The sequence below is a fragment of the Podarcis filfolensis genome (genome assembly GCF_964270895.1).
Source record: "Podarcis filfolensis genome assembly, chromosome: 11".
Classification (NCBI taxonomy): domain Eukaryota; kingdom Metazoa; phylum Chordata; class Lepidosauria; order Squamata; family Lacertidae; genus Podarcis; species Podarcis filfolensis.
In genome coordinates this window covers 162,182-297,358 of record NC_139613.1, presented here as the reverse complement: position 1 = coordinate 297,358, position 135,177 = coordinate 162,182, and the positions used below count along the sequence as shown (strand labels likewise).

General features: G+C 54.6%; 7 protein-coding genes across 10 annotated transcripts in view; 3 read left to right on the top strand and 4 right to left on the bottom strand.

Moving 5' to 3' along the window:
- RGP1 (RGP1 homolog, RAB6A GEF complex partner 1) overlaps positions 1-6,538 on the bottom strand; it is a 14,698-nt gene extending 8,160 nt beyond the window's left edge. Inside the window, exons 1-2 of one of the 2 annotated variants that reach the window (XM_083575788.1) lie at positions 6,278-6,538; positions 70-206 (exon numbers count right to left, since the gene is read on the bottom strand). In XM_083575788.1, the coding sequence (XP_083431914.1) occupies positions 70-206; positions 6,278-6,393 (253 nt within the window). In that variant the 5' untranslated portion in view covers positions 6,394-6,538. The remainder of the gene's footprint in view (positions 1-69; positions 207-6,277) is intronic. The other variant, XM_083575787.1, reaches the window with a different exon arrangement.
- A 247-nt stretch (positions 6,539-6,785) lies between these two features.
- GBA2 (glucosylceramidase beta 2) lies at positions 6,786-26,377 on the top strand. Its single transcript, XM_083575585.1, has 17 exons — positions 6,786-7,097; positions 8,268-8,359; positions 8,572-8,687; positions 8,900-9,118; positions 12,902-13,141; positions 14,069-14,171; positions 14,272-14,425; positions 16,336-16,461; positions 17,796-17,974; positions 18,286-18,390; positions 18,645-18,752; positions 20,685-20,836; positions 20,940-21,046; positions 23,777-23,919; positions 24,045-24,160; positions 25,375-25,566; positions 25,660-26,377. The coding sequence occupies exons 1-17, from the start codon at positions 6,844-6,846 to the stop codon at positions 25,903-25,905; spliced, it is 2,652 nt and encodes an 883-aa protein (XP_083431711.1). The 5' UTR covers positions 6,786-6,843; the 3' UTR covers positions 25,906-26,377.
- Positions 26,378-26,701: 324 nt separating this feature from the next.
- On the bottom strand, positions 26,702-31,420 carry LOC310744479 (avidin-like). The gene is made up of 4 exons (XM_083575940.1): positions 31,259-31,420; positions 30,459-30,672; positions 30,128-30,248; positions 26,702-27,439 (listed from the first exon to the last, which is right to left on the bottom strand). The coding sequence occupies exons 1-4, from the start codon at positions 31,382-31,384 to the stop codon at positions 27,406-27,408; spliced, it is 495 nt and encodes a 164-aa protein (XP_083432066.1). The 5' UTR covers positions 31,385-31,420; the 3' UTR covers positions 26,702-27,405.
- Positions 31,421-48,606: 17,186 nt separating this feature from the next.
- On the bottom strand, positions 48,607-49,666 carry LOC310744487 (avidin-like). The gene is made up of 3 exons (XM_083575951.1): positions 49,457-49,666; positions 49,096-49,216; positions 48,607-48,711 (listed from the first exon to the last, which is right to left on the bottom strand). Exons 1-3 carry the CDS (start codon positions 49,653-49,655, stop codon positions 48,678-48,680), a joined length of 354 nt encoding a protein of 117 aa, XP_083432077.1. The 5' UTR covers positions 49,656-49,666; the 3' UTR covers positions 48,607-48,677.
- Positions 49,667-62,218: 12,552 nt separating this feature from the next.
- On the top strand, positions 62,219-65,570 carry LOC310745188 (avidin-like). 2 transcript variants are annotated; one of them, XM_083577291.1, is made up of 4 exons: positions 62,220-62,476; positions 63,350-63,581; positions 64,407-64,527; positions 64,990-65,570. In XM_083577291.1, exons 1-4 carry the CDS (start codon positions 62,345-62,347, stop codon positions 65,021-65,023), a joined length of 519 nt encoding a protein of 172 aa, XP_083433417.1. In that variant the 5' UTR covers positions 62,220-62,344; the 3' UTR covers positions 65,024-65,570. The 2 variants fall into 2 exon arrangements, with proteins under 2 accessions (XP_083433418.1, XP_083433417.1); XM_083577292.1 differs by lacking the exon at positions 64,407-64,527 and having other exon boundaries at positions 62,219-62,476.
- A 974-nt stretch (positions 65,571-66,544) lies between these two features.
- On the bottom strand, positions 66,545-76,274 carry CREB3 (cAMP responsive element binding protein 3). The gene is made up of 11 exons (XM_083577290.1): positions 76,164-76,274; positions 75,495-75,631; positions 73,869-74,003; positions 73,465-73,780; positions 72,036-72,154; positions 71,796-71,888; positions 71,306-71,412; positions 69,958-70,026; positions 69,404-69,488; positions 68,946-69,033; positions 66,545-67,984 (listed from the first exon to the last, which is right to left on the bottom strand). Exons 3-11 carry the CDS (start codon positions 74,001-74,003, stop codon positions 67,596-67,598), a joined length of 1,401 nt encoding a protein of 466 aa, XP_083433416.1. The 5' UTR covers positions 75,495-75,631; positions 76,164-76,274; the 3' UTR covers positions 66,545-67,595.
- A 4,254-nt stretch (positions 76,275-80,528) lies between these two features.
- On the top strand, positions 80,529-132,071 carry TLN1 (talin 1). Of its 2 annotated transcripts, none has more exons than XR_014539523.1 (57): positions 80,529-80,645; positions 99,689-99,852; positions 100,133-100,230; positions 100,406-100,535; positions 100,742-100,894; positions 101,001-101,143; positions 101,790-101,917; positions 102,214-102,274; positions 102,554-102,658; positions 102,906-103,061; positions 104,713-104,814; positions 105,057-105,133; positions 105,234-105,414; positions 106,495-106,608; positions 106,720-107,037; positions 108,186-108,284; positions 109,257-109,424; positions 109,692-109,986; positions 110,131-110,297; positions 110,991-111,119; positions 111,248-111,361; positions 112,037-112,150; positions 112,281-112,415; positions 112,660-112,788; positions 112,893-112,995; positions 113,241-113,449; positions 113,535-113,654; positions 114,787-114,984; positions 115,499-115,638; positions 115,815-115,908; positions 116,041-116,130; positions 116,246-116,368; positions 116,491-116,634; positions 117,065-117,226; positions 118,156-118,296; positions 118,458-118,639; positions 118,777-118,909; positions 120,454-120,555; positions 121,443-121,613; positions 121,803-121,952; positions 122,580-122,681; positions 122,825-122,944; positions 123,264-123,410; positions 123,774-123,940; positions 124,032-124,215; positions 124,388-124,513; positions 124,826-124,942; positions 125,046-125,231; positions 126,708-126,815; positions 128,445-128,550; positions 128,731-128,855; positions 129,071-129,196; positions 129,584-129,646; positions 129,804-129,986; positions 130,653-130,781; positions 130,984-131,708; positions 131,759-132,071. XR_014539523.1 is itself a non-coding variant. In XM_083575466.1 (57 exons), the coding sequence occupies exons 2-57, from the start codon at positions 99,723-99,725 to the stop codon at positions 131,113-131,115; spliced, it is 7,680 nt and encodes a 2,559-aa protein (XP_083431592.1). In that variant the 5' UTR covers positions 80,529-80,645; positions 99,689-99,722; the 3' UTR covers positions 131,116-132,071. The 2 variants fall into 2 exon arrangements, 1 of the variants encoding a protein (XP_083431592.1); XM_083575466.1 differs by adding an exon at positions 108,426-108,476 and having other exon boundaries at positions 130,984-132,071.
- Positions 132,072-135,177: the final 3,106 nt, after the last annotated feature.

Below are 135,177 nucleotides of genomic sequence, written 5' to 3'. Positions count from 1 at the left end.
GTGACACTCCCTGCCCTGCCCCTCTTTCAGGCCAAGGAAGGAAGCTCTCTGGAAGGAGCTCAGGCTCACCTCTGTTGGGGACAAAAACCGTCTCGTTCTCGGCCTGGACATCGTGCCGGCTGTCTTCCGAAGGGGGCAGAGCCACCCGGCTCTCGCTGGCGTGGAACTGGCAGTGGATCTGAGCGCTGGCCCAGGCCAGCATTTCACTGGGGGGGGGAGAGAGGGGCAGGCCGTGAGGGAGACGGAGCGGAGACCCAGGGGAAGAAGGCCCATGAACATGAGGAGAGCCTGCAGCTGGATCAGGCCCACCCAGTCCAGCCAGGTGCCTAGGATGGGAAACCCACAAAGAAGATTGGAGCAGAACAGAAACTCCCTCCCCTCCAGGATGCTTGAGCAGAGATTCCTGCATTGCAGGGGCTGGACTAGATGGCCCTCGGGGGCCCTTTCTACTCTACAATTCCAGGAGCCTACGATTTGGTTTCCAGCATCTGGGATTCAGAAGCGTTGCTGCCTCTAACAAGAGAGGCAGTGCACAGCCGTTCTGACTAGGAGACATTGATGGCCCTCTTCTCCGTGATGAGAGAGGGCAAACGCAGCCTGAAAGACGTCCCAGCTCAGGGGTGCGTGTGTGTTTCCCCCATTCCGTCCCATCAGTGCTTTCAGATTTTCCAGAAAGGTGCCACCTGCTCTCAGTGGCGAAGCTGCATGCTCTGGCACCTGGAAAAGGCTTGCAAGCTGGAACCCCACGCTTTCCAGACCCCTTGGGGGTAGAGGACCCCCCAGACCATGTTCCTGTGGTGTCTGGAGGAACCCCGGCCCCTCTTCCTCCCTTCCCAGCACCACACACCAGGTAGGAAAACAACACAAACCTTGTGATGAGGAACCTAACTATCTAGATCACCCCCTGGCCACTGCTTCTGCTGCCACAAAACTCATAAACCTGGGCAGGTTTCAAAAGCCATGAAGGGTCTGAGGCCACAAGATGCCCCTCAAGAATAAATGGGGCTCAAGCCAGGAGTGGAGGTGACCGGCTGGCCCGGGGGGGGGGGGGAGGGAGAGGCAATATGCCCTGGCGGGGCTCTGGGAATATTTTTGGGGATCCTCGAGGGGATGATCCCAGAAGCATGCTTGGAAAACAATGCTCCAAAAATTCGTGATGGTGGAGGACAAGATCACTTGGCACGCCAGCCCCTCTGTCTAACACTTTCCGGGACTTCTACTATTTATTAACAAAAGAAAGTGCAAATTTGACCAATAACCCAAAGAATCAAGACTCCAAACCATGAAACGTCATAGCCCAGAAGGGCATAAGTACAAAAACAGAGGACAGCTCCAAAGGGATAATAAAGTATTAACTCATACAAGGGTCCCCTTTACAATTCGTTATAAAAATGAGAGTATTCTCTGGCTGTAAAGCTGCACCGTTATTCAGATTAAAGGTTCAATATGGTCTTAAATGAGCCAGAAATTAGCTTCTACAGGCGGCAATGGGTGACTTGTGTGCCTCAATTTTTGTATGGAAAATAAAGCCATATTAAAAACCAGTCATTCAAGCTGCACCCTTTTCAAGAAGGGCAACTTGCCAAACCCTGGAATGCCAGCAATCGAAATTATCAAGATTAAAGGTCTTCCAGGATTCGAAAACACAGCCCTGGGCTGCAGTAAAGAGGTGAAAAGTTCTTTCCTTTTCACCTCCCGTTCTGTTTCCTTCTACATAGAGGCTCAAAGATGGGAGCGCTTTCACAGAAACGTTCCACAGCGCAGGAGACAGGAAGGAAGCTTGTGGCACCCCAGAGTGAGCCAAGAGCCACAAAACTGCTCTGCCAGGCGACTATGGGGTGCAGCGCTCACCAGGCAGCCCCAGAGCCCCCCTGGCACTGCGCCAAGCTGGTCCCAGCCGCTGAGAGGTCCAGGAGAACCGGGGTGTGTGTCCCCTTCCCACTGTCCATCTCCCAGCATGAGTCACCCACCAGGGAGACCATGGTTGGATTCCACCTCACAGCCTGCCTTGAAACCATCAGCACCTGGTTCCTCACCTGGAGGTGCGCCTGGAGGCCCCCCCTCACAAAGGAGGCTCCAGCAGAGGCAGAAACGGGGAGTGTCAGCCATGACCTCTCACCGAAAATGGGCCTGGCCACAGGCACTCCAGCCGCACACAGGCTAAGTGGAAGGAGAGGCTGGCAGATATTGGAGACCATGGACCAGAAACTCCAAAAGTCTGCTTCTCCTCCCTTCCACGCTCTGCCAGTGACTCCCCCCATGGCCACTGGGGGTCCTTGTCTTGCTGCTATGAGCTGCTTTTTAATTACTTTGCCATTAGCCACTCTGAAGGTCTTTCTGACCAAAAGATCAGAATAAAAACACCGTAAATAAAACAACCATTTCTGCATCAAACGGAAGTGGGGGAAAGGGGGGGTCCCAAGAGGCCGCCAAAGGAGGGTTTTGCAATGCCACACCAAGCCAGAACTGCCCCCGGGAAGGCAGACCCACTTGGCTGCCACAGCTGCTCCCTTTGGGGTGGCCAGGATGCGCCCCGGGAGATTGACAGAAGCAAAGAGGGTCTGGGCCAGCCCTTCCCACACTTGGCTGCCCCCACCCTCAGGCTCCAGGAGATGGCTGCCCGGTTCATGCCGGCTCCAGATGATTGGGAGGAGAAAAACCAGCAGGAGCACATGAGAGCAACCCAGTCAGATGGGGGGCTAATTATTGTTATTATTCTACTGTGCACCAAACCCAACCTGCTGCCCTCCCTTGCTGGACATCTCCTTTCTAGACACAGAGTTGGGAGGGATCCCAAGGGTCATTTAGTCCAACCCCCTGTGATACAGGAGTGGCAACCGCAAAGCCCATCAACAGCCTGCACAGGCCAGCCGGCTGAAAAACAAATACCCCGCCTGAGGACTTGGGCACCTCAAGCAAAGTGCCCAAACAGGTCAAGCCAGTTTCACCGCATAACCAGGCTGGCCGGAGTGGAGAAGCATCTCTCTCAGGATCTGGCAGGTGACAAGGAAGGCAGCCATCGCAGGTCAGGGCCTGAGGCCAAAAGCGGGAGGGGAGGGCTGCCAATCCAGCTGGCACGCAGAGGCTGGGCTCAACCAAACACCCACGGAGCTCCTTTCTGAGGAGACCAGCATCTTCCAGGGCAGGCCAGCTGGGCGAAGGCCGCCCAAAGGAAGCCTGCAGAGGACCCCCTCCTCCTGAGGGAGCCCCGGCCACAGTGCTGAGGGGCTGCAAGCCCCCCTCTGCCCGCTGCTGCCTCTGCCACCCTCAGCAGCATGGGCATGGAGCAAGCAGAATGGCAACCTCAAAGGCCTGTGGCAATGCAAGAAAATGGAGCCCAGGCTGGCACAGCCAGTGGAGGGGGCGAAAGGGGCCGGCAGCATCTTGGCTGCTCTGCACTGGGCAGGGAAGCCTTAATGGATCTCTGTGTACTCTCAGCACTTATCTGTACAGTACTGTACTTTCTCAAGTCCTTAACTGCTCCCAGGTTCACCTGTGACTGCTCAATTGCTACATAAAACATTGCATCAGTTGCTGGGGCAGCCTCAAGAACAGCCTCCCTCTCTCGATTCCGGTAGGTAGCCGTCTTGGTCTGAAGCAGTCAAAATAAATTGAAAAATTGTCCAGTAGCACCTTCGAGACCAACTAAGTTTGTTCTGGCTATAATCTTTCGTGTGCATCTGAAGAAGTGCGCATGCACACGAAAGCTTAGACCCAGAAGAAACTTAGTTGGTCTCGAAGGTGCTACTGGACAATTTTCTAATGTTTATTTATTTAGCCTCCCTCTGGCACAAGAGGCAGCGCCAACCCTGCGGAGGAGGCCTGGCGCCGGGCTCAGGAAAAGAGCCCCGAGGCCACAGAGCGCAAAGGCTGCTGCTCCCCAGCCCTGCCGCAGAGTCCTGCAACCGTTGCCCACGCGGCTCCCAAACAGCCGCTGTGAGGGGCAAGGAGCCTCCCTGGACCTCAGCGCATCCGGTCAGTGAGCCAAGGCCTAGCAAGACCCCCAACTCCCTGCCTGGCCTGTCTTGACTCACTGGTCTCCCCCACTGATCCCATCCTGTACTGGATCTGTCCAGTCCAGCATCCAGTGCTCCAAGCAGCCGGAGCTCACAGTGCCTCTTCTGGGAAGCCCCAAGGAGGATATCAGCCCCTGCTTTCAAGGGGGTGTCAACACTCCCCACAGACGCTCCTAACTAGCATCACAAGACAGGCCTACCCTTTCGGGAAAATGGGGTGGCTGAGCAGTGGCGAGGCCTGGCGGGTAGACCTGCCCACTAAGAAACTTGCCCTGCCGAGGGTTGGACTAGAGGACCCCTGGGGACCCCTCCCCTCTCTGATCCACCCTTTCTCCGTGAGTCAGCCCAGCATCCAGGTTGCTCTTTCAACCCACAGGGAGCCTCCCACCCCCCAGCAAGCCCTTTATGAATGGCACTGCTGTGCAATCAACTCTGCACCCCCTCCCCAAAAATGCCACCACGGCAACACTGGACATGCTCTGCCCTAAACTGGGATAACTACACTGGATTTCCTTGCAAGGCTGGCGTAATCCACCCTCGCTCAGCCACAGCCCTGCACTGATGGGACTTGATCTGCACTGGCAGAGAATTTTTTAAAATGTTTACAATCTCAGAAAAACATTCCTTTGGGGTGAAATAAGCTCAGAGTTTAAAAGAGTGTGAACTGAATTGGTTTCTGTTTCTGAATTTACACTCAGTCCGGCCCTCTCCAAATTGCATTGCTATTTCTCCACCAGCAAAAACCAGCAGAAAATTACAAGTTCCTTCTCTAGATAATGGGCGTTTCACACTCATCTTCTCTTTGCCTAATTGGCTGGATCCACCTTCCTGAATGGCAATCATTGAGGCGGCTTCATCCATTGGCTAGAAGCCCATCAACCAGGAAGAGGCAAACGCTTCACAAAACAGGAGCCCTTTGGCCTCGGTGGGAAGCTGCCTGTTTGAGGCGCATTGTGCAGCAGGGAATTTCGCGTGAGCAGTTTCTGATCTCTGGGTGCAAAACTGGGCCTAAGATTCAGATCAAAACTGCAGAGTGGAAGGAGTGGGGGACCTTTTTCTGCCTCCCCACTTCCAGCTACTCTCCGAAGACTGGAGAAGAGACCCTCTTAAGAATATTAGGGGGGTGGGCAGGGCCAGATTTAGGTTTGATGAGGCCCTAAACTCCTGAAGGTAACGGGGCCCTTTTTATGCCCAGCTGGCCTTTGTCAACAACAAATTGTTGCTGTTTTTTGTGTTGAATATATGCTAGATGGTCATTTATGGACCTAACAGGTATCTTCAGCCATTTGCACATGTTGCCCTGCAATCAGTCCATGCAGAATGTAGGCACCCTATATATAGAAAGGAGCAAACTGGTGATATTTTGGGGATCAGGCTAGCAGGCGGGGCCCTTGACTTACATCATAGGAGCCTACACAACACAAAACACTGTTGCTGTTGCTGTTTGCAGGTTTTATTCTATTTGTTTTTTATATCTTATATTTTGGAAATGTACATCCAGGTTTTTTTCCTTGAATTTTTTTGGGGGTGCCCAAGAGAGTGGTGCCCTAAGCTAGAGCTTGTTTAGCTTACAGATAGGTAGCCGTGTTGGTCTGCCATAGTCAAAACAAAAAAAAAAATTTTTCTTTCCAGTAGCACCTTAAAGACCAACTAAGTTAGTTCTTGGTATGAGCTTTCGTGTGCATGCACACTTGTGTATCTGACGAAGTGTGCATGCACACGAAAGCTCATACCAAGAACTAACTTAGTTGGTCTTTAAGGTGCTACTGGAAAGAAAAAAAATTTTTTTTGTCTTGTTTAGCTTGTATGTAATTCCGGTGCTGGGGGAAGGACTAGACCAGGCTTGCGCAACCCCGGCCCTCCAGACCTTTTGAGACTACAATTCCCATCATCCCTGACCGCTGGCCCTGCTGGCTAGGGATCCTGGGAGTTGTAGGCCAAAAACAACTGGAGGGCCGAGGTTGAGGAAGAAGCCTGGACTACACCATGTGAAAAAAGAAGATAATCGTTTCGCTGCAGTTCCTTCATTTTCTGCTTATAAAAAGGCGCCCCTAGACATCCCGTTGTTGCGCCAGGACCTCACTTTAAGGCGCCCTTCAGCTCCTGGCTTGCCCATCCCGGTTGCTTTGCGCGTTTCTCGTGCAAAAGGCTGAAGCGACGCAGAAATGCACGCGCTCGCCGTTCCGACGTTTCCCGGCCCCCGCAGCCTCCTCCTCCTCCCCGCCCGGCCCCCGCCTGCCCTCCCTCCCGCCGGGCTCTACCTGGAGGCGGACGTGGCGTCGGGCGGCAGCGGGTTCCGCAGCGTGACGAGGCACTCGAGGGGCTCCCCGGCCAGGAAGACCGCCCCGCGGAGCAGCGCCGCCGACACCTCGATCATGGCCGGCGGGGGGGGGGGCGAGGGACCCAGGCGTCCGGGAGGGGAGAGCGCCGCGGGGACCTGCCCGGCTCCCACCGAGGCCCCGCTCGGCTGTCCTCGGAAGCGCCCGCCCGCAGGCCCCGCCCACCCTGCCTGCCTTCGGCACAGCTCGGCTCTCTCCGCTCCCCCGATCCCCGCCCCCGAACCATCCTCGGCACAGCTCGGCTCTCTCCGCTCCCCCGATCCCCGCCCCCGAACCATCCTCGGCACAGCTCGGCTCTCTCCGCTCCTGCAATCCCCGCCCCCGAACCATCCTCGGCACAGCTCGGCTCCTTCCGCCCCCGCCGCGCCGTTGCCGGCTCTCCTGGCTGCTCCGCCCCGTCGGGCGGGGCGGGCGGCGGAGGGCCGTTGCTGGCCGAGCCGAGGCAGAGGCGCGGAGCTGCGGACTCGCCCTGGCGCCGCCTCCCCGCGATGGCCACCCCGGAGGAGAAGGGCGGCAGCGGCGGCCGGGCCGGCGGCGCCCGTCGTCGGGGGAGCTCCCCGCCCGGGGCGCCGGAGCTGATGCGCGCCTTCGAGGGCTCGGCGGCGGCGGCGGCGGGCCGGGGGCTGCCCCGCTGGGGCTGGCGCCTGTGCCTGGCGCACCGCTTCGCCGAGCGCAGGAAGCCCTACCAGGCCTCCGACGTCTCGGCCGCCGACGCCGTCAAGCACCTCGGACTCGCGCTCAGGTCAGCGGCCGCCGACGGGGAGCCCAGCGGGGCGCGGCAGACCCGCCGACCCCGCCGGGCTGGGGGGGGGGGAGCCGCCTTGGGCCGCCCCGTCGGGGAGCCGCGCCCGGGCAAAGGTGAGCGGGAGGCCGCTTCCCGCTGGAGCCCGCCGGGCTCGAGCTCTGGCGCCGTGCCCGGGGCGCGCTCCCGGAGCTGCGAAAGGGAGGCCTCCGGGCTGCAGGCGGCGGGGCGGAGGAGCCGCGCCCGGGAGGCTTCTCCGGAGCGGGCCCTCCTTCCCCGGGGACTCGGGACGTGCGCAGAGGCCCCCCGACCCGGCGGGAGGAAGGCGGCGCGGGGCTCCTCCGGGGTCGGGGGGGGGGGTCTCCCTTCGCAGCTGACGCTGGAGAGGAGCTTGAGCCGCGAGGGGATCTCCTCCTCCTCCTCCTCTTCTTCTGCTGCCCCGGGTCCAAAGGCGTAACGTGCTGCATTAGACACGGGAGCCTGGTATTGCAGCGGCCAACCTGGTGCCCACGAGCAGGACCTGGGCGCTGCAGCAACACTCCCCTCCTGCGGCGCCAGCCACTGACGCTCAGAAACATGAAAGGCTCTGTGGCTACCATATAGGGGCTCCAGCGCCCTCATCTTGGCCAAAAAGGCGCCCCAACAGGATGCCCCCGACAGTGCTCTTGACAGCCACCCCCCCAAAAAAGCCTTTGGAAGCCCAGCTGCCCTCTGTGCCTTAGCCCGGTCCCCTTTGAAAGCTACCCAACCGGAGGGAGGACCCTCCTGGCCTCTGCAGGGACTGGATTCCATTGGGTGGGGTTTGCTTAGTTTTACTCCCAGTAGACCCACTGAAGTTAATGGGCCGAACTTAGTGGAATGTCACCCATCCTTTAACTGTGTGCTGGTTCTGGGCCTTCGTCATCTTATTTTTTTCTGTTTTTGTCGATTTGTCACAAATGTCTTTACTCTTATCTGTAAGCTGCCTGGAGTCCCTGTCAGCAATGAAGGCAGCATCTAACTAAATAAATTGATGATGATGATAATAAATGTGCAGGCTCACACATGCGCATGTAAAGAATAGCAGAGTATAAAAAGAGATTGCACAGCTGGGGTGGCCCCTAGGCAGGTTCTTAAGATGCATCCACGGAGCCTGGCCATGACCTTCCAGGTGTGCCTCTCCCTCCTCAGGTACTTCAGGTGGTGGTACCGGAAGACTCGCGTGGAGAAGAAGCACCCCTTCATCAACCTCTTCAACTCCCAGCCCCTGCGCCAGATCTATGGTGAGCAGGGCGGGGCTTGGCTTCTCCCAGGCCGTGCCCAAGGAGCCATGCCCAGGGTGACGGGCAGAGCCAGCCAGGGATTCCCTGCAGTGGAAGGCAGGGAACAGAAGAGGGCCTGGCTGGGCCCCTGCCATGGCTTCCTGGCAAAGAGGAAGGGTCTGCCTCCTGCAGGGCTGGAGCTCACCAGCCTGCCACCCTCGCTTTCCCCACAGGCTGCCCGTTGGGGGGTTTTGGCGGTGGCACCATCACACGAGGCTGGCGGGGGGACTTCTGCCGGTGGCAGCTGAACCCTGGGCTCTACCACTACAAGACGGTGATCGCTGACCAGGTGCGTAGCTGTGCGAGGACTTAGCCTCCTGGTCTGTGCCCCTGGGGGGCGCGGCAGAGTTGGTTCGGCCAGCCGAGGCTCTGGGGGTCTTGGGACTCCCTGCCCTCTCGGATCAGCTGCCTTGCCGGCCAGAAACCTGCCTCCCTTCCCTGGCTTTGCTCCCCTGTGCTCAGGCTGCCCCTCACCTCGCTTTCCATCCCCCCCCATACCAGTTCACCGTCTGCCTGCGCCGGAAGGGCCAGACCGTCTACCAGCAGGTCTTGTCGATAGAGAAGCCCAGCCGCCTGCAAGACTGGAACTGGGGCTTCTGCGGCCACTACGCTTTCTACCACGCACTCTACCCCCGTGCCTGGGCTGTCTACCAGCTGCCCGGGCAGGACGTGGTGCTCACCTGTCGGCAGGTCTCCCCCATCATCCCTCACGATTACCAGGTGAGCCTCTTCCGTACCTGTGAAGGTACCTCTGCGGGGGTGAGGGTGATGGGTTGCATTGTTCCGTTGCAGGGAAAGGGAGGTGGGGGCACCTGGGAGCCTTTCAGCTCACTTTGTGGGCCCTTTATTGCATGCTCATCCTTTTATTGCATGCTTTTCTCTGGAGAGAAACTCTTTGCACAGCAGTTTTTGGGACCAGCTGGGAAAAGCCAGCAGCCCAGCTGTGTCCAGGGCCTGATTTAGGTTTGATGAGGCCCTCAGCTCCTGAAGGTAATGGGGCCCTTTGTATGTCCAGCTTTGTCAACAACAAATGGTCGCAGTTTTTTGTGTTGAATATATGCTATATGGCAATTTATGGACCTAACTGGTATCTCAAGCCATTTGCACATGTTGCCCTGCAACCAGTCCATGCAGAATGTTGGCACCCTATATATAGAAAGGAGCAAACCAGTGCTGTTTTAGGGAGCAGGCTAGCAGACGGGGCCCATGACTTACATCCTAGGAGCCTACACAACACAAAACACGGTTGCTGTATGTAAGTTTTATTTTATTTGTTTTTTCCCTTTAAATTTTTTGGGGGCCCCCAAGAGAGTGGGGCCTTAAGCTATAGCTTGTTGAGCTTACATGTAAATCTGGCACTGGCTGTGTCTCATCCTGGCAGCAGCTGGAAGGCCGGCCAGTCCCAGCTTTTATCTTGAACCAGCACCTCCTGATTAAGTGGCACTGGGTGAATTCTGTAGCACCCTGAGGCTCCCCCCTCCCCCATGGGGGTGTTTGCACCCTGGCCCCCTCTCAGAGCAGGGGCCCATCCTCCGACACCTGAGGGCCAAGAGCAGCTGGCCGGGCTTGGTGAGGGTCCACAAGCAGGCAAGGCTCAGGTGGCTTCAGGTGACGCCGCTTCCCCTCGGAGGTGATGGTGGCCTTGGTGGCTGCTCTGAAAGGGAAGAGGCAAGAGGAATTATGCTTCCATTCATATTTTTTATATGACTATTTATTGAATTTTATAACAAATAATGATACAAATCTCATTCATCGTGTTATATACAATTATTCTCCCTCCCCTCCTCTGGACTTCCCCCTCTGCTGAGTTGTTTAGTTGTATTTATTGTATCCTGCTTTTCCTACACAAAAATAAAATCCCTTATCATTTCTCTAAAATATCTGTTACTCAAATGAAATTGTGAACGTTTATTCAAATCCTGCCAGTGAATCCAGTCCATTCTGTTGTTTCTGCAAATAAACTGTAAATGGTTCCCAGACTCTTTTGAAGTCCTTTTGGTCCTTCTCTCGTAGTTTGCCTGTTAGCTTAGCCAATTCTGCATAGTTCATCAGTTTTTCTTGCCATTGTTCCTTTGATGGCATTTCTTCCGTCTTCCAGTATTGTGCAATCAAGATTCTTGCCGCTGTTGTAAATAATGTCCATTTCTCTTTAGGTAACTCTTGATTTGAGATACGTAACAAAAAGGCTTCCATTCAGAGGGCTGAGTAGCTGCCCAAGGCAACAAACACCTTTTTGTGGTTTTGGCACAAGCTGCTGTTCCAACCAAACCAAGAAGGGCATAGCAGGTTTTAGAATCTTTATTAAACCTACATGTGGTAGTTTTAGTGAGCACGTGGTAAGCAGATTTGTCACTAATGTAGAGAGAGTAATAATAATAATAATCTAGAGAGAGTATCCTCCAGCTCAGTTCACAGGTAACATTGCAGCTCTAACTCTCTGGACTAGCATCAAGACATGCCTTAAGTAGAGGAAGTGGCGATAGAAGAATCTTCAGGGACCTGAAATACTAGTTTTCAGGGCTTGCTCACTTCCATGTTGTCCTTTCCAAAAGCGCTGTTGACCAGGGTTGCGGAAAGTTTGGGGGTTTCGCTCCCAAACCAGAACTGCTGGAATAACCTCTCTAGCAAACAGTGTCTCCACCGCTGAAACGTTAATTGTCTTACTGAGACAATGAGGCAGAAACTCCCAGTCCAACATCCTGTGACTCTTTCCTGATAGGCAGGCTGGAAACTTGTTCCTTTGGGTGCCATTTGGGACAGAACCCGGGGCCAGGTCAGGAGAGGGCAGCCCTGTGGAAAACAAGAGGAGCCCGTTGCTCCCACCGGACCGTTTTGAGGCGGTTTCACAATGCAAATTGTTTTACGTAAGAGCAGTTCCAAGCCCAATGCGGAGAGCAGCTGGCCCTAAAGTCCCACAACCTGCATCCTTGCTGGTAATAATAATAATAATAATAATAACAACAACAACAACAACAACAACAACAACAACAACAACAACAACAACAACAACTTATTATTTATACCACGCCCATCTTGCTGGGTTTCCCCAGCCACTCTGGGCGGCTTTCAACCAAATATTAAAAACAATACAGCATCAAACATTAAAGCTTCCCTAAACAGGACTGCCTTCAGTTGTCTTTTAAAAGTAAAACAGTTGTTTATTGCCTTGACATCTGCTGGGAGGACGTTCCACAGGGCAGGCGCCACTACGGAGAAGGCCTTCTGCCTGGTTCCCTGTAACCTCATTTCTCACAGGGAGGGAACTGCCAGAAGGCCCTCAGCGCTGAACCTCAGTCTCTGGACTGGATGATGGGGGTGGAGACGCTCCTTCAGGGATACAGGACCGAGGCAGTTTAGGGCTTTCAAGATCAGCACCAACACTTTGAATTGTGCTCGGAAACGTACTGGGAGCCAATGCAGATCTCTCAGGACTGGTGTTATGTGGTCTCAGCAGCCACTCCCAGTCACCAGTCTAGTTGCTGCATTCAGGGTTAATTACAGTTTCCAAGTTACCTTCAAAGGGAGCCCCACGTAGAGCGCATTGCAGTAGTCCAAGTGGGAGATAACTAGAGCATGCACCACTCTGGCAAGTCAGTCTGTGAGCCCTATTGAAACTTTGCCCCTATTGAAATTCCTTTTGTTACTTTGGGCCCAGTTCTCTACCCCTGAGCTGTGCCATTTCGCTAATGCCAGCAGCACTGTGAACAGCAGAGACACTCTGATTTGACCAGCACTTGTACGCATACTGGGGTGTGCGTTAATCTTTTAGAAACCCAAAACTATGGGGGGGGAACGAACCAATTTTTCCTTCCTTGCCACAAGCTATGAATTCACATGCCAAAAGCCATGTGTGGCAAGCACAATGCTATCTCTGTAGGATGGCTTGAAACTTACCCATTTCTTTCACTTCAATTTCTTTCAAACTTCCTGGTCTACTGTTATCTTAACATACAAACGTCTCTCTCTTGTTTAGCTGGTTCTCAAGTGTGGCAGGCCCAGTGTAACTACTTCTACTTTTTGTATGAATACCAAGCAAGCAGTGGAGATCCTTACCTCCAGTGCTGCCTAACAATGCTCTCTTCATCAAACAGCTGAGAAGCCTATCTCCATTCCAGAACCACGAATGCAAACTCAACCAAGCATGTTGCTAACAAGAGAGGGGTTTATAGTTCTGACTATGTCTCAATAGATCTTCAGGGTAATATTTGTATTTTTAAAAAAGTAAAAACCCAGGACTAGGTTCCAAATATATTATCACCAGTGAGTGGCAAATAAACTAAAATGGCTCTTAAGCTGAAATTAAGATTGATAAAGCAAGTAGAGACTTACTTACCTTTGTATTACACTTTTAATCAATATTACTGCACATATCAATATTTAATCAATATTACCGTACATATCAATATGCTTGTGACGGAAAGGGCTCGGTTGTCCCTGTTTCCTGCCCCACACAGCCTCCTTTCTGCAGCCCCTGACCCCCTTGCTGCCTTTTGTCTCCTCCAGGACACCAGCCTGCCTGTGGGGGCTTTCCTCTGGGACGTGGAGAACCAGAGCGGGGAGGACATGGAGGTCTCCCTCATGTTCACCTTCCAGAACGGCACCGAGTCCAAGGGGGACCGGAGTGGGGGCCACTGGAACGAGCCCTTCTGCCTGGAGAAGGACGGCCGCTGCGTCCGGGGCGTGATGCTTCACCACTGCCTTCCAGTGAACCCCTACACGCTGGCCATCTCCGCCCGGGAGAAGGTACGGAGGGGGGCGCCGTGCAGGGAGGACAGGTGCCAGGAACGTCCGGAGGGAGGCCAGCCCCTCCTGCCATGGTGGGGGAGATCGCTTTGCGTTCCGAAGGCAAGGAAGGACTGGACCCTGATTAATAAAATACACACGAGGCTTGGCCAGCAAGACTCTGGGAGGAAGTGCCAATAATAATCTGTCACACCCTGGCCCAGGTCCCTTTTATTAACAAAAGAACTTCTAACACAGTGCTTGTAAGAGCCAATCAGATGTCCTCTGAGCATTTCAGAAAAACCTACCACGTGGGTACAAAGTTAGATCAGAGAAATCCTTTTAACTACAAAAAGTACTCTGAGCATGCATACACGTTTTTAGGCTAAATAAAACAGGGATCAAGGAGGAATGCATTTCGCAAACCCTGGAGGTCATAAACAGCAGTAAACAGGAGAGGAGGGATGGCAAGGAAAGATAGGCATCTCTAGCATCTCCTTGTGATCTCTCTTCCTGGCCCTTAAGATCTACCTAGACTAACAAAAGCTACATCAAAGCTACCTTCTATCTTTATGGCCCAGGATGCCCAGTGAAGCAACAAGTCTGTGTTTCAGAATGCTGATACGTGCCTGTCAGGCAGAGAAAATGAACAGTAGAGAAGATGGGCAGAGATGCAGAGGCTTAGGGGATTTGATCAGAAATTATTGTCAATGACTCAAACCCAGTCAACACAAGGCTGACACAATGGCTTGCTTCATTTTTCACAATTCCTCATAGCAATCCCACCTGACCCCCACAGATCACTCCACTCTCAACTCACCTGTCTCACAGGTGGGACTCTGGGCTGCTGGGCTTTCTATCCCTGCTGCCCTTCTGCCAGCCCCCCCCCCCTTGGCGCCCAGTCTTTGCCACAGGGCCGGGTTTCGATTCCTTCGCTCTCCCCTCTAGGCAGGCACCACCGTGACCCACCTCACCACGTTCAACCCTGCTGGCACTGGGCAGGAAGTGTGGCAGGACCTCCTGGCAGATGGCAAGCTGGCGTCCCCACCAGGTGAGCCCCAGGCCCCCCAGGAGGAGGTGGCACAGAGGGAGTGGGGAGGGAGCAGGAGGCCAGGCGCCTTGACGTGCAAAGAGTGTGCTCTCTCTTTCAGGGAAAAGCCCCCCAACGGAGAAGGGGGAGGCTTGTGCAGCAGCTGTGTGTGCCACCTGCACGGTGCCAGCTTCCGGACACTCGACGCTGGAGTTTGCCTTGGCCTGGGATATGCCCTGCATTCGGTTTGGCTCCAAAGAGAAGGAGCACCGCAGGTGAGCGCCTGCCGCAGTGGCTGGATGATACATTTCTTAAGGTTTGGCTTCATAGCTGAGGGATCACCTGAGGCAAGTGTGGGCCTGATTCCAGCCTCCTCTCGGCCAGGCATTGCGCTGCTGCGGGTGGGGCCATCTGCACTAGCAGGCTGTGCCACAGCGTGCTCAGCTGGCACACCCAGCCTCACCCAGACCGGGTGACGAGAACTTGTGGGCACCCAGGGAAGCTGCATGCTGGAAGAAAGTCCTTCTTTGCACAGCGCAGAGTTAAACTGTGGAACTCTCTGCCCCAGTAGGCAGGGACGGCCCCCGACCTGGAGGGCTTTCCAAGAGAGCTGGAGAGATTCATGGCGGAGGATTAGGAGTGGGCAATTGGGGGCCGCTGGCCGTGTTGGCGCTGCTCTGCTCCCCACAGCCAGAGGCAGCGATGCTTCTGAATCCCCCCCCCCACAGGGGAAAGCGTTGCTCTTGCGCTTGGACCCCGGCTTGCGGGTGTCCCATTGGGGCATCTGTGGGAAGAAGATGGTGGCCCAGAGGGGCCATGGGCCTGATCCAGCAGGCACTCTTCTATGTTCTTCTGTCCACGTAAGGAGCTGCACCCCCCTTTGTTCCCAACCTGCTCTGAGGCATTTTCCATTGGGGGGGCAACGCAGGCAGGCAGGAGAGCAACCAGCCCCCCCCCCGACCTGCCACCTTGTGTTGGCACTGCTGTTGACTGCTGTTTGCAGGCCTCCTGGTCGGTTGGCACAGTCTTACCCCTAGGAAATGACTGGTTCATCCTGACTCCACTGTCCTGGCTGTGGCCTCCCTTAGCCCCCCGTGACCCATGCACCGCCCCCCCCCCCAACCACTGAGCAGGGCTCTGTGCAGACCCCCCCCAGGAGTTGCCCTTGTATCCCTCCCCAAGCCAGGGAGATTCCCAGGCCGAGGCTGACAAAGGGAGAGGCTGGAGCTGAGCTGTTGGCTCAGGAAATAACTGGATGCAGCCTGTGAGCTTGACTCACTTTGTTCTTTTGTGTCCTGTAGCAAATAGTTGCTGCTATTTTTTTGAGTTTAGTCCAGGAGTCATTGATTGTAGTTGTTGAGTCTGGATTTCTGTTTGTTTGTTATTTGGTAATATTTTGAGAGTTAATTTTATTGTGCAATGTTATATTCTGAATAGACCATTGAATATTATTTTCTGTTAGTCGATTGTTTAAAAGTAATATTTATGAGGACTTACTGGCATTGGGTGGGATTTTTCCTGGGCGTGGGATCTTCCTAGTGCTTCCTGTTGCTTCTCCGGCTTGGAAACTGCCTTGGGTGGAGCAATACAGAAAGTGGTAAACAAACTAAAAGTGAAACGAAAAATGGAAAATTGAGGGAGTTGACCTGAGAGGGTGAGAGAGAAATCCAAGCCATGTGGAGGCCGGGCAGAGTGGCTGGACCCGTCCTCTGCCAGGCCGTGCCCAGCCTCCCCATTTTGCCTCTTCCCCTGAGCGGGACTTGGAACTGTGTGCCCTTTTCCTGCTCTAGAAGACGATGAGGGTGGGAGGGGGGTAGAGGAAGACCCCTGTCATTCCCATGCGAAGCCTGGGCAGCCCCGCCATCCCGTCTGCCACCTCCTGACTGTGCAGAGGGCACCCCCCCCGGACTGGCACATGGGCATCTCCCCCCCCCCCATTGAAGGCTGGCAGGGAGGTCCGCACCTCTCCCCTCAAGCGGAAGGGGCTGAATCCCAGCCCTGCTGCAGCCCCTGGGATTGGGCCCTTTGGGAGGTGGGAAGCCAGCACAAAGGCCTCTCGCCCAGAGACCACTCCTGCTCCCTGGGAGCAGCCTGAGGCGGGCAAGGAGTGAGCAGAGGGCCCTGCCTGCTGTTTCTGGCGAGTGCCGAGTCTGGTGACCTGATGTGCCTTCCTCTTCCTCTGCAGGAGGTACACGCGCTTCTTTGGCAGCAGGGGAGACGCCTGCCCGGCTCTGTCTCACTACACCCTCTCGTGCTACCAGGCGTGGGAGGAGAAGATTGAGGCCTGGCAGCGCCCCATCCTGGAGAACAGGTACAGCCCTCCCTCTGCTGGCAGACACAGGCCGGGAGCAGATCCTGGCCTCCGGGAAGGGCCTGGGAGGGCTCTCCCCACCTGATGGGGTTCTCCTGGCCAGGCTGCGCAGGCACCCACACCAGGCCAGAGGGCCCAGGCCAGGCCAGGCGAGTGACTTTCTGCAAGCCTCCATGGGGATCCGTGATGTGAGCTGCCCCCATGGGACAGTCCTGCCCCTCCCTGAGTGTGGTGTGGCCCTCTGCCCCCCCCCCAGCTCCCTTTCCTTCCCTAATAGGGCAAGACCCTCCGATATATCTGCTAGGCACCAAATGGCCCCTTAAACCCAGCAGAACATCTGTTTGCCTGGCAGGTGCCTGAACTACCGTATTTTTCGCTCTATGGGACGCACATTTTCCTCTCCAAAAATTAAGGGGAAATGTGTGTGCGTTCTATGGAGCGAATGCAGGCTCCTTGGCTTCAGCGATAGCAATGCAAAGCCTCCGAAGCGCTCCGGAGGTTTCGCGTTGCTTTCGCTGAAGCCCCCGGAGCGCAGCAGGAACTCCCGCTGCGCTCCGGGGGCTTCAGGCGGCTACCCACAAGCCCTCAGAGCGCAGCGGGAGTTCCCTCTGTGCTCCGAAGGCTTGCGGATAGCCACCTGAAGCCTGGAGAGCGAGAGGGGTCGGTGCACACCAGTCCCTCTCGCTCTCCAGGCTTCGCTTCGCTGGAGAGGCACGGCACAGTTTTCCCTCTCTGCGCAGCGCCCCTTCAGCAAAGCAGGACGCTGAAGGGGCGCTGCGCAGAGAGGGAGAGAATTGTTTTTTTCCTGTTCTCCCCCTCCTATGGTCCGGTGCGTCCTATAGAGCGAAAAATCCGGTAAATGACCCTCCAAGTCGCTTCCAATTCTCCAATTCTATGGTCTCAGCTCCGTTGCTTGGCCACCGCTTGCTCATAAAATTATTCGTTTGTCCCAGTTTGCAAGAGGGAGAAACACACACAGTGGGAATGGCCTGAACTATGGACTAAGGCAGAGGTTTTTAAACTGCGGTTCCCAACCTGGTGCCCAGAAATCTCTAGGTAGTTGCGATTGGACGCATGCCAGTAGCCAAGATGTCTGGCCCCTGGCTAATTTCTAGCCCTGCTCCCAGCTGGGGGCTTGGGGATCTCTGCGCCTCCTTCCTTGTGACAGAATCCCAGAATTGCGGAGTAGGAGGGGGGTCCCAGGGATCATCTCTTCCCACCTGCTGCACCTGGCAGGGGGTCGTCTGGGCTCTGATAAAGGAGGGTCCTCCCCCTCCTGGTTCTTCCTTGGGGGGCCCACGTACAAGTGCCTTTCTTTCCGCCCCCCATTGCAGCGACCTGCCCCCCTGGTACAAGTCTGCCATCTTCAATGAGCTGTATTTCCTGGCAGACGGAGGGACCCTGTGGGTGGAGCTTGAGCCGGAAGACCCCGCGGCCTCCCTGGGGGCCTCCCTGGGCCTCTCCCAGCACCTTGCCGTCCTGAAGGAGTACGGGAGGTTTGCATACCTGGAAGGTAAGGGGCAGGACTCTGCCCTCTGCCGTGGCTTCTGCCCCAAGCGGCAGAGGGGGGGTCTGTGGCATGTGGCGGGAGGGGAGAGGGAAGGGCACCAGGGGCTTTGCCACCCCCAGCCTTGGGTCAGACTGAGGCACCACAAATTTAAAGCAATGTGCACCTTGGGAACTGTAGTTGCCCTTCCCAGCACCCGTAAACTACAGTTCCCAGGATTATGGAAGGGGGGAGTTCTTTGGACGTATGGTGTGTGCATTCTTGGGGCCGGGAGTTCTGCCGGTGCCCACCTGCCCGCTTCCCTCTGCTGCTTCCAGGCCAGGAGTACCTCATGTACAACACCTACGACGTCCATTTCTATGCCTCCTTTGCCCTCGCCATGCTGTGGCCCAAACTGGAGCTGAGTCTGCAGTACGACATGGGTGGGTGAGCCTCCCCCCTCCCTCTGCCCGTCTGCCCACCCCCTCCCAGTCGTCTCTCCCCCCCCCAAACGCCCCACGGGAGGGCCTCTGCTGGAGTCCCAGGGGTGAACGGGGGGGGGGGGTAACAGCAGGGCATCGCTTCTCCCTGGGCCTTGGCTTTTTCTGGTGAGGCCAAGGCCCCTTGAGCCAAAGGGGGGAGGGCAAGAGAGAGCGAGACCCCTCAACCCTGGACCCCCCCTCTCTCTCTCCCGCAGCGGCCGCCATCCTGAGCGAGGACACCCGGCCGCGCATGTACCTGATGAGCGGGCAGACGGCGCAAGTGAAGCTGCGCAACGTGGTTCCCCACGACATTGGGGAGCCTGGTGAGGCCACGCATCCAGAGCCGCCCTGGTGCTCGCCGGGCAAAGGGCAGCCCCCCACCTTGGCAAAAGAGGCTGATCTCACCGCAGGCACAGCGATGGCCCCCGGCCCCCACTTGCCAGATCCGAGAACCCCCCTTCCAGCTGGGGGCGCATCTCATTAATTTCCTGTATTGCATTTCTATTCCACCTTTTTCTCCCAGGAGCTCAAAAGGGTGCCAGCGATACTCCCTGCACACATTTAGTCTCCACTACACCCCTGCGAAGGGACGCGGGTGGCGCTGTGGGTTAAACCACAGAGCCTAGGACTTGCTGATCAGAAGGTCGGCGGTTCGAATCCCCGCGAGGGGGTGAGCTCCCATTGCTCAGTCCCTGCTCCTGCCAACCTAGCAGTTTGAAAGCACGTCAAGTGCAAGTAGATAAATAGGCACCGCTCTGGCGGGAAGGTAAACGGAGTTTCCATGCGCTGCTCTGGTTCGCCAGAAGCGGCTTAGTCCTGCTGGCCACATGACCCGGAAGCCGTACGCCGGATCCCTCGGCCAGTAAAGCGAGATGAGCGCCGCAACCCCAGTCGGTCACGACTGGACCTAATGGTCAGGGCTCCCTTTACCTTACACCCCTGCGAGGGAGGCTAGGCTGAGAGGCAGCAATTGGCCCCCAAGACACCCAGTGAGCTTAGTGGCCCCGTGGTTTTTTTTTTAAAAAAAATAGTTTTTATTAAAGAAGTTCTTGTGTTACAAAACAAACAAGGAAAGGTACATAGAGGGTCTCCCCCATCGGTTCCAAGAGCCTTGTTTGCACTTCATTTACATTTGGTCTGAGACTCTCCTGTCATAGCCCAGTGGGGATTGGAACCCGGGTCTCCCTCCCAGGTCCCAGTAGCCCAACGCTTGACCCGCTGCCCCTCCCTGGCTCTCCAGTCGAGGCCCCACGTCAGGCAGGATGAGGCCTGAGAGTCTTCCTAAGCCGCTGCTGCTTCTTGGCATTCACCGCCAGCTCAGTTGCCCCCCAGTGCCCCTCTGATCTCGGGTGAAAGGGGGTCCTTTCTGTGCATTTTTGCCCTCTCTCCGTGGGGCTGCCTCTGCCTTCAGAGGGGCCTGAGACACACTTGGAGGGGGTCCTCCTCAGGGTGGATTTGATTTAAATCGATTTCAATCACAATTTCGATCACTAGTCAGTAAGACTTTGTTTCAATCATTTTTTACAGAAAGACTCCTTCTTGCTGGTACAATCTTAATATTTACAACCAGATGAAGGTTTCCTTTTTGGAATAATAAATTTTCAGAGTAGTTTTTACAGTTATATCAAAAATTACTGATGTGGTTGTACTATTAGAAATGCATAGAAAGAGAATTATGAAATTACGGTGAGGTTTAATAAGTTAATTGTTTAGATTTGGACAGCTTTTCTGATGTACTTTATTGGAGAAAAACAATAATTTCCTTAATAACAATTTAAACAATTTGTTTAACTAAAACAATAACATTATAGCATATGTATCCATGTTTGTTAACTGATGTGGTTAAACGATTCTTTTTTAAAAAGCAACTTGAACTGAGTTTTAGCACACATAAAAAAACTTAAAACAAATCCTTATTTCCTGATGAATAGCCTTTGGACTATAATGTAACTTGAACAGAAAACCTTTGGAAAGATTTTCCTTCTGAAAGCATTTTATTTTAAAAATCAGATTTAAATTTAAAAAATCTGATTTTTTAAATTTTTTTAAAAAGACACGATTGATTTTTATCCACCCTGGTCCTCCTCCTTTGCCTCTCTCACCTGTCTCCCTTGTCAGCCCTCTTTCTGCTTGACTGTTCTCAGGCACGTGCCCGGATCGTGCCCTGGGTGCAGACTCCCAAGGGTGTAGGGCTGGGGCAGCGGGCAGGGGCACCCCCTGGGCCTCACTCTCCCCCCTCCTCTCCCCCCCCCCAGATGACGAGCCCTGGCAGCACCTCAACGCCTACCTGATCCACGACACGGCCGCCTGGAAGGACCTGAACCTGAAGTTTGTGCTGCAGGTGTATCGCGACTACTACCTCACGAAGGACTCTGCCTACCTGCGGGACATGTGGCCCGTCTGCCAGGTAACGCCAGGAGGCGGGCTGGGGGGCGGTGGCAAGGTTGGGCAGGCCATGGCAGGGGGTAGGCCCCAAATGCCCCCCACCTCCTCCCTTCCACTCCCTGCAGGCCGTGATGGAGTCCGAGCTGAAGTTTGACAAGGACGGCGACGGCCTCATTGAGAACTCTGGCTTCGCCGACCAGACCTACGACGCCTGGGTGGTGACGGGCGCCAGGTGAGCAGGCAGGAGGGGGGTGGGCTGGATGACCCTGGGGGGGCGCTTTCCAACCGGGATTCTTTGAGGAGGGCTGCCCTGGCCAAGTGCTGGGCTGGGCTCAACACCCCCAGGTGGTTGCAGCGGCAGAGTGGTCAGTTTTGGGGCAGGCCCAGGCAGGCATCTGGCGGGGAGGGTCTGCGCTTTGAAAGGGGAGGGGCTCCCTCTGCCAAAATGGCTGCCAAGGCTGAGAGGGCAAAACAAGAACAACAAACCTCTGGTTACGTGAAACACACTCAATAAACACACAGGACGTAACCGGCTGTACTTTTGAATAAATAAGGTATATTATTCATGGTATCAAACTGTAGATTCCAACGGAAGTCTCGTAAAGTTCAACGAAAAAAGCAGAAGACCCAGTGGATCAGTTCATTCTCTAGTCAGTTCATGCATAAGGTCCACACATACATAAGTTTCTGTTCCACCTGTCTGTTCACAGAGTCCAATACAGTGGTACCTCGGGTTAAGTACTTAATTTGTTCCGGAGGTCCATTCTTAACCTGAAACTGTTCTTAACCTGAAGCACCACTTTAGCTAATGGGGCCTCCTGCTGCCGCCGGAGCACGATTTCTGTTCTCATCCTGAAGCGAAGTTCTTAACCCAAGGTAATATTTCTGGGTTAGCGGAGTCTGTAACCTGAAGGGTCTGTAACCCGAGGTCCCACTGTCATCCACATGAAGGGTTGTTACAGTTCCACAGAATCCTTTCACAGAGTCTTATGCAGGAACTGACTAGAGAGCCCCCTCCTCAGTTTTTAAAAATATTTTTATTAATTTTCAAAAAATCTGCAAGATGCAGTGTCATTACACAGGATCTGATGACAGCATGCAGAATCCATATGCAATTAGAGATTGCGGTTGAACAAGTATAGAAATGGAATGAAGCCCAAGTAAATAAATGCACCAGAGGTGTGTTGGGTGCCTGGAAGGCAGCAACTGGAACGCATTATGGCACAGATTTGATGTTTAAACAAGGCAGGAATGCAAAACACGGGCCTTGCCATACCAAGGGAAAGGATTGCAGTATTCAAATAACCCTGCGAGTCAGTGGCCCTTTTGGTTTGTGGGCCAAGGAGGTGGTCGTCAGCCATGTTCCTCCTTGCTTACAAATGAAATAAAGGCAAAGCAGACAGCTACAACCCCCCTTTTTTTTCTTTGGCCCCAGAGGACTCTTGGCTTTGTCTTTAGCTTTTCCAGCCATGCAATATCCCACATTTCATGTGTCAAGTAGCAAGACTGGCCCCATCTCTTTTTAAAAAAATAATTTTTATTAAAGTTTTACATTTTTTTAACATCAAAATATCATAATATATAACAAAAATACCATTCCCCAATTCTCCCCCCCCCCATGACTTCCCTCCACTTCCTCTTCTGGTTTTTTGGCATATGAACTCCTCCCGCTTTTTTGTTATTTATTAGTTTTTAAGATTTTAAAAATAATTATTATTCTTTTCTTATCATTTTGGCATCCTCATTCTATTTCCGTCATTTATTTTGTTAATTGCAAGTGTTTAATCAACCCCTGCAGGTGAGTCCATTTCTTTGCATTGATTCTGTAAATATGACCTGAATAGCTCCCAGTCTTTCTTGAAATCTCTATTGCCTTGTCTCGAAGTCTTTCCGTTCACTTTGCCATTTCAGCGTCTTCCACCCATTTTCCTTGCCATTCTTCTTCTACACTTTTCCATCTTTGTGTTAGCAATATCCTAGCTGCAGTTGCAGCATACATGACAAGTCTTCTTTTCTCTTTTGGCAAATCTTGACCAGACTGGCCCCATCTCAAAACGAGAGTCTTTTAGGAGCAGGCAGGCCAAGTTGCGCCCAGAGTGGGGGGGGGGGTGGTCCCTACTTGCAAATCAATAGTCAATAGTAACAAAAACTAATCCATTCAAAAGTATGTAGTCTGACAAGGATTACAAACACTAACAGAGATTACAAACTCAAACTCATAAAAATATGTATAACACAATAATTCATTACAGAATTAAAGATAAGAGTTTATAAGTAGAGATAAGTTCATGTTAGTCCAGATTCGTCGTGGTAGCTTTTCTGTGCTCAAGATACACGTTGATCTACCCACACGTAGTTGTTATCCTTGAGAAATGTAGAAAATAACAGGATATATTTCTCCGAAAGTCTTCCAACTTACACGACCCTTTAAAAATTAGCTGATGAAGGTGAATACATCGAAACAGGGCCTTGTCCTGGTTTCTAATCCATAATTGACTTCTGCTCAATGATTGAAACCAAGACCTCCACCCTAGCAGGTGCTGTTAAGTTATGTTAATTAAGCTGTTGGGTATAGTATATAAAGAGCAGCACCTAGCTCTCTCAGTACCCTGGTGGTTGGGTTGATGGATGGGTCATGCTTATTGATATAATAATGTTAAAGGAGTTTTTGTTTTTGTTATTAAAACCTAGCAAAAGTTACTTTGCCTTCCTTGTAATGTGTGGTCTCCCCAGCACGCTTTCTGCAGCGCAACTAATCTGCAAATAGCCAACAGCGCCCCCCTCTGGCTAGACACAGCAAGAGGCCAGAGCAGTGAATCCCTCCTCAGCTGCAGCCCACAGCCCCAGAGCTGCTCTGCCCTCCAGCCCCCCTTCTGGTGGTGGCCCCATCCAGGAGGGCTCCCCACGGTGCCCGTGTGCCAGGGCCGGCTCCCGCCAACCTCCTCCTCCTTTGCCTTGGCAGCTCCTACTGCGGAAGCCTGTGGCTGGCGGCTCTCAGCATGATGTGCCAGATGGCGCAGCTCCTGGGCCAGGAGGATGCCCGGCAGACGTACTCTGCCATCCTGGCGAAGGGCACAGCGGCCTTCGAGAAGCTGCTCTGGAACGGTGCGTGGGGGCAAAGGCGGCTGCCTGCCTGCCTGCCTTCTCGGGGGGGGGGACTCTGGGATGTCTGCAGGCGTCTCTCTCCCGCCCGGGATCACCCTCCCTCCGTCCTCTCCCCCCCCCCCCAGGGAAGTACTATAACTACGACAGCAGCAACAGCACCTCCTCGGACAGCATCATGTCTGACCAGCTGGCTGGGCAGTGGTTCCTCCGCGCTTGCGGCCTGGGAGAAGGCAAGTCTGAGGTGAGGAGGGCAAGGAGGGTCCCCAGAGGGGGAGGGGGCTCGTCCGCAGTCGCAAGGGTCCCACCAGGACGCAGGGAGTCATCCTTGGTCAGCTTCCATGGCAGTGGAGGGTCAGCTTGTGGAGGGACTCCCCTCCTTTTCCCAGGGGTTGGTGGGGGGTCAGGCACCCCTCTTGGAGGCTCACATCAGATCACTTTCAAAAGACACCCGAAAGCAGCCCTGTGCAGGGAAAGCGCCTGCTGAATTTCCAGTGGCAGAGAGGTCCATAGGACTTGGTTGAGGACCCTAAAGCATGGGTAGGCAAAGTAAGGCCCAGGGGCCGGATCCAGCCCAATCGCCTTCTCAGTCCGGTCTGCAGAAGATCTGGGAATCAGCATGTTTTTACATGAGTAGAATGCGTTCTTTTATTTAAAATGCATCTCTGGGTTATTTGTGGGGCATAGGAATTCGTTCATATTTTTTTTCAAGATATAGTCTGGCCTCCCACAAGGCCTGAGGGACAGTGGACTGGCCCAGTGCTGAAAACGTTTGCTGACCCCTGCACTAAAGGCTGTTTTATACTGCCATCAGCTGAGTCTTGCAAACTCAATTGACCAGTGATGCTACGGCAGATGATCTCAGGGGCTGCGCTGGGACAGAAGGGCTCAGGGACCCTGGACCTCCGTTGTTCAGGGCCTGTGGTTTTAATACCTTGTTGGGGCAACCCAGTCAGATGGACAGCATATGAATAATAACTATAATTATTAATATTATTTACCGTTTTTTCACGTCTATAAGATGCCCCCATGTATAAGCCACCCCCTATTTTTGGGGACTCAGTTTTAAGAAAGTGAGGGGAGATGCCCCCAAATTGTTGAGCTTCTACCCCCTTGCCGCTGCGGGTGGGAAACACTCCCTAGATCATTTTCCGCCTGCAGCAGCACAACCCCAGTTTTTTGACATGATTTTTGAGTCAAAAGCCTCATCTAACACACAGAAAAATACAGTATTAAGATTTGTATGCCGCCCTTCATCTGAAGATATCGGGGCGGTTCGCAGCATAAAAACAGACAGTCAAAAGACAAAATGCAGAATAGAAGCAAAGCGAGGGGCCAGGGTCCCCTGGGTGTCAGGAGGCCAGAGTCCTGCCCACCCTCCCTCTGCCCCTCCCGCATTGCCGGGCGGGCTGGACTAGATGGCCCTTGGGGGTCCCCTGCTGCTCTCCCTCCCTGCAGGTCTTCCCCCAGAGCCACGTGCTGAGCGCCCTGAAGACCATCTTTGAGCGGAACGTCATGGGCTTCTCCCAGGGAACGATGGGCGCCGTCAACGGCATGCGTCCCAGCGGGGTCCCTGACCGCTCCAGCGTCCAGTCGGACGAGGTTTGGGTTGGCGTGGTGTATGCCCTGGCCGCCACCATGATCCAGGAGGTGAGCGGGGGGTGGGCACTGGGGTGGGCGGGCAAGAGCAGCAGGCTGGGGGCTGGCTCTCACCCCCCTCTCCTCTTCCTCCTCCTCCTCCAGGGGCTGGTCCAGGAGGGCTTCCGCACGGCCGAGGGCTGCTACCGGACGGTGTGGGAGAGGCTGGGCATGGCCTTCCAGACGCCCGAGGCCTATTGCCAGAGGAGGGTCTATCGCTCGCTGGCCTACATGCGCCCCCTCAGCATCTGGAGCATGCAGCTGGCCCTGGAGCGCAGGGGGGCAGGGGAGGCCCAGGCACCCCCCGCTTCCTCAGAGGCCTCTGACCCCCCCATCGCCGTGAGCCCATGAAGCGGCTCCCTCCCTCCCTCCCACTGCAGGCGTGGGGGTCCCACAACTGGCCAGCCAGGAAGGAGGGGCCTGTGGGTGGGGCTGCTGCCACCCCCCTGTTGGGCAAGGCCCCCCTAGTGTCCTTAAGCATGTGGGGGGGCCCTGCATGGCTGAGCCGCTCCCCGGCAGGGGGGGTGTCTTGTTGCTGCACGGTGTGTATGAAGGATCTTTCTCTGCCCCCCCTTTCTGACTGCCCTTTCCTCTTGGGGTCAGTGGCAGGTGTCCCTGCCCGCCCCGCCCCCCCAGTTCACAAGAGGAGCGGTGCTCCCTTTTCAAGGGGGTGGTGGAGGAAGGGGCCCTTCACCACCTGCTCCCCCCCTTTTCTCTCCTACGATTGATTTGCACACAATCAAGCTCTGTACAATCTGGGGACTGCCCCAGAGTTATTTTTAGATGCAGAATAATTTTAATTTAAAATAAACAGTTGTTGGCATGGGGGGGCTCTCTGTGTATTTTTGTAGGTGGATGTCTGTTGCTCCAGGTGTGCTTTTAGGGGGTGGGGCTGACCCCCCTTTTCCCTGGCCATTCCTGGGGCTTACCTGGCCTGTTGGGTCTGTGGCCCAGCATAGTTCCCTAAATGTGGGGCGGGGGCTGCATCAACGTCCTGCCCGCCCCCCCCCCCCCGTGATCCTCTGTGTTTCCAAGGAGTGCCTGCCTCTCGGCCTTCTCCGGGGGTCATGGGGTGGGGTGAGGTCAGGCTCCCCTCTGGGATGCCAATACGCAAATAGGCTAGCCTTGAGAGTGATTTCTCATTGACAATGGTGGAAAAGTTTCTTTATTGGTTTTTTGGTCATCAGCCCATGAGACAGGCCTCTGGGGCAGGCGCAGAGAATTTAAAAGAAAGTTTAAGAATACAGAAAGGCCAATAAAAAGCCCCGAGCAAGCACAGTGAATAAACTATTGGCAACCACTGCATCAGAAGTTTCCCCCACCAAATGCACTCTCTAGCGCAGGGGTCGGCAAGGTTTTCCTTGCCTGGTTCGCTCCAGCAGAGAAACCTCCGTGGGCCGGAGCACATGCACACCCACAATGTCCGGAGTCTGCGCAGACGCGATTTCCGGTGCCACAGAAGTGAGTCCTCACACTGTGTTGGTTTAGTGCAGCGTGCAGGGACTCGCCAAGCAGGCGGCTCAATTTGGGGGCGGCTCGTGGGCTGGTAAACCCCCCGTGGGTCGCTTGTGGCCCATAGGCCTTAGGTTGCTGACTCCAGCAAGTGCGATGGTAAACCTTTCTTGAAGCCACTCTTGGCCAAATGGGGGGGGGGCTGCAGGCTGGTGGGGGGTGACCAAAAGGGGGACACACAACGTACATGCACACACACAACCCTGAGGGGGGATTTTTGTCTTTCCCCATAGAAGAGACCAGAGGGGCAGTGCTGGTGGAGTGCAGAGGGAGGGGGAGCCATCTTCTAGCTGGTCCTACGCATGAGTAGCAGAAGCAGGCCCAGATCCTGGTTCCTTTTTATTTGACACGTACAAAGACGTTCTTGCCAACCCTGCAAGGAAAGGGAGAGAGAGAGAGGCTGAGAATTGTCCAGCAAATGCCCTTTGTCACTGATTTTGGTGACTTGTGGGTCAGAGGCCAGGACTGGCTTCACGGTGCCCACGGCCCCTTGAGCTGCCAGGCTTGCCCTCTTCCTCCACGTGCGCCCTCAGCAGTGGCACCAGAATGGGCCAGGAGCCGAGCGATAGCATCCCAGGAAGCCCCTTGCAAGCAAGCATGGACCGGGGCATAGAGCTGCCAGCCCCCATTTCTTCACCCAAGGCAGTGAGGGAGCTGCTCTGCTATTGGGTAAGTCCCCCTCCCCAGAAGTCCCAGATGTTTGCAGCAGCCCTGCTTCACTTGTAGGCCTGCCCCCAGGGGATCTTGAGCCGGGCAGTGGGGAGAAAGCCAAGCCCCATCTGCTCCAGTCGTAGGTCTGCTGAAGATCGTGGGTGCCTGCAAGGAATGGCTTCAACTTTGCCTGTTGACTTTGTGGGGGCCCAGCCCCACAAATGTATTATCGTCGTGGCCCCCTGGAGCTGGCTCCAGTGGCTGATGGGGTGGGGATTCTTTGCAGCCGGCGTTTCAACCTGGGGGCTCCTCTGGCCCATGGCGGGGATGAGGAATTGAGGGGCTGTTGACTCACGGACCAAGTTCCCTGACAGACAACAAAAGGCGAATCTTTCCTGGTGTTTTTCCATAGTAAAAAGGAGTAACCTGTTGGATTCCTGCCTGCCACACAGCTGTTAGCGGCACAAAAGCCCTTCTCTGCCCTGACGGCAACTCTTAGGCTAACCCTAAACCACAGAAAGAACTCCTGTTCTGTGAGGGACGAGCCAAGTGGTCTTCGGTTGGCAGGACCACCTTCTGGGCTGTGGTGCCGTCAGGATGCAGAGGACACTCGCCCCCTTAAGACCTCGGGGGGGGGGGGTAATATAAACAGCTGGAATCCCCCCAGGATAGAGGAAGCTCTCCAGGTGAGGAGTTTCCATAGCCAAGACCCGGATGGGGCTGTCCTCCCAGCGAGGAGGGAGTGGGCTCCTGGAGCCACCTTTGTTAACTGGCCTCGGATAACCTTTTGCTCGCTTCTGCAGGTGTGGGGGGGGGCTGTTTTTGTTCCTGGGACGAGATGCCTTGGTCGCCGGGGGGGGGGGATTCCAGGAGGATCTTGCTGCTAAGCCCCGTGTGAGGAGAGGCATCCCTTTGCGGTTGGTCCAGGAAATGCCGTCACTGGGCTTGGCTAAGAATTTGCAAAGCTCTTCGCGTCTTGGGACAGGGTTTCTCAAGAGGACTGGCCCGCCCCCCACAGGCCTCCTTGACCATTTTGCATGGCGCTCCCTCCCCAAGTGGTCGAAGTCGTGCGCTCTCGCGGCATCGCTGGGCTTCCCAATGCCTTCCCCACTAACGGGAGGTGGGCAGCTGAATGCATTTTTGTTGCGGGAAGGCAAGTCAGACGCCCCGTTCGGTTGATGTTCTGTCCGACTAGTCTAGCTGCTTGCTTGCTTGGGGAGGAGGTGTACATCACCTAAGGTTAGTAAGCAGTTTTATTCTGTCCCCCCCAGGTTAAAATAAAATTAAGACCGGTCGTGGATGCGCGTTACAGGTGAGGCAAGCAGGATTCCCGCACTGCAGTTTGGACAAATTTAAGATTGAATTCTTCGGAAGCAAGCAGCGTATTCTGAGAGCATCATGGGCTGCAGTTACTTTGTTGTTGTTTAGTCGTTTAGTCGTGTCCACCTCTTCGTGACGCCCTGGACCGGAGCACGCCAGGCCCTCCTGTCTTCCACTGCCCCCCTCATGCTGGTAGCTTCGAGAACACTGTCCAGCCATCTCATCCTCCGTCGTCCCCTTCTCCTTGCGCCCTCCATCTTTCCCAACATCAGGGTCTTTTCCAGGGAGTCTTCTCTTCTCATGAGGTGGCCAAAGTCTTGGAGCCTCAGCTTCAGGATCTGTCCTTCCAGTGAGCACTCAGGGCTGATTTCCTTCAGAATGAAGAGGTTTGATCTTCTTGCAGTCCATGGGACTCTCAAGAGTCTCCTCCAGCACCAGAATTCAAAAGCATCCATTCTTCGGCGATCAGCCTTCTTTATGGTCCAGCTCTCACTTCCATACATCACTACTGGGGAAACCATGGCTTTAACTATACGGACCTTTGTTGGCAAGGTGATTCTCTGCTTTTTAAGATGCCGTCTAGGTTTGCCATCGCCTTTCTCCCAAGAAGCAAGCGTCTTTTAATTTCGTGACTGCTGTCACCATCCGCAGTGATCCTGCAGTTACTTAGAGGCTGAAGGCATTCTTTGGCCGATAGCAAAGAGGATTTGAGACGGAGCCTTATTCAGCACCGAGCTCTCGCGGACTGGGCAAAGTCAAGTGAGTTCCTGGACGCCTCTGGCAGGATTGCGTTTTGGGGATTGTGGGGCTACCCTCTTTGCAGAGGGGAGGCCGATGGGAGTCGAGCTGGGGCCTTTCCCCCCCTCCCCGCTTCTCGGGGGCGGGGGGAGCTGAATGGCCCCTGAGATCTGCTTGGAAGCGGAGGGGAGAGCGGGAGCCTTACTAGGAAGAGCTGCTTTTCCTTCTGATCTGAAAGGGAGGGAACTGATGCTCAGCCCCGACGGCGCCCCTTCGCCCCTTGAGGGTCTCGCCTGCCTGTTTTAATGGCTGGGGTGGGACCCCCTCCCCAGTCGGCCCTTGGGCCGCTTACCGGTTGGCCTTCCAGTCGTCGGCGTGCGTCGCCACCTCCTCCCGCAGCAGCCACGTCGTCTCCAGGGTCTCCTCGCCCTTCTCGTCCACGAAGCACTGCCCCACGAAGACGGTGGTGGAGTCTGCAAGGGGGCAGAGAGAGGGAGGTCGGTGGGATGGCGCCGAGGCCGCTCTGCTTCCCCTGCGAGGGTCTTCAGGGGCGGCATGGTGGGGGGATTGCCCAGCCCGAGAAGCCACCGTCCTTCCCTTCTCCGTCCACGGAGCTGCTCGGACCCCTCTCTATCCCCGCGGGGCTCGTGCCTCCCGCCCTGCCCTCCCCGCCCCCTGCCTACCGGAGAAGGACCAGCTGACGGTCAAGCCGAAGGTGGGCTGGGCGCGCCGGTTGGTGTGGTGCTGCCTGCCGTGCAGAGGCGACTCCCGGATGGTGGCGTCGGTGACAGCCGAGACGGCGGTCAGGTAGGAGCCCGAGAACTGGCCGTCCTCGTTGGTGGTCCCGATGACCATCTTGGAGCCCAGATCGTTCACCCACGTCCCCGCCAGGTTGCACTGCGGAGAGGAGCGGGTCAGAGAAGGGACAGTGGGAAGGGACCCCAGAGAGTCATCAAGTCCAACCCCAAAGGCGACTCCCCAGCATATCAGAGAGGAACCCCTCGGCCGCACGCAAGCGGGCGCGGAGACCCCAGTGGCCACCTTGCGCCCCGTGAATATCGCGCCTGCTCCAGCTCCCCGCCCCGCAATATTTTTATTGCCTCCCTCTCCGCAATATTTTCCAATCCCATCCGAAGCAACCCCCTCCAAGGCGCCTGTCGCAGCTGCAGGTCAGAAATTAAGACCCTGCGAAAGAAGGAGCCTTAAACCAGAGGAAAGGAAGCCGGCGGCAGCCCGCCCTGCCCCACAAGCGCGCCGGGAGGCGCCCCGACGTCTCCGCTCCCTTCGCGCCCTGACAGGGGCTTCGTTTTCCGCCCCTCCGGTGAGGCGCTGCCGCAGGTCCCTTTCGCAGAGGGGAGAGCGCGGCTGAGACCACGCAAAGCCCCTCTGCCCAGATGCGGAGGTCTCTCCGACTGCAGCCGGCGCCACTTGCACGGCCGCCTGCCCGCCCCGTCCTCCTTGCCTCGCCTCTGCCTGGCCCTACCTTGGCCGGAGTCTGGCTTTTCCTCTGGACGTCCAGCGCCAGTGAATAGGCTGGCGAGAGGGAGAGAAGGGCGCCCAGGAGCGCCAAGCCTGCCATGCCGCCGAGAGAGACCGTGCGCTGCGCCATCCTCGATGCCGGCAAGAGAATGTCCCCCTCGAGCCGGCGGCCGCCCTCTTATAGCGCCCGGGCGGGCTGGCAATTGCGCAAGTAGGGTGGGCGCGGCACGGAGACCGGTGCCAAGAGGGCGGAGGGGCTGGCAGAGGCATCCCGGGCATCTCCCCACCCCGGCCAGGAAAGATGTTCGACCACCTCCAAGCGGCCCTTATCTTTTTATTTGCTTTTTAAAAAAAAAAAAAAAATACGTATTCCTATACTGCTGTTCCATGGAAATATATCAAAACAGTTTACAACAATATAAAACCATACAGTAAAATCATAAAAAGTTTAAAACAAGTGAAAATCAAAAGAATTAGAAACAATATTCAGTTGACCATTGTGGGGGTTGTGTTCTTAACTGCCTGCCTAGGCCTGGAGGAATAGAAGAGGTTTCAGCAGGCATTTAAAATTTGGCACAGAAGGCGCCTGCTGAATCTCCAGTGGCAGAGAGTTCCATAGAACTTGGTCAATGACACCAAAGGCTCAGTTTTATACTGCCATCAGCTAAGTCTGGTGATGCTACCGCAGATGATCTCAGGGGCTGAGCTGGAGCAGAAGGGCTCAGGGACCCTGGACCTCCGTTGTTCAGGAATTGTGTGTTTTTAATATTTTGTTGGGAGCCACCCAGAGTGGCTGAAGCAACCCAATCAAATTGGTGGCATATAAATCATAAAATTATTATTAATATTTAACCTGAAGGCACTCGCAATTCATTACTTAATTACTAAATTAACCTGCATCTTACAGTAGTTTTGCACAAGGTCAGAATTGGGCTTACAGTGTGGGCACCCCAACCCTTAGAACAGGCTCCCATTCCGCAACTGTGGTCTTCTCCTGTTGTTGTTTCCTGCTGCCCTGGGATGCCCTCCCTCCAAATTCCCAGGTGGGGATGGTCTTCCTCCCATTCACCCTCCCCACCAGCAGCTTCTCTGCTTCTGCCCCTCAGAGGCCTTAGAACTTTGCGCTCACGTTTGCTTCCTAAAAACAGGTCAAAATCAAATTAAAGTCTAATTAGATGGCTTTCTTCAGGGTTAGGGTTGGGAACAGTTGTTGTTGTTGTTGTTGTTGTTGTTGTTGTTGTTGTTGTTGTTGTTATTATTATTATTATTATTATTATTATTATTATTAATACCCTGCTCATCTGGCTGGGTTTCCCCAGCCCCTCTGGGCAGCTCCCAACAGAATATTAAAAACATTATCAAACATCAAACATTAAAAGCTTCCCTAAACAGGGCTGCCTTAAGATGTCTTCCAAAAGTCAGATAGTTGTTTATTTCCTTGACATCTGATGGGAGGGGGTTCCACAGGGAGGGTACCACCACCGAGAAGGCCCTCTGCCTGGTTCCCTGTAACCTCACTTCTCGCAGGGAGGGAACCGCCAGAAGGCCCTCGGAGCTGGACCTCAGTGCCTAGACGATGGGGGTGGAGACGCTCCTTCAGGTATATTGGGCCAAGGTCATTTAGAGCTTTAAAGATCAGCACCAACACTTTGAATTGTGTTCAGAAACGTACTGGGAGCCAATGTAGGTCTTTCAGGACCGGTGTTATATGGTCTCCCAGTCACCAGTCTAGCTGCTGCATTCTGGATTAATTGCAGCTTCCAGGTCACCTTCAAAGGTAGCCCCACGGAGAGCGCATTGCAGTAGTCCAAGCAGGAGATAACCAGAGCATGCACCACTCTGGTGAGACAGTCTGCGGGCAGGGAGGGTCTCATCCTGCATACCAGATGGACCTGGGAAGGGCCAGGATTTTGTTGAGAAGGATCACTGTGACCTCCTGCCATCAGCTTGACCTGGCTCCAGCATTTGCACTTCCTGCATATTTTGTTGCGTAACATTTATTTTTCCACAATTTGCAATTTGTTATATAACAGTTATTTTTCAGTAACAAACCTTAATCCAAGTTCTGCACAAGCTGTATGCCTGCCCTCACCTTGAGCTTGTGCCCAGGTGCCTGCCAACTTTTGCTTTCGACAGGGAGGAGAGGAGGGACTGGGAGCAAACATGACAGCCCTGAAGGTGGATCATGCCCAAAGGAGGTCTCATCCTGTCCTCACTGGGTCAACCAGATGCCCACTATGGGTCCTGAGTCCAAGAGGAGCAGTCTCACCTCCTGCGCTTTCTGGCAACTGGTATTTGGTTCAGAATCTGAACCTCAGTTTAATTTTGTTAAACAGCACAGCCCTGTTAGTTCCCTCTCAAACTTGCTTTAAATCAGTGCAGTTTGGAATGGGTCAGTGCACCATCTTGATTCCAAATGGCATCCAGTTATAGACCCAAACCTCTTTCTCAATATCAAGGACCACAATACACAAGTGGGAAGCAAGGCTTTCAGAAGCGTCCAAATCAGGGCAGTTTGGAACTTCTTCTAAATGCCAAGTATGGCAACTGTATCTCAAGAAGCATTTGACTGCACAGAGAACAGGGGAGCAAGCCATTTCCAAAATATACAGTAGATCAGGAACTCCCTCCATCATTATTTTTCAGAAGAATTTTTATTTTATTTTTTAAATTCAAAATTAAAACAAAACATATTATCCAGAAACATATCATCCTTATTCCCCACCCCGTTTTTCCTCCCCCCCACCCTCCCCCACAAAACCCACCCACCCCCACCACTGGCTTCCCTCAGTTCCAGTCTTTGGTTTCTCTGAGAATTCTGTATTCTGCATGTTACAAAGCTGTATAGATCCTCAAACTATTTAGCTGATTATTATCAATAAAAAGTTTGTGAATGTTTATTCAAAGCCAGCCAAGGAGTCCAGTTCGCTTTGTTGCGTCTTCAGATACTTTGTAAAGGGTTCCCATTTATCTTTAAAGTCACAGTTATCCTTGTCCTGTAGCTTATATGTCAATTTTGCCAGTTCTGCATAGTCCATCAATTTTTCTTGCCATGATTCTTTAGTTGGGGTTTCTTCAGTCTTCCATCCTTGTGCTATTCGACCTTTCGCGGCTGTTGTTGCATACAAGAAGATGTTTTTCAGCTTTTTTGGCAAATCTTTCCCTACAATCCCTAACAAAAATGCTTCAGGCTTTTTAACAAATGTTAAATGGAACATTTTCTTCACTTTGTTGTATATCATTTCCCAATTTTTAAAAATTAAAATACAGTCCCACCACATATAATAAAATGTCCCTTCGTTTTCCTTACACTTCCAACGTATATTTGAACCAGTTTTGTACATTTTCCCTAACTGCACTGGTGTCGTGTACCATCTGTACATCATCTTCATGTAATTCTCCTTCAATAGGGAACAATCTGTAAATTTTAAATCAGTTTTCCATAATTTTTCCCAATCTTCCATCATAATGTTGTGACCTACATCTTGTGCCCATTTACTCATAACTGATTTTACCTCTTCATCTTTCGTCTCCCATTCTAATAGTATGCTGTATGCGGCCATTTTGCAGAATAATTTGACAGTTACCTAACACCAGAAGCAATCCAGTTTTGAAGTGCAGAGCTCCAGCCTAGGAAGCTCAGCTGGGTGCCTGGCAGGAGGGGGGGGGCCTTCAGCTGCTGCAGAGTGAGGAGAATGAGTTCCTTCAGGGCCCCCATTGTTTCCCATGGAAACCTGGAAGTTTGAGCCACTGCCCTGAGTTCAATCACCAGGTAGGTGAGGCTGGGAGAGGGGCTCTGGTCTTCTTGTGAGCTAGCAGGATGCCTCACTCATTTGCCCCCCCCCCTCACACCCACACACTCACCCACCAGCTGAAGACTACTTGAATGGAGGTGGTTATCAGGATTGGTGCAAACCTGGGCTTCAAACCCACTCCAAACCCTGCTCCTTCCTGAACCCTCCTCACCACAGAGGGCAAGGGGTGGTGCCAATCTTGACACTCCTGTTGACCAGGCTGATTTCACTGAGATCTGTGGCAAAACAGCGGCAGCAAGAAACCTGGTTTGCAGGACTTTGTTGGCGGGAGATGATGTCACCAATCATGGAGGCTGGTTGGTTTGGCTATAGCACATCTGTGACACACCAACACAGAGAGCCTTTTCCACTGTAGCCAAGGTGAGGGGCAGCTTTTCATATAGCCAGATGCAGAAATGGGGAAGAAGAAGTCAATCCTGTTCATTGCTGGGAGGGGGGAATGATCCTCTGTGAGCAATTTGCACTGCCTTCCAACCTCCCCTTTCCTGCATTTCAGAGGAGCTCCTGGCAGAGCTTGGATCTCTCTTAATAATAATAATAATTTATGTTTATACCCCACCCATCTGGCTGAGTTTCCCCAGCCACTCTGGGCGGCTCCCAATTGAGTGTTAAAAACAATACAGCATTCAATAATAAAAACTTCCCTAAACAGGGCTGCCTTCAGATGTCTTTTAAAAAGAAGACAGCTGCTTATTTCCTTCACATCTGAAGGGAGGGCGCCAAGCTCACGCAAATCAGGTTCTTGCAGGTCAGGTTGGAGCAAAGAGGATGGTTCACTTCCATTGACATTTTGTGGTTTTGCACTTTACAGACGGATGACTGGCTGCTGTTTATACTGGACACAGACGGCTTACTCACCTTGTTCTCCTCCCCAGACTCGCATTGCCCCACACCCTGCTGCTCAGAAACAAGAACCTCTTGCTTCATCCTGGGCTTCCCCCTTCCACCCTTGTGCAAGAATCCCCTGTGTTGCTGCCAGCTGTCTTCCGAGCATACATAGGAAGATGTCGCCTGCAGGCCACTGATCTGGGGAGCTCAGGACTGTCAACCCTTCCTGGCAGTGGCTCTGCAGGTCTTCAGGCTGAGATTCCTTGCAGCCTGACCTGAACCTGAGAGCTTCTGCATAGCAGGCAGAGATGCTCTGTCACCAAGCCAAAGCCCTTCCTCATTTTGGCTGTCAGTGCATCCCCCATCCAGCCCAGTACACGATGCCAAGAGAACCAGAGAGAGGAGGTGAGGTGCCTGGGTCAAATCCCACCCACCAGACAGAGTGAGGTCTTTCAAACACAAGATAAACACATCTGCTGCAGCAGCAGCATCCAGCCTGTCTGGACCTGGGCCAGAACCTGCTTCAGGTCTGTTGTAATTTGAATTGCTTCAGCGAGGAAAACATCCCCTGTGGTCTGGCACATTGTGACTTGCGGGCAGAGGGGGGGCATGTTTGTCCACCAGCTCCTTCTCAGAAGTACACGGGTTAACATGATCCCTGCCTGAATAAATATTACCGCCTTTCTTCCCAAATAAAGGAACAAGGACACATTGGAAATCCCCCTTCCTGTGCCCTCTGGCAAGATTTCCGCAGCTGGCACTGGAGCAAAGGGCAGTGTGGGGGTTGCCCTGGCCTGACCTGGCCTGACCTATGGGCTGCTTCCGCAAGAGGGGGGGGGCGGGGACTGAGCCTTGCAGCTTCTGGGAAGGGACGCAATCGCTGCTGCAGCCTTCCCTTCCTGGCAGGAGGGCAGAAGGAAGAGACAGTCGCAACCCTGGGGCACCTAGTCCCTCCTCTCTGGGACCTTCACCTCTTTAAAAGAGGACTAGACAAATTAATAGAGGCTATTTAAACTATTTTTTTAAAAAAACAACATTTATTAATAAATGCAATTCTTACAAACACAAACCAGAACACTAAACAAAGTTATTATACATAGATACATACACCTCTTAACCTAGATTACAAAAAAGGAAAACAAACATACAAACTAAACATACAGACATAAATTTTGACTTCCCTCCACCTATATGTGGCTTCCTTTGTTTCTTCTTTCCGCTGTGTTATCAATATTATTTTTGACTATCTCACCTTATACCCATTTCTTCTTAATTTTTTACTCTATAAGTTTCATTCATTGCATATTGATATATTAATACCAGAACAATGTTTTTTGGTGAATTCCTTCATGCAAGTCCACTCCTCTATCAGTTTTTGGTCTGATTGGCCTCTTACCACTGCTGTAAGTCTTGCTGATTCTATATATTCACAAAATCTTATTTGCCATTCTCTTATTGAGGGAGTTTTTTCTCCCTTCCAGTTTTTTTGCTATAATCATTCTGGCCGCAGCGGTTGCAGATAAGAAAACTTTTTTCCTAGTGGAAGGAATGTCAGTCAATATAATTCCCAAGAGGAATGCCTGTGTTGCTTTTTTACATGATATTTTAAACATTTTTTAAAGTTCCTCTTGAATGTCACTCCAAAATTGTTTAATATACACACACTCCCATATGACACATGGTTCCTATCTCTGTTTTGCATCTCCAGCACAAATTAGATTTTGATATTTAAACTTTCAATGGCTCTCAGGCACAATGGCAAGCTAGCATGCCTCTGAATACCTGGCTGCACAGGTGGTGTCTTGGCCGTGTTACGGAAATTACCGGGGGGGGGCACATCTTTAAAGTTAAATATTACAAATATTATGCCTGAATGTATCCTTTCAGCTTGACAGTTCAGGGAAGTTACCTAGCTTTAAAAATAATATAAAATCAACTCCTTTGCCAGTTTCCTCCATTCCAAAGCTATTTTTCCCTTGAAAAAGGACTCCAGGAAGTGTCCAGAGGTGACAATTGCTCATTGTTAGCCAAGGGAAGCCAAATCTCACCACCTGACTCACCGCAGGCTCCAGACACACGAACTTCTATTGTACTTTTGGGTGGTGGGTAAAGGTAAAGGTAAAGGGACCCCTGACCATTAGGTCCAGTCGTGGCCGACTCTGGGGTTGTGGCACTCATCTCGCTTTATTGTCCGAGGGAGCCGGTGTACAGCTTCCGGGTCATGTGGCCAGCATGACTAAGCCACTTCTGGTGAACCAGAGCAGTGCACAGAAACACTGTTTACCTTCCCGCTGGATCGATACCTATTTATCTACTTGCACTTTGACGTGCTTTCGAACTGCTAGGTGGGCAGGAGCTGGGACCGAACAACAGGAGCTCACCCCGTTGCGGGGATTTGAACCACCGACCTTCTGATCAGCACCAACCTTCTGATCAGCAATACCTGAGTCTTGCCCTGCCATGCCTACTTATGCTAATCTTGTACCAAGGACTTGTCTGGACATGTTTGCCAAGGTTAACCCCTCCCCTTTGGTGACATGTCAGTGATGTAGCAATGATGCTGTACTAACTGTATTCTGGGATATGGTGGGAAAGTTTTAAAAGTCTTTGTCACCCCATCCTCGGGATTCAAATTTGCTCTTTGTACCTATTGTGCTATTAACTTTGGTCTACAGCTATTTGCTCCGGTTGGCTGGAATCCTTCCTTTATTCCGCAGGGACCCACGGGCTCTGCCCAATGAGCTGGGCGACTGAGCAGCCTCTCACCTAGATTTTTCTGTAACAGCTGGAAGGGTTTGGCCTCTTGGATTATGGTCTCTGCTTCCTTGAGGAAGGTCTTCTGGTGAGAGATGGGCTGCACCTCACAGCGGTTGGCAAGGATGCCTTTGCTACGAGCCTTGTGAACCAGATCAGGAGAGCTTTAAACTAGTTCCTTAGGGGCCGGGAGACAACATTACAAATGACAAAAGTGCACCTGGTACTGGGGATAATGGCTTCATTGATGCACAGGAAACTGAGGTGGTACTCCAGAAACCTGCAAAAGGAAACTACAAGAAGGAAGCAGCTGGAGGGAGCAACTCATGGTTTCAGTTGTCTCTACATAAATGCACAGAGTATGGGAAACAAGCAAGATGAATTGGAGCTTTTATACAGGATGGCAAATATGACCTGGTAGGCATTACTGAAACCGGGTGGGATACGACTCATGACTAGAATGTAGGAATTGAGGGGTATAACCTGTTCAAAAGGAATAGACTAAACAGGAAGGGAGGAGGAGGACCATCATATGTAAAGAATGTGTACACTTATGAAGAAAACCATGACCTGGAGCATGGAAAGCAGATTGAGAGTATATGGATAAAAATTGTAGGAGAGAAACACAACAGGGACCTTACTGTGGGGGTCTGCTATAGACCGCCAAGCCAGACTGAAGACTTGGGTGATGCCTTACTAGAGCAGATTACCAAACATTAAAAAATGAGAGATATAAACATGGGGGACTTCAACTTCCCTGATATCTGTTGTAACTCAAACTCTGCCAAGAAGGTAAAGGCCAACAAAATCTTCCGTTGCCTTCCTGACAATTTCTTTTCCCAGAAGTAGCAAGGGGATCGTCTATCTTGGGCCTGGTCTTCACCAGCTGGGAGGAACTGATCGACAAAGTGGAAGTACTCAGAATCTTGGGTTGCATGGCCATCTGTCCTGGATGCTTTAGCTGCGATTCCTGCATTGCAGGGGGTTGGACTAGATGACCCTTGAGGTCCCTTCCAACTCTATGATTCAATGAATACCAGTTGCTGAGAGTCACCAACGGGGAGAGTTGCTGCACCCAGCTCTTGCTTGTGGACTTCCCAGGAGATTTATCTGTTTGGCCACTATGAGAAAAGGATGCCAGACTTGGCAGTCGGAGCGGGGGAGGGGCTCTGGCCTGATCCAGGCTCCTCTGATGTTCCTGCTGAAGCTGCTTAGGGAGAGCATCTCCCTCTTGCCTGGCCCTCTTTGCCTTTTCAAAGGTGGTCAAAGATCTAGTGTCTGCTGCTTTTGTTGCTGGGTTATTTAAGAAGGCGTGTAGTTGGTGGTGTGTTAGCCGGGGGATCTGGGTGTCCCCTAGCTTGTCTTGTATTTCCTGGATCAGTAAGGGTTTGTCATTTTTGTGGAAATCTGTTAGGCACTACAAGCCTTTGGCTTGCCGTGCTTTTATTTGGATGTTTTGGGCTGTGTTGTGGGCCAGGGGGTGAGTGGGGATGGGGCAGTTTGTGTTTCCTCTCCTAGTTTGAGGGCAGCTTCTGCTGGGGCCTGGCCTGTGATCTTAATGTTACCAATGTTTGTTGTTTCAGCCAAGGGCATCCGGCCTGGTGTGAGCAGGATGCTGTCCAGACTGGACATTATGCCATGGCGCCCCGACTGCAGTGTGCAACTGGTACCACCTGGGTTCCTTTCACCCCAAATATCGCATAGGGCCACCATTTTGAAAGCATTTTTAATAGTTTTTCGGGGTTTCCCTCAGAGGAAGGCTGCCCATGGGATTGTGGGGTGGGTGTTTCTCAGGGAGGTTCCTCTCACATTTAGGTTGAGGTCACCTCCCAGGCTTGCTTTCCCTTTGGAGAAGGAAATGAATTTATTTAGTGTTTTCTGGATGAAGTCTAACTGTTTAGCTTTGCCATCTAGTTGTGATGGCCTGGGAGTCCAATTCAGAGGCTGAACCGGAGGAATCCCAGCCTGCACAGGAGTCCCCGCCTCCAGGGTCGGCTGAGCTGGGGCAGGGCCTTGGATCTGAAGCGCCTGCACCTGTGCCGGATCCTCAGGAGCAGGCACCAGGTGAATCCACTCTGGCTCCGGAGGTGATTGAGGACCCATTGCCTGCAGGTGCGCCTCTCCCAGCCCTGTCAGGGGAAAGTGAGTCTCCCCCTGGGTCCAGTAACCCTCCAGCCTCTCCTGAGCTGCAGAGGCTCAGGGCAGAGAGGCGGAGGGAACTGGTTTCTCCCAGGAGGAGTGCTCGCCTTAAGGCCAGGAGAGGCGGGTCTCCTGGGGGCCAGGATCGCCCCTGGCCTCAGAGAAGATAAAGGCCAGTCAGCCCGGTCCCAGGTTGCGGGAGCAACGTCGTTGAAGAGCTGTGTCGGCCAGCTCCCAGACCTGCACCTTCAGAGTTCCTGCCTTGCCCGGCTCCTCGCTTCAAACCCCGCTCTGCCCTTGGAGGACAATCTACAGACCCTTGACCCAGGACCCTGACCTCGCCTCTTGGTAACCTTTCCCCCGGGACCAGCACACTCGTGTTCCTTTGGTGAAAATGAATCTGCCTTTTCTGAGCCTCTTTGCTGTTGTGTATGTCTGGTGCCTGTGTCAACGGTCATTGTTCTGGTCTTAATTTGAGACTTGAGATTTAACTGCCCCCCATTCCTGATTTTAACAAAATTTAAAAGATAGGAAAAAGTGAAGCATCGGCAATTAGGTGTTTAATCAGAGGGTTCCCTCTTTAGTCTTGCAAGAGAGCTAGCAGCTTTGTTGCTACGCCGCCAGAGGGCTCTCGAGCAACTAGATTTTTACAGACCTGGCCGGTCAGTGTGTCGCTCCCTTTCACTGACAGATGGATTCAGTTGAGGGGCGGGGGGTGGTCTGCGTCCTTCCCTGGTCCCCCGGGCTCAGTGGGTGGTTTGCAGTGAGTAGGCAGGGAAGAAAAGAGAAAGGAGAGTAGGAGAGAGGGGTAGAGGCTTTTAAACCCCAACCAGCTGACCTGCGCTTCTGACTCTCTGGTGCCTGCTTCTAGTTGGGCGGGGGGGCGGGGGGAGAGCTGCTGCAAGTAAACAGTAGAGGAAGAAGGGGGGAGAAGAGCAAAAGAACGCTAAAATGAATAAAATTAGGTGGTGCTAACATTTTAAGACCCCAAGCCTTGGCTGCAGACGTCACTAGACTTTTCTTGCCTGGTGTGTGGCTCACAGCAAAAAGAAAATTTGAAAAGAAAGAAAAATGGCAACATTAAGAAATCTGATAAGGACAAAATCTTGGGATATGGTCTAGCCCTGCGGGTTCAGAATTGGTCAGCCTCAAGCAAGAGACCACAGCCAGGCAAACTGAAGCAAAACAGCAGATAGGAAGCCTGTCCATTTATTGTTGCCACAAGGTTCCAAGCTCCACAAAAAACGAAGAAGTCCAGAAGAAAAGGCACACGGGTTGTTCTTAAAAGTTTCCACAATGCATTTCACCAGTACTTTTTTCCAGGGAGTACTCAAGGGTATGAAGTACTGGCACCTCCCTTTTTGGTTAAAAGGTGTGGCACTTCATGGTGAGTACTAGCACCTATTTTTCTAGGGGAAAAGCACTGCATTTCACACAGCATACATCAGTGGTATGTCACAGAAATGCAGGAAGGTTCAGGGTGGCAGGAGAGGATATAGTGTTTATTAATATCCTTCCTAACTTATGCTAGCAAGTTCCTTCACTTAGTAGAGTCGATTCCCCTTTACAAAGCAGAAAACTAGTTGCAAACTCATGTGAGTTTCTTTAGACAATACGCAATTCACTCTGGCTTGTCCAGATTGAAATGTGTTTTAATATTTTCCTGGTAAGACCCCTTGAATCCCTCCTGAAAGAATAAAGACACTACAGTCTTATTCAAAGCAATAAAAAGAAAGTTTACTCACGATCAGGCAGAGGTCAGTGTGATCCCTGAAGGCAGACTTAAGGCTTAAAGTTACAAACAGGTTTACCCTGTATGTGGGTTGACCTATTGACTGCAGGTTGCAGTCCGGGAAGTTCGCAGGACGAAAGGAAGATGGGAAAAGAGGGAGAGTGGCAGCATGTCTTGGCCTTTGACCAGGTCTGGAAAGGTCACGCCCACCCACTAGTCAAAGGAAGGATGCTCCAGGCCAGGAGGAACAGGAAGTTTCGATACCCTTGCATGTCCATGTTAGGATATTTCCGTTCCACCTTAAAAGGGAGCAGGATGTTTGTGTCACAGCCTGCGCATTTCCTGTTCACAGGATGTTTATGTTCTCTGTTGCTTTCGTTTCTCTCTCTGTGTCGGAAACACTGAAGCAGGCAGTCATGTTTTTTTGTTCTGATCAACGCTGAATAAAACTTGTAAATAATGCTCTCCTGAGTGCGACTTTTGCTGTGCATTATCTGCTGATAGAGTGTGCATGAGCCCAGGAATGTGGCAATCTATTTTCTGGAGCTCGTGTCGCTAATTGCTGATACTGCGTGTCTACGGGAGATCGATGGACGTCCGGAGACGACGTGGAGTCATGATGGCCTTTATCTCCCTGGCAGTATCCCAACAGTCCACTCTAGCAAAACAAGGAATGTTGTACTTGACTGCTCCAGAGGATCACATCCCACAAGAAAGGCTGTGGTATCAGGCAGAAACCTGAGATCCAGACATGCCCCTAGCAGAAGGCGGCATTTACACCTCCTTTTCTCATTAAAACTTGGTTGAGGCAGCTTCTTTGCTCTTCCTGGGTCTCCTTCCCCTCTTGGGCTGGGCTTTCCTGTGGTGATTTTGATAGCACCTTGATACGGAAGGGGGGGCATGTCTTCTTCACCTTCTTCTTCGCTACAATATACCCATTTATTTCTGAGTCCAATTGTCAATGTCAAAAGGGACTAAAATCTATAAAATTCATAGAAAATCAACGTGCCAATTTGCTCAATTTCTCTAGGACTCCATGACACCTCCCCTGTCCTCCATAATCCCTCAAGCAAGGTGTCAAGACCCTAATCCTGTCAAATCACTCTGCCAAACCTTTCCTCCGGGCAATGCCAGGTGGCAGACTATGCATACATGGACCATTGTCTTCTCATCACCGGTACTCAGGATGTGCTTATCTGCGCATATCTCCAGCTCTGCATATTCCCCCCTCCCTCCTCCATATGCTAATCCTGTGTAACCCAACCTCTGCTTAATGTATTCATGATGTAATCGGTGTAACCCAACCTCCTCTTAATGTATTCATGATGTAACTGTGATGTATTTTGCACTGTATTCTGGGACATGGAGGGAAGTTTTAAAAGTCACCCCTTTCTCGGGGTTCAATCTCGCCTTGAACCTGTTGCGCAATAAACTTGGATCTTCTGCAGCTTGCTCCTGTCTCCGGCTGAGCTCATTTTCCTCCGCAGGGACCCGCGGACTTAGTCCGACGAGCTGGGTGGCAGAGCAGCCTCGCACCCAGATTTTACCGTAACACACCTAGTCTGGCAGATGGGAGGGGGATTCAGAGTCTGTGATGATACATCTTGAGGATTATGGCGTCCTTGTTCCCTTCATGCCATGAGTCACGTCCCCTCTATCCCTGGATCACCATTTTATTATCCTTTGGCACTAAATGAAACCATTTATTTTGCTATTTTTGGTGAATTTCTATGTTTTGGAAAATGGGCTTTTCTCCTTTGCTCTGGAACAATGCTGTTGTCAAGCCCTTACAGTGCAGTGCTCCAGCTCAAGAGGTCAACGCTTCTGATGTGTTGGTTAGGGTACCTCCCCTTTGTCCATAACAACTCCAAGTTGCAGGTCCCATAAATGTGGGGTCGGCCTACCAGCCACCTTCCAGTGTCTACTACCACATTGCCTCCTTGGCATTCCCTCCTTATCCTGTACTCTGCAAATGTCAGCTTGTTCTTGCGACTTCAGTTGTCCTTTCTTTTGTTTCCAGTTGATTTTGATCTGAACAGGCAGCCCTTGGCCTGTGACCAGTGGCAGACACAGAGCCCTCAGCAGCTGTTCTAAGCCTGGCCGGCTCTCCCTGTCTCTCTCAGCTAAGTGGCCTCCTTGCTAGCCCTCCCAGCTAGACAGGCAGCGTGAGGCTGTTCCCCTCAAAAGAGTGAGAGCTGGAATGTGGTCAGGCTCCCCTCTTGCTTTCTAGAGGGTGGGGTGGTCTTGTCCCTTCTTTCTCTCCTTGAGATGGAGCCTTCGGCACTATCCTGCGCTTGAGGGTCCTGGGTTTCTTTGGGCGGCGTGGGAGATTCTTCAGGCGGGGCGTAGGAAGGGGGTGCAGTGGGGGTGGGCCACCCCGGGTGTCACCACTGAGGGGGCGACAAAATGGCAGGCGGCACTCACTGCAGGGCCTGCAGCGCGCCCGAGCCACGCATCTCTCCTGTGAGTGACACTGTGGCTTAGGTGCCCGCAGGCTCTGCACTGCCCAAAACAGTCTGCCCACCACCTTCCCCTCAGCTGTAGGCTGAGTGAGAGGCGGCAGGCAGACTCCTTGGAGGCCCCGAGGAGTGTCTTGCCCCGCCTGACCCCTATCCGTGGATGGCTGGCCCCGCTCCTGGGCGCAGGGCACACATGCCACCCCAGGCACCCGATCGGCTTGCTCCGCCGCTGTCTTCAGGTGAGCTTTCTTCAGTCCATCTTTCCAGAAGTTGACTGGAACGGTTTATGGCATGGGAGTAATGTTTAAACAAGGCAGGATTATGAAACACATACCTTACCATTCGCATGCCATGATCGGAGAGCGCTGACTTCTTCCTTTGAACATTTGGACTAAAAGTAACAACCCGTGAGTAATACGGAAATTGGATATCAAAATTTCTTTTTTGATTCGGCACGAGCGGGGAAAGTGCAAAGAGGAAGTCCGTCTCCCCGTTTTGTAAACATTTTAAAGCAAGGACTAGATAACTAAGGTTGAAAAGAACATCTTCTTCGTGAGAGGTTAAAAGTAATTAATTTCACGTTTTGGCAGTATAAGTGAATGTGCTGGAGGATAAGAGTTAATTTTGAGAGTGGAATTGCCACACACCCCCCCCCCAGGACCCGGGAGTGATCCGTGAGGGAGCCTATTGAAGAGATATAGAAGACTTTGACAGCTGTCAAACTAGCTGTCAAAGCTGGGAGGGGAAAAAAAGAGAACTTTGTTTCTATTGCCTCGGCTGGTTATATTTGTTACATTTAGGCAACAAATTGTTGAAAATAAAGAGAAAAAGTTATTTTCACTTTTGGATTAGAACTGGAAGGAATACTAAGTAACCAGTACTCCCCTAGAGGGGGCTCTGGGACATTACAGAATGGCTGTAAGTGGAAAAATACAGATTGAACTGGAGAAGATTTTTCTTCGTCTGGGAAAATTTCAAGAACAAAGCAATGTTTTGGCTAGAAATGTTACAACATTGAATGAAAAAGCAAATAAACTTGCGGAAACTGGAAGGGACTTGACTCAAGCCTCTGTACCAGAACAAAAAGACTTTGTATCTGAGCTAAAAACTCTTGCAGCTGAACAAGAAAAGAAATTTGAGAAATTTGAGAAAGAGGGAAAAGATATACATGACAATTTAGAGGGAAAGGAAGGAGGAGCTATAATGCCGCAGAGGATTAAAGAGAGCCAGAGGTCTGTAAAGATGGATATAAAGGAAAAGACAAACCTGACTAAAGTGGAAGCAGGAGTTTCTGGGACACTTGGACTTAAAAGAAGTAAGAAACAAGATTTGGATTACAATTCTAAATATGGAGGCCTGGCAGGAAGAAACATGGACCTTATTGGGACAGAGCTTCTCCGAGATTTGGTGCTTATTATAAAGGACTATCAAAAAAACTGGCAGAGAGGAAAGGAGAGAGATTTAAGGGCCTCGGATGTGAGGTCACCAGGCTGACACCAGATAGACTGATGGACATCGGTTGGAGATTGAAACCGGGAAAGGCGGGGAGTGGGGTTTTGGGTATCCAAAGGCTGTACAAATATACTTTGTTTTTTCTTGCATATATTTTGTTTTGCTACTTATATTAAAATGGGGAATTCGTGAAATGGAATTGGGGCCGACTTTAGAAAAAGACATTAAGAATAAGTATTGATGCATAAAGATTGAGGTTTATGTTAAAATTGGTTAATTAAAAGGATTTAAATATAATAAGGTAAAATTTGGGGATAGGAACTTGCTGAATTAAAAACTGAATTGGAATACAAGAAGGGGAGATGTGGGGAAGTCAAGGAAATATGTTATTGAAAGAAAGGATTGTAACTATATGTGTGTTTTTTGTTTTGTTTTTTTGTTTTGTTTTTTGTTTCTCTTTTAATTTTTTGAAAATTTCAATAAACATTCTATAAAAAAAAAGAAACACATACCTTACCATAACAGAGTCAAACCTCGGCTCTCGAATGCCAAAAACCCGGAAGTAAATGCTCCAGTTTTCGAACGTTTTTCAGAAGCCAGATGTCTCTTGCAGCTTCCACTTGAGTGCAAGAGGCTCTTGCAGCCAACAGGAAGCTGCACTTCAGTTGTCGAATATTTCAGAAGCCAAACAGGCTTCCGGAGTGGATTACAGCACATTCGACAATAGAGGTTTGGCTGTAATGGAAAGGGATTGCCACGGGTCAATGACCATAGACATGTGTGGGCCAAGGGGGTTGGAGGTCCTCAGCCACGTTCCTCCTTGCTTACAAAGTCAGAGCAGAAAGGTATGAACTCCCCCTTTTTTCCTTTGGCCCCAGAGGACTCTCGGCTTCTTTGTTAGCTTTTCCAGCCATGCAATATCCCACACTTTCATGTTCCAAGTGGCCCCGTCTAAGTTCACCTAAAACCCTGATGGTCATTCTAGCTGCTAGGAGCAGGTGCCCTATCAAGTCTTATGGTGCAAATTCTGGCTCCCCTCAAACATAGACAAAAGTGCTAATTCAGAAGTTAGGATAATGTGCCAATTTAAGATCTTTGTAGCTTTATCTGCATACCATTGCCCAAAATTACTGCACTCTTGTACCACCCCGCAAAGGTGGAGGTGCGATCCAATTTCTCCGGAGCCTTGGGAATGCAGGTGAGTATCTGCACGAGAGTCTTCTAGGAGTCAGGCATCATGTGCGAATCAAGCCCCCTCCTCAGGTGACAGACAACTGACCCCTCCGGGACCCGACAGCCAGAGCTGGTGTGTGCGGCTTTGGCCTGTCAGTGGGGGGTGGGACACATGTGTGTCTTGAGTTGTGGGGGAACAGGGCTGGCTCCTTTCTCTGGCGCACAGAGGTTTGGGGCCTGCCCCTCCCACACTGAAGGGGGTCCTTTATCAGGTTAGCTGGACCCACACTCTGTACAATCTGGAGGCTGCCCCAGTGTTATATTTATAGGTTGAATAATTTGAACTTAAAACAAACTGTTGTTGGTGAGGGGGAGGCCCTCTGTGCCTTTTTGTGGGCGGATGTCTGTTGCTCCAGGTGTGCTGGGGGGGGGGCAAGAGTAAGTAGATCCCGCTCTCCCTTGGCCATTCCTGGGGCTTGCCTGGCCTTTTGGGTCTGAGCCTCAGTGTAGTTCTCTCAATGAGGGGAGGGGCTGTGTCAACGTCCTGCCCCCCCCCCCGACCCAGTGATCCTCTGTGTTTCCAGGGCAGTAGAGTGCTTGCCTTCTCCCAGGGTTTTTTTTTGGGGGGGGGACGGTGATGATGTCAGTATTCCCTCTGGGATGCTAACATTCAAACACTGTGCTGGCCTTGAAGGTGATTTTTCTGACATATTTAACAGCAGAAAGGTTTATTTATTGGTTTCCTGCAATTGCCCCATGAGACAGTTCTCTGGGGCAGGCACAGAGCATTTAAAAGAAGGTTTAAAATATGTAAAAGGCCACCAAAAAGCCCCAAGCAGGTGCAGAGAATAAACCCTTAGCAGTTGCCTTATCAAAAGCTGTCACCACCTGCAGCAAATGTTCTCTCTAGCGGGTGGGGTGGTAAAAGCAGCACCCCCAACCCCTGCCCTGGGGGGGGGGTGATTGCCCCTCCCTGTGGAAAAGGCAGGGGGCAATGTTGGTGCAGGGAAGGGGAGTTGTCTTGTAGTCCTACGCGCGAGTAGCGGAACAGGCCCAGATCCTGGTTCCTTTTCATCTGACACGTACATAGACGTTCTGGCCAACCCTGCAAGGAAAGAGAGAGAGAACTTTCAGATAAACCATTCAATTGGCATTTTCTTGGGTCAGGGGGGCTCCAGGACGACTCTGGCATGATTTCATATTCATGAGTTGGGGCTCTTTGCAGACAGGGAGTTGACGGAGGGTGGAGGCTGAGCTGCGGCCTAGGCCCACCTTCGTGGGGGCAGCCTGGTCCCCGAGATCTGCTTTGAACTGTTACGGAAATTGGGGAGGGGGTGGACCATCGGGAGCAGCAGCGAAAAGTTGCTTCTTATTACTAGGAAGGGAACTGAACTCAGCCCCGATGGCGCTCCTTCGCCCTCGAGGTCCTCGCCTGCCTGTTTTAATGGATGGGGGACGCCCTCCCCAGTCGGGCCGTCGGGCGGCTTACCGGGTGGCCTTCCAGTTGTCTGCGTGAGTCGCCACCTCCTCCCGCAGCAGCCACGTCGCCTCCAAGAACTCGTCGCCGTTTTCATCCAAGAAGCACTGCCCCACGAAGACGGTGGTGGAGTCTACGGGGGCGGGGGGGGGGGCAGAGAGAGGGAGGTCGGTGGGCTGGCGCCGAGCCGAGCCCGTCCAGCCTCTCCTTCAGGGGCGGCAGAGCTTCTGTCCCTCGGCTGGCCAGCCCAAGTTGGTCCCCCGACGCCACCGCGTGAACGAGAGGGCCCCTGGCGGCTGGGAGCCCTTCTCTTCTCCGTCCATGGGGCTGCTCAGACCCCTCCCTCTGCCCTCCTGCCCCCCCCCCCGCCTACCGTAGAAGGACCAGTTGACGGAGAAGCCGAAGGTGGGCTGCGCGCGCGGGGGGTTGGGGTGCTGCGTGCCGTGCAGGGGCGACTCCCGGATGGCGGCGTCGGGGGCAGCCGAGACGGCGGCCAGGTAGTAGCCCGAGAACTGGCCGGCCGCGTTCAGGGGCCCGATGAACATCCGGGAGCCCAGATCGTTCACCCACATCCCCTGCAGGTTGCACTACGGGGCCAGAGGGGAGAGAAGCGGGTCAGAGAAGGGACAGTGGGAAGGGACCCCAAAGGGTCGTCAAGTCCAACCCCAAAGACTACTCCCCCCCCCAGATCAGAGAGAGACCCCTCGAGCCCGGACAAACGGGCGCGGAGATCCCAAGGGGTACTTTGCGCCCAGTGGAGATTGCGCCTGCTCGCCGCTTTTCGATCCCATCCGAAGCAACCTCCTGCAAAGCGCCTGCGGCAGCTGCTGCACGTCGGAAATTAAGACCCCGGGAAACAAGGAGGGGAAGCCGGCAGCAGCAGTGGCTTCCAAGGCCCGCAGAGAAACACACAGCCCGCCCCCCAAGTGCGCCTCGACAGCCCCGCTCCCTTCGCGCTTTGACGGGGGGGACTTCTCTGTATCCCCGCCGGTGCGGCGCTGCTGCCTTCCCCTTTCGCAGACGGGAGGGCGAGACAGAGACCCGGCGAAGCCCCGGTGCGGGGGTCCCCTCCGAAGGCAGCCGGCGCCGCTTGCCCGCCCGCTTGCCTTCCCTCGGCCCGGCCCTACCTTGGGCAGGGGAGGGGGCTGGCTTTCGGCGGGCGAGAGGGAGAGAAGGGCGCCCAGGAGCGCCAAGCCTGCCATGCCGCCGAGAGAGACCGTGCGCTGCGCCATCCTCGATGCCGGCAAGAGAATGTCCCCGTCGAGCCGGCGGCCGCCCTCTTATAGCGCCCGGGCGGGCGGGCAATTGCGCAAGTCGGGTGGGCGCGGCGCGGAGACCGGTGCCAAGAGGGCGGGGGGGCTGGCAGAGGCATCCCGGGCATCTCCCCACCCCGGCCAGGAAAGATGTTCGACCACCTGCCAACAGGCACCGTTATCTATTTATTTGCTTATTTCTTTATAGATATATATATTCGTATACTGCTGTACCATAGAAATACACCACAACAGTTGACGACAATATAAAACCATACAGTAAAATCATAAAAAGTTTAAAACACCTTTTTTAAAAATAAAACAATATTCAGTTGACCGTTGTGGGGGTTGTATTCTTAACTGCCTGCCTAGGCCTGGCGGAATAGAAGAGGTTTCAGCAGGCGTTTAAAATTTGGCACAGACTGCAGCTGCGGAATCTCCAGTGGCAGAGAGTTCCATAGGACTTGGTGATGACACCAAAGGCTCAGCTTTTTGTACTGTAGTCAACTGAGCCCTGTGAACTCGTGACGCTACGGCAGAAGATATCCGTGGCTGATTTGGGACAGAAGGACCTCAGACATTTCAGAGGAGAGGAAGCACCTCAACCCCAAAAAGAAGTCTGCAGAGCTGGAAAAGGCTCAGCCAAGGGCCTGGGGGAGGAGGAAAAGGTTGCAACATTTGGGGCTTATTGGCTTAGAAGCATCTCAGTGCCTCATTTGGGGCAGTCTCCAGCGCAACGCCACGGGATCAGAGAATCCTAGAGCTGTAGAGTCAGTTTCAGCTGAGGCCTCCTGGTGCCCACCTGGTAGTTCAGTCAGTACATTCCCCCTGTGCCCTGACCTGGGCACATCTTCTCCTTCGCCTCTCGACACTCTTTGCTCTTCATCTCATCACCAAGCCAGAAATGTGAGCACAATCTGCATGTCTGAGCTCCATTGCTGACACCATCTTTGCTAAGGCTGCCTAAACAAAGCTGCGGTTTCTGTTACCCTTCAATAAGTGTTCTGAGTGAATAACTGTTGTTTTTACCTTTTGCACATCTGTTGTGTGATTGTTGCTTTAAGGTGGAGAAAAATGGGAAAATACCAGGAGAATCCAGTCTGCCTTAAAGCATCCTGGATGACTTAAACATAAAGGCTAGCCTATCTAAGCTTCCCTTTTAAGCTGCAAAGGGATGGGCACTGCTGAGCTCACAGACATGAGGAAGGAAGGAAAGATAATATCTCATAAATATATCCTCTCCTAGCATCTATACACGTCCCTACAATAAATACACAGGATGGGCATACAAACATAGGTACATAAACTATATTCTGAAATGGTGCAAGAGAGCAACCCTGAGACTCTTTTGATGACCCCAAATATTTCTCTGCAGTAGAAGGAAGTATGGGGGGGTACCTTTCAAAATAGTTATTTTTCACATATAAATCCTGTAAACAAATAAACTGCTTGGAATGAGGGGGCTTGCCCTCTGCAAAAACCAGTCTGGCAAGTAAAGCAGAGCGGACCTGTCCATGGGGCACCTTCTTTTAGCAATGGGCGCAGATTTGTGGGCAGGAGTCAGGAACTAAGGTATATACCATTTCAAAAGGATGGTCCAGGGCAATCAGCATACAATTATCAGATATCTTGACAGACAGGAGACAAGCCACACTCTCTGTGTATGATCCTTTCTGAGTGGTCCTTGGCTAAAGGGCTATGCAATTTCGAAAGCCTTTAAAAGTTCCCGCATACCTGGGTTGGAACTCTGTTGCAACAGAAAAAATAAAGATCTTCCTTGCTTTCACTAGTTCCTGCCTTCATTTAATTTTCTCTGACCGACAACATATTTAGGGGGACACTGAATCCCTTGAGGCAGAGGGCCTTCTTAGTGGCACCCGCCTTGTGGAACACCCTCCCATCAGATGTCAAGGAAATAAACAGCTATCTGACTTTTAGAAGACATCTGAAGGCAGCTCTGTTTAGGGAGGTTTTTAATGTTTGATCTTCTATCGTGTTTTTAATATTCTGTTGGGAGCCACCCAGAGTGGATGAGGAAACCCTACCAGATGGGCGGGGTATAAATTATTATTATTATTATTATTATTATTATTATTATTATTATTATTATTATTAGAGAGCTGGTTGTAAAAGACAACCCCCCCATTTCCCTATAACTCTGTTGTGTATTTTCTAGAGGAGAAAAGTGAAACACTATAGACAGCATCTTAAAAAGCAGAGACATCACCTTGCCAACAAAGGTCCGTATAGTTAAAGCTATGGTTTTCCCAGTAGTGATGTATGGAAGTGAGAGCTGGACCATAAAGAAGGCTGATCACCAAAGAATGGATGCTTTTGAATTCTGGTGCTGGAGGAGAGTCTTGAGAGTCCCATGGACTGCAAGAAGATCAAACCTCTCCATTCTTAAGGAAATCAGCCCTGAGTGCTCACTGGAAGGACAGATCCTGAAGCTGAGGCTCCAATACTTTGGCCACCTCATGAGAAGAGAAGACTCCCTGGAAAAGACCCTGATGTTGGGAAAGATGGAGGGCACAAGGAGAACGGGACGACAGAGGACGAGACAGTTGGACAGTGTTCTTGAAGCCACAAACATGAGTCTGACCAAACTGTGGGAGGCAGTGGAAGACAGGAGTGCCTGGCATGCTCTGGTCCGTGGGGTCACGAAGAGTCAGACACGACTAAACGACTAAACAACAACATAGATTTTCATAAAGTATATTGTCATGGCAAATTACAAGCTCCAGAGAAAAACCACAGTTCTCAGGACTGACAATGGGGTGAGTAGTTCTCTGTTGACATGAAAAGGAAGGGATTGCCCCACAACATATTGTAGAGAGAAAGTTTAGATCCATTATGGAAATGACATGTTGTGTGCTCAAGGATGAAAATCTTCCCCAGAGAATGTGGGGAGACCCAGCAGCCCCTGCAGTGCATCTCCAAAACTGACTGCCAACCAAGGGAGCTCCACACACACCTTTGGAACTCTGGCATGGGAGAACACCCAACTTGTCACACACATGTGAAGCATATCTGATAGTTAACATATCCAAAGAAAATGGGCAAAAGCTAGACACTGGAGCACAGGAAGGAATCCTATATAACTCTTTATTCTGTAGGGAAAAGCTATAGAATTATGGGCTTAAAAGCAGGACAAGGCAGATCAGGACAGGTAGTTAAGAAAGCTGTCAAAAGATCTTTCTGTGCAAACAGAGGAAGAAACACAAGACCTCATGTACTTCCCACAACTAGCATATAACAGCCCAGATCTGCATTCCACCGTCATAGCACCCTCTGCAGGTGATGAGCAGGAAGAAGATGCGGAGGACCAGACTCACAGCAGGGGCCCCACCAGAGGAGATGAGGACGGACTGATGGCAACATGCCTGAAATGGAGGAGAGTGATGAAGGCAGAGTGGGATTATGTCCACCAACTCATGCAGGGGTCTGGAATGCAACTCTTTCCACTTTCTTTTTTCCAGAATATTTTCCAGAAACAGTACCATAACTTTAATAGCATCATTCTCTGAATTCATTCCAGTGCTTTCTCTCTGCTAGAACTAAAGGCCAGGACTCAAGTCCTAAAGCTTCTTTCCCTCTCAACCACAAATGCCATATCCAGATAGTTCTGTGAATCACCACCTGCAGTTTTATCTTCTCCTCCTCCAAATCCTTGTATGGAGGTCATTTCTGCCTCTGAGTCTTCCCCATTCCCAGCTGCCACCTCCTGCTTCTCTGGCTCATTTTCTTCATCTTGATCAAGCATTGATCTGACCACTTTCAATTGTTCAGCCATCAACTGCTTAACCAACTGAGACTGGTTGATCCAAAAGTACATTTGTCATCCTGGATACTTGAGATCATGAAAGTTGATTGCGCACAAGATGCAATTGTACTGCATACAAAAAATTAGCATTGATAAGTCTGGTAATACAACAATATAAGAAAAAGTATCTATAATCCTGACATGTTTTGACCTCAATAGGTTGTCTTTTGTGGGAAATTATATAGTGTTAAGATGGGATTCAGGATACCAGTGGATGGTGTTGAATGGCTTTGATCATAAGTTCTACCAAGCCATGCTGTTAATGGTTAAGAAGGGCCAAGGTGGGGCATCAATGTAAAGGTTCAAGCAACTTTTGCCTCGTTTATCTTGTTTTCCACAGGACTCTACAAGCATTCCCGGGCTACAGTTGGCTTCAGCTGGAGTGCCAGATTTTACTTGCCAGCAACTGATGTTGAGAACATTAGTATTTCAGAAAGAGAGCTGTGTTTCAGCATGTATGGCTTAACTCTGAGACTCCTTTGTAATCAGTTTGCTGATAAAGAATGAGTGCAATAAAGAAATTGGTGAAAAACTAGCCTAAAGTAAAAGCCCAGTCCCTTTGGAAAAGGAATATGATTCAAATGGGGAAATTATTTATTTTTGTTCCTCCATTTTGATGACTTGTCCAAACTGTATTTCTAATTGTGCTCAATTATGACGATTGCAGATAGGTCAATCATTTCTAGGCAGTGATGCACATCAATTATTTTTATCAGGTTTTGAAGCAATTGTCAATTCATTAACTTGAACTTTGTGTGAATCTCAATTGCTCTGGGTGAATATAATTGCCATGTGTTCCAGCTTGGGGAGGATGGTGGGTTGGCCACTGGTTTGGTGTCGAGACTAAACGACTGACAAGAATGTCTCACCTGAGTTATTAGTAAAGAATTTTTTCATCTTTCCTGCTAGAACAGCTTTAACCATTTCCCTGAATGGGATGAAGCTGGCAAGCAGCAGACGCAATTGTTAAAGCTTCTTAGCAGGCCAGTGTGTAATTTGTGTGGGTGCGTGGGTGCGTCGGGTTCATGAGGTCAGGGGACTCTGAAAGAATAGAAGAAAAAGTGACTTAAACAATTGCCCTTGTTCTCAGATCTGTCTGTCCTAATGTCCAGAACACAAACTACTGATTATGCTTTTCCCTGGCTCTCCTGTTGATTTAACTAAATAGCTATCTGGGTTAAAGATTAATCAGTATTAAAAACTATTTCTATTAAAATCTCCATGCATGCCTGCTTCTCTTCTCTAAAAGAAGCCTTCTTTAGGATATATTGGACAGGAAGGTGTGCCATACTTGGTCATAATCCAAAATACTCAAGGAAGGTATTAGTTTTGTTTTTGTTTTTTTAATAATATTTATTAACGTTTCAAAGAAATTACAAAAATAGAAAAAATAAAAGAAAAAATAAAAAAGAACAAAAAATACGAAAAATAGAAAACAGTTAAAAACAAATCAGTCTTTACCTATCTTATCTTTCATTTACTTATTTCCCTGACCTCCTCACACCTCCCTTTTTTGTATTCTAATTCAATAGTTGTTTCAGCAAATCCTTACCCTTTTGGCTTTTATCTTAATATTTTATCTTAATATATTGTAACTTTACATTTTCACCTGTTAACAATTCCTCTTTACTTAATCCTTTTATCTTTCCTGCTAAAACCACATAGTTTAATTCCAACCTCTTTCTAACATTCCTTAATTTTACAATATTTCTGTAGATAGACTTTAAAATTCTTCCACTCTTCTTCCACCGACTCTTCTCCTTGGTCTCAGATTCTGCCAGTCATCTCAGCCAATTCCATGTAGTCCATCACCTTCATCTGCCATTCTTCCCGGGTGGGTAGATCTTGTGTTTTCCAATACTTTGCGATGAGTATTCTTGCTGCTGTCGTAGCATACATAAAGAAAGTTCTATCCTCCTTTAGCACCAACTGGCCGACCATGCCCAAGAGAAAGGCCTCTGGTTTCTTCTGGAAGGTATATTTAAATACCTTTTTCATTTCATTATAAATCATCTCCCAAAAGGTCTTAATCTTTGGGCACGTCCACCAAAGGTGAAAAAGGTACCTTCACATTCTTTACATTTTCAACATTTATTATCGGGCAGGTGATAAATTTTTGCAAGCTTGACTGGAGTCATGTACCACCTGTAAATCATTTTCATAATATTCTCTCTTAAGGCATTACATGCCATAAACATCATACCTGTGGTCCATAACTGTTCCCAGTCAGCAAACATAATGTTGTGTCCAACATCCTGTGCCCATTTAATCATAACAGATTTAACCGTTTCATCCTGTGTATTCCATTTCAACAGCAAGTTATACATTCTTGACAGGTTCTTAGTTTTAGGTTCTAACAATTCTGTTTCCAATTTTGATTTTTCCACCTGAAAACCTATTTTTTTTGTCCAAATTATATATCTCCCTTATTTGATAATAATGAAGCCAATCTCGTACTTTGTTTTTTAATTTATCAAAGCTCTGCAGTTTTAATCTATCTCCTTCTTGTTCCAAAATTTCCCAATACTTCGGCCAATTTGCCTCCATATTGAGTTTTTTCAGAGCCTTAGCTTCCATTGGTGACAACCACCTCGGGGTTTTGTTTTCAAGCAAATCTTTATATCTTATCCACACATTAAACAATGCTTTCCTGACAATATGGTTTTTAAATGATTTATGCGCTTTGACCTTGTCATACCACAAGTATGCATGCCACCCAAAAACATTATTAAAACCTTCCAAATCCAAAATGTCTGTGTTCTCAAGAAGCAGCCATTCTCTCAGCCAGCAAAAAGCGGCTGATTCATAGTAAAGCTTCAAGTCTGGCAGGGCAAATCCACCTCTTTCTTTAGCATCAGTTAAAATCTTAAATTTTATTCGGGGTTTCTTACCTGCCAGACAAATCTAGAGATATCTCTATGCCTCTTCTTGAAACACTCCATTTTATCCAAAATTTGCAATGTTTGAAACAAAAACAACATCCTTGGCAATACATTCATCTTTATCGCAGCAATTCGGCCTAGCAATGATAGCTTCAGATTTGACCATATTTCTAAATCCTTTTTCACTTCCATCCAACATTTTTCATAGTTATCCTTAAACAGATTTACATTCTTGGCAGTCATGTTAACCCCTAGGTATTTCACTTTCTTAACCAGTGTTAGCCCTGTCTCCTTCTGAAACCTTTCTTTCTCCATCACTGTTAAATTTTTCTCTAAGACTTTAGTTTTCATCTTATTCAACTTAAATCCCGCTACTTGTCCAAATTCTTGAATCAGTTCCAGTACTCTTTTGGTACTAGATTCTGGCTCCTGTAATGTTAAAACTAAGTCATCAGCGAATGCTTTCAATTTATACTGTTTGGCTCCGACTTGTATACCCTTTACCAATTGATCCCTTCTAATCATATTGAGCAAAACCTCCAGTACCGATATAAAAAGCAATGGGGAAATTGGACAGCCCTGTCGTGTTCCTTTCTCAATCTTAAATTCTTCTGAAATTACATTGTTCACAATTAATTTTGCTTTTTTTTCTGAATAAATAGCACCTATACCGTTTTCAAAACCTTGGCCTACCCCCATTCCCTGTAAATTTTTCTTCATAAAGCTCCAAGAAATATTATCAAAGGCTTTCTCCGCGTCCACAAATATCAAAACTGCTTTAGTATTAATATTCACTTGTAATTTTTCTAAAATATTAATTATATTCCTTGTATTGTCTGACAAGTGCCTCCCGGGAGGAAGCCCGCTTGGTCTTTATGAATTTCTTCCACCAATATTTAACTAAACAGCTATCTGGGTTAAAGATTAATCAGTATTAAAAACTATTTCTATTAAAATCTCCATGCATGCCTGCTTCTCTTCTCTAAAAGAAGCCTTCTTTAGGATATATTGGACAGGAAGGTGTGCCATACTTGGTCATAATCCAAAATACTCAAGGAAGGTATTCGTTTTGTTCATGCTTTTCTGACAAGGAAGAGAAGCTGAGTCTTGAGAAGGATCCCAGTCAAAGTGGAGTCTGAGCTGCGTCTCCAAGCATATTTCTGTACAAGGAACCTCACTGTCAGCAGCCCAGAGGTAGAGCACTAGCACCAGTTAAAGGATCTCTGAGGTCAAGGATGTGGAAGAGTTTCTGGACCCTGCGATCACCATCTGAGGCCCTTCTTCCTGTGCCTCCTCCATGAGAGGCCCAGAGGGTGGCCACATGAGAATGGGCCGTTTCTGTGGTGGCTTCCAGTTTGTGGAATGCTCTATTCTGCCTTGGAATACTGTGTCCAGTTATGTCCAGTTCCTGTTCTGGAGGGCAGGACTCAAAAGAATGTCTTGTAATCAAGTTACAAGACAGGAGATTCTGACTAAACATCAGGAAGAACTTTCTGACAGTAAAAACTGTTTGACAGTGGAACAAACTCCTTCAGAAGGTGGTGGAGTCTCCTTCGAGTTTTTCAGCAGAAGTTGGATGGACATCTGTCACACAAGACCTAGTTGAGATTCCTGCATAGCAGGGGGCTGGACTGGGAGACACCCCCCACCCCGGTTCCTTCCAACTCTACAATTCTATGATTCTAAAGTTCAGGATGTTATTAGCCAGTCAATCCATCTTAATGTTTCCCCCTTTGAACCACAGCTGCAAAATTGTTATCTCAAAACAAATGCTTTCTCGTGGCTAATGATCACTGCTTTACTTTCAGTTTCACCAGGAAACAACAACAACAAAAAGGATTAGAGATTTTTCCAATAAAGGGGTTTCTATTTGTATTGTTGTTGTTGTTGCCTTTCTCAATGGAGCAAGTGTCTTCTTTCAGGTGCAGGCTTGGAGTTCAGGAGACTCTCGTGCTTTGCAGCCATCACAAGCTCCCTGTCTGTTATGCCGGCCTCAAAGCAGTCAGAAATCTGCTTCTCTCTTTTGCCAAAGGAGGTTGTCTCTCTGATGTGGTTCCCCCTTGCTTAGATGCTGTCTCTAGGGCAGTTCAGTAGAGCTTGTTCAATGGAATCAGAGTTCACAAAGTACATATGGCTGTTCTGGCAGTGTTTATGGGAGGCTGCGCTTTATACTTTGTGCTATGGGTCCTCTGGCTGGAGACGGATCTGGCTCACCACGAGGGAGTGATCTGTGTCACAACTTTGCGACAAACAAAGCAAGAACCCCTTGAGTGAGCATAACCCCTCCAGGTGGGAACCACAGGTCAACCGGAGGGTATCAGAGGTCCTGGGATCTTGCTTGACCTTCCTTCTTCCTCCTGCTCAGCCCTGCCCCACCTCTGTCTTCCTCACTGGACTGATGATGGACCACTTCCCCACTCCGCTGGAGCTGGGGCCAGGACTGGCGGGGCGAGAAGGGTGAATGGGGTGGGGGGAGGAGCGGGAGGAGAAGGAAGCTTGAGGAAGTGATGCTTTTGAATCCCAGTTGCTGGAACTGGCAGGAAGGCAGAGGGCTCAGGTGCCCAGATCCTGCTTGTGGACTTCCCAGAAGAGGCGTCAGGTGGACCACCTTGAGACAGAGGCTGAAACACCCCCCCCCCCATCATTCAGTTTGTACAAACACCACACACACACACACACACACACACACACACACACACACATGACATACGCGACACTTCTGTTATAAATTCATAGAAAATCACCCGTACATTGGATCTGTACCGTTCCACTTTTATTTTACACCATGAAGGAAGGACTATCAAAGGGGGGAGACTTGACACAAGGCAGCCAACAAGTCCACAGCAAAAGGGCCTGCATGTGGAAGTGGATTCAGTACAAACTGAAACAAAGGACAGTGATCAGCCCTTCCCTCTGGGGGCAGGAAACTGCAAACTCCCCTTTTTCCTCTGGAAAATACTCATGGGGAGGAGGAAAGGAGGAACCGGGCAGGTGACAAGACACTCAGGTTACCACCACAACTCCTCCCTCAACCCCTCCTTTTTGTGATGTTACAGATAGGTAGCCGTGTTGGTCTGCCATAGTCAAAAAAAAAATTTTTTTTTCCTTCCAGTAGCACCTTAAAGACCAACTAAGTTAGTTCTTGGTATGAGCTTTCGTGTGCATGCACACTTCTTCAGATACACTGAAACAGAAGTTGCCAGATCCTTCTATATAGTGAGAAGGTGGGGAGGGGTATTACTCAGAAGGGTGGTGGGAATGGGTGATTGGCAGATAGCTGTGATGAGCCTGTTGACGACTCTTAACGACTGCAATAGGTCTTACAGGAAAAAGCAAGGGGTGAGAAGGTGAAAAATGGCTTTGTCATGTATAATGAGATAAGAATCCAATGTCTTTGTTCAGACCAGGTCTCTCCATGGTTTTAAGTTTGGTAATGAGTTGCAATTCAGCAGCTTCTCTTTCCAGTCTATTTCTGAAATTCCTTTGTAGTAAAACAGCTACTTTGAGATCTTGTATAGAATGTCTTGGGAGATTGAAGTGTTCTCCTACTGGTTTCTCTGTCTTGTGATTCTTGATGTCCGATTTATGTCCGTTTATTCTTTGGCGTAAGGTTTGGCCTGTTTGTCCAATATAGAGAGCTGAGGGACACTGTTGGCATTTGATGGCATATACAATGTTAGACGATGAGCAATTAAATAGTCCCGATATGGTATGTGTGATGTTGTTGGGGCCAGTAATGGTGTTGTCCGGGTGTATGTGGCAGCAAAGTTGGCATCTGGGTTTATTGCAGGCTCTGGTGCCAGTGTCCGTGTTACGTCTGGTTGTAGTATTATTGTGGGTTAGGAGTTGTTTAAGATTGGGTGGCTGTCTGTAGGCAATGAAAGGTCTTCCTCCCAGAGCTTGAGAAAGAGAACTGTCATTGTCCAGGAGAGGTTGTAGATCTCTGATGATGCGTTGTACTGTTTTAACTTGGGAGCTTTTGTGATGTGTCAGTGATGTAGTCATGATGTAGTTGTAATGTAGTCTTAGGGGTGTAGCATGAGGGATTAGGTAAAGGTAAAGGGACCCCTGACCATTAGGTCCAGTCGCAGACGACTCTGGGGTTGCGGCGCTCATCTCGCTTTACTGGCCAAGGGAGGCGGGTACAGCTTCCGGGTCATGTGGCCAGCATGACTAAGCCACTTCTGGTGAACCAGAGCAGCGCACAGAAATGCCGTTTACCTTCCTGCTGGAGTGGTACCTATTTATCTACTTGCACTTTGACGTGCTTTCGAACTGCTAGGTTGGCAGGAGCAGGGACCGAGCAACGGGAGCTCACCCCGTCGTGGGGATTTGAAGCGCCGACCTTCTGATCGGCAAGTCCTAGGCTCTGTGGTTTAACCCACAGTGCCACCCGCATCCCTAGCACGAGGGATTAGTAGCTAATAAAAGTTGGAGTCTCCTTTTGTTCGGGGCTTCCATCTTGCTTGTCTTGCAGTGAGTGGGAGTCCTGTTGCGACAGTCTTCAATAAAGACCAAGCCTACTGGCTGCTGTTTTGCTCCAATTATCCTGGTTGGTGTCTTTGCTTTTTGTCCAAGGGAGCCCTCGGATTTCTCCCGTACCAAACCAGAAGGTCCTCTTTGGCTTCATCCGGCAGTATCTCCTCCTGTTCTCATGGCTCTGGGCTACAGTGGTACCTCAGGTTACAGACGCTTCAGGTTACAGACGCCGCTAACCCAGAAATATTACCTCGGGTTAAGAACTTTGCTTAAGGATGAGAACAGAAATCGCGCGGCGGCAGCGGGAGGCCCCATTAGCTAAAGTGGGTTTAAGAACAGTTTAAGAACAATTTCAAGTTAAGAACGGACCTCCAGAATGAATTAAGTTCTTAACCCGAGGTACCACTGGACTTCCAAGGTGGGCGCAGCGAGTGGGCAGAGGTTCTGCAATGATGTCCAGCATCCCTTCGGGTTGGGCCCTCTGAGGACAGAGGTTCTTCTGAAGCCCCCCCTGCGCCGCTTTCCCCGCCCACGGATTCTCCCCTCCAAATCCCCCTCCTCCAGTCGCCTCGCCCCCGCCCCTTAGGGAAGGCACGCCGGGTGAGCGAGAGTCCTGAGCCGGCCTTAGCGGGAAGGAGAGACGCCGGTATTTTTGGAGAAGTGAAAGGAAAACCCTGCGTCCACAACTCGCGAACTTTCGGTTTTGCGGGGAAAAGGAAAATCAGCTGGTTTCTCAGAAAGCACCTGGAAGGGGGGGGGGACGCGGCCGGAGAGTATATGAGGGCGGCCGGGGCTCGCCGGGCTCGGAGCCCTTCGGCAGCAAGATGTGGAGCAAAGCGGCCCGCGCGCCCGCCGTGGCGCTGCTCTTGGCCGCCGGCGCGACGGCCGGCTTCACCTACTCCCGCTCGGACCCGCCGGTCCTGCCCGTCGTCGAGGCGGCGGAGAAGCGGTTGAAGGTGAGGCCGGGCGGGGCGGAGCGTCTACCGCCGCAAGGCAGACTCCTTGGGAGGGGGAGACGTGGACGGGGAGGCGGATAAGGCGCTTCTGCGCCACCTCCAACCTTCCTTCGCCCAGCAAAACAGTCAGTTCCCGTGACTGGGGAAGCGCAGGATGCTCTGCTCGGGTGTCCTTGCGGGAGAAAGAAGACCCTGGGCTGGGGGCCCACTGCTCTCCTCCTGCTGCGGGGTGGGGTGGGGAACTGGCCACCCGCTGCCTCTCGGGGGCTTCGGACGGGTCCTTTGGCAGGGAGGCCGCAGGAGGTCGCGGCGGGAGCCCCCTCCAGGCACCGAGCAGGCGTGGGTCCTGGAGGGGAGCCCAGAGGCAGGGGCAGACCTGGCTCCACAGGGAAGGTGTCGGGTCCTCTTTTAAGAAGGCCCTCAAGACCGTGGCGGCCCTCTTCGCCCCCTCTTTGGGGCAGGAAGGGGGCAGGCGGGGTGGGGCGCTGCCTCGACGCCGCCGGGCAGGGCGAAGGCGGAGCCAGCAGCGCCCGGATGCCCCTCCGTGCGCGCCCGGCCGGGGCTGCCCCTTCTGGGCCGAGAAAGCGAGCCTTGGCCCCCGCCGGGCTGCCCCGAGAGAGACGGAGAGGGGTCCTAGGCGGCGAGGCGCGCCCGCTTCGCCTTCAGGCCGCAGCCACGAAAGTTTCCACCCATCCCGGCTGGGATTTAGCGCTAGGAGCAGTTTCAGACGCGGAGCCCTCACCCGCCCCGTCGGGGGCAGAAGTGAGGAATCGGGGCCTGAGGGCTGGGCCCCCCAAAGCAGCCTCGGAAGGAAGGTCTGGGGGGTTCCCGGAAGTCCCCCCCCCCCGCTGACCCTCCTCTTTCCCTCCTTAGCCCTCCTCGCCAGCCCAGAGCTCCCTGGCCGGCACGTGGGTCAACGAGCTGGGCTCCAAGATGGTCCTCAACCCTCCCGACGACTCCGGCCAGTTCACGGGCTCCTACCTGACAGCCGTCTCCGCAGCCCAGAAGCCCATCCGGGTGTCTCCCCTCGTGGGCGCCCAGCACGACCCGAAGGGGGCCGAGGAGGAGTATACCTTTGGCTTCCTGGTCAACTGGTCGTTTTCAGGTAAGGACCCCCTCCCCACTTTCCAGGGTGGGCTGGGGCCGCTGAGAGCTAGGACTGGGGGGGGGGCAGCTTCAGCAGCTCCAGGCGGATCAGGGGTTTCCCTTATTTCACATGCTGATAATTTAGATCGTGCCCTTGTTTGCATCACTCAGGCATCTTGTTATGTTTTCTTTATTACACTGCATAAATTAAGTCCTTAATGTTGTACTTTGCCGGAATAAAGGGCTGTATATAAATTGAGTAAATGATTACAGCAATAATAATTTCTGGAACAGAGGAAGCTGACTTTATTGTACTGAAGCCACTGAAATCCTGGTTATATGCCAATAAAGGTTTGAGAAGTAGAACTGGAGTCAGAGCACTGGTCCATCTAGCTCAGTATTGTCCACACTGACTGGCAGCAACGCCTCTCCAGGGTTCTAGAGTCTGCCCCATCCCTCCCTGGAGATGCCGCTGGGGGTTGAGTCTGGGACCTTCTACATGCCAAGCAGGTGGCCTCTGCTGAGCCACATTCCATCATCATGCGCACCAAGTCTCAAACTTGTTAATTGATAGGTCATGTTTGGGTCTGATTGTTCCAGAGGAGCGGCTGAGCTCACCTCTGTTGGATGGGATTCTTGTAGGACTTGGAGTTGCCAGCCTTCGCTGCAGCCAGGCAGGGAGCCCCAAGGGGCTGGGGGGGGGAGCTTGACCTCTCCAAGGCAATTCTGCCTGGCCTCCCTGTTCCCCGGCCATCACCCCCCTCCCACAGCAAAAGTTTTGCAAATGTTTGGTCAGGGAAGAGAGCCTCTGACCTGCAGCTTCGCCCCCCTCTGTCCTCCCCAGACTCCATCGCTGCATTTGCGGGGCAGCGCTTTGTGGATGACAAAGGGAAGGAGACCCTGGAGACAACTTGGCTTCTGCGGCAGAAGGTGGAATCCCATGGCGATGACTGGGAGGCCACTCGGTAAGCGGAAAGGAGCAGCTCTCGACGGGGGGGGGGGGCTTCTCTGGGGTTCTCCCACCTGCCCCCAACCTGCACCATCATACGCCTGGTGCTGCTTTCAGGTGCATTTCCACAACACACTCAGCTGGAGCTGCACCTGACCCACTCTTCCCCCCCACCCCTCCAGGGGATACAATTTCCCCCTTGCCAAGCAAGGACAATAAGGACCAGCAAAGGTGCCAAAACTCTGCTTGGAGGCTGTGTCATGCTTGCAGGAGGGCGATGCTGCCATGGTGTTTCCTTGGGGGACGTCATCTTATGTCTGGGGGCAGCCAGGGGAAGCCCCCACCCGGCCGCCATGGGAGGGCGTTGGAAATGCCCCTGGGGCAGGTGACAACCACAAGGACCAAGGGGGGTTCATGGTAGCCCTGAGCAGGGCAAGCACAAGGAACAGCCTCACCCTTACTCACGGTTTCCTTGCAGGGTTGGCAGGAACGTCTTCACACGAGAAGCATAACAGGATCCGAGAGACTCGCTTGCTGCTGCCGCTGCTCTCCCATCTACCACCTGCAGGAAGAGGGCTTCCCTTTCCCTTCTTGATTAAACATTTATATAGATTATTTCTTCTACAAAAATGCACCATGGCTGTGACAGGCCCCTGCCCTCCCTCCCCAGCAAATGAAGAAAGAGCTCTGGAGGCTCTGACCTGAACGGATGAACTCAAGTGACAAGGAAGCAGATTCCAACTAAACATCGGTTAGAGTGAAGTCAAAAAACACATCAAGGACCAAAACCAGTTTAGAGAATCAGATTAAATAGAGATGAAAAGTACAAATATGAAGGTAATGTCTTTCTAGAAACTGTATGTATAGAATATTTAAATTATGGTTTGTACTCCTTAAATGATTGTATTGAACAAATAGTTTTTTCTTTTTCTTTCTTTTCTTTTCTTCTTGTTTTTCTTTTAATCACTATGCATATTTTAGTCTGCGTTTTGATTTAGATTTTGGACTGTTGTTGCTGATTGTCTTTTTTATTTGCAAAATTTTAAAACAAAAAATAAACATCAGGAAGAATTCTTTGACAGCAAGAGACAGTGGAACAGACTCTGTCGAGAGGTGTGGACTCTCCTTTGGAGGTTTTTAAGCAGAGGTTGATATTGGGGGGCAGGGGGTTGGACTAGATCAGGGGTGTCAAACTCAAATTCATCGGGGGCCGCATCAGCAATTTGGTCACCCTCAAAGGGCCGGTTGTATCTGTAGGACTAGGTAAAGGACATGTAAAGTGGAGGTTTCCTGTGTAGAACGGCCGGCGCCGCTAGAGGGCAGACGTTCTCTGGCTTGTAGGCTGCCGCGCATGCGCTGAAGAGGCGGCTTTCTTGTGTCAAAAATTAAAAAAAAGCGAGAATAAAAGGTGAAGGCTGGCGGTCGGCGGCGGCTACAAGGGCCACATGACGAGGTCTGGCGGGCCGGATTCGGCCCGCGGGCCTTGTGTTTGACACCCGTGGACTAGATGATTCTCCAATAAAGCACCAGCAATGGGACAGGCCTGCTTGTGTTCTGGCCTGGACTTTTCTAGGTCTGCACAGAAGTCCTGGCCCTCATTCCTTTTTCCTTTTTCCTTTTTTATTTCCCGAGACTTCTATCCAGCCTTTTGTCTGTTACAGACAAGGTGTGGGGTACCCAACCCACACATCGGAAGCGTTGGCCTCCTGAGCTGGCGTGCTCTCGGTCCCAAACTTCTCCTGCCTGGCAGCTCAATTCATTCATGAGAAAGGCTTCAGGAGTAAACACTGAGGAACGATCCGTACCCGCTGCCTTTCGGGAAATATTCAGAGAAGAAAAGGCTCAGGAGTAAACCCGACACAAATTTGGGGCCAGGTTGCCTTCTTGCCCCACCTGCTTTTCCATCCCACACCCCCATGGAGCAGAAGTCACTTATTGGGACCCTCCCCCCTTGGTTTTTAGGAAGGATCCTTTAGTATTTTCTGGCCGCCGTCGTCCCCCCCCCCTGCTTTACTCACAAAACAAGGCAGGAGAACCATTTTGTAGTCATTTATTATTTACATTTACATCCAGATTCTGGGCTAAACTATTATCCTCCCCACCCTACCCAGCTTCTTTCAATGATAAAATAGATAAAAGCAAGAACAATGAAACGAACGGAAGCAGAGTGTCCATTTAAACAGTGAAAAGGAAGGAGAAGGGCTCCAGGTTACTTCCCAGGCCTATCTCCTCCCCCCCCCCCGGGATGGGTAAGGGGCTGCTCTGCCCACCCACCCATGCCCACGGCTGCTCGGCTGCAGCTCCTGGAGGTGGCAGAGGAAGCCTTTCTGGGCCTCTCTCCCTCTTGCTTGTCTCAATTCCTTGTGTCTCATTTGGAGGCTGGACGCTGCCTCCCCAGAAACCCCCGCCTGAGAGTCCCCTTGCCCACAGCAAGAGCCTTCGGGGATCCAGGGCAGCAGCTTCTGGGGGTCTCAGGGGGTCTCAGCAATGAAAGCACATCCTTTGGGCAGATGCTGGAGTTGCTCTTCCAGGTGCCTGGATTGAACAGGGGGGGTCTGCTCTGTGGGTGGGGGCCACGCATGCCAAGGCGATGCATCTGGAGCAGCCTCCCTACCTGCAAATAGCACCCCTCCCACTTTTGGCTCGTTCCCCTGCACTAAGGGCCCCCCTCCACTGCTAATCTGGGGGTGGAGGCACCCTAAGAGATACAAGCAAAGGCCGGGGGAGGAAGAGGCTGCTTCTCAGAAGGCTTCTACTACAGGGGACACACAAGGGGTACACGTGCAGGAGGGGGGGTCACGAGAGCCACAGTCCAGGCCTCCATGGCTCAGTTCTGGGCTCCTCAAGACCAGAGTCGGACTCTGGAGTGGAGCCGTTTCTTGGACCCCCCCTCGCCCAGTGAGCTGCAGGATGCCTCCCCCCCCCAGGTGCCAGGGTCCGGGATGCTAAATAAATGCTTCTGTCTCTGCACCAGGCACAGCTTCTCTTCTCCCCCCTGCAAAAAAGTGGCAGGCCGGGAGCCCCCCCCCCCCGTCTTTCCATGGCGGCATCTGCCGGCCTGTTCACGGGCTGCTGGCCAAGCCCTCACATCTCATCCGAGTGGCGTGGCTGGATGACCACGCTGGTGGTGCGATCGACCCAGCCCCGCTCCCGGGGGTGGGCAGAGGCCGGCGGGAGGGCCCTCTCCTTCCCCAGAGGCTGGTGCTCGGGGGGCAAAGGAAGCCCCTCTGCCTGCGGAGAAGCCGAGGGGTCGGAGGAGGAGTTGCTGCTGCTGCTGCTGGAGGGCGGCTGGGCCTCGGCGGGGGGGCTGCGGTGGTCCTCCAGGGACCGGTTGAGACTCCCCGCTGCTGCGTCCTTCAGGGCGGCCGTGGGCTCTGCCTTCAGTGCGGAGGGTGGGGCAAGGCCAGGGGCTGCTTCCACTGGCTGGAACTGGGCAACACTGCTCTGGTACTCCCGCAGCCTCCGGGACAGCACTGCAAGGGCAAAGGGAGCGTATAAGCGGGGGGGGGGTGAGGAGCCCCCGTCTGGCCTTGACTCTGCGGTTCAGTCCTGCTGGTATCCCTTCACTCTCTCTAGCATACGACTCAACCAAGCCTCTGTTATGCTAACCACAAACCTCCTAAGCCGGCATTCAGCTTGGGGGTGTCCCCTGGGGACATGGCTGGCTCCCAAGAGAGCAAGGCGTGCTTGGGCCAGATCCAGGTGCAGGGCTTTTCCTGGCCCTCCTGCCTCTCCCTTCCAAGTCATCTTCCCTGGAGGAGTTCCCTCTTCCGAAATTAAATGCAACAATGCTGGACCTTCTTCTTTCCCACTCAAGAAGATGTTGAGTGTCATAGTGTGGCTGCCCCTGAGCTGCAGAAGCCAGAACTTCTCTCTCTCTCTCAAAGTTGGGGTTGGCTTTTACAGCCCTGCTCCTCCCATTCAAGGCCCACTATCAGTCAGGGAAAACAAGCTGAGATCTGGCTGATCTTGACTGCACTATCTGCTGCCACAGAGTCCCCCCCCCCCCCCCCCCGCGGCCCCTTTGCTCACTCCAGAATCAAGGTTCCTCCCCTTCCCCACAGAATCCTCATTTTCTGAAGGCGCTAGACCTGTGAAATGCATGGCAAGCACTTCTGGGCTGCCTCCTGCAAGGGGCCGGATCCTGCGTGATGCCTCAGGGAAAGGCCCAATGGAGGGTCTCAGGACAACCACCCACTATGCCCTGGGAGCTGCTCTGTTCAGCTGGGGGGCGGGGGGGGGGAGATGCCAGGAAGAACTTTGCCCAAGGTGCTTTCTGTCCAGTTGAAGAAGGTGGGGTTCAGGGGCTGTTGAGCCAGCGTGCCCATTTCCAGGCAAGGGGGCTCCCATGTCCTTCCAACTTGCAACTGGCCCCCTCCCCAGCGGCGTGTGGCTTTTGCAAGAGCCGCCTTGGCCCCCTTTGAGGACACTCACCTCCCTGGAGCTCCAGCTGCTTCTGCTGGCTTCCTCCAAAGGGGTAGTAGCTGGGCCAGAGGATCAGGCAGAAGGAGAAGACCAGGACCTATCGCAGAAACAGAGAATTGTGGCATTGGAGGGGTCCCAAAGGGTCTTCTAGTCCAACCCCCCAGGAGAGGGAGCCCAGGGCAGGCATCCCTCAGCAAGGGCTGCAAAGGCAGGTGGCAGGCAGCCTGGGGGCAGCTCAGGAGAACACAGCACCTGGGGGGGGGGCTGGAACGGGGGCAAGGAGGAGGAGGACCAGGACCTCACAGGAGTCCTCAATGCTGGAAGTCAGAGGCACCAGTGAGAGACAGAAGATGCCTCTCCCCCCAGAAACAAGGCAGAGCCCCTCTGGCCAAGAAGGGGGGGGGACACTGACCAGCAGGCTGGGGTGGACGGCTGAGCCAAGGGGCTGCGGGGGTCCTGCAACTCACCAGGACACAGGTGCTGGCCGTGGTGGTCTTGGTGGTCGAGTGCTGGATCAGGGCTTGCAGCTTCCGCAGTTGCTCCAGCAAGGACCTGCAGGAGAGGCAGAGCAGCCGGTCAGCTTCCCGCTGCCCCCGAGCCCCCGCTCTGCGGCCAGACGCACCTCCCAGGAAGGGTCCAACATGACCAGGGGACCTGACTGAGGATGCGGGGTCTGGAGGGGCGGGTTTCTGCCCTGCACTATGGAGCCTGGGGACAGCCATCCTCTCGGCCTCAATGCCCCCGCCCACGAAATGGGAGCAGGAGTGGCCCACCTCCCTCCACAGGGCTGTCACAGGGGGCACAGCACAGCAAGATGAAAAAACCCAAAGCACTGTGCCAGAGGCAGGAGGTCAGCGAAGGAGGAACGGCCCCTGGGGCTGCCCCCTTGCTCTCCGCCTTGGGCTGGAAGACCCCCCCCACCCCTGTTCCCCCCAGGGCCCTCCTTGGGAGGAGGTGTGGCGAGGTCCCAGGGGAGCCCACCCTCCTTCCCAGGGACCCGCCAGGCAAAGGAGGCTCTCACATGTTCTGCTTCTGCAGCAGCTGCACTTTCTTCTGAAGTTCGTTGTTCTGCGCTGTACAGACGACGACCCTGCAGGGAGGGACAGGAGAGGAAGAGGGTCAGGAGGGGCCTGGCAGCCGGGGTCTCAGATGGGGCCTTGGAGGTGCAGGAGCAGGGGGGCAGAGGAGCCCCAAGGCAGAAAGGCAGGGAAGCAAACCTGGATCTGCAAAGCCCCCTCTCGCTGCTGAGGAAACCCTCCCCTCTGCTCTGCCTGCCTCCCTGGGGTGTCCATCCTCCCTCCCTCCCTCCCCCCATGCCCAAGAGGCCTCTGCCCCCCACTCCCCCCCCCCCAGACTCCTTTGGGAGGTGGTGGATGCTCCTTCAGTGAAGGTTTAGAAGCATAAGTCAGATGGCCACCTATCAGGGACTCTTGCACTGCAATTTGGCATGGCAGGGGGCTGGGCTACATGACCCTGTGACAAAAAAGTTGGTTTTGCTGGACAGGTTGAATCAACAAGTGTTTCTCTCTGCCCCCCCCCTTCTTTCCCTACCAGCAAATGGTTAAGGAAGCAAATAGTTAAGGCTGCCTCTGGTTGGCTGAGGTTCCAGGAGGAAGAGTTTAAAAGGAGGATTTGAGAAGAGTTAGTTGGGAGTTGGTTGGAAAGGCTGGGAGACAGGCAGGTTGAGGGAGAAAGAGTGAAAGGGAGAAAGAGTTGGTTCTGGAAAAAAACAACTTCTGCTCTGAGCGTATTGCGAAGGACCGAGTGTGGAGTCCTTGGGGAGGAGTAGACTGGAATTTTACAAGGAGGCCGATGTTGAGCAAGGAGAAGAAGGAGCTGGAAAGGAACAGCTTCCTTGGGACTCCAGTCTAGTCCGGAGGGGAGAGATTCTGCGAAGGAGAAGAAGCAACTCTGAAGCCCAGTGAAGGGAGGGGGTGGAGAGCCCTTGGGTCTATTTCTTGAAGTGCCTCAGGAGTGTTAAAGGGGGCGGAGAACTGAAGGAAAGAACCAAACCTATAACGCAAAAACAACTGAGGACAAATTAAAGTGAAATCGCACTGTATTCTGGAAGTAACCTAAGTTTAATCCATATGTGTTATATACTATCTTGCCTTAAATAAAGCTTTATTGTATAACCTGTCTGAGACTCCAACTTTCTAGTTATCCCCTCACAAAGGTCCCCCACAGGATACTCTGGGCTAGAATTTTTAAGTGGAAAGGAAAAGAAACCTTCGGGTAAAGGGTTGTTCAGTGAGGTGGGGGCAATTTATCTAGGTGAGAGCGGGCTCAACGGCGTGAGAGGAAAAGCGCCGCCATGCCCGCCACACCCCCCCGGGGTCCCTTCCAACTCCCCCATTCTGATTCCTCACCTGCTCTCCAGGCTGTCCACGTAGACCTTCTTCCGGCGCCGGCTGTCCTGGGCCGACTGCTTGTTCCGGATCTTCCGGCGAACTCTCTTCAGGACCCGCTCCTCGGCCTGCAGCGCACAGGGATCTGAGGGTCAGGCAAGGCCAGGCTGGCAGCCAGCAAGCCTCCTCCAGGAGCAAAGAGGATGTGCCCCCCCAACAAAAAAAACCCCAAGGGGCATTCACCCCGGGAAGTACAGGAGGCCGGCTGCAAAGGCACCACCCCCTGGTAGGAAGGGCACTCCTTTACTCTGGGATCAAGCACCTAGACCTCACCGTTCCAGAGAAAAACAGAGAACCCATCCAGAAATGCCCCTTGCACCCCCCATGGGAGAAGCAGGAAGTGCAGCCAGGAATTGCACCCCCATTTCCCGCTTGCCTCTGCCCACCATGCCCAGAAGCGCACCTCAGGGCAAGGGTGCGCACGCACACGTGCAGAGTTTGTGGCACCCACCTTGGTCAGCGGCAGGTTGGAAGGGATGGAGACGCCCTCTTTCTCCAGAAGCGTCTTCTCTTCATCCGTCAGAATCAGCGGAGGGAAGTCAAACTGAAAAGCACCAAGTTCAGAGGTGGGGCTGGGTGGGGTCTGCCAAGCTGCACCCCCCAAGAGGCAGGAGAAGGGAAGCCCCTGTGGGAGCCTCTCCCGAGAGCCAGGCATATTGGGGGCGGAGGGGGGCACACGGCCGTCTCGTACCTGCAGGTCCCCCCCACTTGGCTGGGGTGTCGGTTCCTCAATGGAAACTGTGACCGGGAGAGCACTGTCCCGATCGCTGAAGCAGGACTCTGACGAGGTCTCCATGATCTCCCACATCTCTGGAAGAGGAAAGGGGGCCACACAGTCAGGGGTGGAAGGGGCCACGAGGCCAGAGGGCCCAGGCTTGCCGGGGGGGGACACACCCCTCTGCTCTCCTTCCTTGGCACACTTTGCCCTGGGCTGTGCAAGGATGTCAGGAGAACATGGCAGCGCTCGTGGCTCCACCCCAGTCCCACACGCCAGCCAAGAAAGAGGCTGCTCCTGGCCCCAAAATGGATCGGGCCCCAAATCAGCACTGCCAACGCTCCTTTGTGAATGAGGTCACAGAAACGGTTTCACAGCGGGGCAATCCCTTGCTTTTTGCATTTCATTCAATCACCGCTTGCATTCTCCGTGCGTCCATTACTGTGCACCTACCCACTGAGGAAGGTGCTCTGTGCATGTGAGGAAGTGGGGGCTAATTGGCCACTGGAAAAGGTGTGTGCAAACAACAAGCACGACCGCTGCCTCTCCCCCTTCCAAGGCATCCCAAAGGGAACAGCTCTCCAGCCCATCAGACCCTGCTCAGGGCGATGGCAGCTCCCCATAAGGAGGGGGGGAGAGATTGGGGGGCAGAGAGTGTGACCGGCCGCGAGTCAGACCAGGGCAGTGGGCCCCCTTGTCCAGCATCCTCCTCCTGCCCCAGGGAAGCTCCCAAGCAGGAGTGACAAATCAAAGATGGAGCCAGCTTGTTTTCTCCTGCTCTGGAGGCTTCGGTCCAGTAGACCTGAAGGAGCCTCTCCACCCCGGACACTGGGGTCCATCTCCCGAGGGCCTTCTGGTGCTTCCCTCCCTGTGAGAAGTGAGGTTACAGGGAACCAGGCAGAGGGCCATCTTGGTAGTGGCGCCCGCCTTGTGGAATGCCCTCCCACCAGGAAGGAAATAAACAACTACTAGACTTTTAGAAGACATCTGAAGGCAGCCCTGCTTAGGGAAGTTTTTAATGACTGATGTTTTAATGTATTTTTAATCTTTTTTTGGAAGCTGACCCAAGTGGCTGGGGAAACCCAGCCAGATGGGCAAGGTATAAATAAATAAATAGATTTATTATTATAATTATTACTACTACTACTATTATTATTATTTATGCACTGGTCCCAGTCCAGATACCCCTTGATTCCCTCTGCTGGGGGAACTGTCCATTTCTTCCTACTCTCTCCTTCCTGGTCCTAAAGAAGCTACTCAGCAGAAGCAGAGAGAGAGAGAGATGGAGGGAGGGAAGGAGAGAGAGAGGTTCTGCAGCGCCACGTCAGCAAGCACAGGGGAAAGCTCAGAGCCTGCCTGCCCCAAAGGACATTGCATGGACCCCCCAGATGCCCTGGGCACTCACCCAGGTCAATGGCGACATCCCCGTCACCCACATCCGAGGAGGAGCTGATGCTCTCCAGCGCAGGGCCTTCGGGGGGCCCAGGCAGCGCCGGGTGCAGGGAGTAGTTGTGGTCGGACTGGACACTTTCGGAGCCGGCGGGGCTGCCAGTGGGGGACCCCTCCCAGCTTCTGGGGCTGCAGGAGAAGTTCTGCTCTTCGGCAAGGCTGCTGCTGCTGCTGCTGTGAGGAGGGGAGGGGTCCGGCGAGCCGCTGGACTCTTCTGCAAAAGGGCTCAGGAGGCACCTCAGAAAGTCGTCCACCTCCTCCTCGCCCAAGGCCTGGAGGGAAAGGAGGTCGTGAGGCAAGGGGGGGGGCTGGAGCAGCAGCAACCCCACCCCTGGCTTGCCCAAGGCAGCTGGCACTCACCTCGGGCCCTGGAAAGTCCCAGTCTTCTGGCAGGAAGCCTCCCTTGCCCAGATCAGCTGAGGGACCTCCGTCCTGGAGGAGGAAGTCAAGGAGGTCCTCATCTGCCAGAGAAGCCATTTCCTCTGGGCACAACATCTGGAGGGAGGGAGGGAGACGGAGGGTGTCAGGGTCAGGCAGCAGGGCCAGGAGCCCCCAAGGAAAACTGACTATTTATTTGAACATGTACTCCACTTGTTCGGAAAAACTCACCCTCAGCTTTACAAAAAGATAAAACAAGAAAATCAAGAAAAAATTACAACAGCACTTTAAAAATACAGAAAGTTAAAATATTAAAACTGGTTAAAATTCACATCAACTTTCTAAGCATTTTCAGGGTAGGCTTGTCAAAAGAAAAATGTTTTTATCAGGCTCCAAAAAGAGTACAAGGCACCTGCCGGGTATCAATAGGCAGGGAGTTCCAGGGTGTAGATGCTGCCACACTAAATGATTGAGTGTTGACAAATGCAGAATGGGTATCACGTAGTGCCAATTCCACCAATGGGCATCGGCCATTGTTACATGAAAAATTGAGGTTAGCTTTCGCAGTCCAGCTCCCCATTAAGAGAGTCCCCAATGTCCATGAATGGTCAGAGAAGGAGCACTGGAGGCAGGACCCAGTCTAAGCAGGCAGATTTTTATTTTTCTATTGCAACAGAGTCCCCCCCCCCCCACTTTACAAGGAGGTGAGGACGACCCAGAACAAAGGTGAATAACAGCTTTTAAAAGCTTTCCTCAACCCCTTAACCAAAACCCACTAAAAGAATCATACAAGCATCACAGAAAGAGAAATTTGAATGTAGCTTGTCTCCTGTCTCTCAACATACCTGGTAACATTTACTGATTCCCTTTTGCTGGCCAGCCTAAGCCATTATTTTGAAATACCTTGACTCCAGAATCTGTTTTCACACATCATGCAGAGTTATCAATACCTCTAAAACCAGTTTTACAGAGAGAGGAGGCTCAGGAACAATTTCCTGCTTTGTGATTGACAAAGGTGAAACTCGGCTGCCGTATTGCTCTCTGTACTATTCTACCTCAGGTGTTGCTGGTAAAAGTGATATTGCACCAAGTTATGTTGCAAAGTCCATTTCCACAACAGCTCCTATTGCATTACCTGGAGTTGCATGCAGAGGCTGTGGTGTTTTGTTGACAGGGGCAGAGGAGCGACGGCTAGGGGCCAAGGTCCCTTCAGCCCCTCCCAATAATTTTTTTTAGGAGGCCAGGCACCCCCAAAGTTAATGGGCATTGCCATTCATATGGTGTGCGTGCACTGCGTCATGTGATCGATTCTGTGGGACGGGGCTTACCTGGGTGTCCCCCCCCCCCAAAAAAAATTCCCGTTGGCACACCTGGACACGTGTATTTGCAAATGCACTCATCCCTGTATGTTTATAACGGCACTTCATTAATTTCCATAACATTGTCAGATGCAGACAGCTTGGGCACCTGAGGTTGTGCCCAAGAGATCTGGAAGGTGAGCCCTCCCTCCCCCCCCCCCCCCCCGCCACCACAGAGGCAGCTGTGCAGAGGAGCAGCAGTGAGAAGCAGGAGCTGGGGGGGGCTTTGGGCTCCCCTCATTTTGCTTACCTGTCCTCAAGGAGATGCTCCCAGAACTAAAGGAAGGAGCTTCGCTGCCTAGCCCCAGCTGGGCAGGTGGGGTGGGCCACAAAAAGGGTCGTCCTTCACTTCGGCTGGAGGCTTTGAATCCGAGGTCGCGTAGACACCTGTCAGGGATGCTTTTGTTGTAACCCCTGCATTGCAGGGGGTGGACTAGATGCCCCTCGGGGGTCCCTCCCAGCTGCCCACTTCTATCCGTCTATGATTCCGCAAAGGCCGAAGGGGCCAGCCGGGCGCTCGCTCCCTTCCCAGGACCACCAGGTTGCCCAACGGGGGTGGGCTCCGGTGGGTCACCCCTCCGGGCTTGGCTGCCCCGGGACGTGGGGTTTCGAGCCGAGGCTGCCCTCCCCCTCGGGAACAGGAGGCCCCGGATCTCGCGGCGGCCCCGGCCCCGATCCGCGCCTTGGCCGGGCAGTGGGGGCGGCCAGCCCGGAGGAGGCGGAGGCAGCCGCCGCCCCGTCGCGGCCGAGGCTGGGGCGCGCCGTCGGGGCCCCAGAGAGAGGGGCGGGGCGGCGCCGGACTCCTGGGTCCCCCGGAGAGAAAGGACCGGGCAGGAGGGGTCCCAGGGGCAGATCTGCTGGGGACGGGGAGAAGGGAAGCCCCGGGACCCCGACGGGACCCCGACGGGACCCCACCCACCTGCGCGGCCCGCTGCGCCTCCACTCCGTCTCCGCCGCTCTCCTTCCAACGCAGCAAAAGCGACGTCACTCGAGTGCAGGAACTGGCCGAGGCCCGCCCTCCCCGCGCACTGATTGGCGAAGCGGCGGAGAGGCCGGGGCCGCATTGGCCGAGGCGAGTGTCGCTCGTGGCCGGGAAACCCCCTTCGGCCGGGCGGGCCTGGAGGGGCGGGGCTCGGATCTGACGTCAGAGGGACCTCCCTCGCTCCAGCTCCGCCCGGGGAAGGAAGAGGGATTCGGAGCTGACCTTTGTAATGTTGGATTTGAAAAGCTCTAAGATAATATTTTAGTTTTCTGTTATGTTGCTTGGACTGTATACTCTATACTTGACTTTCTTTTATTGATGTTTTATTGATGTAATATGCTGTAAACTGCTTTGAGATTTTTCTGAAAAATATAAAGCGGTATAGAAAAAATAAAATAAGGGTCGCTGCTGCTCAGCAGACGGAAGGCGGGCTGGCCAGGTCCCCGGCCAGAAAGGACAGAGAGCTGCTGCCGGCCCGTGTGGGGGACACAGCGGAGCGAGATGGACCTGCGAGGCTTGACTCCGGCAGCTTCTCGTGTGCCCTGCTCTTCGTGGCGCGGGGATTTCGAGGTGTCCGCATCTGAAAGCGGTGCATTCCGCCAGGGAAGGGGCGCAGCAGCTTGATCCAGAACTCCCCGTAGCAAAGGGAACCGAGAGCTCCGAAAGCCCGGCCGCGTCTGCAGCACCGCCTGGGCCTTGGCAGCCCCGCTTGTCCCGATGCCCACGAGCGGGGGGGGGGCTCTTAGAGTGCCAAGTGAATCCCCGAAAGGACTGTGCCCTAGAACAGGGCAGAAAGGGGGCGACACTGGACTTCCCATTGCGTGGCCCCCGGGACCAGGGGTGAGATGGGTTGATGCTGAGCCAATCAGGAGTGTGACAACTTTGTTTTGCTTGGGGGACGAATTGAAGCCTGATTTCTATGCAGCAGAAACGGAGCCTGACAGTTCAGTTTTTCACCTGAGTTTCCTCTGTGACAGCTGTGGGAGCAGTGCCAGATTACTAAATAGGCCAGGCCAAAAACACCTGGAGGGCCGAGGTTGAAGAAGCCTGAAGTAGGCAGAGTGGGCACTGGCCTAGGGGCTCCATCCCTACTTGGGGCTCCACAACCACAGATCAAAATAATACTGATTTGATCTTGAAAGGAAATTACAAAAACGTAGTAGAATATAATTGGTGGGGGGGGGGCAATATCTCTACTGCCTAGTGGCCGTCACATTGGAGGGGAGTTAGCCAGTCAGATGGGAAACATATAAATAATAAATGCTTCTCTCTGCACTCCTATAATAATAAATTCAGCGGTGCATCTGCATTAGCCCAACCAGACGCCTTCCTCTGCGCCAGCTACATGAAAACATGTCTCTCCCACATGGGTCTCTACAACCACAGCAGGAGCTGTAACCTTCGCCCAGTTTGACTTCATCCCCAAAGGCGCTTTTCTCCTCCACTGTCTCCTGAGACGGACAGATGCCAACATCTCGATAGAAGTTATGTAGACGTGGGTGGCGCTGTGGTCTAAACCACTGACCTTTGGGCTTGCCGATCAGAAGATCAGAAGGTTGGCGGTTCGAATCCCTGTGATGGGGTGAGCTCCCATTGTTCGGTCCTAGCTGCTGCCCACCTAGCAGTTTGAAAGCACGTCAAGTGCAAATACCGTAGATAAATAGGTACACTCCGGCAGGAAGGTAACGGCATTTCCGTGCGCTGCTCTGGTTCGCCAGAAGAGGCTTAGTCATGCTGGTCACATGACCCGGAAGCTGTACGCCGGCTCCCTCGGCCAATAAACAAGATGAGCGCCGCAAGCCCAGAGTCGTCCGCGACTGGACCTAATGGTCAGGGGGCACCTTTACCTTTTAGACATACTATCAAAAATGATACAAGGCAGTGTGTGGCTCACATCTGAGCATACTAAAAGTTTCAATGTTAAACGTAGTATATGCTTTAAATATATAACTAATCTACAAAGGTGGATTGGTTAATTCAGGCCAATTTAATGTTTTATTTTTATAAGGAGAGGTGAGCGTCTTGTTGCAAGATAGGGAGTGGGTAATAGCAGTGTCTGGTATGCAGATCTGGCCTGTCTCCAAAAGATGTTACAAAAATAGAGAGATGCCTTTTGTTCCAGTGTGAACAAGTCTAGTTGTGTTGCATTAGGGTAAGGAATATCAGCCTATTCCATTGCCTCTGAAACCAGCCAATATAGGTGCAAAAAATGTTTGCGGAAGCGGGAATATTTGCTGTAGAAGACGTGATCATACCACTGTTAAATTAAATCTACATGTAAATGGCCAATTGCCAAGAAAATCCAACGCAGTCATATTTGATTTCAAAAAGGAAAATTCCCCAGAATGAGGAAGCTGGTAAAAAGGAAGTTGAAAGGTGAAGTCAAGAGGGTCAAATCACTCCAAAATGCTTGGGAGTTGTTGTTTTTAAAAACACAGTATTAGAAACTCAAGAGGAGTGTGTACCACCGATCAGGGAACATACCACAAAGACCAGTCAAAGAAACTATTAGAGGCAATAAAGCTTCCCTTAAAAAATTGGAACTGTTGTTCAAATGAATAGAGCAGAAAAAGAACACAAAACTCTGGCCAAAAAAGGGCAAGCAGACAGTAAAGGGTGCTTTAAGAAAAATATTTTGAGGAGAATGTTGCTAAAAGCATCAAGACCAACAAGAAGAAGTTCTTTAACAAGCATCCATGTAGAGGTGATCCAGTTGACATTGGGTCCTTGGACTTTCAAAAAGCTTTTGACAAAACCCCTCACCAAAGACTCCTGGGTAAATTTAGCAGCCAAGGAATAGGAAGAGAAATTCTCTTGGGGATCAGAAATTGGTTAGTTGCAGGAAGAACAGTCCAGCTTTTTAACTGGGTCGTTGACCAGACAGAAGGCTTTCCCACACACATTTAATGCTGATCACTCAAAGGCCTGGCTCCTACATATGGATCATGAAGGCACCAGCTGAACCTCCTTGGGGAGAGCCTTCCCCCAAACGGAGAGCCACTGCAGAAAAGGCCTCTTCTGGTGTTGCCTTCTCTGATCCTCTCGAAGGAGGAGGAGGATGGCAGAGCCGGGGTCCCTTCCTGGGGGAGAGGCGGCCCTTCAGGTCTTGAGGCTTGTAAGCTGCTTCTTCCTTTCTTTGGTGATCCCTCCTAACGGAGTAAGATTGTCTTCCATGAACATGGTCCTAGCTGCGAGTCTGAAAGTGACTGTGGAGGCCAATTCTGGATCCATGCATCCTTCCACAGTGGGGACATAGGTTTCCAGGCAGGAGTTGATCACGGTGAGGGTTTGCCAAGCATGCCTTCCTCTTAGCACCTTTCTCCCTTGAGTCCTGAGTTCAAGTGTCTTCAAAGTCCATGACATCTCAGTTGGTGCGCTCATAGGCCAGTGTTTCCCAGCTGTCAGTGTTTATACTACATGCTTAAAGATCAGCCTTGAGAGCATCTTTAAACCTTTTGTTGCCCACCAGTACAGTGGTACCTCAGGTTAAGTACTTAATTCATTCCAGAGGTCCGTTCTTAACCTGAAACTGTTCTTAACCTGAAGCACCACTTTAGCTAGTGGGGCCTCCGGCTGCTAGAGCATGATTTCTCTTTCTCATCCTGAAGCAAAGTTCTTAACCCAAGGTACTATTTCTGGATTAGCAGAGTCTGTAACCTGAAGCGTATGTAACCCGAGGTGCCACTGTATTTCGCTTTCCATTCTTGAGTTGGGATTAGAGTAGCTGCTTTGGAAGAGGAGAATCAGGCACAACATGACCAGTCCCACGAAGTTGATGCCGAAGAGCAATTGCTTCGACACCGGTGCTCCTTGCTCCTTCCAGTACTCTGTCTTGGGCTTGTACGCCCCTCTGTCCAGAAGGACATGCGATGGCGCTTGTTTGCGGAATTTCGCCCTGGCCTCAGCTGAGAGGGGCTTTTCCCTGCCTCCGTCGCCGAGGCCTTTCCGTCCCTACCAAACCCGAGCCTTCCCCCGCGCTGTTGGCGGCGCTGCTCTGGGCTCCCAAAGACGCAGCCAGACGCGTGTCTGGGGAGGGAGCGACCCTCGGAGCCCGCTTCTCTTCCGGCGCCCGGCGAGAGCCTGCCCAGCCTCTGCTCAGCGCACTGCGGCGGGGCAGCCCCGCTTCTTCTCCCGGGCGCCAGCGCGGCCCCGCGAGGCTTCGTCGCGCCAGCTGATTGGCCGATGGCGCCGCCACCCGGCGCCCGCACCCAACATGGCCGCGGCGGCTTCCTCTCGGCTCTGCGCCTGTGCCGCGGGCAGACGGGGCGGGCGCCGCTTTTCCCTCGGCCGGGGGGCGGGTCCGGGGGACCCGGAGGAGGAGGAGGAGGAGGAGGGGAGGTCGCGCTCCCGCCCCTCGGCGCTCCTCCCCCCAGAAGCCAGTCGCGCCCCGCAGGAGCCGCCGCCGCCGCGTCCCCCCAGGTAGGAAGGCGCCCCCGCCTCATTCGGGGGGGCGGGAGGCGACTCTCTTTCCCTTGATCCGGACAGGAGTTGGGGGGCCGAGGAGGAGCAGACCCCCCCCCCGGGTGCCTTCGGGAGCGGGGCGGGCGGGGAGGGAAAAAGAAGAAGTCGAGCGGCGGCGGCGACGCGGCGGGCTCCGGCGGGTCTGGCTCCGCCGTCGGGTCCCTTCCCGCTCCGCGCGACTCCTCCCTCGGCCCGCGGGTGCCCCAGGGCCGCCGCCGCCGCCGCCCCGGCCGCCTCCCGCTCGCGTGCCAGGCGCATCCCGCCCGCCTCTGGGCGCCGCGCGGCTGGGGCAGGGCAGGTCCCACCCTCCTGGCTTCCTGCCCCGACGGCTTTCCCGTAGCCTCGGGGCCGGGCCCAGGCGGGCTCCGCCGCCCTCGGAAAGAGCTCTCCGGCGGGGAGGAAGGGTCTCTGCCCCGCGGGGCATGGGCCGTTCCTTGGCGGAGGGCCCCGGCCCCGCCGCGGGAGGGGGGGCGGGCGGGGCGGCGCGTGGGCGCGGGGCGAGGCTCCGAGCGGGACGGGGCGGGCGAAGACCGCCTCCAGGAGGGTCTCGGCTTCCTCCTGCTCGGGCCGGTCCCGGCTGCTTGCACGTGACTTCCAGATGTGCGCAAACCTCCCATCCCCGCGGCGGCGACCGCCTCGTCGGGGCTCCCTCGCCGGGGCTTGCTGCCGCGGGGCGCCTGGGCTTGGGCGCGGCCCTCGAGGGCGCCCCTTGGGCAGGAAGTGAATCAGGCCCGGCCGGGTTCCGCCCCGGCGAGCGGCAGGCGGGCGCCGCTTCCCTCCCCGCAGCCCGGCCGGGCCGGGGCCGATCTGCCGGCCCTTCGCTCGCCACGGTCGGCCTCGCAGCCGTCGAGGCCCCGCTGCCTGTCGGGCTTTTGCCTTCGGCGGGCTGCGCGCGAAACGGGAGCGCGGAGGCGGAGCGCGTGGCTTGGCGAAGTGCCGCGGCCAGTCCTGCTCCCGCCTTTCCTCCGACGGCGCTGCTTCCCCGACGCTTCGCAGCCGCTTCTGCAAGGCTCTCCCGTTAGGCTTAGTCGCCCTCGACTCGCGGGGCTGCGCGCCCGGCCCTGGACGGTGCGGGTCCCACTTTGGCGACCCTTGGCCGGCGCTTCCAGGGCAGAGCTGCCCTCCTTTTCCTGGGGGTGGGGCGCCTTCCTGGCATTCCGGACAGACGTGGAAGTCCTTCTGTTTCTCTAGCCTTCAGGCCGGACTTTCTGCCCCTATTTGTTCCTTGCACGTTCAGAGATCCGCACTCAGCTGCTGGAGCCCTTTCCACTCACTCACTCTTAGTAGCCCCTCGCTCTGAGCCACGACGAGCTACTCATTCCCCGGGCTGGGTCTGCAGGGGAAATCGGAGCTCCCCCAGCCCCAAAAAGCTCCCTCCCAACTGGCAACGGAAGAACAGCCACCAGCAGTTTGCCATCTTTCTTTACTGCAAGGAAACAGATTAAAAGTTGGCTCCCGTTTGCTCCTTTCTTAACGGAGTAAAGTTGTAGCTGTTTGTTTCTTGCTCTGTGTTGATGCCCCTCTGTTTTTCCGGCCTGCTCTCTGCCTGATGCTAGTTGCTAAATTAATCATTTCCTCATTTGCAGTGCGGTTGTCATGTCTCCGTTTTTGTCTTTGGGGAGCTCAGAAGCTGCAGTGGCCTCCCTTTGCGGAGACCCTCACAGCTGCTCACCTGCTGATCCACTCCGCAGCCTGGCTTCCGGGAGAGCCAGAGTTGTCCCCCTCCCCACCTGGGCTCTGTGCCCTCCTTGCTCCCTCCAGAGCGGAGCCTGCTGATCCCCTAAGCTGTTTGTGACATGTGTCCTGCGCAGGCTGGCTGGTGCCCTGATCCCAGAACAAGGTGGCAATTGTACCCAGAGGCGGAGGCCCCGTGGGGTGTAAGATGCAGGCAGACGCCGCCCCCTTCCTTGCTCCACTTAAAGGGCAGCCTGGCTGCAGAGAATAGGGCTCTCTGTCTCTCTCGCCCCTGAGCTTGCCCCATGGAGACCCTGAGGCAGGTTGGGGCTGGGTGGGCACAGCAGCAGAGGGGGCCCCTGGGGCCCTTGCTCCTTGGCTGGGCTCGGCCCTCGTGTGGTGAGGACCTTCTGGGCTTCTGCTTCAGAGCAGGCTGGCCTGGCATCACCTGCGCTTTCAGTGGCAGGAGACCATGGGTGGCAGGTGATGGCAAGGTCTAAAGGGGCAGCTGGAAAGGGACCCACGGTGGCCGGTGTGTAGGGCAGAATCATGGCCCCTGGGCTGCGCCCCTCACAAGCCCAGGAATGCATCCAGCCTGTGAAGGATGAGGACCCAGGACATTTTGTGTTTCTGGGGCGGGGGGGGGGAGAGACTTGTGGCCTGGGGGGGTCCTTCAGAGAGCAGAGATTGTTGTGGGCCTGGCAGGGAGCAGGAGAAGTGCCTGGGCCCGGTTCTTTGATTTGCCTGAGGGTGTTGTGTGTGCAAATGCCAATATTGATATGAGTGCAACTTCCTCCATAGAAAATTGATTTGTGCCTATGAAGCCCCCTTGAGAACGATGGACCTGCTTTTGTACCACGTGCCACCTCTTCAGGGCAGGTTTTGCACTGAGTCACCGGCATGGGGCCCCTCTTTCCGTGGTCCTCTGCATCGGCTGCCTGGAGGAGGCTGGAAGGCTGTGGGGCTCTTGCCTCTGTGGCTGGCCGGCTACAAATTCCATATTTGGTAGCAGTCATTGTTTACGCCTCGGATTGCAAGGGGGGGGGCGCGGAGGGTGAATGTTTTCAGGCAGCAGAGCTTCCCTCTCCCTGCTGGAATCTGCTCTTTGCCTGGAAGGGCTGCGATGAGGCTGGACAAGAGAGACTGGCTGCAGGTCTCATCTGTGGAACCTGCTACAGGGTTTTTTAAAGGGGGGGGGGAGGCCAGCAGTTTGTCAAGAGATTTCCCAAGTGTTTGGCAATTTCCCTGCCCACTCTGCCCCCTTCCTGTGCTCCTGCCAAACTCAGAAGCAGGTGGGCTTTGTGGGTGAGGGGGCTCTTGCTTGGCTGCTTGCCCTCTGGGAACCCCCTCCTCTGACTTCCTGGCTACCTGTCCCTGCTCCCCTGGTTCCCTTTTCCCACGCTCTGAAACGGCAGACTATGATTATTTTGAGAAATGAAAAAAATACTTGTGAGATGACGTTTTATTACAGTGAGTCTTGGGACACTGCAGAAGAGGCTTCCCGGCTTGGCTTCACTTCCTTCCCTTTTAAAAGATTTGACACACATTTTTCACGGTTCATCTTCAGGTTGTGGCGCTTGAGTAGACTTGGAGAGAGTCTGCTCCAGCTCTGAGGATTGTGCAGTGCGGTTGTAGTGCCCAGTTCATTCCGGGGAGTTTGCTCCCAAGTGTAGTCACCGTGTTTAGGGTGGCAGCCCTGGTCTTTCTGGGCATTTGCCCAAGCCTCTTCCCCGTCTGCTCTTTGCCCTGAATAAAGGGCTGCAGAAGTTCCCTCCGATGCCTTTTGCAGAAATGGACTGTCTGCGCAGACAAGCAGGCAGAAGTGAGTCTTCAGGGGAAAGAGTTTTGGAGATCCTGTTTCTGAGAATCTCCCAGCAATCTTTTCCGGCCGTCCAGACTGAGCCTCCTCTCCTCGTGGCTGCCAGGCGGGCGGGTGAGGTGTGGGGGGGGCAGATCCAGTGGCTTCTTCCAGCAGGTGCCAAGCTGTATCCCCCCCCCCATGCCTCTCTTTCCTTCTCTCCCTCTTTGGGAAGTTAGGTGGGCAGCTCCTTGAAGCCCCCACAGCCCTGTTTAGTGAAGAGGGCTGGGGTTCAACAGGCCAGGCCCCTGCATCATCTCCGCCAGTGGTTTTAAATTAAAAACCACGGACTGTATTCAGAGTAGACCCACTGAAATGAAGAAACTCTTCATTTTGGTAGGTCTGCTCTGAGGCTCTGTCTAAAGCTGTATTATACCACATTAAACAGTCCTGTCCCCAATGGAACCCCGGGAACTGTAGTATTTTTTAAATCTTATTTATTAATTTTTCTTTTAAAAAAAACCACTTTACACATTTTAACATAAGCCGTAAGTTACTTTATCTATTGACTTCCCGTCCTCCTCTTCCATGGTTTCCATATTTACCCTTGAATGCTGCACATTTCCCTTACTTAATACACCCAATTTAACCTATTTGTCTTAATAATTCATGCTGTTGCTCATATTTCAAGTCTGCTCGCTTTTTCATTTTGCTCTAGCAGTTCTTTAAATGCTCAGTAAAAAGTTTCCAGTCCTCAGGAATTTTTTCCTCATTTTGGTCTCTGATCTTTGCTGTTAATCTGGCCAGTTCTGCATACTGCATCATTTCCAAAAGCCAACCTTCCTTTCTTGGAGCCTCTCCTCCTTTCCACCTTCGGCCATATTGCGTGGTTGTTGCTGTATACATAAAGAAGTTAACCAATTCTTTTGGAACATTATTATCTGTAAGGGGGCTGAGAGTCGTTAGTAAACCCCTAATTCCCACATGGAGCTACAATTCCCGTTCCAATTGTGCAGATAAAATATAACTGATGGCATTCTATTGGATGGGGTGTTAGTGTGTGAAAACAGTTGCGATCCAAGGATCCCCAGGCATACACCTCCAGGTGGTGGAGACGTCAGGCGCCCTCCTGGCACCCAGGCATCTTCACTTGGTGGTAAGAAGTCGAAAGCCAGGTGCAAAATGTGCCTGGCGCCTGGCTAATTTCGAACACTGCTTTGAGAACTGCCGGTGTGCAGGTATTTTATATAAAATGTCATCATAGTAATTAGCGTTCATGGGCATGTTTGATTGTTGGAATCCCTTAGCACAGGGAAGCGGCCCCCTCCCCGGCCAAGCTGCCGCGGGAGCTTTCAAGGAGAGGGCCGCCCCATCCAGACAGAACTGACCCCTTGGAAAGCTCTTTCTGCTTCCTTGGCATCCAAGGAGAAGGAGGAAGGAGAGGGCTGAGAGTCAGTGTTAGAAACGGGGGTAGAAAAGCTGATGGCCAAATGGCTCCTGGAACCCAGGTTATGGGTGCAGAAGCAGAAAGTGAGTCACCATGTTGTCCTTTTTGCAAGGGTGACTCGCTCTTTGGTGGGGGAAGCGGCGCTTGGCTGTACAGCAGGGATCCTCCTCTGGAGTTGGGTGGGGAGGCCTTTCTCCCTCCGCGCCCTCAGCTCCAGCCTGGTGACTCGCACGGCGGCTGGGGAAGCAGCACTTCCCTGCACATGCAGCAGTGAACCTTCCTACTATGGAGCAGGGTGGATAAAAAAATCAATGATTTTTTCAAATAAATAAATAAATATTTTTTTTTACAAATTTAAATTGGATTTTTTAAATTTAAATCAGATTTTTAAAATAAAATGCTTTTGGAGGAAAAGTCTTTCTAAAGATAATTTTCCATTTAAGTTACATTATAGTCAAAAAGCTATTCATCAGGAAATAAGGATTTGTTTTAAGTCTTTCATTTGTGCTAAAACTCACTCTTAAGTTTTTTTTTTGTTTAACCACATCAGTTAACAAACATGGATACATATGCTATAATGTTATTGTTTTAGTTAAATAAATTGTTTAAATTGTTATTAAGGAAATGATTATTTTTCTCCTTCCAATAAAGTACAGCAGAAAAGTTGCCCAAATATAAGCAAAAATTTCATAATTACCTGTCTTTGTGTTTCTAATAGTATAACCAAATCAGCAATTTTTGATATAACTGTACAAACTACTCTGAAATGTTATTATTCCAAAAATGAAACCTTCATCTGGTTGTAAATATTAAGATTATACCAGCAAGAATGAGTTTTTCTGTAAAAAAATGATTTAAATCAGGTCTTACTGACTAGTGATTTAAATCGTGATTTAAACCAATTTGATTTAAATCAATCCACCCTGCTCTGGAGTTGGGGGGGGAGCCTTTCTCCTCCCATGCTCTCAGCAGCTGCTGCAGCAATTTTATTCTTGACTCCCAGTCCCAAGACTTCTCCAAGTGCTCGCATTCTGACAATCCCCAGTCGCAAAAGGCACCGGGCTAATTTTGAACCCTGACTGGCATCCCTGGAGAATGTCTCCTTGGTGTTCTACAGAGGGGAGAAAGGATGGCTTGGAACCTGAGGAGTCCTGTAGGGCAGCGGACAGCGGGTCAAGCATCCATCAGGCAGCCTGGCAGCCTCCGCAAGGCTCTGCCTCCAGTCCCCATCCTGAACAGTCTAGAGCCAGTGGTGTCAAAAGCCACGGAGAGATCCAGAAGAACCAACCGTCCGGTTCTGAGCAAAGGCATCCAAAACTCCTTTCCAAAGCCAGGTCTGACTTTGGATAAGTTGGATCCCAAATCCTCTAGAAAGCCGAGAGTTGAGTTGCCACAACCTGCTCAGATAATTTGCTAGGAAATGGCAGTGCTGAAGACCAAGACTGGCTAATAATTACCCAGGAGGGCAGCAAGTCCAGTCAGGATCGCTTGGGCAGATGTCTCATGCCTGCTTCCTCTGCAAGAAATGGTACCATTTAATTTTTAAATAGGTCCTGGCAGCTTCTGCCGCCCCAGGCTGATCGGCCTTGTGGTTTTCACCAACCAGGTCAGACAGGACTCGAGGCTGGTCTGAAACCTCGGAGCGACTGACCGCACCCGCAGGCTGCATGAGCTGAAATCTCTTCCTCTAAAGAGGATCACTGCTGATCCCATTCCTCCGAATCTGGGGCTTAAATTCAAGCTACTTTGCCAGCAGAGCATGGTGCAAACTGGCCGCAGGAGCCCCCTGGAGATCCTGGCTCTCAGAACCAATAAATTCCTCCCCGGTGTGGGTGTGGGTGTGGCCAGAGTTATGCCCTGCAAGTGCTGCTCACCTCCCTCTCCCTCCCATCAACCCCAGCCAGCATGGCAAGCAAGGGCCGGAGGGGGGGGGTGATACCACCTGCCCATGCAGAAAGGCCCCCCTGGCCAGCCCATCTCTCAGGTAAATGGAGTCGGGGATTTCTCTGCTGCCTTCATTGCCATGGAGGATTCTCTGACATGGGCTCAAGACAATACTGGGACTTACAGACGGCTGATGCTTGGTTGTGATTGGTTGCTGGGCTACTCAGGATCCACTGATGGCAGCGATGGGGGTGGAAGAGAAGGCGGTGGCTGCCTGGGGTGCCCATTCACTCATGTTTGAGTTCCCTTGAGTCGCCTGTGCCAGTGCATGGCTCGTCCCAACCCAGAATGATGGATCTTGGCTCTCTTTGTGCTCCCACTTGCCTTCTCAACTCAGTTGTGGTCTTTCATTGATAGGCATTCGCTGTGGTTCCTGTGTTGCCAGGGTTAGGCTAGATGGCCCTCAGGAGTCCTTCCAACCCTCCAATTCGTGTGTGAGTTGCAAGAGCATGGCGGTGTGCTGCTCGGGTCCCAAGGAGGAGCCGGTGAAGCAAGGCAGGTTGGCTGCTGCAGCACCAAGGAGAGCTCCCAGGGAGCAGCAACTTGCTCCTAAGAGGGCAGGGGTGGGGCCCGGTTGAACCTCCACCTGCAAATCTGCCTCTCCCAGGCTCTTGGACCAGGCCAGTGACCCCTCTGGTCTTGCGTCATTCAAATGGTGTGCGTGCCTGCAATTCTGTGGGGTGGGGCTTCCCTGGGCCCCCCAGTATTCTATTCAAGATGGCACCCCTGTTGGGGAGGTGCCTCATTGGTGCAGCGTGTGGATCTTGGGGAGCAGATGCCTCTTCCGCTGAGGCCCAGTGGCCTTGTATGTTCTCAGGGTTGCATTCTGCTTCTTGAGAAGTCTTGAGTCAGGCCTGGGAGGCGTTCAGCATTTCCTTGTGCCCGATGGGTTGGGCGCAGTCCCTTGTGTGATCATGTGCTGAGTGATGTGACGGAGGTGGAGGAGGGCCCCGGGGTTGACATTTTGCTGGGCACCCAAGTAGGGAAGGCTTTCACCAGCTATTTCCACCAACGTTCAAAATTAGCCAGGCGCCAGGTGCATTTTTTGTCTGGCGCGGGTCCCATTGTGACCGCAGGGAGATCTCTGGATGCCAGGCTGGTGACTAAGGAAAACAAAACGTCCCTTAGAGAAGGATCTCCTTGAAGCTTGAATTAGTTTTATTCTGGAATGTTTTATCTGATGTTTTAATGTGCTGTAAATGGCTTTGAGATTTGCTCTTTAAAATATAAAGTGGTACAGAAATGGTAGCAGTAGTACTAATAATAATAATATCATCTCTGGTCCAGGGGGTCACGAAGAGTCGGACACGACTAAACGGCTAAACAACAACAACAATATCCCATGGGGGGGGGGGGGACAGAACCTATACATTCCATTGTACCGACAGCAGCCTAGGTTTAAGCTGCCATTTGGCAATGAGATTATGTATCTGAGCTTCTGCCACTGATTTCCACCTCCCAGTACAGTAAGTTTGCCGACTCTTTTTCCACTGAGTTTCCCTTTTGGGGCTGCAGCTTGACTAGAGCTGGAGCAAAGATGACTAGGGGTTTTGAAAAGTATTTTTGGGTCTCTTTGTTGGAGAAGCCTGTGACTTGGCTGAGAGCAGCATTGGAAGTGGGGTGGGGGGGTGGGGAGCTGAGCTGTTCCCTCCCAGCCTGAAGTTCCTCTTCCTGCTCTTTCTGGCCCAAGCGGGGGTGGGGAGCGGAAACAGGGACCTCAAGGGGGGCTGGGCTGGGGGTGGGGAGGATGCCGGCCGAGCTGCCTTGCCCTGCGCCCTCTCTGCAGGCCGGTGGGCTGTGTGCAGAATTGCCGGTCCCCAAAGGCTCCCGCCAGGCCTGAGTGCTGAGTGTTTTGCACGAGAAATCCTGGCGTGTGCGTGTGAGAGATTGTGAGCACGTGTGAACGTGTGTGCATGCAGTTCTGGCGGGAACTTGGCCCCTGCTGGTGAGCTGGTGAGGCCAGAGAGATTGCACAAGGCCCATCCATACATTGGCCAAAGCAGGGAGGGGGGCTGGCTGTGTGGCTGCCTCCCCCACCTCCCCCAGAGGCCTGCAGAGCCGCTTGCTGAGCTGAGTGCTAACCACGCTGCTTTGCACAACTTCCTGTGCAGAGAGAGCAGGCCTTGCAGAGGTTTCTCCCCCCCCCCGCAGCTGTGAGGGGGAGGCTTGCAAGCCCCCCCTCCTCTTCCTCTTCCTCTGCAGGCCTGGCAGCTCAGGGCCGACTCTCCAAATGCACCCAGCCGGGCCCAGAGCACTCTTGGCACAAACTGGGAGCATTAAGAGGGACGGGAAGAAGGTGGTCTTCAGTCCAGGCTTACCTCTGCTGTGGACCTTCACCGCCCCCCTGCCAGCTGTGGGGAGCTCACTTGGGGTCTCAGATGGTTCTCCCACCCCAGACACTCTGACCTTGCAGGGTGAGAACCAAACTGAAAAGTCCCTGGAGAGCAGTGTCCTCTAAATTCTTTTTAGAAGAACCCCCTGGGGAGGGGGTTGCTCTTTCCCTTCGCATCATTTCCCCTCACAAAGCTTGTGCTTGACCCTCTTGGAAAACAGCTTCAAAGGGATGGTTTGCCCCACCAGGGAATTGACACCAGGGAGGAAACAGCAACCCAAACCAGCCCCCCCCCCGAAAGCCATTGGAAGAGACAGGACAGCAGCCCCTCCTGCCTCTGCCCCCCCCCCCCGCTGGATCAGGCCAAGGCTCAGCTAGCCCATCATCCTGTTCTCACCGGCCGCCCAGATGCCCCAGTGGGGAACCTGCAATCCCAGCATCTGGAGACACAGCAGAGCTCTTGTGGTCCCTAGTTGTGGGTCGCATTCTGCTCCAGGCATGTGTCTGATCCCTTTTCAAGACTAGCCAAGCTGGTGGCCACTTTCAATCCCAATTGCTTGTAAAATGCTCTTCTATTAAAAAACAAAACAAAACACTTATTGGGGCAGTTTACAGAGGATGCTAAAAATGATTATGACGTTCCAGAAACAGTTTAAGATGAAAAGGCCGGAGCGCAGGAGGTGATGAGATTGACAGAGCATCAACGTCCCCTCCTGGCAATTGGCAAGTGTGCTGGCAGCCCCCTTGCTATGGGGAGGGCAGGCTCTGAGCAGTGTTTGAAATTAGCTGGGCACCAGGCGCGTTTCACGACAGACAACTGGCCTTTTGCGAGAAAGTGGCAATGTCTGGTCTCCAGGTTTGGCACCTGACACCTCCATCTGTCTGGCAGGCTGGCATGGCTGCGATGCCCCACCAGTCAGCTGATCTGCAGGGCAGCGCAGCACCAAAAACACAAGGCACACAAACCATTTGCTATGCAAAATCTGCCTAGACCTATCGTTCTGGAAACTATCATCTAGACTGAAGGTGCCACCTGGCTCCTAGATGTTATATCTCAGTTTCTAACACTGGCGCTGAGACTTGGGTGTGGGGCAGAGAAGACCCTCCCACTCCTCCATGGGGGCGGGGTCCTCCCAAGCAGCGTTAGAAACTGGGATAGAAAAGCTAGGAGCCAAATGGCTTCTGGGACCTGGGTTGTGGGTGCCAAAACAATGTCGAGTCGTCACTGGGGGGGGCAACAGTTTTTATTTATTATTTTAATAAGCATGAATATATATATATTTAATATGCTTTATTAATTCCAAAAAGAAAACAGTCAATAAAAAACTGATACACATTACCAACACATATAATACTTTCAACATAGCATGAATTAATACACAATTCACATAAGTGACACATTTTTATCAGAAATTGTTAATATATGTTTAATTTGGTGTTTACCACAGAAATATTGGTACCGTACTTCAGTTTTCAAAACACTTATTCTTAACATATTGTCTGTCCTTAAAATATCCATTGAGGCTTCAAATCATGTACATTTCAGTAATCCTTGAGTGTCAGCCAGGCGCAAAAAATGGCACCCAGACTTTTTGAGATGCTCGCAAATGGAGACTCTTTCGGTGCAAAATGCACCTGGCTCCCTGCTAGTTTTGAGCCCTGCTCCTAAGCAGAACCCGCGAACGCTTGGCTTTCTCAGTGATTCTGAGCCCTGCAGAGCTTGGAAGGGGGACTTCCCAACTCTGGCAAAAGGATGGGGGCTGGTTGAGAAGGATGGGGGGCCCTTGTCTTCTGCCCTGGGGTCAAGGCCTTCCCTGACTTGCGCTTCCGAGTGGCTGGGGTACCGTGGGGGCACATGGAGGCCAGCTTGCGAAGGGGCCAACCCACTTGAACTTGGGGTGCTACAGAGGTGCAGGATCTTGGCTGCACAGCTGTCCCTTCAGGGACTCCTTCGCAGAATGATAGTGTTGTAGAGTCAGGAGGGACCTGGTGGGGCATCTCGTCCAGCCCCCTGCAATCCTGCGCTGCTTCTCTGTGGCTTCCCCCAGAGTGATGGGGTTTCTTTCTCTGGGAACTGCTCCTTCTCTTTCAGTGTACAGAGTCTCCCCCCACTCCTTTCAGGGGTTCACCCATCTGGTGTGGGGCCTGTGGAGGCTCCCATTCTCACCCGGCCCCCCCTTGTGGCTCCTCGGACCTGCTCAGGCCCCCCCTGCTCCCATCCTGCTCTCCGCTGGCCCCTCTGTATGAGGAAGAGCCCTGCAGCAGAATTGGACCTCTGGCCAGCACCCACCGCCCACCCTGACCTGCCAGGAGCCTCTGCCCACAAGCAGAGCCCAAAGGCCTGATCCTGCTCTGGCTCCTGGGGGCCAGACCTTTGTTGCTGGGCTGTTGGAGGTGGCAGGAATCGCCCCACCAGGACCAGCAGCCGTGGGGAGCTCTTCCCCCCTCTGTGCCTTTGCCTCATCCCCACTTGCACCTTCTGGTTGCAGATTCTGGACGCCTCTCCTGGGATGGGCTCCAGAGCTCTGCTTTGCTGGCTGACTCTTCCTCCTGAGGAGTCCTTTTGGCTGGTCTTGGATCCGTCCGGCTGCTGCCTTGCAGGATGAGAAGCCAAAGCCTTGACTCAGGCCTGCATTCTTGGGTGACACCTTAGACAGCGTGGAGCTGGCTCCCCTCTGCAGCTGCCTGTCAGCAAGGACGTGTTTTTTCCTGTTTGGGGGACTTGCCTGGCCGCCAGCCCCCCCCCCCGCTGTCTCTCGCAAGATCCTCTCTGCTTCACCTTGCAGCATCTGCAGGCGAAGCTTCAAGGCATTGGGAGGGGGAGCGAGCCGGGTATTTCTCCCCGCACATCTTCCATCTCTGCTGGGGCCCTGAGAGCAGGAGGGCTGTCTTGGTGCCTGGGCACTGGGAGCAGTAATCCTAGCATTGAGCAGGCTGGTCTTTTGAGCAGCCCAGCTCCTCTCAGCGTTCCCTCTGGGGCATCTTGTCAAGGGGCCTCTGGTAGCTCACAGCTGAGGGGGGCAGTTGGGAGAGCATCTGCCTGGCACCCCCCCCCCACACATTTAGCTGCTGCCTGGCACCCCCCTTGGGCTGCCTCTCGCCTGGACTTTTCTGTCTTGAGATTCTGGGTGGTCTGAGCATGGGCACTGACACCCGTGGGCATGACTGGGGAGGCGCCAACTCCCCTCTGCCTCCTGGGATCCGCACGACCTTTGACACGGCAGCCCCAGGCCTCACCTCTCTGCCTTGTGTGTGTCAGAAGACGACTTATCTTGTAGATGCAAGACGCTCTGGTGGCCGCAAAGGAAGAGCTTCGGCAAGAGACCAGTCGCCAGGCGGGGATTAGTAGAAGGAGCCTGGGAGAACCGTTGGGCAGATGCACAGCTTAAACTAATGCCAGTTGGAAGTGCTAGTAGCAAGCAGAGCCTCTGTGACCAGCGGGGCGGGGGGGGGGGGACACTCTACCTGCCACGAGCAGGTGTTGGCAGCCAAATAGCCAGGGTTGGATCCTGAGCTCTCCAGGAGAGGCTGCTGTGGGAAGCTGGACAGGGCTGGCCTGGATGGGCCTTGGACAGGGATGATGGATATGCAGGCGCCTGAAATTCAGCTGCCTCTTTCCTTGTGGGCTTCCGTCCTTCCTTCTTCTTCCACACAGTCTGGCTGACCTGCCTGGCCAGAGGGTCTTCATGCAGCTGGGGACCCTGGCTCTGGATTTACCAAATTGGGTGGGGTGGGGTGGACTCCCAGGACCCTTTCAGCTCCATGATGCTGCCCACATGTGATCTCCTTCCTCTTGTGAAAGGCTGGTTTTCCTGCTGGCTCTTGACACGGATCCCTCCGGAGGCTGCATGTGCTGAGTAATGCCCTAATTGGAGGCGGCTGGAAGAGGCATCTACACACACTGCCTCTCTCTGGGCTTGGGCTGCCCAGCTGGCAGACTTCCTGGGCAAAAGGGCAGCGGCTGATCCGGTTGCCGGCCCAGACTCCCTGCTGGCCACAGAGCCAGGGCGAGCGTGGGGAGAAAGTCAGGGGTGGCAGGAGGTCTGTGCAGAGGGGCGCAAGCGTTGCTTTGTGCCTGGAATGGTGCTGCTTCTTTCCTTGGCGGAAGGAGGGTTGGTGGCACGCGTGGGTGGGGTGCTGGTGCCTTTGTGCCACACGTGCCGCCCTCTGCCAGGGTGCTTCTGACATTCCTTGGCCTGCGGGGGGGGGGACACCCTCCCCTTGCCCGATGGGCTCTGTCAGCCAATGGGGAGCCTGGGCCTCTGCAGGCGCTGCGTTGCTGAGTTGCTCAAGAATGCAGGCCTGGAATGTTTCTGTGGAGCGGGGGGGGGGCGGGGAGGGCTCCTCATCCGCCTCCTCCTGGGCCACGTACAGCTTCTGCTGCTGCTTCTGCTGCTGCTGGCGCTCTGCCTCCCCTCCACCCTGGGGCCAGTGCGGAGCGGGCGCTGGCCCCCAGGAGCAGCCCCTGCCTGGCTGGGGGCCCTGCAACGCTCCTGCTGCCTTTCTCGTGCTTCCGCTGCCGCTTCAGAATTGTTTCCCTTTGCTCTCCCTTCTTGCAAAATCCCACCCACTCCCTGCGCCTGCAACACTGTGGGTGAGGCTGGAGCTTGCCTGGTGACTCGCCGTCAGGGGGCAACCAGCCTCCCAGAATGGCTAGCAAGTTCTTGGTCCCCAAAGCCCACAGTCAGCACAGCAGCAGACGGAAAGCGGAAGCCGCAAAAGGAGCCTCTGGCAAACTCTTTCTGAGTCCGTCTCCTTGATGAGAACGAAGAAGAGGAGCCCAGAGCTGGCATGTGTGAGGAGCTGGAGTCACATTGGGAGCTTGCATCCCTTGCCTGGACCCCTCTGGGTGCTCCCTCAGTCTCCCAACCACATGGGACAAACATGGCACCCAGTTTTGAAGGACCCGTCCCTTCCTGGAGACTCCCTCTGTGCTCCTGGCCTTGTCCCAGGGCCATGGCAGGCTGGACTCTGAGCCTCCGGGGTCACTGGCAGGACCTTTTCCTGCCCCTGAGCTCAGTTCCTGGCAGAGGATGAGAGCCATGCAGGGGGCAGGGAGGAACTGGCCCAGGGCGGAAGAGGCTCAGGCCAGGGGAGAGCCGGGCTGGTCGCTGGTCTTGGGTCAGGAAATGGGCTGGAGGAGATAGGAGGAAGAAGGAGGCGGAGGGGGTGAGGAGCCCAAAGCAGCAGCAGCAGCAGCAGCAGGAGCTGTGTGCCCAGGCAGGCAGAGGCAATCCTGGCTGCAGAGACTGCTCAGAGCGGAGCCCGGGGGCAGCAGGAGGGCCAGTGCTTGAGGGCCCTGGGAGGCCCGTTTGGCTCGGAAGCTGCTTCTTTCCAGTGGTGGAGCACAGCTGGCCAAGACCTGCACAGCCAAGTGAGACACTTTGGGCCTGGCCGGGGGGGGGGGGGCTTGTGCTGCTCAGAATTGGGTGCTCACGAGCCGGTTCACAGCCCAGTGAGGCATGGTGCCAGGGGGCAAGTAGGTGAACCCAAAGCAGGCCCCCAAAGGCCTCTGGGAGCTGGGAGCCCACTCCGTACACAGCTTTGGCCAGGGTGGGAGACCAGTGCATGAGGGAGAGAGTGCCTCCCTCCCTCCTGGCCTGGCAGGGGCCCCTCTGGTGCTTGGAGCAGCTTCCTAGGAGAGGGCAGGATGAAGCTCCTTGGGTCCAGGCACTGGGACACCACAGAGGAGCTGAGCTGGGCAGGCTGGGGGGATCTGGTCCCTTGGAGCTGCAAGGGAGCTGGGAGACCTCTTTCTCTGTTCCTTTATTGCCCAGGTGGTGGTGGTGGTCTCAGCAGCCCCTTCCCCAAACCCAGAGGGTCCCTGTCCTGGTGGGAGCCAGCCAACCCCCCAAACAGTTGGCTTCCCTTGCCAGGCTGCAGCTGCCCACACCCTGCGGTTCTTCAGGTGCTCAGCTGGGCTGGTGGAGATCAGGTGGGCAGAAGGGTTGGTTTAACCCAGCCCAGGAGGGAGCTTGGGTGGATTCCTGACCAGGAGACCTTTGTCTAGACAGCTGAGTCTAAGGCAAGGCTCGCCCACCTTCCTGCCCCCCACCTGCAAGCCACAGGTGGGCATCACACACACAAACACCACAACAGAAGGCACACCACACCCTGTTCTGTTGGCTAGGAGTACAGCATGCTTCTTTCCTGCTCAATTTCTGCGAAGGGGGGCACATTGTAGTCACCAGGGAAGGTCTTGGGGCACCAGCATCCATGTAGTTGCCATGTGGGTGACCCCTGGTCTAAGGTGCAGCAGGCAGTTCAGGCAGTGGGTCCAGTTGTGACTGAGCGAAGGTGTCCTGACACTGGGTTGGGCAACTGACATCTCCACCATCCGACTGGCAGCAGCAGCATGGAGATGCCGGGTCACTATTTTATTCTGGATCCTTTTATTTGATGTTTTTGTGTGTTGTAAACCTATAATAATAAATCTCTCTGGGGGAAAAGGCAACTAGACAGCTGTGGTGACCGGAACTGAGGATGAAGGCGTCATTTGAGCTTCAATCTTGGCGTTTCTCACCGTGCCTTCAGGTGCCCCTTGGCTCACGGGGCCAAGGATTGGTGCCCTGGAGGGCCCTGGAAGGCAGCCAGCAAGGAGGGTCCCTGGTCCCTGCCCGTCGGGTGGAAGAGGACCTCCTGTTCAGATGAGCCGTTGAAAAGAGGGGACCCAGCCTCGGGGGTCCCTGGAAGAAGTGTCGGGGGGAGTTTGCCAAGATCCTTGTTGGCTGGCTGCCTCCTCCATTCCCTGGGCAGAGAGTTGTCCATGGCTCCTCGCTCCTCTGGCTCCTCTCAGCCTCCGTGGCGGAGGCAGTAATGCTTCTGACAGCCAGTTGCCGGAAAGGGCGGCAGGGAGAGGGCTCTGGTCCCCGAGTCCTGCTTGCAGGTCCCCCCCAAAGCTACCTGGCTGGCCGCCATGAGAACAGGAGCTGGACTCAGTGCCCCCTTTGGCCTGATCTTGCAGGCTCTTCTCCCAGTGAAGCCTGGAGCCACACGCTTCCCTCCTGCGGTTTCTCCGTCATCCTTGCCAGCCACTTTTCCGTATCTCTGGCTCCTTTTTGCCGCAGGGTCTTATCAGCCGGGGCTCCTGGCAGGCTCCCTTCCTCTTGGACAGCAGGGCTGTCACTCCAGAGCGACTCGCTGTTCCTTCCTGCTCAGTCCTGGGGCCGCTGCCTCCCAGCCGCAGGGGCCACTTGCTCCCTGAGGCCCCCGGCTCCCCCACAGCCAACATGGGGGGCTTTGCACCTGCCCTCTGGATCGCCGCCACTCCTGTAGCCAGCCAGACACCCGCAGTTGGGCAATTTGCCCCCGATAACAACATTTCTGTCTCGCCAAGCTTTTCCTGCAGAATCAGTTCGATTTGGTGTTGGTCATTTGCTCTCCATTTTATTATTTTATAATTATATGGTGTTTTAATGACTTGATTGTGTATTGTCCTTTTTAAAAATGAATTGGTAGTTTGTAAAAATGCATATTGTTGCAGCATGTACACTTTAAGGGGTCTGAACTGGAGGGGGGGACCAGGAGTAGGACCTCAGGTTCCTGGACTAGGTGGGCACTGGCCAACGATCAAAATCCACCAGACACCTTTTGCATCTGGCTGTCAGCCGCTTGCGACCAAAGGAAGATGCCCGGGTGCCAGGATAGCACCTGACATCTCCACCATCTGGAGGTGCCTGCTTGGGGATCTTCAGGTCTGGACTACCGTATTTTTCGCCCTATAGGATGCACTTTTTCCCCTCCAAAAATGAAGGGGAAATGTGTGTGCGTCCTATGGGGCGAATGCAGGCTTTCACTGAAGCCTGGAGAGCGAGAGGGGTCAATGCGCACCGACCCCTCTCGCTCTCCAGGCTTCGGGCAGCTCTCCGCAAGCCTTGGGAGCCCGGCGCGACTTCCCGCCGGGCTCCCACGGCTTGCGGATAGCAGCCTGTTGTGGGGGCTGGGGTCAGGGTAAGCTCGGGCTTCCCCCGCCCCGGCCCCGCGCCTGGGGGGAAAATAATTTTTTTTCTTTATCCCCCCCCCAAAAAAAACTAGGTGCGCCCTATGGGGCGAAAAATACGGTATTTCACACACAAGCAACATATGCTCATAGCAGTGTTAGAAACTGGGACACACAGGCTAGGAGCCATGTGGCTCCTGGGATTTGGATTGCAGGTACCAAAACAGAATGTTTAGCCATTTATATATTTATATTTAAAGACAGATGCAACATTTATTTTTATTTCTTTCTTTCTTTCTGCTGGGTGAATCAGGGAGTCTGCAGGATAGCAGCTGATTTGCCTGCGGCGCAGCAGCAGCAGCAAAAAACAAAGACGTTCTTTTATTCCCATGCTCCCCTGCAGACCCCCTGAATCACCCATCCAGTTGCAAAAAAGGGACCTTGCGGATCATCCATGCAGGAGTGTGCAGCTGCCCCATGCAGCAATCAAACCTGCAACTTTGGTGTTATCAGGACCACACCGTAACCCCCTGAGCTATTCTGGCTCTGCATATCCCATAGAATTCTATCCATTGTGTTCTATCTGCACAACCAGAATGAATTTCAGGAACCAAGAAGTCGACTTTTGAGCCATCTGGCACAAAAATGGCAACTAAACCTTCCATTTTGGCTACTGTAACCCTGGTTTAAGCCATTTGGCGCCTAGCTTATATATCTTGAGTTTCTAACACTGCACAGAATTGAGGAGGGTCTTGGCTGGAGCTAGAACTGCCCTGTTTCCTGGAACTGCTGCCCTTCCTTCAGTTCAGGGTGACTTGTGTTGGGTCCAGCTCCGTCTTCCACTTTCGCCAAACTGCTTTTATAATCAAGGGAAACCCAGCATTGCTCAGCACCTGAGGGGGTCCCTGCAAATAAAAATATAGGGAGATTCATTGGAAGTGGGGGGGGGGATGATGCTCTGGCTTTCTGCCATCTTCTCCCCCCTCCCATCCCGCACTGGAGGTTCTTCACTCACCTTGGCCTGGTGGCCTGACCAACCTGCAGCCAGGGGCGTTGCAAGTGGATGAGGTCCACCCCGGGTGTCATGCCTGGGGGGGACACAACCCCCCCCAGCGGACCTCGCACCCCCGGTGGCCCAATTTTTGTGATTGGTGCGGTCGTTGTCATGAAAATCCGCCCACTGATCACGCAAATACTCCTGCTGATCAGCCTGGAACCCCCCAGCAGGCAGCGCTCACATCCCCAGCGGGTTTTATGCGATTGGCAATCGGATTTCCATGATCAGCGGGCAGCGCTGCCTGGCACCCCTGGCGGGCAGTGCTTGCATTCCCAGCTGCGGCAGCCGGGGGTACAAGCACTGCCCGCCGAGTGGCCGGGGGTGCCAGCGCCACTCGCCAATTGTGAAAATCTGACCACCAATCACGCAAATACGCCTGGTGGCACGGGATGACACGGCACAGGGCGTGCAGCGCCCATAGGGACGGCACGGGATGCCGAGCACCCTGTTCCATCCCTATGGGCACCGTGGGCGGTTCGCCCTGCCCCTGGGCATGCCACCGCAGGTGCCCAAGAGGCTTCCTCCGCCGCTGCCTGCAGCTTCACTGAACCTCAGGCTCAGCTGTGAAAAGACAAGTGGGATTCTACCTTGCGCCCCACCCCCCGATGTCCCTGCCGGGCCCTTATGGGGGGAAGAGTGGATCCCCACCCAAGTGGGCTTGGAGCCTTGGAACGATTGAATGGTCGAGCTGGAAGGGACCCCTGTCAGTTGACTAAACTTTGCTTCAGTGAGTGCTTCCTGGTTGAAGGGACTTGTGGCCTCTCCGGGGGTCTTGCTCACCAGCGGCTGTGGCCCCTCTTTGCCCCGCAGGTGAAGCAGGAGTGGGGACCCCCCAGCCGCCACCATGGTTGCCTTATCCCTCAAGATCAGCATTGGCAACGTGGTGAAGACGATGCAGTTTGAGCCGTCCACCATGGTGTACGACGCCTGCCGCATGATCCGGGAGCGAGTTCCGGAGGCGCAGATGGGCCAGCGTAAGTCGGGGGCAGGGGGGTTGGGTAGGGTGGAGCAGCTGATATTGGGGGGGGGGTTGAATCTATTCTCAGCTGCATCTCTTCACATCAGGCAAGAGAGGGGGGCCTGCCCTTCTGATGAAGAAAGGCGGGGAGTGTTGGGGGACATCTGCAGAGGCGGGTCCTCAGGCCCAAGTGCAGGGGGGCTGGGCCTCCCCAAAGCCGTGCCTGGACCTCCACCTGCAGCCACTGGGCCTGCCCTTTGGCCTGTCCTGGGAGAGTCTTTCCTGCTCTTTTCCAGCCACCGACTTTGGCCTCTTCCTGTCGGACGAAGATCCCAAGAAAGGCATCTGGCTGGAAGCTGGGAAGGCCCTGGACTACTACATGCTCCGCAATGGGGTGCGTCCCCCCCTTCCTTCCCCGCCTGGGTTGTCCCCTGGCTGCCCCCTCCCTTGCCAGGCGGGCGTCTCCTCCTTTGCATGGCCCCCTCTTTCCCCTCCCCTGCCCCCCCACTCTGGGTTGCCCCCCCAGTTTCTCTCCTCCCGCCCTCTCTGATGCCCCCCCCCCATTCCAGGACACCTTGGAGTACAAGAAGAAGCAGAGGCCCCTGAAGATCCGGATGCTGGACGGGACGGTCAAGACGGTCATGGTGGACGACTCCAAGACGGTCACAGACATACTCATGACCATTTGCGCCAGAATCGGTGAGCGGGGGGGGGGGGGGTCTTGATCTAGGGAGGGAGGGAAGGACAAGGGCTCTCTCCCCCCCAACACAGAGACATGTTGTCTCACTCTGCAGAAGTCAGGAGGGAGGCCCTTCTCTGGGAATGTCTCCCAGTCTGGCAGGGCTGACCTCTCTCCCCCCACCCACCTTCTTGACATGGGGGGGGGGGGTCTCCTCGCCCGGCAGGCATCACAAACTACGACGAGTACTCCCTGGTGCGGGAAATTGTGGAGGAGAAGAAGGAGGATCAGACGGGGACCCTCAAGAAGGACAAGACGCTCCTGCGGGATGAGAAGAAGATGGAGAAGCTCAAGCAGAAACTCCACACGGACGATGAGTGTAAGTCGGTGGGGTGGGGGGACGACCCACGAGGTCCCAGGAGCAAAGAGTGGGGGTCTCTCTCCTTCCCCTCCCTCCCCTCCCAATGTTCTCTGCGCCCCCACAGTGAACTGGCTGGACCATGGGCGCACCCTCCGAGAGCAGGGCATCGATGACAGCGAGACCCTCCTCCTGCGACGGAAGTTCTTCTACTCGGACCAAAACGTGGATTCGCGGGATCCTGTGCAACTCAACCTGCTCTATGTGCAGGTACTGTTCCCGTCACACAATCCTGCAAGTCTCGGGCATTATCCTAACCCCAGTTTACCTATGAAACCCCCTCACCCCACATGCGGCTGCTCAGGGGGACGGGCCCCGCCATAGATGCCACATAAGCCCCACTTTCTGCGTTTGTAAGCATTTGATCGTTTAGTGTGGCAGCACCTGCCCTCTGGAACTCCCTGCCTCTTGATATCAAGCAGGTGCCTTTGCTTTGCACGTTTTGGCACTTGCTAAAAACATTCTTGTTTAGACACCCCCCCCATGCTTAGAAAGTAGAAGTAAGTTCTAACCTGTTTTAGTATTTTTACTTTCTGTACGCTTTGAACTCAATTTTAATGTTTTCTCTTTTTATTAACTGCTTTGAGGTTGCTGGGTTTTTTGTTTTTCTTTTTTACGATCAAGCAGTGTATAAATTTTGTGAAATAAAATAAATAACCCCCAAGGTACACCTGGCAGGTGCCATGAAGGTTGGGTTGGTGGAGTGGGCAGCCGGTCTCTCCTCCCCCCCCCCCCCGCAGCCCAAAATCCTTGGGGAGAGAGTGGGAGGGAAGGGGAAGGGCCCATTAAGGAGATATGAATGAACTGTGAATTAATTCAGGAGAATGATTTCCCTGTGCCCCGCCCCCTTCTTCAGGCCCGTGACGACATCCTGAATGGCTCCCACCCCGTCTCCTTTGACAAGGCCTGCGAGTTTGCGGGATTCCAGTGCCAGATCCAGTTTGGCCCCCACAATGAGCAGAAGCACAAGCCGGGATTCTTGGAGTGAGTGCCCCTGCCCGCTTGGTGTGGGCTTCGCAGCGGAGTGCCAGGGGAAACCGGGTCACAGGGTGCCGCGCAGAAGCGAGTGGCCTTCCCTCCCTTGGGGGTTTTCAAGTCGAGGTTGGACAGCCGTCTGCCAGGGCTTCTTCACTGCATTTCCCTTCATTTGGGCAAGGCCTCCTTGCTCTGGGCAGGACTGCCCCCCCCCAAGGGATGAGTTTGGACTGGGCAGCAGAGGTTTGGGCTTCTTCCTTGCTCTCCCTCCCCTGATGCCCCCCTCGTCTCCTCTCCTTTTCCAGCCTCAAGGACTTTCTGCCCAAGGAGTACATCAAGCAGAAAGGCGAGCGCAAGATTTTCATGGTGAGTGGAAGCGGGGGGGGGGGGGGGACTGGCTGCAACCAGGGACCCCTTGGACCTCCAGGGGAAGGGGGCTCACAGGGGGCACTCCTCCCCCTCCACTCATGAGTGGGCTTGGGGGTGGGGCACACCTTGTGCCTGGCAAAATATCTGCTTTTGACAGGAGGACCCCCTGTGGGGACTGGGACGCCCCTGCTGTGTGGGGCGGCTCTGGCGGGAGAGGGGGCCGCTTCCCTGGGGGTGGGAGCAGCAGAAGAGTGACCCCCCCTGCTCTGCCCTCAGGCCCACAAGAACTGCGGCAACATGAGCGAGATTGAGGCGAAGGTCCGCTACGTGAAGCTGGCCCGATCCCTCAAGACCTACGGGGTCTCCTTCTTCCTGGTCAAGGTGAGGGGGGCCCTGCCCCATCTCTCTGCCCTATCGGGGGGCAGGGTGCTCGGGGAGCCCCCTGCCTCCATCTGAGGTGGGGCTGTTGCACCCTTGGCACTTCTACGCCTGGCAGGGGGGGGCCTCTCCTGCATGTTCGCCCTTTGAGGTGGGCACGGTGGCTCTGGGGTGGCTGGTGCCCCCTTGGTGCAGGGGGCGGGGGAGCTGAGGGCTCCCCTTGGGCCTGACCCACGTGTCCCCCCTGCAGGAGAAGATGAAGGGCAAGAACAAGTTGGTCCCCCGCCTGCTGGGCATCACCAAGGAATGTGTCATGAGGGTGGATGAGAAGACCAAGGAGGTCATCCAGGAGTGGAACCTCACAAACATCAAGCGCTGGGCCGCCTCCCCCAAGAGCTTCACGCTGGTAGGCCTTCCTCCTCCTTCCTCTTCCTCCCCCCCCCGCCATCTCCAACTCTCTTTGCCCCCTCCCCGGGTGTCCTTTGGAAGAAGCGCAGCGGCAGAATTGAGCTGCCTGGGGCTGCGTCCTGCAAGCAGAGGGCAGGCAGGCGGGAGGGCTGAGCGACAGCCGGTTTTCAACATCGTGCTGCATCACCAGCTGAACATCGCAATAGACAATGTCTGGAATGAGGATGGAGCTGTGCAGGGCCTTCTTGGTGGTGGCACCCTCCCTTCGGATATCAAGGAGATAAAGAATTGCACAACTTTTAGAAGACATCTGAAGGCAGCCCTGTAACAGGAGGCTTTTAACGCTTGATGTTTTTATTATGTTTCACCACCATCATCATTTTGTTTGCCACCTTTCCATAGTTAAAAGAATGCTCAGGGAGGCTTACAACATGACAAGATTTATGTAATTACCAACATAACCAAAGTCATAAACAATAAATAAAACACATCAAAAAGTACAAAACCAAACGGAAAAACAATTTCCACATAAATCATAAAATCTAAAACTCAGAATACAGCATTAATATTGTTACGGGAAAAATCTAGGTGTGAGGCTGCTCAGTCCCCCAGCTGGTCGGGCAGAGCCCTTGGGTCCCTGCAGAATAAAGGAAGGATTCCAGCCACCAACTGGAGCAAATAGCTGTAGACCAAAGTTTATTGCGCATCAGGTTCAAAGAGGAATTTTGAACCCCGAGGATGGGGTGACAAGGACTTTTAAAACTTCCCCACCATATCCCAGAATACAGTTCGTACAGCATCATTGCTACATCCCTGACATGTCACCAAAGGGGAGGGGTAGACAGGGGTTACACTAGTTCAACCTTGGCAAACAGGTCCAGAGGAGTCCTTGGTACAAGATTAGCCTAAGCAGACATGGCAGGGCAAGACTCAGGTATAAGATTAGCCTAGGCAAACACCTCTGAAGTCCCACCACCCAAAGTACAATAGAAGTTCCTTTGCATGTCTGGCCCCTTGGCAAGTCTTTGGATGGGATTAGGCTTTCCTTGCCAACAATCAACTCAGCAATTGTCACCTCTGGGAACTTCCTGGAGTCCTTTTTCAAGGGGAAAACAGCTTTGGAATGGAGGAAACTGGCAAAGGAGTTGATTTTATATTGTTTTTAAAGCTAGGTAACTTCCCTGAGCTGTCAATTTGAAAGGATACATTCAGGCATAATATTGGTAACATTTAACTTTGAAGATGTGCCCCCCCCGTAATTTCCGTAACAATATCAATCACAATTTAAAGTGATGTGGATAAAAAATAAAAGCAATTTAAAAACAAAATGAAATCAGAAACAAAAATGGAGGCCTCTTCCCAGCAGCCGTGGCAGCAGCAGTCCTTTATGGAGCCAGCCAGGCCCGTCCCAAGCCGGGGCAAGGAGCAGGCAGGGCCCTTCAGGCTCCCAGCAGCTCACACTCTGCTTTTAGATATGCTGTAAGCCACCCAGAGTGGCTGGGGAAACCTGGTCAGATGGGCGGGGTATCACCATCATCATCACCACCGCCATCATCATCTGGCTTCACAGTTTTCCCCACCTTGTGGCTGCCCCACAGTGGCCGGGGGCAGTGGGGAGAGAGAGAGACCTTTTTGCTTTCCTCTTGCAGGACTTTGGGGATTACCAGGACGGCTACTACTCTGTCCAGACGACGGAGGGGGAGCAGATTGCCCAGCTCATTGCCGGCTACATTGACATCATCCTGAAGAAGGTGAGGCTGTGGGGAGGAGGGAGAGGGGTGCCCACCTCAGGCGTGGCATCTGCCTGGGCATGCGGGAGGGCAAGGCCAAGCTGGCGCTGCAGGATGCTGGCCGAGGGGCAGGAAGACCCCCAACAGGAGGGTGGGCTGCCTTGCCCTGGCGGTGCTGAGAGGCTCTTCTGCGCCCTGTGCCCCATGGCCGCCTTCGTCTGTGGGTGGCGGAGTCATTGCCTGCCCCCTTCTCTGCCCCACAGAAAAAGAGCAAAGACCACTTTGGCTTGGAGGGGGACGAGGAATCGACCATGCTGGAGGAGTCTGTCTCCCCCAAAAAGTAAGTCTGGAGGGAGAGGAGGGCTGTGGGGTAGGGGGGGTTGCCGCTGCCCAGAGTGGGGGTGCTTCTTCTCTCCTCCCTCCCTCTGCTTGCCTCGCAGGTCCACCGTCCTCCAGCAGCAGTTCAACCAGGTCAACAAGGCTGAGACGGGCTCCCTGGCCCTGCCAGGCATCATCCGCCTGGGTGCCGGCGGGCCGGAGAACTTCCAGATGGGCACCATGCCCCAGGCCCAGCAGCAGATCACCAGCGGGCAGATGCACCGCGGGCACATGCCCCCCCTGGTAAGGAGCCCTTCCCTCTCCCCTCCGCTCCCACGGGGCTCACCAAGCCGATTCTCTGCATGAGAAACACGAAGAGCACTGAGTGGCTGTCCGTCTGGGATGCTTTAGTTCTTGCCTTGCAGGGGGTTGGGCTAGATGACTGCAAGGGGTCCCGTCCACCTCTACAAGTCAATGATTCACAGAGTCCTCTTCCCTCTGGGCCTGTTTGCACCCGTGGCTGCTGCCGGGGAATGGTCAGGGCCAGATTTATGTATAAGGTAACAAGCTATAGCTTAAGGCCCCACTATCTTGGGGGCCCCCCAAAAAAATTAAAGGGGGAAAAAACTGGACGTCCATTTCCAAAATATAAGATAAAATACAAATGAAATAAAACCTACATACCGTGTTTTGTGTTGTGTAGGCTCCTATGACATAAGTCATGGGCCCCACCTGCTATTCTGCTCCCTCAAATATCACTGGTTTGCTCCTTTCTATATATATAGGAGGCCTACATTCTGATATTTATAATTATTAGTAGTTTGCATCGTATACAGTATTTACACCTATTATTTTTTCATATTATAGCAAGTTCCTAGAGACTAGATTTTGAGTCTTTGTAAATTGTGTTTCAAAAGGAACTTTTGTTGTTGCCAAATGCCAATGTGTTTGCATTGTTAAGTTTGTTATGAATAAAAAGTCATTTTTAGTTAGAGCTTAATAATTATTTCACTATTAATATACTTCTTTTTAATTCTATTTCACTATTAATATACACCTTTTAATTATATTTCAATTCAACAATTACTTGGATAAAACACATATTTTGTTATGTGCAAATGGCTTGAGATACCTATTGGGTCCATAAATGACAGCGACAATTTGTTGTTGACAAAGGACAGCTGGACATAGAAAGGGGCCTCTTACCTTCAGGAGCTGAGGGCCCTGGGAGTGCTGCTTATGTAGCCCCACCCACCTCACAGCCCACGGGTGCCCCTCCCCACCCAGGGCTCTCTGCTTGCCCCCCTCCTTTCAGGGCCCTTGGGCTCCAGGAGAGGGCCAGGCTGTGCCCCCTTCTTCCTCTTCTCCTTCTTCTCCTTGCAGACCTCTGCCCAGCAGGCCTTGACGGGCACCATCCTCTCCAGCATGCAGGCGGTCCATGCTGCCCAGTCCAACCTGGAGGACTTTGACACGCTGCCCCCCATGGGGCAGGACGCGGTGAGTGGGGCTGGCCAAGGGAAGGGGCCCTTGGGGGCGACTGCGTACCCTCCGGGGGGGAGCCTCCCATGTGGAGTCCTGGAATAACGGCCCCCTTTCCTCCTCCCCCAGGCCTCCAAAGCCTGGCGCAAGAACAAGATGGACGAGTCGAAGCACGAGATCCACTCCCAGGTGGACGCCATCACGGCCGGCACGGCTTCCGTGGTCAACCTGACGGCGGGCGACCCGGCCGAGACGGACTACACGGCCGTGGGCTGCGCTGTCACCACCATCTCCTCCAACCTGACGGAGATGTCCAAGGGGGTCAAGCTGCTGGCCGCCCTCATGGAGGACGAGGGGGGCAACGGCAGGCAGCTCCTGCAAGCGGCCAAGAACCTGGCGGGGGCCGTCTCTGAGCTGCTGAAGACTGCGCAGCCCTCCAGCGCAGAGGTGAGCCTGGCCGCTTGGGTCCAGGGAAAAGCTCCTCTTCAGTGCAATTCCTGCCTTGCAGGGGCTGGATTAGGCAACCCTTGGGGTCCCCTCCCACTCCGCAGGCCTGTGATTTATGACTTGTATTACGCAATCTCATTTTTTTTAAAAAAAGATCGAAGTGGTTTCAAAACATACCGTATTTTTCCGTGTATAAGATGAGGTTATTTTATTTGAAAATTATGCTTAAAATCTGGGGTCGGCTTATACACAGAGAGTGGAGAGGTGGGACGGGCGATTGGTGGCTGCCGCGAGCAGTAGATTGTCAGTGGCGTTTTTGCGGAGGGTTGGTGGTTGCGGCAAGGTCCGCTGGCTATTGGCTGCTGGGGCAATTGTGTGGGCGATTGGCACTTGCTTTCGGTGAGCGTGCATATGATTGATGGCTTCATCGATGTGTGTGCGATTGGCTGTGGCAGTCCTGCAGGTGAGCAATTTTTGGCAACCCCCCCCCAAAAAAAAAGTTCATCAAGTCTGGGCAATCTCCCCTCATTTTCTAAATTTGGAGTCCCAAAAAAGGGGGGGCATCTTATACACAGGGGCGTCGTATACACGAAAAAATACGGTTTGTTGTCATTTAGTCATGTCCGACTCTTTGTGACCCATATATGCACATTAAAATCACAGCAACATTTAAAACCGCAGCTCAGTTAACTTCTACAGAAAACATTTTTTGCAAATGTCTTCAGAAGCCTGGTGGCGCCGAAAGGTTCTCATGACATTAACCATGTCATGGTTAATGTGCTGGAGACCCCCTTGAGAGGCCGCCTTGACCCTCCTACACCCAGGAGAGCCCTGCGCTCTGCAGGGGGTTGGACTAGATGACCCTGAGGTCCCTTCCAACTTATGATGCTGTGATTTTCCATTGAGCCTCCATGGACCCCAGAAACCTCCACATTAACTCTGAGCGGAGCCTTCCGTGTGGCTGCCCCTATTCTGAGGGACAGCGTTCCTCTAGAGATGCGACAGGCACCCAACTCTGCCCACTTTCTGTGACAGCCATTCCCAGCTGGACAAATCAGACTTTACCACGAGGGGCTGCCTGTTTGGGTTTAGGTCTTGTGGGTTGCCTTCAGGGGCCGCCCCTAACCTCCAGCCCTTTCCTCCTCCAGCCACGGCAGAACCTTTTGCAAGCTGCAGGCGCCGTGGGGCAGACGAGTGGGGAGCTGCTGCAGCAGATCGGGGAGAGCGATGCCGACCCCCATTTCCAGGTGAGTGGCAAGCGGGAGTCCTCTGGGGCACACCTGGCGGGGGACAGCCTGGCGCAGGCCGCCTGCCCTCTGGCACAGGAAGGGCAGTGGGGGTGGCGCTTGGGCCCAGTAACCTCTCTTGTCTTGTGGATTCGTGTGCAGATGGTGGAGAGCCGGCGCCCTCGGACCCTGTCCGCCCCTGACCCCAAGACGGTAAAGGGCCTGAGCCCAGCAGGGGCTGTGCTCTCTGGGGCAGAGCCCTCCTCTGCGCTGCTGCCAATCAGTGGGGCTCGCTGGCCAAGGGGCTTGGGGCACTGGCTCATGCTCGGCTCCCCCTGTTGCAGGAGCCTTGGCCCCTCCAGTTGGTGGGATGGCTCTGATCCACAAGCCAGGAAGCCCCCAAGATCACCGGCCAGAGGGTCCGCGTAGGCCAAGATCTGGCAGGACCTCCAGGAGGCTGCCTGTGGGACTCTCCGCCACATGGCATGGTAGCAAAGTCAGCAGGGGCCTCTGTTGGGAGAGCAGCTGGCGCTGACAGATCTTCCCACAGATGCCAGGGAACCCTGCCAGCCTCCCGGCACTGGGTCTGCATCAGGGCAGGGGGCCTTGAGGCTCCTTCTGCCCCCAGCGCCCCATGTGGGGTCTTGGCAGCTTCGACAACAGGGGAATCCGAGCATCTTCTCTCCCCCCTCCCGGTCCTTGCGGTGGGGGGCTGTGGGCGCTTCCTCTTGGTGATGGGTTTGGTGCGCGGTGCTCTCTGCGCCTGTGATTGAGGCCAGAGAGGGTGGTGGTTGGCGGGGGTGTCTTGGGGGGGCTGAGTGCCGCAGGAGCACGGAGGGGTGAGGTTTGTGCTTGCAGAGGCGGAAGAAGGATGATGTCACCTGCGCCAGGAGAGCCTGGAAGGGCCCTTCTTGCCCGGCTCGGGTTTCCCTGCTGAATGTTTCATGAGCGCAACCAGCCAATGCCGCCTCTTCCTCCCCCACCCCCCGACAGGACATGCTGATGCAGCTGGCGAAGGCCGTGGCCAGTGCCGCTGCCGCCTTGGTCCTGAAGGCCAGGAACGTGGCCCAGAAGACGGAGGACTCGGTGCTGCAGACGCAGGTCATTGCTGCCGCCACGCAGTGCGCCCTCTCCACCTCCCAGCTGGTGGCTTGCACCAAGGTGAGCGGCAGGCCCTGAGCACCCACCCCTGGCACCCTGGCCCTGCTCAGGGTCTGGGGCAGCAGCTGCCCTTGGTTGTTCCTCTTCCAGGAAGCACCCGCCTTGGCGTTGGGCACTGTTTGGGCTTCCGCTTGGAGACGGCCCTCCTTGGAGGAGCATAAGCCGGCCCCTGCCATCTCCCCAAAGAATGACTTCTTAGTCTTGTGGGAAGTGGGGCCACTGCTCTGACCGCCCTGTGCCTTGCCCATTCCTCCTCCTCCTTGGCAGGTGGTGGCGCCCACCATCAGCTCGCCCGTCTGCCAGGAGCAGCTGGTGGAAGCTGGCAAGCTGGTGGCCAAGTCGGTGGAGAGCTGTGTGGACGCGTCTCAGGCGGCCACAGGCGACGAGCAGCTGCTGAAGCAGGTGGGGGTGGCGGCCACAGCCGTAACGCAGGCCCTCAACGACCTGCTGGAGCACATCAAGCAGCATGCCACGGGCGGGCAGCCCATCGGCCGCTACGACCAGGCCACCGACACCATCCTCAACGTCACGGAGAACATCTTCAGCTCCATGGGGGATGCGGGTGAGTGGGCCTTGGGGGGAGGGACCCCTTGGGCCCCATCCACGGAGGCTGGGGGGGCTGGCCACGTGGGCGGGAGGGATGGCTGAGGGCCTCTCAGGGTCCGTCTGTGGGGCTGGCCCTCACCTCTCCCCTCCTCCTCCCCAGGGGAAATGGTGCGTCAGGCCCGCATCCTGGCTCAAGCCACCTCCGACCTGGTGAACGCCATCAAGGCCGATGCCGAAGGGGAGACAGACCTGGAGAACTCGCGCAAACTGCTGAGTGCGGCCAAGATCCTGGCCGACGCCACGGCCAAGATGGTGGAGGCAGCCAAGGTTTGTCGTCGGTGGAGGGGCTGGGCAGATGCCTGGCAGGGGAGCGAGGTGGGGGGGGCCGGGCGCAGGCCTACCTGTCGGACCTCTGCCCATGCGCCTTGGCAGCCGGATGAGGCCCCTCCAGCCCTGCCTCCTCTTCCCAGGGGGCTAGCCAGCGGCAGGGCCTGAGGGTGGCAGCAGTGACGCTCCCCGTTTGGAGTTCCCAGCAACAGGGTTAAAGAATTGTAGAGGAGGGAGGGGCCCCAAGCATCATCTAGACCACCCTCTGGCAACTCAGGAACCAGGACTTCATGTCCTGCTTCTGGCAGTGGCGCTGTGGCCAGGGAGAGCCTCCCCAACTCCGGATTGGTCCCCCTTCCTTTGGAAGCAACAACTGAGTGCCACGTCTGTGCCCACAATGATGCCCTCCTTGCTGCATCCCATTTCAGGGAGGGGGTTGTCCACTTCCCCCGGGTGATGCCCTCTCCTCCTGTCCTCATGCCCTCTGGTGCCAGCCACATACATTTCCTGGGAGCCGCACCAGGCTAGAGCCGGCCGGTGCCCCTTGCCAGTGCCCCCCGGGCGCCTGGGGGGAGCCTCCCTGGTGCCTCTTCACCCGCTCAGACTCCCTGCTCCTGGTCCCCGTGAGGTGGTGGTGGGTGGCCTGGCGGGAGCCATTCTGACCAGCCTCCCCTCCTGCTCCCTGCCCACCAGGGGGCTGCAGCCCACCCAGACAGCGAGGAGCAGCAGCAGCGCCTGCGGGAGGCGGCCGAGGGGCTGCGCATGGCCACCAACGCAGCCGCCCAGAACGCCATCAAGAAGAAGCTGGTGCACCGGCTGGAGGTTAGTGCTGCAAGTGGCGTGTGTGTGTGTGTGTGTGCCCATGCCCGTTGCTTGCCATGGCCTGGCTGGCTGGGCAGAGCGAGGGGCCTTCCTGGCCTCACCCCATCCCCCACTTTCTCTCTCCCCAGCATGCAGCCAAGCAAGCAGCGGCCGCCGCCACCCAAACCATCGCAGCCGCCCAGCATGCAGCCACCACCAACAAGAACCCGGCTGCCCACCAGCAGCTGGTGCAGAGCTGCAAGGTGAGAGGGAGGGAGGAAGGGGAGTGCTGAGCTTGTCCCCCCCCCCCCCCGGCTTCAGTGTGGGTGTCTGGCTGGGCGGGGGGGGGGGGTGAGAGGCCATCCCAACCTCTCATTGTTGCTGTTGGGACCATTGCTATTATTTAAATTTATGTACCACTCTTCATCCAAAGATCACAGGTCAGGTTGCAGCACAAAAGCACACAGTGCGTAACACAATTATTTTAATAAAAATACTGATAGCGATATTAATAACCATAACATGACGTTATGTTAGCCATCATACATTCATTTGACAGAGGAGGCTGCTGGCAAGTAAATAAATAAAGGCAGCCACATTTAAGGAAGTTTTTAGCATTTGATGTTTTATTGCTTTTTTATTGTTGTTGTTGTGGTTAATATTCTGTTGGGAGCCGCCCAGAGTGAGTGGGGTATAAATAATATATTATTATTATTATTATTATTATTATTATTATTATTATTATTATTGAATGGCTGCTGTCCCATTGATCAGAAACACAAGTGGTTCCTACCATGGGCGCCTCTTGCTCCCTTTGGGTGTTGGTGGGCTCACCCCCTGAGCCCCAGACGCTCTCCTGGCACCTCTGGGGCAAGAAGGACCAGGACTCGGTTCAGATGGAGGCCCCCCAACAGTCTCTTTCTCCCGCCCCCCTCCAGGTGGTGGCGGACCAGATCCCCATGCTGGTCCAGGGCGTCCGGGGGAGCCAGTCACAGCCTGACAGCCCCAGCGCCCAGCTGGCTCTCATTGCTGCCAGCCAGAACTTCCTGCAGGTGAGGGGATGGGCAGCGGAGGGCGCCCACGGGGTGAGGGGGCGGTTGTGTGGGCAACCCAGGGTGGGGGGCTGCTCAGGATTGGGGGCTCCTCGTGGTCACCACTCTCCTTTCCCTCCCCCCGCTGCAGCCCGGCGGGAAGATGGTGGCTGCAGCCAAGGCCACGGTGCCCACCATCTCAGACCAGGCCTCCGCCATGCAGCTCAGCCAGTGCGCCAAGAACCTGGCAGCCGCCTTGGCCGAACTTCGCACAGCAGCACAGAAGGTAAGGAGGAGCAGCCGTCAAGCCGCCTGCCCTCTTCACAGCCGTGGCCCCTTCTTCTTCTTCTCCTCCTCCTCTCGCGTCTTGTGGCCATTCGTTCTCTGTGGGGTGAAGGGGACCTCCCTCCCCACAGATCTTCTGCCAGTCTTCTATGCTAAAGCCCACAGTGTGGGATGGTGGCAGGGACTGGGGGCTGGGGATGATGTGTGGCGCCCCCTGGGGGTGACACCCTCCTGTTCCACGGCAGGCACAAGAGGCCTGCGGCCCCCTGGAGATTGACTCGGCCCTCAGCTTGGTGCAGAGCCTGGAGAGGGACTTGCAGGAAGCCAAGGCGGCAGCCAGAGAGGGCAAGCTGAAGCCTCTTCCGGGAGAGACGGTGAGCAGAGGGGGGCATGGGGGGCCAGAAGGCATGGGGTGAGCACGGCGGGCACAGGGGGGAGGTGGGGGCACAGGGGCCTGTTGACTCTGTGTGTCCTGCAGATGGAGAAGAGCGCCCAGGACCTGGGGAACAGCACCAAGGCCGTCAGCTCCGCCATCGCCCAGCTGCTGGGAGAGGTTGCCCAGGGCAACGAAAACTACACAGGTACTCTTCTGTGCCCCCCAAACCCCCTCCCCACCAGCAGCCTCCATTGCTCCTCCCCCTGGCTGTTGCTATGCATAGTTCAGGATACGTCCCTCTCTTCCTCCTGGGTCTGGATTGGCCCCATCCTCCTCCTCTTCCTCCTCACCCCCTCTTGGGGAGGGAGGGTCCTTGCCTGGGGGGCTGTCCCAGCCAGGGTTGGGCTGGTGCTGCCCTCTCCCCCTGCCTCCTCCCCCTTCCTCCCCCAGGGATTGCTGCCCGCGATGTGGCCCATGCGCTGCGCTCCCTGAGCCAAGCTGCCCGCGGAGTGGCCGCCAACTCAGAGGAGCCGCAGGTCCAGGCCGCCATGCTGGAGTGCGCAGGCGACGTCATGGACAAGGCAGGCAACCTGATAGAGGAGGCCCGCAAGGCCGTGGCCAAGCCGGGAGACCCCGAGAGCCAGCAGCGCTTGGCGCAGGTGAGCCCTCGGCCTGGCGTGGGGGCTGTGGGTGGGGTGGGGGTAGTGGCCCTCCCCACTGAGCCGCTCTGCCCTCTCCCGGCAGGTGGCCAAGGCCGTCTCTCAGGCTCTCAACCGCTGCGTCAACTGCCTTCCTGGACAACGGGATGTGGACGCCGCCATTCGCACGGTGGGCGAGGCCAGCAAGAGGCTCCTGGCTGACTCGGTGAGCCCCTTCCCTTCTCTCTCTGGCTTGGCGGGCGGGCAGAGGGCATCGCCTCTGGGGGGTCTGGGCCCTTGAGGAGGCCTGTCTCCTGGCCCCTCAGCTCTGGGACCAGTTTAGCAAACCCAGGGCAGCGTGTCTGCCCACCCTCCTCTGGGCTGCAGTTATCCCTCCCCTTTTAAAATGGCCCAGGCACAACACACCCCGGCAGTCGCACAACGTCTCGCTCGTGGCTGGAGTCCAGCGGGGGCTCTAGGGCTGCCCCATCGACTGCCTCTGCATTATAATAATAATAATTTATTATTTATACCCCGCCCATCTGGCTGGGTTTCCCCAGCATTAGTGATCCTGCAGAGCAAAACCCCATCAGATCCAGTCCCACCCCCCAAAAAACCACAGGGGCGCCAGTGCCGGGAGGTCAGCTCCCCTTCTGCATGGCCACTTTGCCCCACAGGATCCAGCCGAGAGTTTCCTGCTCCTGTTTTTTTGAGGGGGGAATCAAGTGACTTTGTGGGGCTTTGGCCCCCATTGATGGACAGGCCCTTCCTCTGGGGGCCTCAGGAGGTGGGCCGGTCTAGGCCACAGAGGGGCTACAGGGGAAATATGCCCTGGGCCCTCAGTTACATAAAGCATTTCTGTCCTGCTCCTTGTTATAAAAGCCATTCTGGGGCAGGATACAAATTGTAGAGTCGGAAGGGTCACCTAGGGCTCATCTAGTCCAACCCCCTGCAGTGCAGGAATCACAGCTAGAGAATCCCTGACAGGCAACCATTTGATTTCTGCTGTAAAACCTCCAACGAAGGAGAATCTGGCCCCTTCTTCCCAGGTCGTCCTGCTGTCCCATGGATACAAGAAAAAATTAATTCACGTCCATGAAAGGAGCGGTACAAATATCAGCACAGAGGGCAGCAGATCCATCCCAGCCAAGTAATACCTGGGCAGGTGGACCTGACTCTTGCTTTTATCCCTGGTCCAAGTGAAGCCCTTTGGGTCTTGTATCTGAAGAGGGAAGAGGTGCTGCTGTAATTTATTCTGGCCAATAGGCAGTGTCTCTTTGCATGTCAAGGGAGAGGGGGCATAGCCCTATTGTGAGTCCCATGCCTGAAGCTGACTCTCGTTCCCTCCCGTCCTCCAGTTCCCCCCCAGTGGCAAAAACTTCCAGGAGGCCCAGAGTCACCTGAACCAGGCAGCTGCTGGCCTCAACCAGTCGGCCACGGAGCTGGTGCAGGCGTCTCGCGGGACCCCCCAGGACCTGGCCAAGGCCTCCGGCAAGTTCGGCCAAGACTTCAACGAGTTCCTGCAGGCCGGCGTGGAGATGGCCGGCCAGTCGCCGGTAAGAGACCCCCTTGGGGAGGGAGGGCTGTACACAGGGGGGCAAATTGCACGTGTGTGTCTGTGTGTGCACGCAGTGGGGTTAGAGAGGGACTCGGGTGGGCAATGCCAGGGGGCCATCTTCCCTGGAGGGATGGGCTCTGGAAGAAGGGCAGGCTGCTCAGTCGGAGTTCTGCCAAAATGGCCATTTCACTGACCCAGGCAAAGCCCGGAGGGCAAGGCGGGGAGTCCCACTCTGCTCCTGCATTCAGGCTCAGCACCTGGCTGGATTGGGCCTGGGAGCCCTGACAGCTCCCTAGCAAAACAGCAGATTGGCTTTATGTGGCTTTTCAACCGTAGTAAAGAAAGCAGGTGCAGGTGCTGAGTGGAGTGTCCCCTCGTCCCAAGGAACGAGCCAATGCCAAGCTGGTTGGCTGGCCGTGGGGCTGTTGGATGAATGCGAGGCCCCCTGGCCCTGGCCTGGGGCGGATGGCCGAGTGACCCCTTCTTCTGCCTTCCTCCCTTTCTCCCCACAGTCCAGGGAAGCCCAGGCCCAGGTGGTCTCCAACCTGAAGAGCATCTCCATGTCGTCCAGCAAGCTCCTCCTGGCTGCCAAGGCCCTCTCTGCCGACCCTGCGGCCCCCAACCTCAAGAACCAGCTGGCAGCCGCTGCCCGGTAGGGGCTCCCTCCTGAAGGGGGCAAGGGTGGGAGTTGAGAGTGGGGATGCTCTGTGTTGTCTGTGGGGCTGGCCTTCGTCCAAGCAGCTGTGGATGCTCCTTCCCGGAGTGGCTGGCTGGCCATGGCTGGGGGGGGGGACGGGAGGGGCTCATGGGCTGCCTCTGTCTTTGCAGGGCCGTGACAGACAGCATCAACCAGCTGATCACCATGTGCACCCAGCAAGCGCCCGGCCAGAAGGAGTGCGACAACGCCCTGCGGGAGCTGGAGGTAGCCTTCTGCACAGCAGAGGGGGTTGGGGGCTGCTGTGGGGGGGCACAGCCTGCCAGGAGGGAGGGCAGTCTCTAGGAGGGGCCTGCAGTGGTGGTGGGGGAGCCCTGAGCTGCCTTTCCCCCTCCCCAGACGGTGCGAGAGCTGCTGGAGAATCCCACGCAGGCTGTCAACGACATGTCGTACTTCAACTGCCTCGACAGTGTCATGGAGAACTCCAAGGTGAGCAGCCAGGGGGCGACTCTCTCTTTGGGGGGGCGGGCAGTGGCTGCTTTCTGTGACCCCAGCCTCCCCTCCCAGGCCTGGCACCCACCCTTTCCCCTCCTTCTTTCTGCAGGTCCTGGGGGAAGCCATGGCCGGCATCTCCCAGAATGCCAAGAACAGCAAGCTACCCGAGTTTGGCGACTCCATCAGCACCGCCTCCAAGGCCCTCTGCGGCTTCACGGAAGCAGCTGCCCAGGTAGGGAGGCCACGGGAAATGAGGGAATGGGGGGCCTCTCCTTTTGGGGTGCAGGGAGAGCGTGTTGCTTCTCCATTGCTCACCCACCCCACACCTCTCGCTTCTCTTCCTTCTGCTCCCAGGCTGCCTACCTGGTTGGCGTTTCGGACCCCAACAGCCAGGCGGGACAGCAAGGCCTGGTGGACCCCACCCAGTTTGCAAGAGCCAACCAAGCCATCCAGATGGCCTGCCAGAACCTGATTGACCCGGCCTGCACCCAGTCCCAGGTGAGCCCTCGGGTGGCGCAGCACCCAGGCTGTGCAAGAGAGCCATGGGGTGTGGGGGGGGTGGAGCACAGCCAGAGCCCCTCGTGAGGCGTATGTGTGTCTGTCTGTGCTTGTTGCTGGCTTAGTCCTTCGTCAGGGAGAAAGTCCCGCAAGGGGCCAGCAACACGCCCAAGTCCAGCTGCTTACGTTGACAGTGCCGTGAGCAAGGAGGCACCTCGGACTGGGAGATTGGAGACCTGCCGTGGTGGCGAGGCTTCAGCCGGGGTCCCAAAGCGGGGAAGGAAGAAAGGATTTTCCTGTGCCCTGGGCCACAAGTCTCCACATGCCCGTCTCCAGGGGCCAGGCAGGAGGACTTGAAAGCCCCCCACCTCCCTGGCTACCGTCCACCTGCCATGGCCTAACGTGGAGGACCCTCCCCTGCCTCCCACAGGTCCTCTCAGCCGCCACCATTGTGGCCAAGCACACCTCTGCCCTCTGCAACACCTGCCGACTGGCCTCATCTCGCACCGCCAACCCAGTGGCCAAGCGCCAGTTTGTCCAGTCTGCCAAGGAGGTGGCCAACAGCACCGCCAACCTGGTCAAGACCATCAAGGTACTGATTGACAGGTGTCAGGGTGTGTGGGTGGGATGACACTGTGATGAGCCTGGGAAGGGGGGAAGCCCTCTTTTCTCTCTCTCTTTCTCTATCCCCCTCTAAATCTTTTTCTCTTTTCTCCCTCTTTCTTTTGTGTTCTCTCTCCCCCACCCCATCTCTTTCTCTTTCTCAAGCTCTTTTTCTCCCCCCCCCCCACTTCTTTTTCTCTGGTCAAGGACAAGCATTGGTGAGGCAGCCCCTCCCTGGCCTTGCTCTGCCACCATCAGCTCCCAAGGGAAAGCTCCCCCCCCCCATTTCCCCGCGCAGAGCAAGGGCTCCCTGCTCCAGTCTCTGGGGTTCAGCCCGTGAAGCGGCGTGGGGAGCCAGTCTTGAGCCAGGGGCCGGAGCTCTGAAAGGGGGCTTTGGGGGTCTGTGATACATAGTGGAAAGTGGTCCTTCGTCCTTCGCATGAGGACTAGAGATTAGAGATTAGATCATTACCTTCATGAACACAACAATCAAAGAGAAAAGCCTCAGATCCAGGCTGGAGAATTTGCTGGTGCAGCTGCTGGACGTCAAAGGAGGCTCATTTCTGTTGCTGCGCCAGTAGATTCGCCTGCCAGGAACAGAGCTGCTGGCTGAGCAATCCCAGAAGTATTTGGCATCTGACAAAAGACAGATTCAGGGGAGAAGCGGCGCGGGCTGGAGCTGAAGGATTCGACCCAAAGGGCCTGCTTTCTACAAGGGAACTGGTCCCCCCCCCCCCGGCAGCCTAGACCAAACTGCCTGGCCTTGCTCATGGGGAGCTCAGGGGATCCTGTCCCTGGAGGAGCTGCTGGAGTGGGGAGTCCACCCTGGCAGCCCCACGTCCTCTTTGGCCGTGGGCTTAATCCGTGGGGAGGAGGCCCAAAGGCCAGTGCGGCCCATCCCTCTGTCCTTCCCTGCAGGCTCTGGATGGGGCTTTCACCCCAGAGAACCGGGAGCGATGCCGCGAGGCCACTTCCCCCCTCATTGAGGCCGTGGACAACCTGACCGCCTTTGCCTCCAACCCAGAGTTTGCCACCGTTCCTGCTCAGATCAGCCCAGAGGTAAGTCGGGGGGCAGGAGCCAGTCAGGGCCTGGTGGGGAGATATTTCCTTTTGGGGGAGCAGGGAGTTAGACTTGGTGGGGGGCTTCTCAGAGCCCCAGCCGTGCCCCCACTTGCTCACCAGCCTCCCCTTGACCACCTGGCGCTCCCCTCCCCCCGCAGGGGCGCAGAGCCATGGAGCCCATCATCTCCTCCGCCAAAACCATGCTGGAAAGTTCTGCCGGCCTCATCCAGACAGCTCGCTCTCTGGCCGTCAACCCAAAGGACCCGCCCAAGTGGTCAGTGCTGGCCGGACACTCGCGGACCGTCTCCGACTCCATCAAGAAGCTCATCACCAACATGAGGTGAGAACCACAGCTGCCGGGTGGGGGTGTGCTGGGTGCCTGCCATGCCTTCCAGGGCTGTGCCAGGGGGAGGGCGTTGGCCGCTCTGGGTGTTTGGTGGGTGCAGCCACGCTGATGGTCTCCCCTCCTCCCGGCAGAGACAAGGCTCCTGGCCAGCGGGAGTGCGACGAGGCCATTGAGCTGCTGACCAAGTGCATTCGGGACGTGGACCAGGCATCCCTGGCTGCCATCAGCCAGCAGTTGGCGCCTCGCGAGGGCATCTCTCAGGAGGTGAGTGAGCGAGCGAGTAATAAGAAGAATATTTATTTATTGATTGATTGATTGATTGATTGATTGTTTATACCCCGCCCATCTGGCTGGGTTTCCCCAGCCACTCTGGGCAGCTTCCAACAAAATACATTAAAACATCAGTCATTAAAAACTTTCCTAAACAGGGCTGCCTTCAGATGATGGGAGGGTGTTCCACAGGTCGGGCACCACTACCGAGAAGGCCCTCTGCCTGGTTCCCTGTAATCTTGCTTCTCGCAGGGAGGGAACCGCCAGAAGGCCCTCGGAGCTGGACTTCAGTGTCCAGGCCGAACGATGGGGGTGGAGATGTTCCTTCAGGTCTACTGGGCCTTTGAGGCCGTTTAGGGCTTTCAAGGTCAGCACCAACACTTTGAATTGTGCTTGGAAACGTACTGGGAGCCAATGTAGGTCTTTCAGGACCGGTGTTATGTGGTCTCGGTGGCAGCTCCCAGTCACCTGTCTAGCTGCCGTATTCTGGATTAGTTGTAGTTTCCAGGTCACCTTCAAAGGTAGCCCCACGTACAGCGCATTGCAGTAGTCCAAGTGGGAGATAACCAGAGCATGAACCACTCTGGAGAGACAGTTCGCGGGCAGGTAGGATCTCAGCCTGCGTACCAGATGGAGCTGGTAGATAGCTGCCCTGGACACAGAATTGACCTGTGCCTCCATGGACAGCTGTGAGTCCAGAATGACTCCCAGGCTGTGCACCTGGTCCTTCAGGGGCACAGTTAGCCCGTTCAGGACCAGGGAGTCCTCCACACCTGCCTGCCTCCTGTCACCCCAAAACAGTACTTCTGTCTGTTGGGATACTGCCGGGGAGACGGGGGCATCAGGCAGGCCCCCAGCCGGCTCTGGACGATCACCCGTCTCCCATGGAACAGCATCAGTCAGTCAGCGACACGAGCCTCAGATACGTTCAGAGACCTGTTCACACTCCTTCAGCAGAGTGTGTAAATCACCTCACAGTAGAAGAGGCGGACAGAGAGATGTGCAAGCAAAATGAACAGCATTTTATTCAGCATAGCTCAGGAACAAAAGAAAACATGTCTGATTGCTTTCGCGTCCAGCAAAACAGCAGTATAGCAAAAGCAACATACAGACTGTGCTGGAAGTAAACGGGCATGTGATACACAACAGTCATGCCTGACCCTTTTAAGGTGGAATGGAACTATATCCTAACACTGTCTTGTCAGGATTCAACCCCAATCCATTAGCCGCCATCCAGGATGCCAGTGGTGGGCAGGGGACCAGTCATTTTTACTGGTGAAAAACGGGCCCACAGCCCACATGGGACAAATCCTGCCCAGTCCCTTTGCCGTGCCTGCAACACTTTCCCAGTCAGGAGCAGCCGTCGTGTGCCGCAGGGCTTGCTGGGCTCTGGTGTTTGTGGGGAGGGGGGAACCTGTGGGGCTCTGACTCTGAGCAGCTGGGTCTTCCCCACTCACGGCAGCAGGTGGGGGGGCTTTGTGCCCTTTCCCCCAGATGGGCCTGCCAGGAACTCTCCCTCCCTCCCTTCTCCCTCGCAGGCCTTGCACAACCAGATGCTCACGGCCGTCCAGGAGATCAGCAACCTCATTGAGCCGGTGGCTGGGGCAGCGCGAGCCGAGGCCTCTCAGCTGGGGCACAAGGTAAGAGGATGGGGGGCTGGCGGTGGGGGCAGGGATGGGGGGTGCTGGAAGAAGGGCTGCCTAACAAGAGTTGCTGGTGAGGAAGGGCCAGAGCAACTGCTGGGCAGGCAGAAGGTTCCTGCTTCCGTCCCCACTGGCAGCCCACCTGCCTGAATCCCTGCAGAGCCACTGCTGCCAGCCTGTGCAGGAAGCCCTGCGCCAGAGGGGCCAGTGGCCTGGCTTGGGCTCTTCCTGCGAGGGATGATGGCATATCTGGAGTGGGGAAGAATACCAGCAAGCAGAGGGGAGGCTTTGGACCTCTGGTGCCAGAGAGGGAGCTTCTGTGGGCCTGGGATTCTGGAAGGAGCTGCAGGCGGGAGAGCGAAGGGCAGTCCAGCTGCCCTGGCATCGAGGGCGAGGCCTCAGGTGTGGCCAGAGAGCTCTTCTCCAGGGTCCCTGGTGTACCTGTGGCTTTGCATTCAATGCCGTGGCAACCAGGCTGATGAGCAAAGCAGCAAACTCAGTCCTTGGCCCCTGGTGCTCGCTGGGGAGATCTCCTGCCCTCCTGTGGCATAGAGTGGCATGTGAGGGGTTCTCCTGGCAGACTCTTCAGGCCGCTGAAGGGAAGTGCCAGAGCAGCCCCTTCGCCTCTCCTTCCTCCTCCTCTGCCTCCCTCCTTGCGGTTCTCCTCTTCTGCTGAGGTTATGCTCATTGTGACTGAATCACATGACAAAAAACGTTGGGGGGTGTCCTCTCTGGGACGTGGCCCTCTTCTGCACCCAGGGTGCCTAAGGCAGGAGCTGCAGGAGGGCTGGCCTCCCAGGCGCCGTGTGCCCCCTGCCAGGGAGACTGGGATTCTGCTTCTGCCCCCCCCCCGCCCCGTTCACCTGCCCCTTCTCTCCCTCCAGGTCTCTCAGCTGGCTCAGTACTTTCAGCCGCTGGTTCTGGCGGCCGTGGGGGCTGCCTCCAAGACCCTCAACAGCCAGCAGCAGATGAACCTCCTGGACCAGACCAAGACGCTGGCAGAGTCGGCCCTGCAGATGCTCTACACGGCCAAGGAGGCCGGAGGGAACCCCAAGGTGCCAGCTTGGTGGGGGCAGGGAGAGGGAGGCTGGCTCTGCCGTTCCCAGAGGGGCCTGCCGGGCAGGTGGGGAGCGCCACACCAGTGTCTGCTCAGGTGGGGAGCGGCAGAGAGCCTTTGCCTGTGGATGATGAGCATTGGGGCGCCTCTGGGAGAGCAGGTGATGCATCGCCTTCTCCCCCCACAGCAAGCAGCCCACACACAGGAAGCCCTCGAGGAGTCTGCGCAGATGATGAAGGAGGCCGTGGAGGACCTGACGGCCACCCTGAACGAGGCGGCCAGCGCAGCAGGTGTGGTTGGCGGCATGGTGGACTCCATCACTCAAGCCATCAACCAGGTGCGACTCCTTCCCCAAAGCGCAACTTTTTAACTCTTTAAGTTACAGATTATCTTGTCCCATAAATGCTTAAGAAAGAGAAGATGTAGATCTTATACCCATAAAGTATTATTACGTGGCATTTGAACATGATTTCAGTTCCTTGGCTCAAACAGCCTTGGTCAGAGCATTTGTGTGACTTTATCCCAGAGTGATTTGATCACCAGACCTTCTGTCTGATTGCTGTCAATCACCATGTAATGATCTGTCAGCAGAGAGCAATCAGAAAGACGGTCAATCTGGCCTTTCCTCTCGCCGGAAGTCGATTGTGTTTGCTGGATTGATTTCCATTCCACGTCTGCTCCCTTTTACGTTGGAATTCCCGGTGCCTTTGTTCCAACCCACCACCTTGGATTAAACGGCACTCCCTTCCAGGCTTCCCCAGGAAGTTCCCTCCCCCACAGGGCTGTCTCCAGAAAGGCCTTGGGAGCTTCTTGGGTGCCTCTTGGGTCCAGGGGTGGGCCTCCTGCAGCAGAGACCTCAGAGGCCAAGGTGCTTCCAGGGCCAGCAGTGGAGCTCGGCTGCTTGGGGGTCAGAGGCAGCCTTGGTGTCCTCTGAAAGTAGACGTTTCTCTTTCTTCCCACCCAGCTGGATGAGGGCCCCGTGGGAGAGCCAGAGGGGACCTTTGTGGACTACCAGACCACCATGGTGAAGACCGCCAAGGCCATAGCTGTGACCGTCCAGGAGATGGTGAGGCATTGGGGGTGTTGAGGGGAGGCCTCCGTGGGAGGTAATCTGGGGCAGGCCCCTTTGAGAACCCCCCTCTTCCTTCTGCCAGGATTTGGGGGTGCCCCTCTCTTCTTCCCCCTCCAACTGTCCCTACTCTCTTCCAGGTCACCAAATCCACCACCAACCCGGACGAACTGGGCACCTTGGCCAACCAGCTCACCAGCGACTACGGACAGCTGGCGCTCCAGGCTAAGCCGGCTGCCATCACGGCTGAGAACGATGAGGTGAGGAGGGGGGACGTCCCTGGTGGTTGGGCAGTGGGAGAGGGATGTGGCGGGGAGCTGGTTGATTTGCCCAGAGCTGTGAGCCTTGGCCTGGCAGGGCATCAAACGTTGGGTTCTTCTGCCTTCTCTTCCTGAACCCAGAAGCGCCTCCAAGTGGGTTGGCTGAGAAGGACCTTGTCACCTCTGGCGGCTGGAATGGGGGAAGGGGTGGCTGGAGGTCTTGTGGGGCTGGGGGAGAGAAGCAGCGGCCGCACACGGAGGTGTGGGCAGAAGATGAGGGCCACGCAGCCAGTCTCCCACAGCCTTCTTTCCCCTCCAGATTGGCTCCCACATAAAGAACCGGGTGCAGGAGTTGGGCCACGGCTGTGCGGCGCTGGTGACGAAGGCCGGAGCCCTCCAGTGCAGCCCCAGCGACACCTACACCAAGAAGGAGCTGATTGAGTGCGCCCGCAGGGTCTCCGAGAAGGTGCCTGTCTGCCTGGGCTTGGCGGGGGGAGGGAGGCCAGGGCCCAGGGGCACCAGCACCCGGTGGCCTCTGGGCAGAGGAGCTGGCTCTGCCGGCTGGGCTCTCCCCTCGGAGGCAGCCGTGCTTCCAAATGCCAGCGGCCAGAAACCGCAGGTGGGGAGAGCGGCTCTCATGCTCAGATCCTGCGTGCTGGTTTCCCTTTGGGCCATTTGGTCAGCCACTGTGGGAACAGATCCCCTCCTAACATTCTTCCACACCAACACACGCCTGCATCGTCTCCTCCCCCTGGGATCCTCTCCTGGGACGGTGTTGGGGGTTAGCCCAGTGCCGATGGGAGGCCAGCTGTCCTCTCTCCCTCCGCAGGTATCCCACGTCTTGGCCGCCCTCCAGGCAGGCAACCGGGGAACCCAGGCCTGCATCACAGCAGCCAGCGCTGTCTCTGGCATCATTGCGGATCTGGACACCACCATCATGTTTGCCACGGCCGGGACCCTCAACCGCGAAAATGCAGAGACCTTTGCCGACCACAGGTAGCGGCCCCCAGCGGTTCCTGTGCGGCCTCCAGCAGGCCTTCCAGAATTCCTGGCCACCTCTTAACCCCCCACCCCATTTCCTTGGCAGGGAGGGCATCCTGAAGACGGCCAAGGCACTGGTGGAGGACACCAAGGTGCTGGTGCAGAACGCCACGGCCAGCCAGGAGAAGCTGGCACAGGCTGCCCAGTCCTCTGTGGCCACCATCACACGCCTCTCAGAGGTGGTGAAGCTGGGGGCCGCCAGCCTGGGCTCCGAGGACCCCGAGACGCAGGTAAGGGCCACAGTGGCTGGGTCGCCCCTCTCCTTGGGTCTGTCCTTCCCTTGACCACCCAAGGGCTCTTGCACTCGAATCTTGCTTGCTGGCTTCCCGTGGGGGGACCCTCTTGGGCCTGATCCAGCTGCAGGCTCTGCTCATGTCCTCTTTCTCTCCTCTCTGCACTCAGGTGGTCTTGATCAATGCCGTGAAGGACGTGGCCAAGGCCCTCGGGGACCTGATCAGCGCCACCAAGGCTGCCGCGGGCAAGTCTGGCGATGACCCAGCCGTCTACCAGCTGAAGAACTCGGCCAAGGTAGGAGGCTCTGCAGCAGGCCATGGGCATGTGTGTGGGGCAGAGTGGGGTCTGTAGGGAAGGCAGGCTCCTCAGAAGGGGGTGGGCTCTCCTTCCTTGGGGGTTTTTAAGCAGAGCTTGGATGGCCACCGCTCAGGGATGATTTGGTTGTGACATGGCAGGGGTTGTACTGGATGACCCCCAGGGGTCCCTTCCCCCTCTGCAATGCTTAGATTCTGTGGTCACACAAGGGAGGAAGTTCCCCCAGGGCGGTAGGGAGCAGGGAGCCCTCTTCCTCCCCCCCCCAAAGGCCACCCTTTTTCTGCTTGGCAGGTGATGGTCACCAACGTCACGTCGCTGCTGAAGACGGTGAAGGCCGTGGAGGACGAAGCCACCAAGGGGACCCGAGCGCTGGAAGCCACAATTGAGCACATCCGCCAGGAGCTTGCGGTGAGTGTGTTGGCGGGAGGGGGGCTGGGCCTGCTGCCCCCTTGCTCTGCCCCACCCTCTACCTCCTCTCCTGGCCAGGCTGACCACCTCCCGTCCCCCGCAGGTCTTCTGCTCCCAGGTGCCGCCCGCCAAGACCTCAACGCCGGAGGACTTCATCCGCATGACCAAAGGCATCACCATGGCGACCGCCAAGGCTGTGGCAGCTGGCAACTCGTGCCGGCAGGAGGACGTGATCGCCACGGCCAACCTGAGCCGCCGCGCCATCGCCGACATGCTGCGCTCTTGCAAGGTGGGGAGCGGAGGGGCGTGCTCACGGTGGGGGGAGCTGAAGGGGGACATCCTTGGAAACAGGTGGGGCAAGCTCACAGGACCCCCTTGGACGGTCATCGGAGGATGGGGGGACAGTGCATTTACGAGGCTCCAGGTGCGGATCCTGAAATTCTGAGTGTTGGACTAGAATAGGGTTGCCTTATTTTGAAGAGCGAAAAAGAGGACATGGAGCCTCCTCACCTTCCATGGCACACACACACTGGGCACACTGTACCCTCAAACATGTTTCCAGTGAAAAGAGGGACATCCTATTCAATAATAATAATTTTATTATTTATACCTCGCCCACCCAACTGGGTTTCCCCAGCCACTCTGGGTGGCTTCCAACATATATAAAACATAATAAAACATGGAACATTTATAATCTGCACAGGGCTGCCTTCAAATGTCTTCTAAAGGTTGTATAGTTACTTATCTCCTTGGTTTGGAGGTCACATAAGAGCAAGAAGAAATACAATATGAAGATCCAAGCAGAACGGTGACCAAAGGAAAGGAGCAAAGCTTTTAGGGGGGAAATGGGGTGCCCAGTGCTTCCGCCATTTCCTCCGCTCTCCCCCCCCCCACAACCCCAGAACTTTCTTTTCTAGGTTCTTCAGTCTGCTAAGATTTCGAGATGTATAAAATAGGGCACACACACCCCCCCACAAAAATGGGGGGGGTTTCCCTGGCCTTCCATGAGAGCTGTGTATTTTAACTTACATTCAAGAATTGTGTTTAGAGGTAGCCGAGGTGAGTTGGTTCATCTCCAAATGCCCCCCAAAGCTTTTAATTAGGACAGAGAGAGCTGGGGGGGGGGAGTCCTCTTTACTAGCCAGCGCTCTCTTTCTTTTCTTAGATCTTTCTGATATTGCAAAATAGAGTCAGCTTAATTGCAATCAATGGACAAGGCACTGGGGTGGGGAAGGGGAGACAGAGCAAGAAGGTGCCAGCAGAGACCCCCTTCCAGGGAGTTTTTCCCATCTGCTCATGGGCACCTTACTGGCACCAGTATGGCCAACAGAGGTCAGGTCTAGGACCAGTAGCAGCCAATCTGCTGTTTGATGATGAGCCCAATCCCAAAATGCACCATGTGGGCGCACTGTAGAAATAGGAAAAGGTTAAGAGTGATCCTCGCATGCACACTTCCTGGCTTTTTTTGCAAGAACCCAGACATTTTGGCAAATTCAAAAAATCCGCTCAGACTGAGATGTTGCACCCCAAAAAGAGGACCTGTCTGGAGAAACCAGACATGTGTCAACCCTAGACTAGATGGCCTTTGGGGTCCCTGCCAGTTCCACAATTCAAAGGAGGCTCATCTTGGAAGAGCTTGTAGCCAGAGGGGCTCTCCGGATGCTTCTCTCCTGTGCCCAGCGAACCTGTGCCCAGTGCCCCAGCCCTGGCACCACCCTGACAGGCTCCTGCATTAGGCTGTTTCTCACCCGTGGGGCTTTTGCAGGAGGCTGCCTACCACCCAGAGGCCAACGCGGAGGTTCGGCAGCGGGCACTGCGCTTTGGCAAGGAGTGTGCCAACGGTTACCTGGAGTTGCTGGAGCACGTGCTGGTGGTGAGTGCGTGTGCCTCCCTCTGCCCTGTACCCTGCGTGGCAGAGGCTGGATCTCGGGGCGGGGGCCCTTTGCCCCCCCAGCAGCCTCCTCCTCCTCCCTGCTCACCCCCTTTCTCTCTCTCTCTCCTCTCTCTTTTTCTTCTGGGCAGCCTGTGAGTATGGAGTGCCCTGCATGGGAGTGTGTGGCACCTGGGGGGGTGTGCATGGGGGGAGAGTCTCCTGGCAGAAGGGAGGGGTGAGCCAGGCTCTCCTGCCCCCCTTAACTCTGGGCCCTTGCTGTGTGCCTGCCGTTCTGCTGTGCTGTGTTGGATTCTGGGATGCCGTGGCGAATAACCGCGGGGAGCCAGTCCTGGCTGCAGTGTGGCTAACATCTCACTTGGGTCAGGGGTGGGCAGTGGTGTTCTGGGTTCTAATCCCGGCTCGGCCATGACTAGCTTGAGCCGGCAGTTCTGCCTGCCTCTCTGTGTTGCGGGAGGGAGGGGCAATAGAAGGTCTTCCCATTCTCAGGGGTGCAGCCCAGAAGGTTTCTTGCTCCCCGGGGTCAGGGCAGCTGGGATTCCTGCACTGCAAAGGGTTGGACTAGATGAGCCCTTGGGGTCCCTTTAAATCTTGCGATTCTGAGATCTGAGGCCAAGCAGCCTCCCTTAGAGGTGTCCTTGAAATTCTACTCAATATTGATCCAGAGCAGAACTGTGATGTGTAGTTAGCAGAGCAACAAGCACGTTGTAGATTCCCAAAAAATAGACCGGAGGCAATTATATTTCATCCAGCAGAGCTTTATTGCTCCTGAAGGCAAATGAGGATAATGGTCACAAATCCAATACATTCAGGATTGGCCCTGTCCGTAAGAAATCAAGGTGCAGCAGACTTAACTTAAAATAGTTTATGATAAGTCTAAACCTTAACACTAAGCATAGTATGTACAGAACACCAGAAGGAAAAGAGATAGAAAGAGAAAAACAGGCTCCTTCTGGCCTCTTATTATAGTCAGCATGACCTTGACTGAAAGAGATAAGAGGACCAGTTTAAGCCAACTGTACTCAGCATCTCTGAAGGAAGAACCCAAACACCATGAACCTTCTGCCTGTTTCTTTCACACAGAGAAGCTTCCAGAACCTCTTGAATTCAGTAGAATAGGAAAGATCTTTCTGCACATCAGATCAATACTTTCTGCACTAAGCAATGCAAACGGACAAGAGGTGCCCAGCCTGCTCCAGGGGAGGCAGCTTCAGGGTCTCCCTGACCCTCTGCTCTGCTGCTGCTGGGCAGCTCATGGAGCCGGGAAGTCTGTGTGGCCTTGAACCTCCATTGCTCTTCTTTCCACCTTCTCCCCTCCCTGGAAAACTGCCCCCTCCCTCCTCCAGCCTCTTGCACCTTCCTTGCCCCTTTCCCCAGGCTTCCTTTGGACTTTCCTCTTCACCCCCTACACCCCCGGGGGGCCTCCCTTGTGGTTCTTCCCAGGGTGTCCACGTCTTCCACGACCCCCACCCCTGGGTGCCCTACTGCAGGCGAGCCCCTGCCGGGGGAACCCTCCCCTCCCCAAGACATGCGCCACCTTCCGCCCTGCCCCCTGTGGGTCTGGGCACGGCTCACCCCTTGTCGTCGTCCCCCCCCCCGCTCTTCCTCCAGATCCTCCAGAAACCAAGCCATGACCTGAAGCAGCAGCTGGCCACGTACTCCAAGCGAGTGGCCGGCTCAGTGACAGAGCTCATCCAGGCAGCGGAGGCCATGAAAGGTGAGTGGTTCCCCTCTCCGGAAAGGACCCCTCTGAAGCAGGAGAAAGCGAAGCCCGTAGGGGGCAGAAATGCCCGCCTGAACAAAATGGGTGGGGGTAAGGGAGGGGTCTTGCTGGGGCTCCCGAGGGAGGGAGGAATGGCTCTCTGTCCTCCTGACTCCTGCTTCCCTCTCCCACCAGGGACGGAATGGGTGGACCCCGAGGATCCCACTGTCATCGCAGAGAACGAGCTGCTGGGCGCCGCTGCCGCCATTGAGGCTGCTGCCAAGAAGCTGGAGCAGCTGAAGCCGCGGGCAAAGCCCAAGGTGGGTAGCTGGGCTGCCCCCAGGAGGGCCCCCAGATGCCACCCTCACCCCCTCACCCGTCTGCCCAGGGGCTGCTGCTGGAGGCCACCCTAGTCCCTCCCAGGGGTCTGTTGGCCTGGTCTCTGAATGTGGGGTTTGGGGGGGCTTCGAAATCCTGCAACAATGCCAGGTGATCCCCCCCTCTCTCCCCGCTGACTCTGCTCTCCCCCCAACAGCAGGCAGACGAGAGCCTGAACTTTGAGGAGCAGATTCTGGAGGCTGCCAAGTCCATTGCGGCCGCAACCAGCGCCTTGGTGAAGGCAGCCTCAGCCGCCCAGAGAGAGCTGGTGGCCCAAGGGAAGGTGAGTCCTGTGGACTGGGGGGGCGGACAGTGGCTCACGTTCTCCTGTCCTGTCCCCTTTATAAAGATCTGGGGAATGAGATCATCACCCCACTCTTACTTACCATCCCAGGCCGCCCATCTGAGGCCACATTGTTCTTTCTTTTATCGAGGGCGCAATGAGATTAAGAGCCACTATCTGAATGATAATCTTGGTCATTTGATTGCCCTTTTTACCCATTGCTGTCTTTTTTAATTTGTATATATTTTATTTGTATATGTTGCTTGTTTTATGTTGCTATGGCCGTTGGCTAATGCAAATAAAGTTTATCTATCTATCTATCTGGGGGGAGGCCTGGCCTCTTGCGGACCATCTGGGCTCACCCCCCTCCGCCTTCTCCGTTGCCAGGTGGGTGCCATCCCTGCCAACGCCCTGGACGACGGGCAGTGGTCCCAGGGCCTCATTTCAGCGGTGAGTACGAAGGGGACCCAAGGGGGGGGGGGGAAGGAGGCTCCTTTTCCCCTGTAGGGGCGCAGTTCCCACTTGCAGCCACTTTGCAGGGGAGCCTGGGTGAGCTGCCGGCCGGCTTCCCCCTCCGCTCACTCGCTTTCCTTCCTCCCCTGCCAAGGCGCGGATGGTGGCCGCTGCCACCAACAACCTGTGTGAGGCGGCCAATGCGGCTGTGCAGGGCCACGCCAGCGAGGAGAAGCTCATCTCCTCCGCCAAGCAGGTGGCCGCCTCCACCGCCCAGCTGCTGGTGGCTTGCAAGGTCAAGGCGGATCAGGACTCGGAGGCCATGAAGCGCCTGCAGGTGAGCAAGCGGGGAGGCCGGGGGGCTTGCGGCCTCGGGAACACCCAAGTCGGGCGCAGGGAGGGGGCCGCTCGGCTGATGCTGCCCACCTGCCTTGCGCCCTTGCAGCACAGTCCTGGCAGGTGGTACAGGACGGCCTTTGCTCTGAGTTTTCCCATGGGGGGCCCTCGTTTTGTGACTCGCATTGCAGGGGTTGGACTAGATGACCCTTGGATCCCTTCCAACTCTCCAAATCCTGGGAGCAGCAAGTCTTCAAGGGTGGGCAGGAAGGGCTTGTGGGGGGCATGTCTCCCCTAGCCCCCCACGCTGCCGACCCCTCCCTCACCCTGCACCCTGTGTCCAGGATAAGCCAAATGGGGGGGGCAGTTGGCTGTGGGCAGGGGGAATGGGTGAGGGGTGCTGCGAAAGGACAGCGCAGGGCAGCTCTGCTCTCCTGCAGTTCATGCCTCGCGATGTGGCTGTTAGAATATTTTGCCTTCTAGGAAGGTTTTATTTCCAGACTTAATCCCCCCCCCACACCAAAATAATAATCCCAAAAGTTTCCTGTGTCTGGTTTGGGGCAGGCAGCCAGGGCTGGTGAGCCTCCTCTGGCCGGCCCCTTCCCGCCCCCCATGCCTGTATCCTGGGGGAGAGTCCCAGCCCTCTTTCTCTCCCCCCCCCTTCCAGGCCGCTGGCAACGCCGTCAAGAGGGCATCCGACAACCTGGTGAAGGCAGCTCAGAAAGCAGCCGCCTTCCAGGACCAGGAGAACGAGACGGTGGTGGTGAAGGAGAAGATGGTGGGCGGGATTGCGCAGGTGAGTCCCCAGGGAGGGCTGGGGGGAGGACAGGGGGCCGAGGCTGCCTTTGCAGGCAGGTGGGACTCTGGCCCCCCCAGTGGTTGCAAGCGAGGAAGGGGGGAGTGCCAGGTGCCCCCCCCCAGTGCAGGCACTGCTGGCAAGCAATGGGGCAGCTGCTCCCACCTTCCACTGATGGTCTCCCCTGCTCCCCCCCCCCCAGATCATTGCTGCCCAGGAAGAGATGCTGCGCAAGGAGCGGGAGCTGGAGGAGGCACGCAAGAAGCTGGCCATGATCCGGCAGCAGCAGTACAAGTTCCTGCCCTCGGAGCTGCGGGACGAAGGGCCAAACTGAGCTCCACCATCGCCTCTGCTCCTGAGCACCGCCGCGGCCCCACCCTGCTCCCCTATTTAATGCCGACACCCCTGCCCCCAGCAAGGACCAGCCAGGCCTCCTCCCGAGCAGGGAGAGATGGAGGCCTGCCACTGCCCACCCTGCGCCTAGCCTGCCCCACGGCCCCCACCACGTGCCACGCTCTGGGCTGCCCTTCCAGGAAGAGCGTCGGGAGGGGGGCAGAGGCTCCCCAAGCCCCTCGCCTTTTCTTCCGGGAATCTTCCTTCCTTGTGCCTTGGCTACTCAGCCTGCCTCTCGCTCTGGAGGGTGGGGGTCGCTGCCTGTGGCCTGACTGTGCAATGTGGATTAGCCTCCACTCCAACCAAATATTGGGTGCCTTAAATGGGAGCCAGGGGGGCTTGGAGGCAGCAACCCCCCTCAGCCCCCTCTCTGCCTGCTGCCCCCCAGGCCTCTGCACCCCACTCCTCTCTTGTCATAGCTGCTCTTGTTCCCAAGTGCCTGCCTGTGTGGGCCCAGAACTCCCCCCCCCCCCGGTTCTGGCACCCACTTGCCTGCCCCCCTCCAGGTCCTGCCCTGACCCCCCCATTACAGCAGCAGCAGCAGCAGCAAATTCGCTTTGTGCTGCAAACCCCCAAACCACAAGGCTCGACACCCCCTTTTTTTGAAACCCTCCCCCCCACACTTGCTGAGGCTTCTCACCTTTTGTAATTTTGATACATCCATAAGCCGCCTGTGTCCTTTCTATGTCAGGGAATCCAAGGGAGGCGGGTGGAGGGACTCCTGTGTCCCGGGGGGTTGAGCTAGATGACCCTTAGGGTCCCTTCCAACTCTATACAGTTGCGTGAGTCTATGGATTGTGGGGTGTGTGTGATCAGCACACAAAGAACCAGACACGCCCCCACCCCACCCCCCAGGCCTGCAAAGGGCCTGCCTTGAATAAACTGGCTTCCCTGCAACTTCCGTCTCTCAGTGGTGTGGAACAGGTGCAACGCCCCCCCCAACCTTTGGGTCTCTCTTCCCCACTCGACCATCCTGAGGGTGATGCATGGGGCTCAGCTGTGGGGCAAGAAGAGCCTGAGGAAGATTGGAAAGAGTTTCAGAGCCAGTCTAGTGCCTGCCTTATTCTCTGCAGCCGTAAGCAGGGAACCCCACCCAGCCCCTCACACATCCCGCAGGCAGCCCCGTCCGTCCCGCCCCAGGAGGTGTCACTCCCATTTGTTCCTCTGAAAGGAAGAAAAGCCTCTGAGACACGGGGGGGGGGGGCTCTCTTTGCAGAACATGCAGAAATGCTGGGCACCCAGCCACCCTGGGCAATCTCAACTGGTCCTCCCTTGACCTTTGGCACATGTCCTTGAACCCCCAGTAAGGGTGTGTTTACTCCGTATTACAGATCTCCCTATCTCAGGGACTGTCCCCTCAATATGCACACTCATGTCCTCTGGGGGCAAAGTTGTCTGCTCACGCCAATCACAGGCAATATATACGGAATAAGGACATAAAAGAACAAGCCTTGCTGAAGCTTAGCCAGCATGGCTGCTGCAAGTCAAGTTCTGTCTCATGAACCTCTTGAGAGAGAACCTCTCTGTCTCATGAACCTCTTGAGAGACAGCCAGGCTTTGCACTTGGGCAGGAAGAACCAGTTGCACATAGATATGGGGGGGGCACCTGGCTTGACAGCAGTACATGAGGACTCGGGGGGGGGTCTTAGTAGGCCATAAGCTTGGCATGAAACAGTAGCAAGATGCAACAGCAAACAATGCTAATGCTCTTCTAGGCTGCACCAACATAAATCTCGTGTCCAGATGGAAGTCCTAGCACTGCCCTCTTTGGCCTTGGTCAGAGCACACTTGGGAGTCCTGGGTCCAGTTCTGGGCACCCCAGTTTAAGAAGGATATTGACAAGCCAAGCTGGAATGTGTAGAGAAGGCGACTGAGATGATCAAGGGTCTGGAGACCAAGCCTTGGGAGGAACGGTTGAGGGAGTTAGGAATGTTTAGTCTGGATAAGAGGAGAAACTGAAAGGAGATATGGTGCCCGCCTTCAGATATCTGTAAAAGGCTATCACAAGCTTGTTTTTTCCTGTTCTGGGGTGTAGGACCCAAACCAATGGATTCAAATGGGAATAAATGAGTTTCTGACTAAACAGGAATAACACTCTGATGGTGAGAGCTGTTCAACATTGGAATGGACTCCCTCAGAATATGCTGGGCTCTCCCTCCCTTGGAGGTTTTGAAACAGGTCAGCTGGGCATCTGTCTGGGATTCTCTAGCTGTGATTCCTGTGTTGCAAGGAGTTTGGCTGGAGGAGGAGACGGGTTTGTTATATTTCTATACTGCTCTTCATCCAAAGATCACAGGGTGGTTTACAACATAAAAACACAAACATCCATACCATAATAGCAAAGACATTGCAACACACACAGTTTAAAAGGCCTGGGAGAAGAAGAAGGCAGGAGTCCCTTAGTTCCCACTGGCAATAATTGAGTCTCTCCCACCTTCTTGGAGGAAGCGCTGCGCGGGGAGGCCAGCAAAGCTCCCCCAAGAAGTGAGAGGATGAAGGCGCCCCCAGAGCCTCTCTGCCCCAGGACACTCAGTGCAGCGCAGCCTCTATCTGCTGCAGGAAGGAAGGAAGACTCGATTCTGTGTGGCTTTGCTTCCTCTCTGCAGATGGTGCGGAGCGACCTTAGGGGACCAGCCGCAGGTCTGGCAAGGCGGGGGGGGGGGAGTCCCCATTTGGGAAATTGGGCTGAGGGGGTGGAGAAGCCCCTTGGCCGCCCTTCTCTTGCACAGCCCAGAGTTGCCTCTGAGGGCACCTAAGGGGGTGGGGGGCGTCTTCCTGCAGACGAGGGGAGGGTTCAGCCCCCTTGGCTGCCACTGTGACAGCCAGGTCTCCAGGGAGCTTTGCCCCAAGGGAGGGCATCCAGCAGTCCTTCCTCCAGCCCCAGCAGCAAAGCTCCCACCTGGGGGGGGGCGGGTAATGGAGACGTCCAGGGTGCTGGGCCAGTGGTGGTCATCATCGTCTTTTCTAGCGCAGTGCATCATGCAAAGTACTTTACAATTCTTTCCGTTTCAGATTGTCACAAGAAAACCTGTAAAGAAAGGCGGGCTGAGAGGGAGCCACTGGATGGCCATGAGAAGTTGGGCTTGCATGGCCCAAAGTCTTTACTGGGGCTACTGATATGATCCAGGCATAGTTAACCCTTGGAACTCCCTCCCACAGGAGGCAGGGATGGCCACCAACTTGGATGGCTTTAAAAGAGGATTAGACAAATTCATGGAGGAGGAGAGGCTCTCGATGGCTCTGCTCTGCCTTCTGAATCCCAGTGGCTGGAAGCCAGAGGAGAGGCCTCTTGGGCTCAGATCCACCCTGTCTGCTGGTTTCCCATGGGAAAACTCTCTATCCGCTGTGAGAGTAGGATGTTGGGCTAGAAGGCCCATTGGCCTGATCCAGCAGGCTCTTATTGTGTTCTTAATGTAAAGGACCCCTGGACAGTTAAGTCCAGTCAAAGGCGACTCTGGGGTTGCAGCGCTCGTCTTGCTTTCAGGCCGAGGGAGCCGGTGTTTGTCCACAGACAGCTTTCCAGGTCGTGAGGCCAGCAGGACTAAACCACTTCTGGCATAGTGGAACACCGTGACAGAAGCCAGAACGCACAGAAATGTTGTTTACCTTCTCTCCACGGTGGTACCTATTTATCTACATGCTTTCGAACTGCTAGGTTGGCAGGAGCAGGGACCGAGCAACAGGAGCTCACCCCGTCGTGGGGATTCGAACCGCCAACCTTCTGATCGGCAAGCCCAAGAGGCTCACTGGCTTAGACCAGAACACCACCTCCATCCCTGTTCTTTATGTGCCTCCTGCCTAGCTGGTGACCCCACTGGCTTGGCACCTCCCTGCCTTTCTTGCAAGGAAGGCCTTCTGGCCCCACAAGACCTCACCCACTGCACTTCCTGAGCCCCACATGCAGGGCTCCCCCTCTTCTGCTGCAGTCCTGAGGCATTTATTATGGGAGCGTCTCCTTAGCAGTTGCAGACTTCTGTAGCCTGGAAAGAATGCCAGGTATGGC

Excerpts from the sequence above, each read along its gene's own strand:
- LOC310744479 (XM_083575940.1), bottom strand. The coding sequence starts at position 31,384 with ATGGCGCAGCGCACGGTCTCTCTCGGCGGCATGGCAGGCTTGGCGCTC. Across the intron at positions 30,673-31,258 it reads AAAGCCAGACTCCGGCCAAG|TGCAACCTGGCGGGGACGTG; the intron begins GTAGGGCCAGGC and ends TCCTCTCCGCAG. Across the intron at positions 30,249-30,458 it reads CGTCAGCTGGTCCTTCTCCG|ACTCCACCACCGTCTTCGTG; the intron begins GTAGGCAGGGGG and ends GCCCCCTTGCAG.
- TLN1 (XM_083575466.1), top strand. The coding sequence starts at position 99,723 with ATGGTTGCCTTATCCCTCAAGATCAGCATTGGCAACGTGGTGAAGACG. Across the intron at positions 116,131-116,245 it reads GTGTCATGGAGAACTCCAAG|GTCCTGGGGGAAGCCATGGC; the intron begins GTGAGCAGCCAG and ends TTCTTTCTGCAG. Across the intron at positions 129,197-129,583 it reads AGCTGGTGGCCCAAGGGAAG|GTGGGTGCCATCCCTGCCAA; the intron begins GTGAGTCCTGTG and ends CTCCGTTGCCAG.
- GBA2 (XM_083575585.1), top strand. The coding sequence starts at position 6,844 with ATGGCCACCCCGGAGGAGAAGGGCGGCAGCGGCGGCCGGGCCGGCGGC. Across the intron at positions 7,098-8,267 it reads CACCTCGGACTCGCGCTCAG|GTACTTCAGGTGGTGGTACC; the intron begins GTCAGCGGCCGC and ends CTCCCTCCTCAG. Across the intron at positions 9,119-12,901 it reads TCATCCCTCACGATTACCAG|GACACCAGCCTGCCTGTGGG; the intron begins GTGAGCCTCTTC and ends TGTCTCCTCCAG.
- CREB3 (XM_083577290.1), bottom strand. The coding sequence starts at position 74,003 with ATGTTGTGCCCAGAGGAAATGGCTTCTCTGGCAGATGAGGACCTCCTT. Across the intron at positions 72,155-73,464 it reads GGATGTCGCCATTGACCTGG|AGATGTGGGAGATCATGGAG; the intron begins GTGAGTGCCCAG and ends TTCCTCTTCCAG. Across the intron at positions 69,034-69,403 it reads CGGCCAGCACCTGTGTCCTG|GTCCTGGTCTTCTCCTTCTG; the intron begins GTGAGTTGCAGG and ends TTTCTGCGATAG.
- LOC310744487 (XM_083575951.1), bottom strand. The coding sequence starts at position 49,655 with ATGTGGGTGAACGATCTGGGCTCCCGGATGTTCATCGGGCCCCTGAAC. Across the intron at positions 49,217-49,456 it reads CGTCAACTGGTCCTTCTACG|ACTCCACCACCGTCTTCGTG; the intron begins GTAGGCGGGGGG and ends CCGCCCCCGTAG. Across the intron at positions 48,712-49,095 it reads GACAACTGGAAGGCCACCCG|GGTTGGCCAGAACGTCTATG; the intron begins GTAAGCCGCCCG and ends CTTTCCTTGCAG.
- LOC310745188 (XM_083577292.1), top strand. The coding sequence starts at position 62,345 with ATGTGGAGCAAAGCGGCCCGCGCGCCCGCCGTGGCGCTGCTCTTGGCC. Across the intron at positions 62,477-63,349 it reads CGGCGGAGAAGCGGTTGAAG|CCCTCCTCGCCAGCCCAGAG; the intron begins GTGAGGCCGGGC and ends TTCCCTCCTTAG. Across the intron at positions 63,582-64,989 it reads GGTCAACTGGTCGTTTTCAG|GGTTGGCAGGAACGTCTTCA; the intron begins GTAAGGACCCCC and ends GTTTCCTTGCAG.